Source organism: Populus trichocarpa, chromosome 5 (genome assembly GCF_000002775.5).
Source record: "Populus trichocarpa isolate Nisqually-1 chromosome 5, P.trichocarpa_v4.1, whole genome shotgun sequence".
Lineage (NCBI taxonomy): Eukaryota > Viridiplantae > Streptophyta > Magnoliopsida > Malpighiales > Salicaceae > Populus > Populus trichocarpa.
The window spans coordinates 23,546,623-23,672,732 of NC_037289.2; the positions used below are offsets into that span (position 1 = coordinate 23,546,623).

Below are 126,110 nucleotides of genomic sequence, written 5' to 3' on the forward strand. Positions count from 1 at the left end.
ATGAAGGTTGATGAATCATCATAATAAGTGGATGTATCACTCTCTCTTTTTAATTACCTGTGACCCATATGCTAAATGTTGAATGTGTTTTTCTTTAACATCCCTTCTTAATGGTATGTCTCAGATTGTTTTCACTCCTGGACAACAAGACAAATGCTTCATATGTGGTCAGGCAGGTCATTTAGCAGCTGCTTGTGAAGGAAAAGCGAAGAGGAAGGCAGGAGAATTTGATGAGAAAGGCAATGATGTTGCTGTGCCCAAAAAACCATACCAGGTAGGTTATTATAAAGATATTTGAAAGTTTTGGGTGTAAACATCTTCCATGATGATGCATTATCTAGCCCTTTTTGCTTCATAACTCTTTTCTTGATGCAGTTTCTCAACATTTGGACTCTTAGAGAGTATTTGGAGTATGAATTCAGAATTCCCAATCCTCCGTTTGAGATTGATTTGGAACGTACTGTGGATGATTTTATATTCATATGTTTCTTTGTTGGCAATGATTTCCTGCCACACATGCCCACATTGGAGATCCGCGAGGTTTGTAAATAGTTGTCTAAAGTACAGCTTGTGGTTTCCTTGAGTTGCTGCTTAGGATTTTTCCCTACACTGAAATAAATTAACTACATCATAACCAAGCAAAAAGACAACATTTGTTTTTGATTTTTGTTCCTTTTTTCAGGGTGCAATCAACTTGCTGATGGCTGTTTATAAGAAGGAATTTAGGGTGCTTGGTGGGTATTTGACTGATGGCAGCAAGGTACTCAAACTTTTGAGCTAAATGTTCAACTAAAATTTTTGGCTGCTTCCCAGTGGGTTCTATCACCACATTTATCAACTTCTAGTAAGATTGCTCAGAAATTTTTCTTTATAACTTTCTGTTTTCTCAGCCAAATTTAAGTAGAGTGGAGCATTTTATTCAAGCTGTGGGTGCATATGAAGATAAAATATTCCAGAAAAGAGCACGATTGCACCAGGTTAAATTTATTCTCCAAAATTTTTGGATATGTGCGTCTTTTTTACTGGAATGATGTGAATGACAGTCATAATCTTATGATGCACCTTCGCAAGAAATTCTGAATTTCATGGTTTTTTTCTGGGTTACTAATTGTGTGTGTGTGGGCGTGTATGTGTATTTTTGCTGTGTAATGCTTGTAAATGAGAATGGTAATGTGATTATTATCTCCAGCAGGGTATTGAAAAAGACTAGATATGGGACCAAAAGATATCTATTAGATATAGAAGCAAAAGTATTTTCATTTTATAAGCAACAGTATGTGAAACCGTAAACCATAAAGTTCTGGATAGACAAGAAGAGGCACTGACAGAAAGAAGCAACTCTTTTCAACTTCGTTAATTAATTTATTCTGTCCATACCTTGCAGCGCCAGGCAGAAAGAATTAAGCGTGAAAAGACACAGGCAAGAAGAGGTGATGATGTGCAGCCTCAACATCAACCTGAATCTTTGGTTGCAGTCACACAATTTCGTGGTTCTCGTCTTGCTTCAGCTCCTACACCTTCACCATATCAGGATGATGGGACACATTCTCAGACATCTGATGGTAAAGGATCTTCTGTTCAGAGCCGTAAAGTTGCACGTTTGTCTTCAACAGCCAATATTGGTGCTGCCATTGTTGAGGCAGAGAATTGTCTGGAAATAGAAGTATGTTTTCCTGCTTCAGGAGAGGCACTTTAATGTAATTCTGACTCCTTCAGCCATTCTTTAGGACTCATATTCTATGGGCTAGCCTTTCATTTGGTATGAGCCCTTGCTGGCTAGGGGTTAAGAGTGCATTTGTTTACTCAATTTATTATTTTGTAGAATTGAAATCTGCGGTTTGTTACATTTTTATCTGGAGCACTTAATTTTTTTAGGCACATGAAAACAAAGAAGAATTGAAAACTAAGCTTAAGGAGTCGCTTCGCGAGAAATCTGATGTTTTTAACTCAAAGAATCACGAAGAAGACAAGGTTTGAGTCTCCTATAGAAGTATTGGTTATTATCCTTACTTTTTTGGCCCATTAGTTTTTAATGATGTTTGTATCTCCAATGTTCTTTTACCAGGTCAAATTGGGAGAACCAGGGTGGAAAGAAAGATATTATGAAGAGAAGTTTTCGGCAAAATCTCTTGACGAAATGGAAGCTGTACGAAGAGATGTTGTGAGTACATGTACTACTGATTTTGAATGTACTCTTTCATATTTTTGTGAGATAAGCAGGCTGATCTATCTATTTGACATTCAACTGGGTAGGTTTTGAGATATACGGAAGGGCTGTGTTGGGTCATGCATTATTATTATGAAGGCGTTTGTTCTTGGCAGTGGTGAGTTTTTGAATTTTCATTTCCTAGCAGTTTAGAGTTCTTGTTTCTACTGTAACCTCTGCCCTTTCCCTTAAACTTCATCCACCAAAGTAAATGGAAAGTTTGACACTGCAGTTTAGGTGACCATTATAATTTTAGGAAATATTTTTACACAGCTCATTCTTGCAAGATGACTTTATGAATCATATTGCGTCTTATCAGGATAAACTTGTAGTTTACATGTTGTCTTTGTACTTGATATGTCAATGCCTTTAGATCTTCAACTCTGAACTGAATAAATCCTTTGTTTCAGGTTTTATCCCTATCACTATGCGCCCTTTGCTTCAGATCTCACAGATCTTGGTCAACTGAACATCAGTTTTGAACTTGGTTCTCCATTCAAACCATTCAACCAGCTTTTGGGAGTTTTCCCTGCAGCAAGGTATCCAATCTATTTACTTCTTATTCCCTCAAGGAAGCCATTTCTATAAGCAAAACCGCTCGATAACGAGCTAATGATATTTTTTTTTTCAGTTCCCATGCTCTCCCTGTGCATTATAGGAAATTGATGACGGATCCAAATTCACCTATTTTTGATTTTTACCCTACTGGTACGCATGTTTACTAGAAAAGAAAGCTTGACATGTGACTATCTTTGTTTACATGCATGATAAGATGTCTTCTAACCTCTGTTACATCTATCAGATTTTGAAGTGGACATGAATGGGAAACGATTTGCATGGCAGGTTAGTTTATCTTTGCGATCTTAATTCATCTGGCCTTTCAGACATGATTATGTGGTGGAAGTAGTTTTTCTGTCGAACTGGATCTTATTGATTTTGTTGTGTTTTCTCATTAGGGTATTGCAAAGCTTCCCTTCATTGATGAAGCTCGTCTTCTTGCGGAGGTCCAAAAGATTGAGCACACATTAACAGTATGCTTCTTGAATCAAGTTGCTTTACTGCACTATTGTTTCTTCCATTGCTTGAATTTTCTTACAAGAAGATCCTACGGTTTCACATTATCTGACCTGAAGGTTGCAATGTTCTGTAGGAGGAAGAAGCAAGGAGAAACAGTATGATGTTTGACATGCTTTTTGTGTCATCATCTCACCCTCTCTCTGAGAGCATATATTTGCTCGATAATCATTGCAAACAATTAACAGACAAGGAACGAGTTGAGGTCAAGGAGCGTATCAATCCTGAGTTGAGGTCTGTATTTAAGTATTTATAAAGAATAAAGTATTTACTTTGAGCTTTGAAAGTGGATTACTTTTATGAGATTCTGAATTTGACTGGTTTCCATTTTTCTTGTGAATTGTTTTTTATCTCAATCAACTCATTATCCCTAGTATTGTTATCTGAAGTGTTGGATTCTTCTAATGTTCAACCAAGTTCCTGCCATCCTAGATATTCGATTTAATTTTGTAGTGCAGAGTTGAATGTAGGTTGAACTCAGTTGAAATGTTCTAGCTTTGAAAGTGTCAAGCTATCTTATAATCTCTAGGCTATAACTGATAACACTAGTTTTCCCTGAGACTGAAAGCTATTTTATGTACCAAAATCATGTTATGATTGTGCTTGCTTTTCTAGCATTCATAGGCGGGAGTTGTTTTGCCAATATGTTATATGATTTTTGTGGATCTGGCATGCCAGAATATATTGGATGTGGCACTTTTGAAGCATCAAATCTCATCTCTGCCACGTTAACTTTTGCTCACTACATGCTCTCCTTTTTGGACTTGGATTTTGGACTTGAATGAACTGTATTTCCCTCAGTAATCACAAATTTAAAATCTGTTTGGACTCTTCTCTAATTTTATTTAGGCCTACATGCAGTGATGGGATGAATGGCTATTTATCTCCCTGTGCTGGAGATACTCATCCTCCTATATTCAGGTCTCCAGTTGTAGGCATGGAAGACATTTTGGCCAATGAAGTCATGTAAGCTTCTAAATGTTGAGTGTCGTTTTGACTATTAGATACTTCAAGTCATCTTTTGTCTAAGGTTTTTCCCTGCTCATTTATTGTTTATTCTTTTCTGTTCAGATGTGTTATATACAGACTTCCTGATCCACACAAACACATCACTTATCCACCTGTTGGTGTTATATTCCCCAAAAAGGTACTTATTTGGTTTTGAGGCCTATTCTTCCTTGTCAGAGTCTGCTTTTCATCATCTAGTTATATATTTGTTTCCTGATCTAGGAGGAAATGACTCGCAACCGAAGTTGTTACTTGAGTACTTCAAATCTCTGCTAGCATGATATATTTTTTACTTGTTCATTTCTATGTACTGGCGTCTCATATGCACAGTTTTTCGACTCTCTGCTAAGAATATCTTTTCTTTTTGGTGTTCTTGCATTTAGTCATATGACATCATGTAGATCAATGCTTTTAGACTTGCATTTCTATTATTTACTACGAACACATTTAACATGGAGCATGTTTTTGTAGATTGTGGATCAGGGCGATCTGAAACCTGACCCAGTTTTATGGCACGAGGAATCTGGGAGGAGGCCTTGGGAAAATGACAGGTGTGCTTCACTTTTTTTTTTTGATGAATAGTGTGTGCTTCACTTGATCTTCACAGCGAGTGAAATAATTATTTGTTTGGCTGATTGCATGATAAGATGTTCCACTCTTTCCTTAGCTGATTGCATGTGCATTTGTGCTTCAATCACCGTATATACATCACCACCCTTTTCAACTGCAATTGTTTGGCTCCTCCCTTTCAGGCGAAATCCCCATGGAAATCCCCATGGAACCATCGCTGGCCGTCATCTTGGGGAGGCATCGCATCGACTTGTTGCCAACAGTCTACACCTGAAAGGGGATCGCAATGGGTATAGCAATCATATGCATGGCCCACCACAACCTTACATTGCAGCTCCCCGTGGCCCACCACTCTCTTCCTATTCAAATGGGTTGCACAATCAGGGACCCCATGGAACTTTGCGTCCTAGAGGGGATTATTCTCATGCAGGTTATCCCCGATCTACAAGTCCTCGTATACCACCTCACCATGACCGTGGATACGTTGAACCCTATGCTTCGGCAGGACCCAACCCCTCGTATAGTGGTAGGCTACCTCAGTATGAAAGTGAGAACCGATCAGGTGGGCAACATCCAAGGCATGAATTTCATCATAATGGTGGACCAAGGTACCCGAATGGGCCTGGGGCACACATATCAACCGGGCCCACTACATATGCTTATCAAGGTGGTTATGATGCCAGTCCCCAGCCACCTGGAGCTGGTAGTCACCAGCAATGGGGTGGTAGGTTCCCCCCACCAGCCAACCATAACAATCCCAGAGGTTTTGGTCACCATCAACAAAGTGGCAACAGATTTTCATCGTTGGATTCTAGAGGAAATAAAATGCCACCACAACATGGCGGAGCAAATAGGAGACAACCACCACCTAGTGGAACATACAGGGGGGCACAGCAATCACCTCCTGGCGGAGCCAGTCGGAGGCCCCATCCACCAGCTGGATATGGTCACCAATAAAGCTGTGTATCTTATAACAGAAAGGTCCTTTGATTGCTGTACAATAGTTGTTTTCCCCCAGCGCTTCTCACAGTTTTCCCATTCCATTACAATCAGTTAATTTGTTAGGCTTTACCATTTCTAGAATGTTGTGTTGTATTTTATTTTGGATGGCCGCGTAAAATTTTAGTAATAATCAGTGAAGAGTGTACATCACATCCTCAACACCGCACGTTATTATACAAGGAGCCATTTGATTTGAACAAAATTGAGATGAGGTTCTCCCCCTCCCCCTCCCCCTCTCCCCTGCCCTTGAAATTGTTGTCAGGGGTTTTGATCAACTGGGGATCTGCTTGCAGAATATTCTTGATTAATGCAAGCAGCAACGTCGGTATAAGATGATATTAATTACAGTACGATGTTCTGGCATGCTCCATGACTAATTACTCGGGGCTTGGTGTGTCCAAGCTCCTCCAATCAATAGATCAACAAGTAACTTATTGTATATGGTAGATAAGTGACTTGAAAAAAGAGCTCGATGATTCATGTCATACGATGCTCATCCTTTTCACCCTATTTTAATAGATGAATAATGCGGGAGTCTGCAAAATAAATTTACACAGAAAATATTGTTGCCGAGGGGCTAAGAGCAATATAACAATAGGGCTATTATAATACAATCACTTATATTTGGTCCTTTATCAACCGCACGTGTGCAGCATAGTCATAGCTTGCTTGGCGGGGCTGTTTTACATGAATTAATTTGGTTATTAAAAAGTAGTTTCTGAAAAATTATTTTTTAAATTTTTATGTATTTATTTGTCATTAAAAAAGTTAATCAACATAAAATACTTTTCAGTTAAAGAAAAATTTGACTTGGTTTCTAGGAAAGTGTTTTCCTTTTATTTTTGGCGGAAAACACTTTTTGAAAATTGTGAAAAATTTAAAAATATTATATTATTTGCTGATTATATCAAATTTGGTCCTCAAACATTTGACCAAATTTGATTGCTATATATATATATATATATATATATATATATATATATATATATATATATATATTATTTTTCAATTTCATCCCTTAGAATTTAATTTTTATATTAATTTTGGTCCTCATTTTTATAATTGTTATTTGCTTTTCCCTTATCATTTTTTAATTGAAATTTTTTATCTATCAAATTTGATCCTAATTATTTTAATTGTTACTTATTTTATTTGAAATAATTTATGAAATGTTAATTATTATTATTTTAATTTCTTTATCTTTCAGTTTTTTTTTTAATTTTTTAGATTTGATCTCTATTATTTTGATTATTATTTATTTTATTTAATATCATTTATGAAATTATATTTTTTTTCAATTTCATTCTCATTCAACTTTTTAATTTGTTCCTTATTATTTTAATAAACTTTAAAAAATAAAACATTAATAAGTTATTTTCCAGCTCATTTTCCATAACATAATCAAACACTGGAAAGTGTTTTCCAACTTATTTTTCATTACACTACCAAATATCAAAAAATAATTTATTTTTCCGAAATTCACTTTTAAAAAAAAATTACTTTCCAGCAAACAAATAAGCCTAATTAATATAATTATTTGAAATTGCTTTATATGTCTTTGCGTTATATTTGATGATTGTTTCGGATATAATAAAAACAATAAAAATATGTTTGATTAAAATAACTTATACAGAGATATTTTTTTAATATAATTTTAAAATGAATTTATTTTATTTTAGAACAGTAAAATAATAAGAATATAAAATGCACTTTTTTATATATATACTAGTGAAACGTCATCTTAATATTTTATTAAGAGATGATACTGAATAATGAAGGGACAGATTGGCAGATTGCTGACTTGAGGTGCCTCAGTTTTTGGAATGTTTAGATTCAATTTGGTTCTCTTCACACGGTCTGCAGTCAGGAGTTTGATTTTACGAGCTACACGTGTGGGAGAGTAGGTAGCTAGTCCAATGTCGAGGTTTATTTTTGCGGTTGTACTGTTATTTTGAATTTTTTTAATTCTCAATTATTTTTTAATATTTTTATATTGTTTTGATTTACTATTAAAAATAAAATTTTAAAAATAAAAAATTAATTTTAAACAAAAAAAATATATTTAAAAAACAACATTTAACTCAGAAGAGTTGTTTATTTAGCAAAATCCTACTAACCGATGCCCAGATAACGACATAACGTGTATCAGCAAGGGGGAGTAGTGGCGCGCCTCCACTGCTACAGTATCTTGATTTTGTTAACCTTTTCTCTTCTGGGTTTCAAGAAACACAGCGCACGAACTAGCTAGCTAGCTAGCACGCATGTCATGCCGGTTGCTGAGGGACTTCACAGATGTCGTTGACAAGAAAACTGCAACTTCCCCTCAAAACCTTACTAATATTTTTGTATTAATATTCTCAAAGTAGTAATCTAATTAAGACTCATACTGTCTCCTGATCTTTTATATAGATTTATACATCAATCTTGTAAATCAACAGACAAATGCTGGAGCGCATCCCTGCTACAAAGTAAATAGAAGAGAGGATCAAATTAACCTGGAATAAAAAACCACATAGCTACTACTGCATATAGAGTGATGGCTAGAGTTTACAGTTGTATTTGCGTAAATGGGATTACTGTATATCAATCAAGATTTGACAGCAAAAACTATTGAGTCTATTACTCGAGCTGGGATGTAATTCCTGTAAACTTGAGAGGCGTTCATTTGTGAATGGTTGGAAGGATAAAAATAAAAATAAAAATAAAATATATATATTTATCAATCTTTATCATATTTTTAAATACACGGGGAGGGTCTTCAACTAACTAATGAACGCAATAACTTGAGAGGCGAATTTAGAAATCGATGCATTATGTGAAGTAATCAATGACACATGCATAAGTTTTAGTTAATGGGAAGTGTTTAGTGTAAATTTCACTCAGGCAATGCCTATAACAACACCATGCTGTATCGAGACAGTGATTGTTCGTCTACAATTAGAAGAGGTTCTTCTTTTCGTGGAGAGAAAGCATGGTGAATGTGATGGACATATTGGGACAAAAGTTGCACCCATCACATTTGTGTTTGAATATTTATATTCTTAGATGTGTCTTCTTGTTTCAGGCCCTTGTAATCATGACCAATTTAGAGCCAACCAACTTCATCTCTCGCTTTTCATGTGTCACATGAAGACATTGATTGAAAGGATTGATGGGATATTTAGAATTGTATTAGTAATTATTATTTTTTTGAAATTGTATTAAAATATTTTTTTTATTTTTAAAAATTATTTTTAACAACAATACATCAAAATAATTTTAAAATATTCAAAAATTAATTTTAAATAATTTTAAAAAATTATTAATTCAAGTCTTACAAATCTTAAGGTCACTGAAAGCTTATATGATCGTTTATTTTAGAGTTTATGAAATTCATTGAGTTACGCTCAAGCTGACTTAGATATCCACATTAATAAAAAAAAAAAGTATAATCTGTGTTTATTATGATTTTAAAATATAATATTAAATTGAAACCGTGATAATTATCAAAATATTAGCGAAAACAAATAATTAATTTTATGAGATACCGTGATTCCAAGCCGTGACATCCATGAAATATTGCGATCGAGACACACATGTTGAAAATGCACTATTCATTATGTTTTTTACATCATCGATTGTCAATTATGCCTGTCCTTTCAAAAGCAGCCTCCATGACATGGCACGATTGGGTTTTTCTTTCTTATTTTTTCCCCAGGTGTTTGTTTTCTCGGGGCATTATATGTTTTTTTAAAAAAATTATATATTTTTTATTTTAAAATAATTATTTTTAGTATTTTTAAATTGTTTGAATACATAAACATCAAAAATAAATTTTAAAAAATATATTAATTTTATATATTAAATTTTTTTAAAAAAAAACAATCACTGCTAAACACTAATTAAATTACAGAGGTAGAGATTCCACACAGGATAAATAAAATCAACTTAATCAGGTGGCCAAAGAGGCAATATTCTCTTATCATCTTCTTGTAACGAAAAATATTCCAAACCAATAAAACTCCAATCCATCGATATAAGTCCACATATATAAAAATCCCATTTTACATTTCATCTCCCAGAAACCGTGACTTCAGTGCCACGTGGTCACCCGTATTAATTTTTCAGCGGTGTTACTGGTAGCCTTTGCATGTCAGCTTGCAATTACTTGGGTGCCACCCATCACAAATTGGTTTAACTTTATATATATATATATATATATATATATATATATATATATATATATATATATATATATATATTACAAAAAATTAAAATAATATTATTTTAAATTAACCTAATTACGCTATTCAACTTAGACTTGAATATATATCAAAACAGGTTTAATAACTTAATTTTTCAGTCATATATATATATAATTCATCGTCAACATTTGTATTTATTTTATTTTGGGAAATCTGACTTGCCAACCAATAAATCCATATGTGAGACATAATATTTAGGCTCAAAAGGTCATACAAACTCCAAAAAAGCTTTGTCACCGATATCCCTTAATCTCAACAGCAACGCCTTTCAATATCCATTTTAATGGATAATTAATAATACCTTCTTTACGGGGGGTGTTAGGTTTCTTCTTCTTCTTCTTCTTCTACCTTCCATAAGATCAAGCCCCTTTGGAGGATCAATATATGCTGATTTCCAAGCCACAGCAAGGACGTCAAGGTTACAATATGGTTGGTAAAAAAAACTCATGATCGATCAAAAGCCTCTTTAAGTACTGGGATTCTTTTTGGCACTTGCTCTCTCTCTCTCTCTCTCTCTCTCTCTAAAGGGAAATAGGCTTACAATATGATGGAGTGACCTGTAATGTGTAGACACAGCCAAGCAAGAGTGATCGTATCAAAAAAGAAAAGAAAAAAAAAAGAGTGATCATATCAATTTGATCAGGGTTGTGTGCACGACTTTAGGCCACAGAAGGCAGGTCGGCTCCAGAAACAGATGCAAGGAAAGAAATATTTAAAATTAAAAGGGAGTGATTGTATGAAGAAAAAAAAAAAATTTATTCAACACTTCGCATCTGTTTGCTATTGTAGTAGGTTTTAAGTATTTTTTTAAATTGATTTTTTTCAAAGAACATTATATTAATGTTTTTTAAATTGTTTTTTTTCATAGTTTTGACATGGGGATATAAAAAAATTTAAAATTTAAATATATAAAAATATTAATTTTATATATTTTTAATTAAAAACATTATCCCCAGCAAACCACCCCAAAAAAAAAACCATCTCCTCCTGGAATGATAGAATATACTACTACTAGCAAGCAAACATGCTGCGAAACACGAGGCAACAACCAACCATCTTCGATAAATTTTGTGGGGAAAGCTCTTGATTGGATAAGAAAAGTGGAATTAATTGAAGAGCTGGAGACGAAGAAGAAGAAGGAAAGATTTATATATTATTTATTCAATTGCTATTTAAAAGAAAATAGTGTGATGCATGATGCATACTTACTATTTCTTTTTCTTTTTTGTCTAATGGTATTTTATTTTAGATGAATTAATTATAATAGTCAGTCAAATTAAACTTCTAGAAAGAGAAAAATAGAGAGAGGGAGAAAAGAAAAAAGATCGTGGTTAATTTCTGTAAATTTTGTACATGGATGGTGGAGAGGAAGCTACGTACCCAATAATTAAGCACCACGACACCACTCTTTCCTATCAATTTGGATTAAATTAGATATTAACTCCACTAATCATGGGACACATAGCTTTATGCTATCTTTCTTTAATTGTTGATCATCACGTACGTAGCAATATCATGTTCTTGAGAAGACTACATTTTCTATTCATACTTTACTTTATCGTACATTGTTTATCTCATTTCGGCTGGTTACATGACAAGGATTCGGTTCAAATCTATATATAGAATGGCCATAAAGGCACATCATGTGAGTGAGAGCAAATTGATTGACTGATTAAATGCTCCAAACTTTGAATTAATCTAGCTAGTTATTTAATTAAAAATCTGATTTGCCTGTCCATACCGACCAAGCTTTTGCTTTGCTCGGTTATAACATAGGTATGGTTTTTAGAAGCTGTTCGGAACACGGCACAAGTAGTTTTTCACAAAAATTTGATTATTTTTTGTTTAAAATCATATTTTATTTATATTTTTAGATCGATGTGTTAATATCAAAAATATTTTTTTAAAAATAAAAATATATATTATTTTGATTTATTTTCAAACAAAAATAAATTTGAAAAGCAATATCTATCATACTTCAAAACGTTACACTAGTATGTATTTGTCCTTACATTAGTTATTGTGATTGTGGTTTAAAAAAAATAAGTTTGAGAAAAATATTTTTAATTATAGTTTTAAAATATAGGTTTTAGAAAATATGTGTTCGGCATGTAAAATAAATAAAAAAATACATCCCGTGAATAAAAAATATGTTATTCTAACTTTTACAAAACTAATATTTAAAATATAATTATACACTAGGCTGAATGCAAAATGCAAAAGTAAAAACTATTTAACTAAACAATTTTTTTTTGTGCCGTGATTAGACCAAAAAAAAAAAAAAAACAATATCTTTGAAAACACGGACACAAGTCCAGTGCAACTCGTGATCAGAAACAGATCTCATTTACTTTCTGTCCTTCCCTTTCTCATTTCTCTGGTCAAATGGTCCGTAAGTTTCAAGTCCAAAAATACATTTCCAATCACCACCTGTTTCTTGCAAGTTGGGTTAAAGTGACGCGTTGAAGAAAAATAATGGCTACGTAGTAAAGGAGTAATCTTTAACTCTAGGAATTGTCTTTGATAATGTTATCTGGAAGTAATCTCTATTAATGGCCCGCAACCATACGCAAGACATATTCCATGATTCAAGCTACATTTGGCCTGAACTTTTTACCCACCAAGGGCTAAGGTTAGATTGTCGGCTTTTCCTCTCTTGATCGTTTTCATGTTGTTCCAACCGACTTTGACTTCAACTATTTTGATTTAATTACTAGACCCGTCTCAAACTAGTTAAGAGAAATTTTACACGAGTAGAGAGAGAGAAAATCAATCAAATAAACTAATTTATCATTCTTTTTTGTTTGGTAAAAGAAGAGAACACTGCTGAGTGCTGACACCTTAAGAAGCAGTCTCCAACAGCATCAACATCGAATTGCCTGATTCCATGGTTTTGATGTTATTATGTAAAAGTAATTTTTTTATAAAAAAAAACAGGGTTTCTACTTTATTGCAAACAAAAGGCTTAAAATCTTGGTGGTGTGGTAGGATTCGGAATTGCCTGATTTAGGGCCCCTCCTCATGGACCGACGAAAATCAATGTCAAGATTGACTCAATCATCGCCTTTTTTGTTATTCCCTTCAAACGGGCAGAATTAGTAGCAAACAATCCACTGTGATCGTATTAATCTATCCACAAGCATCTTCGTCAGGAATCTCCAGGCAGGATCCTCGAAGACTACTGTCAAGTAGTTGACATGGCCAGTGATTGGATGGAAGTGTCAAACTTCAGTGCATTTGAGCTATAATGGTGGAATTTACTATTATTATATAGCCTCAACTTGGTTCACTCTATTTATTAATCTTCAAACTGCATCCACATTCTTGGCCATGGTTGCAACTCATACCCATGTATTTTAACATTCATTGGAAAATCAATAATTTCTAAGAATAAAAACATCGAGTTTTGAGAATTCCCGAACTGTTAATCTGGCAAGAAATTTTAAAGAAAACCCCGATTTTTTTTTCTTGGGAGCGAAATTAAAGAACAAGGAGTTGTGACTTGAGAGACTTTGAAAAGGCAGTTGAAAAATGAAATTAAGGGAAGGGAAGGCCCATTCTGTGTCTATTCAACCCTTGGACAATGGCAGCTATGCAACCACCGCTACAGCTGTGATGGGTAATAGAGTTTAAATCGGTAGGTCCAGGTCGTACGGACCATTACATTCCGATTCCTCTTCCTTTCAAGCTTGAGAATTGAGATGGCTATTGGCTAGCTAAGCTTCGAGTTCAACAAGAGTTCATGTGATGTGCATATACCTGGTCATTACTTGAAGTGGGACAGACTCAGCTTCACATTTTCACGTGCACTCCATGAGCTTTCCCACAGAAATGGTGACTACTTGTCTGCTTGGCAGTTGTCTACACATATAATAAAGAATAAATAGAGATTTTGCAACCGAAATTTTTTTTTTCCATAGCAAATTGATATTAGCAGCCACACAACAACAACACCAGAAGCCTATGAAGAACAGCTTCAGCAGACAACAACAATAACACCACAACGATTACAACCTCTGCAGCCTTGAAAATAGGAATAAAATCTCCTTATAGTATTGATACATTAGAGACAAATCAGCCTCCATAAATAAAGAATCCTGCAACTATGGAAATATAATTAAACGAGAAATCCTATAGCTATGGAAAGTCAATAGTTGCTTCTTTTAAAATATAGAATATCATATGCAATGTAATATATATAGTGTGCTCACGTTTGGAACAAAAAGTGTGTGTGTGACGGAAATAAAAAAAATACAATAAGTCTTTCTTCATCCATTTTCCATTCTATTTTTTTTTTCTCTTAGCATGAGCTCGAGTGAGCACACACAAAACAACACCATGATGAAGCCTCCATGACTGTCCTCTTCAGAGCTAATATCTCAACTTTAAAATTTTGATCAGCATCGTAACTGGTTCTCATCTCATATAGGCATGACAAACACACAATTCACTTAACAACTTGCATTTTATAGGCAGCAACAACAACGCAATAAGCATATATTGCACACAACAACCCTCCTTAACACTTCACAATAGCTCACATCAATTTTCATTCAATGGGAGAGAGTTTCAAGCCCAACAACCCAGAGATCAAAACATGAGATATTTCATACCTAATACTTAACAACGACACCCCTATCACTAGGAGAACATCGTATAACCCAAACAGAAAGAGATCTTTACCTTGAATACAAATGCCAATATTATGGCACAATGGGTTATATTGCTAAAATCTGTTGGTGGGTACCCAAATAAAAAAATACCCAGGATAGTGAAATCCCATAAACACTGGCAACTCTTACACTAGAAAATACCATTGTAGACACATAATGGACATCAGACACTGGTGCCTCAAATCACATGACATGTAAGCCAAGTATATTAATTGACATTCGAGAATATTTTGGTACTGATTCTATCATTATTGGTAATGGATCTTCTCTACCAATTGTTGGCATTGGAGATTCAGTCATTAAACAAGAAAATACAAAATGATGTTTTACTTGTCCCTGATTTGACCAAAAATCTACTTTCAATAAGCTAGCTTACAAAACAATTTCATATGAACTATAAGTTTTCTTATATTAATTTTTTTGTTAAGGAACGAGAAACAGAGCAACCATTGATCACAGGACAATATAAGGGTGATTTTTTTATGTCTTGCACAACTTGCTAGAATTACATTTCTCTTATTGTTTTAAAACTAGCTCAATAAAAGTTTGGCATCAACGTTTAGAGCATCTTTAATTTCCAATCATGCAGTTATTAAAAAAATAAAAGATTGATTGACGTCACAAAAGCTATGATGACTAAGCATCTTTATGATAATTATCAATTAGAAAAACTTATCAAATTACTATTTTCTCATTTGAACATTTAAGTACTAGGGTTTTTGAGAAAATACATTGTGATTTATAGGGTCCTGTCCTTGTTTTATCAATTGAATTTCTGCTCTTGTTTTATCAATTGAAAAATTCAGATACTGTACATGCCTAGTAGATGATTTTTTAAAATACACATGGATAATACATATCCCAAACAAATCATATTTTATGAATGCTTTTATATCATTTGAAAAGTATGTCAGTAGACAATTCAATAAACAAATCAAGATCTTTCACTTAGATGGAGAAGGAGAGTTCAGTAACTCAAAACTATCTAGTCATTTTCTCTTCACATGAATTGTTCATAAAGTATCTTACCCTTACACTCTTGAAAAAACAAGTATGGTTAAAAGTTAACACAGAATTATAAAAGAACTAGGTATGACAATATTTTTTCATAGTGGTACTCCTTTATTTCTATAGGTAGAGGCATTCACAACTATTGTTTATCTCATTAATAAATTGTCCTCGTCTGCTCTTAATTATGACACCCCATATTTCATATTGCATGGTAAATATCATGTTTATTCATTTCTTTGCATTTTTGACTCAAGATGTTTTCCTTATACTTAGGACACAAGACGACATAAATTTGATCCAAAGATTGTTCCATGCATTTTTGTAGGCTATAGTGATTAACATAAAGCATATAAGTGTTATCATCCAACAAGCAAGAAATTCTTTGTCTCACAACATGTTGTTTTCAGCAAATCTATCTTTTCATGTAAACAAACTCATAACAACAAAAACTTTGATCCTCCTAATCATTTCATTAGCATTTTTTACTCTTGGCTAACAAAAACTTTACTCGCAAAAGAATGATGAAAAAAAGAGAAAGTTGTCGGTTAGCCACATTCCAGCTACCAAAAAAGAGGATTTTTGTGTCAATGGTTTTCTTTTCTTGATGGGAGTTCAATGGAGGTGGTTTTTCTCTCTAAACATGGTAGAAAAGGTAGATCGGGTTATGTTTGTTTATTCTGATTTAGTTGATTTTTATTTTTTAAACTGTTTTTTGAGGTTTATATGGTGTTTTAGAGGTGTTTTCAAGTAAAAATTAGCTGGAATTGAGTTTTTAGGGTCCAAAAACACGAATCCTGATTTTCCAATCATTTGAGGTGATATCTAGTTGTCTTACAAAAAAGATACAAGAGGGTACTTGAAGGGGAAAAAAAAGGCACACTCAGGCATTTTCATTAAGGCCACACATGCAAGCCTAACACATCAGCACCTAGCTTTTTTGTTTTTGTTTTTTACCCATTCTCATTAATTATTTATATTTAGATATTGATTTATGTCCTCTCTCATATTTCTTAAATAAATTGAATTATTTTTTTAAATAGTGATTGATTTGTTTTATATATTTTTAGTTGCATGATATTTCAAAGAGATTAGTTTGATTTATATTGATTTTTTCCCTCTTATTTTTTATAAAAACATAAAATATTTGTTATTAGCAACAACTTTTAGATGCTAAGATAAAATGAATTAAAATGGTTAAAATAAAAGGAACTACCAGTATAAAACATATGTAGTTGCATTTATCTTTTATTTCTACTATGAAGATTAACTATTTGCTTTAATATTTAATTATTGTTAACAACTATTTTTTGATAAGTTCATATATTTCTTAGTTTATTTTATAAAAAACAAACAACATCTTTTGGTTTTTCATTTTTTTTTTAAATATGATACATGAAAATATATTCATAATATACTCATTTTTCTTCATGTTAGAAACTGACTTGAAATCCTACTCGCAGCATAAACAATATGTTTATATTTCTGATTTAAAAAATAATAATATTATAAAACATATCCCCAACATTAACCTATTTTTTTATTATGTTCAAAAATTCACTTGGAATTTTATCGACAACGCGGATGATAAGACTAGTGATGACTATTTAAATATAGATTTAAGCATGTATAAATATTTTTATATTTTTTTTAAAAAAAAAACTAGACATGAAAATTGTCCTCTTTGTGATGTGTTTGTGCCCATTAATTTGTTAATGGATTAGTTAATGATGATTCAAGTTCCAAGGAGTAGAAATAATTGGCTTAAATTAGAATACAAGTGGCATGTCTTGATGGGAAGAACGTATGAAGGTATGATAGATTCCAATTTCCACCACACCAAATCACACCCATAATTTATAGGTTAGATAGCTTTAATTAGGGGTTGATTGCATGATTTTAAGATATATATATATTCCTGGCTACACCTTGACCTACCATTATCCATGTCCTGGTGGAGATCCGTTTGCCAAAAGAAGCACAGCTTTTTCCTATATTTTTTGGGTCCCTTTTCGGCCTCAATTTATTTTTCTAGCTAGTTCGTGAGGTCTTGCAGCGATTATATTAAGAACATGGCAGTGCTAGTTTTGCCAATCAGAAGGAACGATAAAAGCTTGTGGCTGTGAGTTTTTTCGTGGAGAGAAAATTCAGAGATTTTATTTATATTTTTCTCTCTTGGAATATCAGTGTAATTAACTAGGGTTTTGAGTTTATAGGTCTTTAGTGATTTATGATGGGGAGGTTATTTTCTTGGAAGGATTTTTTGAAATTGTATGATTATGTAATAATAATAATAATAATAATTGAAGTTTATGGAGGTTAATGTCTTATCAATCAAGTGTAATACCTTTGATTTTCCTCAATATTGTATTTCAAGTCTTACAATTCAATAATTAAGTCCAAGAATTCTTCTAAATTAGTAATAAAAACCACATGTTATAACTAAGCACCACTACTTGGCTTGATAGGCAAATTATGACACATGAGATCACGAGGCCCTAGTGTTTTTTCCTTTAATATTCACTCGAGATTCACGTGTTTGTAAATAATAACATCAAGGTAAACCATTATTATTATTATTATTATTATATGAAACCTCCATCTTAAAAATTCAAATTGAATTTCGTTACGAAATGGATTGCTATATAATATATCACGATATGATGAGAAATTGAGTGGGTGACGTTTGAAGCGTGTAAGTGTGGGGCCGTCGATTTTTTGATATAAAAGGAGAGCAATGGCACCGTTTTTCTTTCCCTTGCTTCTGGCCTTTGTTTTCAATACATAGCAGCAGACTACCCTTTTGTCCAGCACTACAAAACGCGTTCTCTTTAGTCCCTCGTCTTTCTTTCAATCTCTTTGTCCCAACGATACATATTATCGCCGATTAGTGTTTTTCACCTATGGAAAATCAACAACAACGTCAGCCTTCGATGAAATCAAGATTCAGACGTGTCTGTGTCTTCTGTGGCAGCAGCCCCGGCAAGAATCCTAATTACCAGCATGCTGCTATTCAGCTTGGCAAACAACTGGTATGCTACAGTATACTACTACCTAGCACTTGCTACTTAGTACTTACCCTCTGCAGAAATAAAGCCTCGGCTCATGTTTCTCTCAGGGCTTCGACCTGGGCCTGCCCTTCTCAAGAGCCTAGTCCTGTGTCAAGAACTTGAAATTAATTTGATATTTTGTTATTTTCCTATTGAGCAAGCTGCTTGAAGTTTGATAAAAGAAGCTGAGAAGCACAGTGAAGCAGAATAAGATGATCAGGGCTCCTCCTTTCAGGAGGAAGAGGAGCCCTCTGCTTGTTCTGCTTTGCTAGAGTGGAAGGAAACTTAACAATTTTATCTAAATAATAATGGAGTATGGTTGTAATTATATTGTCTTGTAATGGACAGGTAGATTTTAGACTAATTAATAAACATTTTCAGGTTGAAAGGAACATTGACTTGGTTTATGGAGGAGGAAGCATCGGTCTCATGGGTTTGGTCTCTCAAGCTGTCTATGATGGTGGCCGCCATGTGTTGGGGTAATTCTTTAGCATCTGGTCTCCTTCTCCCTCTTTCATTCCTCTTTATTTTGAGTCTCACTTTCCCTTTTTTTGCTGCAGAGTTATTCCCAAGACTCTTATGCCAAGAGAGGTACGTAATTGCTTTAAAATTATTCAGCTTGAAATCACTTGAAGAACAGGGAGGGTTAAGTCTAAGTCTATATATTCAGACCATTTAAGCACAGAATCTTACTTAAATAGTGTTATAATCTCAGATTACAGGAGATACTGTAGGAGAAGTAAAAGCTGTATCAGGTATGCACCAACGCAAAGCTGAAATGGCTCGTCAAGCTGATGCATTTATAGCCTTACCAGGTGACTTAATCATACTAAAAGACATTAATCAACATTAATTTCAAGCTATAATTATGTTGATGTTAAATTATCTCGTACTGGTTCACGTGCACCACAATTTCTTGTTTCTGTTATCTTCTTTACATGATGAAAGCCAATCATTGAGCTCATAGATTTTACAATTCCCAAGATATAACTGTGAAGACATGTTGGATATCAGACATCATAGTAAATTTAACTCAAAATTCTCTGACAGGTGGGTATGGAACCTTGGAGGAACTCTTGGAGGTCATCACTTGGGCTCAGTTGGGAATCCATGACAAACCGGTATTGAAAAATTTCTCTTACATGATATATTTATGAATTATAACAATATTATTTCAAGATTTTTTTTTAAAAAAAAGTTAAAATTGAAACTCAATTTTGATCAATCTGGCCGAATTATCCTGTCAAGCGAAAAGAATTTAACAAATTAACATTACCCACGAACAATTACTCTGGAGTTGTGGTAAAAAGCACCAAGAATATCAAGCATGGACAGGAATAAACAAAACAAAAAAACCTTTCAAATTCACTATGGAAAGAGGGCTAAAAATAGTAAAAGAGACATTACTTTTTTTGAATTCAGGTGGGGTTGTTGAACGTTGATGGATACTACAACTCACTGCTATCATTCATAGACAAGGCTGTCGACGAAGGATTCATCACACCAGCTGCCCGTCACATTATTGTTTCTGCCAACACTGCCCAGGAACTCATGTGCCTGCTCGAGGTACAAATTTTCTTAGCGTGACTCTTGCAACACCATTGTTTGTATTCATCAGAGCAGTCAAACGATCTAAACCGTCCATTCCTATGATAACAGGATTATGAAGCTGAGCATTCTGGGGTGGCATCAAAGCTAAGTTGGGAGATGGGGCAGCAGTTGGGTTACACAGTAAAGTCTGATATCTCTCGTTGACTTGATCAGATAGATATATACTCCTAGACATGATGGAGAATTATTGACCATAGATTTTAGCAAATCTTTCTAAGATACACACAACCATGCAGATGCGATTGTGAGCTCGAAGTGCCACCACAGTTTCTTTTAGTTAGCTGTGTGGATCAGATCATGATGCTAGCTATTTTTATTTATTTATTTATTTTAAAAAATCTTTCCTGTTCTTGTCATTGTTTGTTTCATTTGTCAAGTAGAGTCTGGCCTGGATAAACCAGGCCAGTGATTTTAATATTGCTGGTTTCCTATGTCGGTGTTACCAATTGTGCAATTCTATATATTTGTTGTTCAGCTCAATAAAAAAGAAAAAGAAGAGGAGAGAGTAGATTGTTGTTATATCTTGAATTGATTGGTTGTTATTAATCACTTTCATCATTTCATGGATGGAGATTGAAAGGGATGTTCAAGACATAATCAAGACAAGGATCAATAAGGGTATTAGCCCACAAAAACTTCTTCAACTTGTGTAGTAATGGATAATGTTTTTTAAGAGTATTTTTTGCTTAAAAATACATCTAAATAATTATTTTTTCAATTTATTTTTTTTATTTTTAATATTAACATATTAAAATTATAAAAAATACCAAAAAGTATTAATATGATGTTTGTTTAAGACAAGCATGCTCTTAAAAGATATCCAAAAATAAAACCTATTGTACTCGTAGATACGTGGGAATTAATCTTGTTTCAGTTGAATTTTAAGATTTTTTTTGAAAACTTCTTAGTTTTTTCAAAAATAAAGAAAAACTAACATAATAAAAAAGATTTAGGAAATAAGAAGGCTAGAAAAATCGCAATTGAGAAATGTGGTATTTAAAAAAAGATAGCACATCCTTGTTTGAATAGAGTATTTCTCAATTCTGGTTTTCCGGTGGTTGTGCTATTTTTCAATATCTTTTTTTACCTGTGTTAGTTTGGAAAAACAACCGGATTTTAAGCAAAATTTCCGCAATCTTCACAATTTATAAAGGGATATGAGTACGCAAATCCAAATTAATACACTGATAGGCTTTTCTCCATGAGATGCTGAGACTAAGATAGCCTTTAAACGCCATGTAATTGCAATTGCTATTTTTCTTAGGCAGCAAAGGGTTTAAATTGGATTTTCCTTTTTTGCGCAGAACCACTTTTCGAGGACATCTTGAATGTTAAGTCCCAACAAACGTTAGGATTATGATAAAAGTAAAACAGATGTGTGGTTCACAGATGAGACTTTTTTGTCATCAAGATGGAGGCTTCACACAGGAATCGAGCTAGGTGGGGTGTTTGGTAGTCAAAGGATTCAGAAGAACAAGTTGTTTAAGTGAGTAATTGAAGGCACAAGGACATCTGTCCTGGACCGTACCAAGAAGGGCCATGGACAAGTGACTCGTGGAGGGGAGGAAGGAGGAAAGGAATGGTACCGAGTATTGTTACTATGCCCTTCAAGCTCGGTGATGGTTCTGTTTGTGTTGTTGATAAGATTAAGGCCTAGGGACAATGTGCTTGTTAGTGCACGTGGAAATGACATTTGCTTAGAAGTTGCTGTGGAGAGAACCTTTTTGAACTCCATAGTTATCAACAGTTTTAATGGCGGGTCATGATTCTTGGTGGCGATGGTAGCTGGTAGCCATTAATAATAAAATACTTGCCAATGGATCTCCAGCTGCATTTGTGTAGACGTTTCTTTTCAATCAGCTCACTTGAGTATCCATTTCAACTTCTTTTTCCTATTTTGCTTTCTGGTTTCGGACAAGCATGTACTTGATAGTCATGTCGGAGTTTTGTATTCATAGTTGTTGATGGTATATGACAATGCTGAATCGTAGGGAGTCTACATCAATACCTGTGTATGAGTCATGGGCTTGGTACCAAAAATATCACCGAATCTTTCAAGAAGATGCAACTTTTCTCCTAGCTAAGATTTTTGCTTCACAACTTGATTTTGAATAAACTGCATGGTTTTTTTTAATAGTGTAGTAAAGGTTTGAAAATATATTAAAATAATATTTTTTTTATTTTTTAAAATTTATTTTTAATATTAGTACATAAAAATAATCTGAAAATATATAAAAAATAAAACAAAAAAAATTCAATTTAAAAAAAAACACTTTCAAGATGTAAAAATAAACAGAAAAAACAAACTTGGATTTCAAGCTTGCTTTCGTCGAGGAGGGTGGAGGGAGAGGGATTTTAACTTGTAACAAATATTTGTCCTACGTAATTCTCAAAAGGGAAACTAGAATGGGTTTCTCCTGCTGATGCATGGCGTGTTCCTTTTACATGAACCAAACGTCACCTTAATCTAAAGACTATGGGATTCCCCCACATATTTTCAGAACTTAATTTTAGTTTCTAATTTGTGAGTAAGTCTCCTTTTGTTTTGTTTTTTTTATTCATCTCGTTTTATCAAAAATAAAATAAAATAATAATAATGCAAATGCTGTGCTGCCCTGCTCTTAAAAATCTTGTCTTGTGTTTTCAATTTCGACAGCAGAAGTTTTAGCTAGAAAGGAGCAACAAATTGACACAAAATATACAGCATAAAAGCAGAACACCATATGATTCCAACAAAATTGGCAGAAAACAACTGCAAGAATAACATTTATATTCAAGGCACTCCCTCAACAAGGAAAACGAGCTCCAAGCCCTAGAACCTGATCTCAAACCTCATTCTATGATAATGGAACAAATTAATGGACACTTATTTTGTGTTGAACAGCTCACAATCACAGCTAATATGACACAAACAGTGTGTACCTAATTATATACTAGGATTGATTCAGGTGAAAGATTGAACCACAGATGAAGTGGTGACAAGACCTGACAGCAGGCCAACAATTAGAGCACTGTTATATGTGCTTGGTTCCGCCTGCATTGAGTTGTTGCGATCATTACTGACAAATGTTTCATTTAAGAAGGGACCACCAACAAGTGCTCCAGTTGCTTCGTTGGGATTCGGTTCCTTACTTTCAAGCCATGTCCAGCCATCCTTGCAACCAGTTTTTGCACCAGTTGGAATTGAAGCTCCCCTATGATGCACATATTGTGGATATTTCTCACCATAACCGACAAGATAGCTCATTTTCATAGGATTATTTCCCAAGACATAATCAGCCTGGAAGAGAAAAATGCTGCATTATTATGTTTGCAAGGTATCATGGTTCTAGGACATGGTAGTTCATCACATCTTAAAAGTCTATAATATGTGTAAAAACAGATATAACATGGGCATCGTACCTGAGATTTAGCAAATTTCCGAAGTTCTGAAGGTTTATATGAATCTCCATTGCAGGATAGCTTTGCAGTTCCTGAACTAAGCATGTAATCGCTGTAAAGAGCAGCTAAAAATGCGGAAGCAACGGGATGCTGCAAAGCATTCCATTGACTGACCCATATAAGACCACCTGTACCAATAACTGGAAATGAGGCCACAATAATTGGGTATAAAATTTTATTAAAAATTTGAACATGTGCCACCCATTTTGTATCTGAAGAAAAGTTGATGGCTCTGAAAAAGAACATTACCATCTGTTCTGCTCTTTGTGGCTGTTGGAGAATCTGGGATGAGACCACACATAACTGCCTCAGCCGTTTTCCTATACATTTGAAGGCCTGAGTTTGAGGTGTCTTTGTTGCCAAGGAAAGTTAGTCTGGACAACAAAACCTGCATCCAAAATAAATGAATCATTCTCTTAAGAAAGACATGGATTTCAAATGTTGTTGAAGAATTCTACTTCACAGTTCAAGGCCAAGTGTAACAGGTCTTGTTTCCCAAGAAATTAGACTGTGATATGTATCTGAAAGCATTCCAAGCAAAAGAAAATCTTGACTTGAGAAATTTTAGAGATGGTATCTTCAGGAAAGAAAACTCATTGAACACAAATTAAACCAATAATTTTGTAAATTTTGGCAAGTTTTATAAGGAAAAGAAAATAACTCTGTCTTCGAATGAAATTAGTATGATACAAACATACGTATGCCAAATGTAGACAAGTCTTAAGATTTAAAAATAAAAGTAAAAAATTTACTTTCAATTACTTGGAAAAAATGAAACGTACCTGCGCTCCTGCAAGTTTGTTATCCCAACTGAACCATGTCGGACTTCCCCATTGAGCAAAGAGTTTACCATTTTGCCCGGTCACGTACTGAAGATATGATTTATCTCCCGTTGCATGATAGAGCCAACTAGCTGCCCACAAGAGCTCATCTCCATATCCTGTTGAGTTGTAATATGTGGCAACTTCAGGGATACTTTCACTATATAAACCTCTATATTTGTCGGCAAACGTAAACAACTCTTTAGCATGCCTAAGCAGCGTGCTCGAATATGTGGAGTCGGATTTAAACACCAAAGATGCTGAAGCCAAAGCTGCTGCAGTTTCAGCTGCAACATCTGTCCCTGGAAAAGATGTATTAACCTGAGTAAGTGGCCTCTTCTCGGTCATGTCTTCAGGTCTGTCCCAACAACCATGATCAGTATCAGGGTCACCAACCTGTTACAAAATGATAACCAATCATATATATTAAATAGTTCACAGGTCGGATTCTGCATATAAAAAATAAAGTATACTAACATAGCTCTGGGAAAGTTTGCAGGTCACGTCATGATTCATCACTACTACCTTAATCAAATAACATAACTAGATTGGTTTAATCTTTTTTCAGCAAGGATCCAATTTCAGGGAAGACCTTGACAATGGCATGAAAGAATGCCAAAACTTTGGAACTCAAATAACTCCAGACAATCAGCATAAAGTTTATTCCACTTTAAGGGTTCTGGGTATAGCTTATTAAGGCTTGCAAATGGCATCATAACTTAAAATAGAAACATTTAGAGGCCATGGTATATGAACAAACTTGAATGTAGAGCACATTCGCTTCAGGATGCGCATTGATAAGGTAGTCAGTGATCCACTTGAGCGAATCCTTCGCCGGTTCAAACTGATTTACTACATCCATTTGATCTCCATACTCAAGGATGGCCCATGACAATACTGTAGCAGTAAAAGCCATTGGCAAACCAAACTTCATATGATCCCCAGCATCATACATGCCTTTTGAAAGATCTAATTTTGCTTGACTTCCATCTCTAAGAGCTGAATCCCCTCTCCAACTAATCTTTTTGTCTACCAACTTCCCAGCTGGATTAATCAAATATCATCTTAGTGCCAACATTCATAACAAAAAAGATAATTACAAGGTACGAAATTTGCAATGCAATAAAATAGACATGACAGGAGTTATCGAGACTAAAAAATTAAAAGAATAAGCTCAAGAAAAGATCTTAACTTGTGTTATCAATTCGAAACAACAACAATCAAAACTGAACCCAACACCTTAATTTTAAAGAATCAAAATTGAACTCGTGTTCAAGAAAAAAATTACTTTTATACTATATTGACTGAAATAAAAAAAAAATGGGGGGGGGGGGGGGGGTGTTCGGCGAGAGAACTTACATTTTTGAATGTCAAAAAATTGCGTAGCAATTTTGAGAGCATCAGCATATTTCTTATCAGTAGCGCCAGGAGGCCCTGGAATAGGAGCAGGCCCTTCAGACTTCTCACTTTTCTTCTTAACTGTATAAACAATGGCACCAATAATCAATGCCAATATTACTGCCACGATAAACCACCCAAAGCACCCTCTAGAACTTGGCTTCACTCCCATTTTAACACAAATCAATCAATCAAGATCAAATCTTTAACGTCCAGATCTGAAGAAAAAGAAATTCGAAGATAAAGGGCACTCCCAATGTGCTTGCATTGAGCAATGCCACGAATAAATCTGGGGTTTTGAGAGAAAGAGAAAGCAGAAATGACTCTGCAACTTGTTTCCTTTTTTTTTTTTTTTTTCTTTTCCTTCTGCTGGCTTTTGGGTGTTCAAGGGTGTTTGTTATTACATGTAAGCGAAACTTTAGTGCTAGAAATGCTTGCTTTAGGCGCCAGCAATCCTAATTAAGGTACGGTTAAGGTAGATCTAGGTCCGATTAGGGTATATTAGCCATTTGGCCCAATCAAGCGTTTTGTTTGTAATCTTTGGCTCAAAACGAGACACCGACAACAAGATTATTGTTTCCGATTGTGCAACCATGTACATTTCGGTCCCCATAGTTTAGTATTTCTCAATACCAATCCAAATCTAGCTATTATTTACTATTGAGTAGTTTACGAGATTAACCAAAACGTTATTACTATGAAACACGGCCTTCTTTTTCATCCGATTCTCTCTTATTGTCTTCCTTGCTTTTATACATGTGACAAGATTATTGTTGTTTTTCTATTAAAACTATGAGTCAACCATGTTTCATTTCGACCCCGTAGTTTAATATTTTTCAATGCCGGTCCTAATTTAGCTATTAATAAACTGAAGATTTACAAACTTAATAAAAAATTTGATTTGTTAAACACTTCCTTCTTTTTCATTATTTTCTCTCATGTTCTCCTATATACTCTTATGCATGTGATAAGACACAACATAAATTTTATATCATAACTTGGATGGAGTTAATTTGTGAATGTTATTTAATTAATTATTGATGAAAATTTATATCATAATTTTTATTTTATTAGCTTTTGAATACTATAAAATTAATATTGAGAAATTATAAATTGTACAGACTGAAATGAGACTTTACTGAATGTACAAGGACCAGAGAATATGTTTGTTCTTTTTTTAAAATAAAGTTTTTGAAAGTTACTGCATTGCGAATCACGAATATGGATACTGATCGTAAGGGCCGGATTTGCGCAAGAGATGGATGCTGACTTGATCAATGGAGTACGGTCTCATATCTGCCGTTGAACCATTGGGACGGTTTGATATGGACCGTTCAAATGGGTCACCGACAACTGGTTTTTGAAAAAGACCGTCGATCTGTTTATTCTTCGAAGCTGATTGGTGGATGATCTGTCTTCTCGAAGCAACCACATAGGTGGCTATAGGCTTCAATGCAAGAAGCTAGGGTCAGATGTTGTGGTGTCCATTTCAGTGAAAGAGACACAAGATTGGAGCCTACTTTTTTTTATTATTATTATTAGAGATGGTAACGTGTGTGACCCAGTGTTTGGTGGTGAATGATAAGGTCCAGGAAGATTAGCATGGTACTATTGAAGTAATGTAGAGATTTTTTTGGCCCAAATATAAAATACCATGGGCCTTGAGGCTGAAACTTTTCTTATATTGGGCTTCTTTATGTATATACTCTGTAAAGCCCGTTGTTTTGTCAGATTTGAGCCTCCACAACATACATAGCTACCTGGCCCAGGATCTAGCACAAAAAAAGCCCGTCTATGCTGTTGCTAGTTTGATAATTTTTAAAGAATCGCCGTCTAATATAGCTGCAGTGTTGCTATGCTGTCCTTTCCATCAGTGACTATCCTCTTCCTTTTCATCTAGAGTTTCTTCCGTGTTGTTGTAGCTATTATGATTATAATCTGAAAAAAATTATTTTATAAAATTATTTTTAATTAGAATTTAGTATAAAAAAATATATGTATAGTTAAAATTATGATTAAAATTGAGGTTGAATAAAAAATAATATAATATATTTGGTTAAGAATGCTTTTCAAATTGAGGTTATAAAATAACTAAAAAAAACATATATTAATATTGATAGTTTTTAATTGAAATATTGTATATTTAATTACTGCTATGAAAATTAATTATTAATACCTTTTTATTTTAAAAATTATTTATTTATTCTCTATGTGTTTTCTTGGAAATGAATTAAAAATTAAAAAATGTTTTTTTATAAATAATACACAAAATAAATTAATTTTTTAAATAAATTTTATATGAGAAATATATCTGTTTTTCAAGGTTATCATAATATTTTCTAAAATAGTAATAAGACGTTGTCATTATCATACTTATTTAATATAAAAATATCATATAAAAACAATAACATCAACTAATTTGAACGGAAGCATAACCATCATAGAAATCTCTGCATTCAAAAGCATCTCTCTCTTCATTCTCATTCTCTACTTTCCACGCTTTCTGAACAGCAGCCACGGCAAAAGCATACATGTGAAGAACAGCGTGATATGCCATTCTAGGCAGCTGGACGTTTGGCTAGTTATTTTCGTTCTTTTTGTTGCTTTTAACTTCCCGGAAGCCATGCATGGGGCCTATTGGCATTGCTTTAGCCAGGTTGTTTTCATTCATTGTTTCGAAGCAGCTTTTGCTCTTTAGTGAAACAAAATCAGTACTGCTTGTGCTAGATATGGAGTTGTGAAAATGTGATTCTGTTTGCGTGACTCTTCTCTATCTCCCCTTGTTCTTCTTTTCTGTTTAATTCCTTTCAATTATCATAACACCCCTGCTTCTCATTGATTCCCCAGTAGAATCAATACCACCTGACTCCCAGCAAATTGAGCTTGTGTACATTAGACAAAAGAAGGTGAAAGAAACGATGGAATCTGAAGGTGTCGATACAAACAATGTTGATCATCAAGTCTTTCTCATTGCAAGCTGATTGGATCAACTTCAAAACTACTGCTCGTTCAGAGCTTCAATCATCATCCTTGAATTCTCTGTTCAAAATAAAATACACAGTTATGTTAGTAACACAATACAGACTTTCATCATTCCCTAACTTACTGACTTGGATAGTATAAAGTTTAGACAGAGTGTTCTTGTCACTTCCAACAAAGAATTTTATAGAACAATGTCTGATTTTTCCTTGCCGATGTTTGCAAGGATGGGATTAATTAGAGTAATTTAAATATACAAAGCAGCCATTAGTGTTTTTTTCTGTGTATAAGGGACGTGATTACTAGACTCGTACCTGCGATCTAGATACCGGGGTTGAATGCCGGAGCCTTGACATGTTGTGCATGTCAAAGAACCTACACCTTCACAATTGATGCATGGAGAGACTTCTTTGTCATCCCCACCTAGCTCCAGTGTCACTGAGCCAGTTCCCAGGCAAAATCTGCATTTCTCTGCAAAAGTTAATCCAATTACAAAGAACAACCATCAGAATCTGAACATGACAACATCATGTGCATATAATCATCCAAATTCAGCTATGCCTCCACTCTCATGTGAATTTAAATCTAAATCTAAATTTGAATTTCACCATCCCATCATTTCTTCTAATTAAAATTAATTAACAGCGCAGCTCACATAAATAAATAAATAATAAATCTCAAATTTGGATTATTGTTACTCACGGGCACCACTACCACTGCAAGGGAAACATGGCTGAGTATTTTCTCGCTTTGCCTGCAACAAAATAAAACCATAAGTACGACTTAGTGTCTGAAATATGACATCATGCTGGATTGGCAACTACAAGAAGACTAACTTACAGCATTATCAATCTGGCTTTCATAGAAAACTGGAATGCCTATCCCAACAGCAATGCTCACGGCCCCGACAGAAATTGCAACTATCTGGTTTTCTTTTTCGTTTTTTCCAGAATCAACACTCCTCACAGCATTGCTGCAACATGTTAAAAAATTTAGGAGGGAGTAAGGATAGAGAAAGAACCGTGTTCTGATCAAGATCAACAGCTCTGATGCATGGATGAGATACTGGTGACCGTTGATGATTGTTTCTTGGAGACTTGAAGGATGACAATGAAGAAGAAGAAATTTCTTGAAGATGGCAACATAGAAATGGTGAGTGAAGACGAGGAATTGAAGGTGCTACTGGCATTTCTGTTTCTTGTTTTCTCCAATTTTCAATGGACTGGCTGGCTCTGTGGATAGTATGCTAGAGCTTCGTCAATTGCAGCCTGGCGGGTGCCTCAGGGGAATTTTGGATATGTGGGGACTGCTTTAAGCATCAACCACCAGACAGTTGTGAGTGGAATGAGTTGTCCATCAGATTCACGGTCCACGTGGCATTCATTCTATGGAGGATATTCCTTTTCTTTTTCTTTTTTGACTTTTGGACTATTTCTCAGAGCCCATGAACTTGTGACTGCGGTTCTCAACGGCCCAAAGCCTCTGAGATTCTAACATGTGGATTTCAAATCAGAGTTTCGCAACCCAACTCGATGAGTGGGATTTTATTTGTTTATTTATCAGGAGACCCTCAAAGTTATTAGGTCTATCATAGGGCAAGTTAAGCAGAGTTAATTCAAAATTAAGCCGTTTCAAGTTTTTTTTTTAAAAAAAAAAAATAGAACATCATTTTGAAAACTTTATTTTTTAAAAATCCAATTGTATTTTAATTCTATTAATTCTCAACTAATTTAATTTAAATTTTAGATCGGGTTAGATTTTAAATTCATAAATTATCTAATTGACCATTAAATCAGGCAATTTTTTTCATTTCTAAATTCCACCTCAATCTTTGTAGTGGTTAAATATAAGAATTTTTATTAGAGGACCTAAATATTAATCATTAAAACTGTCTCATTGGGAATCATTGGGTTACCCGAAAATTATTATATGAACTAGATTGTCGTGGAGTAAAATAGTTTGATTGGAGTAGCAAAATCTAGCCTTATTGCTAGCTGCTCAAGCAGATTCCTGTAGTTAATTGGGTGGTTCGGTTTCTTTGTAATAATCCCTCACATTCTTTAAGGCCACGAATAGTTGACCTTGAATAGTTGTTGAACACATCACGGGGAGATTGTTGGCAATCCCACGACCAACGGCCATAAAAATAAACGCAATGGGTCGTCTTATTTTGACCTTGGCACGTAGTTGAAGAATAATTGTACGAATATATATGATATTTGAAGGAGCCATATTAATTATTTTTTAAAATATTTTTTATTTAAATATATATATATATATAATTTTTTTATTTTTTATATCAGGATATCAAAATAACCCAAAAACAATAATAAAATATTAGTCTAAATCTAACAATTAATTTTGTAGCTGTAATTCAACACTCCTGGATATGATAGGTAAGCACAAAGCATTCATTTTATTTTACCGTTATCATTGTGTGCGTGCCGGGGGAGAGAGAGCTGGGAAAGGGTGAGAAATGAGAGTGACAGAGACAGACCACCAAGCAGATATAATTAGATGCACATGAGAGAATGACCATGATGTTGAATTGGGTCTCATGGCATTGGACCCTTGTCCCTTAAAAATGGACGTGGTGATGGACCAGCATATTTACTTTGAGAAACGTAGAATCCAAGGCCTTGGAAGTTTCCCTCCCCACATGCTTCCTTTTATCCTCGGTTTCCCTTTCCTCTATCGTCCCTGAGGTCTCTTCTGGCTTTTCATCTGGTTCTTCACTACTCAACAATGGCTACTTTTACGAGTTGTTCTTTTGGTTTGCTTGTAGTTGACACGCCATCGATCTCCCATGCCTTGAGGGACAGCGGCGTCGTGCAAAGATGAGGACTAGTGTCAAAAGTTTTGCCTATTTCCCATACAGTATAAGCACCACTGTTCTAGCTAGGTATATATATAGTCTTCGATGCCATTTCTTGGCATTTCAAGAATTAAATTGGTGTAGACTGTGTTCATCAAAGAACATTTTCCTTGGTTAGCTAATCCTCGGTGCTCAAACACATGCACCATGTCGGTTTGCTTCCTACCCTATTTTAGGTGGAATATGGACTGAACTTTGCCCATGACATTCCATTAAAGGCGCACAGTGGCTCTTGTCCAATGGACCATATGGCCCTGGTAGGTGCTTAAGGTGAGTAGAGGCACTGGCTAGTCAATCCAACCACCCTCACAGCACTATAGATAATTAAGTAAATGACTATCTATCTGCCCATGTGTGATGATAGATAAACAGATATCACCTTGCAGTACAGTTAGGGCTTGAAAATGAAAAGATAGGAACCAATTAAAGCTGTAGGGAATAGGGATCATATCCAAGTAAAAGAGACAAAGCAAAAGTCATCTGATAGGTCACATTGTGGTGAATAAAAGTGATTCTTATTATAATAATTTACAATGGTAACAATAATCTATCTATATTGCTTGGTTGATTATTGGATTAATTTATGGATTGTCAGACAACTTGAATTGATTATTTTTAGTTAAAACATTGTTATTTCATTGTTTTTTTTTCAAATTTAGATTAAACTAAACAAATAGTGAACAAAATAACGAATTAAAATTATTTATTAATCAAATTAAATTTTAAATCACGAGTTGTACGGATTAACCCACCAGATTTAATAACTATATCAGAAGAGAAGATGTTGCTTATGGTGCTTATATATTAACCTGCTTAGCTAGTGAATGCCATCTCCGAACTCTCATCATCAAGCAGGCATCAAGAACCTCCAGACGTTCTTGGTAGATGAGAAATTAATGGGCACTCAACAAAAATGAATGCGGGCACTAAAATCCCATGAGCAAGATTTAAAGCGCTTCCCACACAGGCCTGCCAAAAAAAAAAAAAACCTAAACTTGGTGCCATAGTATCATTGCAAGTGCTTTATATGTCATGCTTCAAATTATTGCACAATACTATATATGAAATAGTGGGCTTGATAATCCGTATCGACAAGAAAGCAATTAAGAAATAAATTAACAAGTGATTAGTTTGATGTCAGTTGGTGTAGAATTGAATGGTGTAAATGAAAGTGGGAGAATTACTATTTACTCCATAGGGAAGAAATTCTACCCAAACCACCCTAAGAGACTATAATTCAATGCCATTTCTGAACAGGCAATCCCATTAAAGTATGGAGAAAAATAAAACTATGCTATGTATATTTAGAGCTCATTTGGGAATGCGATGCAATTCACGTTTCTAGATTAATAATATTTCATGAATGCAGATCGCACTACAGTAGCGCTCGTGTTTTCGAATATGTAATGAGCCCTAAAGTTAATGTGATAGATCTAATTAAAACATGCAAGATTCTTAGCAGGAGGCAATGCACTTTAGCATTTTTCATGCGGGAGTAAAGGGAAAGCAAGGAGCCAAAAAGAGTGAAATGAATAGGATTGGATTGAACCTTCACCTCAAGAAAGGAGGGCCAAATAGCAATTTTTAAATAATAGGGGAGGCTAACGTTATTCTAGAGACCCCACTTTGTAGTCTTCTAGAGTTTTTTTTCTTATCCATAAACGATTAAATACTTTACTCATTAATAGGCAATTTATTCTCTCACACTTTTGCTTATAGTAATGATAATATCACTGGCTGGTGATTGTCTTAGGTCACGTGGCTCACGATTAGATTATAAATGGTTCAGATCCGGAAGCAAATGCATTCTGACTAAAGTCAACACACCTCTTTAGCAATGGATAAACTATTTTTTAGTCCCTGTACTTCCATGCATGTTACATATTGGTTCCTATAAATTGAAATTCCTTAATATCAATCTTACAATCTTCCACAAGTCTGCATCCACGTCCATGCTCTCCAGTAAAGCCCTTTAGCTATCATAGATAGCATAAATATATTTTACATGGAGCATTAATATTTTTTTAAATACCTCCTTAATTTTAGTTGTGTGAATAGTGCTCACTAAATATATAACAAACATTATAATACTGATCAAAATTAAATTCTAATAACATTACACATGTTACTCTGACTAACAATGTCGATATTTTTTATATTCTTGTAAGAAAATGAGTAGCAAATAATCACTTTAATATAAAGGTAATTTATAATTGAAGAAGACTAGTATAGTAAACCACTAATACATATATAAAAAATAACAAAATAATACTCGTTATTTTCTATTATAATCACTAAAAATAGATTTTTAGTTATTTTAATTAAAATTTAGTTAAGAATTAAAGAATATAAATGTAGATGCTCCTAAAACAATATTTTATATTAAATAAGCGATGAAAACTAAAAAAAAATACTTATTTTTGTAGACGTGACAACATCTACAGAATCCCCCTTCCACACTTAATCCATGTTCATGATAATACTTTGCAAAAAAAAATCTTAAAAATCAAAACCACTAAAAATATATAAAATCAAATAATGGTGTCGCAATTTGTTTCCATTAACTATAAAAGAACAAGGTGAAACCTTCTCGAAACTACAAGGAATAAAGGATTATATTACGAAGTTTAATTAAAGAGGTCAAAGTGAAATTATGAGAAATCTACAGGGGCTAAAATAAAATCTACCTTAAACTTAATTTTGCTATATACCCGTAGATGACAGTCCTGTCGTCCTTACACGTCATAAAATAGTAAAAATATTTCAAACTTAAAAGAGAAGCGATAGCATACAACAACGTTACTTTACACTTGTTAAACCCTCTCAGATTCCAGAACACGTAATCAATCCGTTCATATTTAACGGTGATCGAGCCCTAACAGCTACACCATCCTCGTGTATCTCGATCACACAAAAAATCTCTCTCTCTCTCTCTCTCTGCGGCTAAAATTAAAAGCAAGAGAATTTTTTAAAAACGACTCTGCTGCTCTCTCACTCTCTCGCTTCCCCCTTCTATATTTTTTTTCTCTCGCTCTCTATCTCCATCGCAAAGCCGACATCCTAACGGTTCGCTGTCGTAAAACGGCGGCGCCGGTATTTCCCTACGGAGGAGTCTCAACATCCTTTTCCATTTCTCGATCTCTCGAACTCGTTCTGTGCTCTTTACTAACTCACATTTGTTGATATCACTCTTTTTTCTGTGTGTGCGCCTCAAATTAAATTCGCGATAATAAAAATCGTCTTAAAAAGGTATTAATTATTCATATTTTATTATTTTTTGTAATATTATCTGAATGGCATTGTATTTTTATTCTAGATAGATCGTTGCGGTTAAGTTTTGTTTTGGAGAGGATATTGGCATTGCGGTTGGATTTTAGCCTAATTTTTGTAGCTATTTTTAGTATGATTCTGTTTTTGTTTTCGATTTTGATAGAGATCAAGTGTAGTTTTAGATAATTGAATTCCAGGGTTTTAATCGTCATAAAAAGGTATTAATTTTTTGGTAAAATTGAATTTTTGGTATATCTATTTTCTGCATTGTATTTTAAGCAATTTACTCTTTTTTGTGCGTGATAGGTATACAAGATGATTGGATCATTTCTAACAAGAGGGCTTGTGTATGTTTCCGGCGACCTAATTAATTATTTTTCGCATTTGAACTTTAGATATGAGAATTAAAATGGTTATAATGTATTGGCAGGATGGTTTTTGGCTATGCTTATCCAGCTTATGAGTGCTATAAAACGGTTGAATTGAATAAACCGGAGATTGAGCAACTTCGCTTCTGGTGCCAGTATTGGTATTACACTGTAATTTGATGTTTGTGAATGTTTGAGTGTATTTTTCAGTGCTAGAAGTGGGTTTCATTTTCTCTATGGTTGCAGGATTTTGGTGGCTGTTTTGACAGTTTGTGAGAAATTTGGAGATGCTTTTATTTCATGGTATTGATTCTTAGCTTGAATCTAGTTGCAATTTTTGTGTTCAACTTGTCAATTGGCATTTTCATTTTGTTTTTCTGTCTTGGTGGTGTCTTGAAGGGTTCCAATGTACAGTGAAGCTAAGTTGGCGTTTTACATATACTTGTGGTACCCTAAAACTAAGGTATGTATTTATAAAGTGCTGATAAGAATGTTTTGCTCATGTATTTAAATCCTATCCTAATCTTCATTTTAATCGCCCCTCCTGTTTTCTATGTTTCAGGGAACTAGCTACGTGTATGATTCCTTCTTCAGACCATATGTTGCGAAGCATGAGAATGAAATAGATCGCAGCTTGTTGGAACTGAGAACAAGGGCTGGAGATATGGCAGTTGTATATTGGCAAAGAGCTGCAAGTTATGGTCAGACGAGAGTTTTTGATGTTTTGCAGTATGTTGCTGCACAGTCAACACCAAGGCCTCGCGCTGCTCAGGTAATGTAATTAGGAGTGTATGATGTTATACTCTTGCCATTATCTCTTATATACAGCTTCATTGTGCTAGTAAACCAGCCAACCGAAGTAAGGTGCAATCCAATAGATGTATTCAAATATGGACTGCATATAGGGGCATGTAAATGATAGTTTAAAGGTGTTCTCTCTCTGGTTTATAAGATGCAATCGTGTAGCTGTCTTTCGTGGCATGACCAACTCTACTTGTCTTTGAGGCTTGTCTTTGAGGTTTGACAAGGATCTATCAGCATCAATTGATGAATCGCTGTGCGGCTAGTAAATAACGTGGAATTAAATTTGAACTTTTGTCCATTTTGAACCTTGCATGTAGGAGATGGGAAGCTGCAATTGTGGAGTGGTGATTGAAATGATCCATGTTGTCTTGTTGAGTTATACATGCTGTTACACTATCAGTTTTGTACTTATTTTGACTGTTTAAATCACAGCCACAACAGCAAGGTGCTAGGGCTCGCCAGCCTCCTGCTCCCAGTCGTCAACCTTCTACAAACCGCCAGGCAACTCCTGCACAAGCAGAGACCGAGGAACCTCCATCTCCCACTTCTAGCACGTCTTCAAGTCAAAACCAAATGGAAGTGGCAGAGGTGGCAGCAGGTCCTTCAAAAGTACTTGAAACAGCAGTTCCTGCAACAGCTTCTTCAAATGCCCAAAAAGAAAATGCTGCTGCGTCTGAGGTTTCCAGCCAACCTAAACCAACCGAGGAAGAAGCAGTGGAGACTGAAGAAGCGCCGCCATCATCTTCAGCAAATGAAAATGAAAACCCTGCACCAAAGGAGACTGTGATGGAGCAAACAATGCGGGTTACACGTGGCAGATTGAGGAAAACCCGTTCTGGAACAAACCGTTGAAGAGCGGTGTCAGCTCCCCCCTCCCCCCCAATTTTAGCCCTCAGAACTAGCATTTAATCAGTTGGTTGATGGTGATGGGTATTGGATCCTTTGTGACATTGCTGTAAATTTGTCACCTTCTGTTTACTAATTCCATTTGTTGCTTTATTTTTTGAACTCAAGTTGGCAAATTTAAGGGTCTTGGGTTAATTAAGAGCTGATTGATGCAACCCTAAAAAGTGATGAAATAATTACGAAAATTTAAGCCGTTGAAAATGGTATGTAAAGCAAGTTCAAATAATTGCATGACACCTGTGATGAACTCATGTGGTTGCCTATGATCCCCCCATTCAAGCAGACTTGGCATTTTGGCTCTTTGGCTCTGTTTGAAGTGGAGTGGTGATGATTTAAAATGTTATTTTTTTAGAAATATATTAAAATAAAATTATTTTTAATATTAATATATTAAAATGATCTGAAAATATATATAAAAAATTTATTTTAAATAAAAAAAATTAAAATTTTTAGAAACATGATTTTCACCGTATTTCAATCACTCTCTAAATAGAGTGCCGTATACCAGGTTACCAAAGAGAATTGCTATGAATTTTTTCATGTTAAAGAATATTCTAAGTTGGTCGGTTCGAATGAAAATGTTGCTTTAGGTATGGTGGCGGGTAAGAGATCCGGTTGTTGATGTGGCTAACAAATTTCACTGTTGATGGTTTGATTAGGGTTTAAAATTACTAAAAAAATATTAATATGAAGGTCTTTTAAAAAAATTCAAAATTTTAAAAAATATAATATAACCACACTCCCAAAAGTTAATATCGACCAGCATAATCTGCGTTTTGGTGGAGGCTACATGCCATATGTACCTAATCTATGACATGAATTAGAGCTGTGGATTGGTATCGACCTCTGTAAATTGACACAGCATGGTGAGATTTTGATATCTCATGATGGAGCATGCTCGACGGAAATTTGGTGGATGGCACAACCACAACGCCTAAACATAAAGCAAAGGCATCAAGAATCTGGAAAGATTGCAGTTCCAATGTCTATTTTAGGCTCAACTAAAGTGAAATGCCTGATCATGCTATTTGATGATGCTGTCTGCTTAAGCAATTTAATATCAAAAGTAGAAAAATAACAAGCTAGGTGAAGGCCGGTTCCTTGAAAGGTAAGGAGGACAAACACAGGATCTTTTAAAAAAATTTAGGGTAAAAGGAAGGGCTTTTATAAATTTAACTTTCCCTGATTCACAACTTTCTAACATCCCATTGACTTTTCCTCCAAAGCATATCGAAAATAATTATAACGGTAACAATACCTAAAGGAAGGACTTTCATGAATTTGAAAAACTTTTGACATGCACAAGGTACGATTTGTAAATGGTTTGGCTTGTGATTACTGGATAATTTAGTATCAGCACGGGCTTGATTACGTGCTTTAATAATTTTTATTCAATAAACTTCGAGCGTGCCTCGCTAGGTACTGCCTACAGTTCATTGGTCTGCTAGTAGAGTCAGTATCTGGGATGGAACTGCACTGCCATGTAAAAAGGGCTCAGTATTTACGGTAAAGTTTCCTCTTCGGGGAGGTATTGTTAAGCGAACTAGGAAGCTAAAAGCCTTCATTTAGGGCAATGATATTTTGCAGTGTGACTGCTGTTTATCCAGAGATGTTGAGCACACTCACTCTCGGTGATGAGGACAGCTTCTGCAAGCTGCTTTGCTGCGCTGTTGCGATGTGAACTTTAATCTTGATAAGAAAAGTCTGCTCTCAATTGTTACCCCAGAAGAGGAGTAATCAGGATATGGAAATTCTTCAGAATATGGCATGAAAACTAAATGATTTTTTGCGGAATTCAGTGATAATTAGAAGGTTAGGCAGCTGACGGTTGCAAGAGCCCAGGAGCCACACCCTCAGCTATTAAATTATGACCCATCAACACCAGAGCCGTCGAGAAAATGGCCCATTTTTTCAACAAGGCTTGTTTGGGTAGCTGATCAACACGAGCAGCTAGTTGGTTAAATGCCCACTGGCTCTTGAATCTCCAAGCCCAACATAGAGACCCAAGGCCGAGATACGGTCCTTCACATGGCGTTGCATGATGATTAGATTCTGCTGGGCAGCGCCAACATAGTCACTAATCTTTTAAAAAATTAATATCATTGCCATTAAAGGGAGAAAAAAATCCAGCTGTAAAATTTAGACTTGCAAAAGTGGAGGGGATATAAAATTACCCTTCCGGGCATCTTGAACGGCCTACTGCCTGATTTTCATTTACACTATGAACTTCTCTTGACGTTCATTGCAGAAGCGACGAGGAGGCCATCCAAGAGGAAAAAAATCCTCGATGTCAGTGGTATAGCATGTGATAAACAATATGAAGGTCAGCAGTGATAAGTTAAGCCTCCGGATTCCTCATGGCAGATCCAGATATTTCAAAAACCAGAACTTAATGAATCAAACAAAGTGTTAAGAGAAACTATCAAACCACAATTCTGAAACGCTGACTGAATCATCTGTTGGGAACCAATAATAATCAATAATCTGCAACAGGATGGATCACATGCAAACAGGTTAGTCAAGTTTCCCTCCCATATAACCAAACGCCGAAACAAGTGTATAGAAGTGCATGTGCAGGAGCAAAACTAAAAATTAGTAAACTATTATGAAGCCAATTTGAAGCTTCCAATACTTAATTTGCATGGTCTAGGAATTAACTTATAAATCCCAGATGCTTCTAAAGTTAGTGAGCTGAATGTCTCACAACTGTTTTTGCTACCCTGACACTCTGAAGACAACACTGCATCTTGCTCTCTGCATTGAATACTGTTCCAAGCAGTTTTATCCATTGGTTCAACATGCTCAACAGTTACATCCTTGCCTTGTTTGGATTTGCTACAAGCATCATCTAGTGGGCGTTATGAAACTGCACATCTGTTGTGAATGTTACCTCAAGAGATACACATACAATGGGTCCATTGGTGCTTCTAACAGTCATTTTGTATCGAGGGGAACCAATATCCTGCTCATGTGAAAAAGCATTACGTCAGATATCAATACATTTCAACAACTTTTAAAGCTCCACGCCTCCACACTTGATACCTCATCATTATTGAAGTAACCACCTAGAAAGTGTCACCGAATTTGGGAAAGGATACCACAGAGATTTCAAAGAAATTCCCAGATTTGTGTACCTGGAAGCATGAAAGGCTGGTAATATCTTCTTCCATCAGAACGAGATAACTAACAAAAACAAGTAGGCAAATAAATCAAGAACCAATTCATATTGACACCATAAAATCTGAGGGAGAAATAGCATACTTTCACGAAACTAAGAACCAATTCATATTGACACTATAAAATCGGAGGGAGAAATAGCATACTTTCACGAAACACATCCGCCTTCAGGCCTCTCAGAAGTTCTCGTCTATCCCTGAAAAGAGAACATGATAACAGCTAAACTCACCACAGAGGTCAATTCCACCATATGGAAAATGGGGAAAAAAAACTTAAACTGAAATTGACTTAACTAACCTTGTAGATTCATCGAGTCTGAACTCCAGTATATAAACTTTCAACTTCAGCCTGTAATCAAATCAAAAGATAAACAAGTATGAAGACCAATGATTTTTTACATGTTATAGTGTTACCTCTTAAACATTAGACAGCTGAAAAGTCAACTGATGGATGGTCCTTTTACTACAGAGTATCAGTTATCATCAATTTCCAACAATCTAAACTTTTATCTTGTATATACAAATCATTACATGCTCACTGCATCTTCCACACACTGACAATTCATCAGAAATCCACAACATTCAAAAATTCCTAATGAGTGAAATTTCAGGTCATTTAATTTCAGCTCATTATTCCCTGAAATATGTAACCACTTAAATCATAGAGCACAATGACAGCATCCAGCCCATAAAAGCCAACAACCGGTTTTCACTTCCTAGAAATATGACCACTTAAATCATAACATTCTCCAGCAACTTTTCAGTTGCAAAAACTTGGTTTTACATTCAAATTGACAACCTAAAACCTTAGAAAACTGTAGCAACACCCATATCTAGGGCACATAAAACAAGTTGAATTTGAATCTTGAATTTTGTGAAATTCAAACAAATGCTATGCATGCTTGTTTGCAACAATGCTATCGATCCATTTTGTATATGCACATGTCATCAGTGCAGAAAGAATGAAACCAACATAAAGCATCCAACTTATGAAAAACATAAAATGGCTGCATAAATACCTTTATTCCAGCATGATCATCCATTATCTTTTGCTCAAAATCATCATATCCCCTGTTTATAAGGTCCATCAGTCGACTGCAAGCTATCAAAAGCAAACAACAAAGAAAATGCACGAAAAAAGATCAGTGTTATTACTTCCAGCGTATATGATTTTTTGAAGTTTTCTCTATCAATCCTATCCCTTCCAGAACATTTGTAATATCATACATCCTCCTCTTTTGGACCTGTAAAACCAATATTGTGCCAGGAAAGTTCAATTAATAGCAAAGATATTCATGCTACCCACAGAATAACCATCACATGTGATTTCACATTATAACTAGTTGTGATAAGATAAAAGGAGACACACTACTACAATAGGAAAAAAAAAAAACTTATGTGAACCCTCCAGTGTGAGCAATTCAATTTTCTTATTTAGCAGCATACGTGCTTAGCACATAACATTTTCCTTTTCCATGCCTCCAACACTCCTACAGTTATTTTTTTTTTCCAGATCAAGTGTCCCATCCTGAGCCTCCTGGATCAACTTGACAAATTTCTTGTTTAACAAGCCTGGCCAAAACAGATTTAAAGCCACCCAAATTAACAGCAAGTAGAGATGTGTGCAAATAGAATAAACCTAGGAACATTCTAAACTAACAAAGATGGTAAAAGCTAATCAATCCGAACTTACCATGTTAAAGAATAGCATAAATTATATCTTAAGGCCTCACCTAACAGCTTAAAATGATTCTTTGAAATGGTATAGAGTCTTATTGACCAAGTGGTCACGAGTTGGAATCTTACTATCTCATTTTATTTGATATAATTAAGCATGAGGTAGTGTGGACCTGTACTCATTTGAAGGGGTGTGTTAGAGAATAATATAAATCATATCTTGGAGCCTCAAGTAATAACCAAAGCTTTTAGATTAAAATGCTTCTTTGACATACCTAAAGAACTGTCATATCAACAACCAGTAGCTGAATTCAGAGAATCTGAAAGTAAATATCAATTTAACCAGAAACTCAGCATCCCCAACGAGACGGCTCGATAATATAACAAGCATTAATTTACCAATTGAAAATGTGACACATTACAGGCATTCAATCTTTCAGTCCCTGATTTGCCATGTTTCGGAACCTTTGACTTACTTCTACGCTTACCCCCAGAAGATGACTGAAGAGCAAGTAACAAGTGTTTGATCAGTAACTGTATCACTTTGAGCACGGATGGTTCATGGCTGCATCTCTTGCAGTCTGAAACTGAGGATTATCACCTTCACTTTTCGTCCCCAACTGTAATAATTATCATACAAATTCAAATAATAATTACAACCTAATTAAAAAGAAAATTTAAAAGATTGCATGATCAGTGACCAACAAATTCTAATACAGCTTCATTAAAACATAGCAGTTGTCTCAAATTCATCAAAGAACATAGCGCAATACGTAATTACTTCAAGATTAAATATCAAAATAAATTAAATCAAGATTAATCAACAAATTATATATAAAAATTAAGAGAAAAAAAGAGTAAAAAGAACTAACCGCGACTTCACGGAATGCAGAGTGCGTGTTGGAACTGGAATTGAAAGCCGAGAGAAGTGTTATTGTTAACAGGAGGAGGAGGAGGGAGAGGCGGGTGGTGAGGTTTACGGAAAGAGGAAGGGAAGAGTTGAAGGCGTTGAATTATTTGAGGAGGTGAGAATGAGAGTGAAGTAACTGAAAGTGAAATTGCGAAGGGTTAATTGTCCGGGTCGGATCTTCGCCAGTATTCGCCATGAAAGGAGATTGGTTTATCTAGGGAAGGAAGGATTAGAGAAGGGGAAGATTAGAATACGGTAGTGGACCGGAGAGAAGTTAGAATCGTAGAGAAGAAGCAGCGCTGAGCAAGGGAGTTCCGACTTCCGAATGCGTATACTACCGCCTTTTTGTTTCATGTTTTATGATTTTGTAGAAATTAAAATAATATATTTTTTATTTATAAAGTTTTATTTATATTTATTTTATTTATAAAAAAATATTTTTTTATAATTTTAACCAAATATATTTTTTTTAAGACAGCAATTAAAATTATTTTTTTAAAATCTAATATTTTTAAACAACAACCACAAAAACTATAATAAAATCAAACACACTAATCCTAGTATTGTTTTTTTGTACCAGATTTTACTGTAATATTTATAGAAAAGAAAAACAGAGAATAACTATTTCAAAGATTAATTTATTATATATACTTTCTATATCCCGCCAACAAAATACATTTTAATCTCTTCTATAAATGCTCCTTGTGTATTGGTGGGGACACTAATCAACCACCAACAAAAATCATTTTATTTTGTGTGAAGAAACTAAATTAGCATTTGAGAAGCCCAAGATCATGGGCCGTATCTTTTCTCTTGTAGATTTTTTTCAGCCCATTTTAAAACAGAAGCAAATTTACCTTTTTCCGTGCTGTCAATTTCTCTATCTTGTTCCATGAACTTTGGATCGTGACACACTGACACTAACTACTTGTCATGTTGGCACGAAAGGAAGGCAGAAGAGGGATCGTGACACTAACTAGTTACTACTTCGAGAAATTATATTTAGCGCCAAAATACACAAGTGGGCTAAAAGTAAGATTTGTTCCCTCTTTATCTTACAAAGCATAACTTGCATGGAATATCAAGTTGCCACGTCTTGGAAGTCCAAGATCGGGCAGAAAAAAACGAGTCACAGCAACCACATTGCTACCCCTCCCTGTAAAAACTCAGAATGCAGGGTTGCAGAATTTCATTTCAGGAAACTTCACAAAATTGCACCCAGAAATGGGAAGAAGTTGCGAATAATGAATACAATGCAAGTGTACATTCGGGTAGGCAGGCAATTATTTGCTTGCTAACATGCACGGAGGAGCTTGGTGTGATCCTTTTATTCTTTTGGAGTAGGGATTAGCTGCTACATATCTTGGTCCCGCTAAGAATGTAACCCCCAAAGGAACTCATCTGCATTGACGGACGAGTTCTTGATGGAAGAACCTGCATTTGCATCAGAATACACACGGGAATATCAAACCAATGCATCTTAATCCCCTTCAAGAATTAGACTGCCTGCTTTCACCCCTCAAGAATAGATATCAATGGAAAGAAGCATATATAAATATACTGTTTGAAAACTTCCACTTCTATTTCTCCCAGAAATTCCGAACTTGAAACTAAAACATTAACAGATACGCACAACACTAAGCCAACAGAAGACCGGAATGTTTTCGAAAATTATCACAAGTGTAGCCAACAAACCTGATATTCACGTAGCCAAGGTTCTGAAATTTGCATACCAATTGCCATTTTACTTTGCTGTAAATTGTGCATGCATGTTGCAAGAGGCTGTATTCAAACAGGAAAAGCAGTTAAGTTAGTACTCCACTATGAATGAAAGCCTATTAATGTAATACTATAAAAAAATATCCAGTAACAAAAACTGCATTTTAACTAACAAACAGTTGGCTGAAAAGTTATTATTAATAAAATGCCATCTAAAATAGAAATGAATGCATATAAGCAAGTATTAAAGTTGGAGAAAATTCAAGAATTTGAATCAAATGACCTGAAGATACTGGTGGTAGATAGCAAACGGTGCCGAATACGATATAAGTGGCAGGAGAACCTTAACTAAGTTCCAAGCATCTGCATCTGGAGCAGCAATTATTAGACTGCACACAGATTGAACAAGAATTATCAGCTATCCAAAAAAAAAAAACAGTTAAGCTTTAATTATATATTTTTTTTTATCTAATTACAGATTCTATTGACTAATAAACCAATCATTCACATCCAGCTACCTAGAGAACCCATTTTCCTTCCACGACTTAAGTGCCTCTTCTGAAGCCTTTTCTCCAGCTTTAGGGGCTTTGCCCATTTTGCTTTGTGGAGAGACAATAGTCTGTGAATCTGCAGCCTCATGCTTGGATGGAAGTGGCATTTCTTCTATGCTGATAGTTGAAATTTGGACCTACAAGTATTGATTCTCCAAAACAGTTACTGGAGTGCAAGATAAAAATATACTGTAGCGATAAGCAAAATATCACTCACATTTAATTCTGCATTACAGGAATCAATTTTCTTTGTTCCAGTTTGGTCTGAACAAAGGTCATGCAGAGGAGCCCGCACAATTCTGGACAGAACATTTTAATTCCCTTAAACGAAATTAATGTGTTTAAATAGAAAAAATAATAATAATGAGATATGGATAGGGAGTGGCCGGGTGGGGGATTAAATTTAAAAACATGACCAATCAACAGAATATACCAAAAACAAAAGATGAGAAGGAACTTTGAATCCGCGAGTTCTTGTATTTGTAAAAGGCTTAGCAAGAGTATGCTGAACCTATGCATACTAAATCACCTGTCACTGATCAGGAAGGGCTATGAAATCAAACAATTCTACACAGGAGTCACAACCCCTGAAGGAATCAGTATGACAAATTACTAATTTTTCAGATGCAAATAATATGCTTTCTCAACTATTTCTGAAAAATGAGGTACTCAAATAGATCAATTTTTTTTTCATAAGTGAGTAAAGTTTTTCCACTTTCAGAATCTATAATGAAACTCAGAACATGAAGCACCTTTTGCAAATTTCATTATTGAAGTTGAATGTTCTAACTATTTCCACAGGAGATGGTGTGCTTCCAAGATAAGTATTGCAAACACAACCTGTACCTGTTAAACAAATAACATCATTCACAGTAAAAAATCACAGCTAACAAACTACAGAGGTTTAAGCCAAGAAAACACTTATAAGAAGATACATTCATTTGATAAAATTATTCATGATTAGTGGGTTTTTTAGATTAAAAAGGTATAATATACTGAAACCTAAAGAAAGGGTAACCAAAACATAATTAAAGCAAACATGATCTTCCTTTTTGTGGTGGCATTTTTCTTTTACAACATAAAGCTAACAGCATATAAAGCTACAGAATTCTAAGGGCTTTTGAGACTAAAACAGAGATCATACCTCCTAAACGCTCCGCCACAGCACCAGTAAGAAGGCCACCAACCATATCCACTAACAGGATATCAGAGTTCGCAGAAACATTAGCAAGTGAAAGCAACAAGGATAACGCATCTACTCGCAGGAATCTGAATCGAAGGCAGAGAATTCAGATACCAACTAAAGAGTAAAGACCACATCTATTTAAATGAGAACAACCAAAAACCATCACTTAATCCTACTGATATTCATAATGTTATTTCCTATTTACATAATTAGACACTTGTTCACCCCTTCAATCCTCTATTTTTATAGAAAACATTATTAAGGTAATTGATCTAAGATACCCAAATGGTCATGCTGGTATTTGTTGCCATGATCTTTCACTCTTCCATCACCTATGATGTAATTTTATTTTTGCTTGAACCATGTCATATAACTACTTAAAAACCCTAAGCTAGATAATCTCTCTTGCAATGTTCAACTTCAAGAGAATAAATATAGCATGATAAAATAAAATGCTTCAAAATGATATCAAACTAACTAACAAAATCCTGAATAAAGAATATTTTTATAAACCAAAATCAAATAAAATAAATCATGTAGTTAAATAGAGTATAAACGTACCCGATTCTATTTGGGTATTTCTTGAAGTAAGCCTCGCATATGCTGAAATAAACAAGAATGATAATATGTCAGTGTATAAAATCAGGTGACCGAACATTTTCACACAATATTCATCAAATTTTAAGGTCACTTCTTTCATGATGAAGCTTATCATAGAAGTACAAAACAGCACTCAAGTTAAGAGCAATTCAGCCAATTCCAACAAGGTGATGAAAAAAATAAACTCATAAGCGATGAAGCAAGAGATTACCTTCTAGCAGAAGGTCGCCTCAAAAGCACTCTAGGGGCATATTTTTTTTGCTTCTTAATCCTATATTTCTCCTGCAACCACACGGGACACAGCGTATCAATTAATGACTTTTTGGCCGACCGAAATTTCATTTATTAAACAGCAAGCTTACTTGAGAAAATGCTGTTTTCTTCTCAAATGTTGCACTGTTGGCAATGAGAGCTTCAATAATCTCGTCACCTTTCGCACCCTGCCTGCACCAAACAAAGTTTATGATTTCTATCTTAAAGAAACAAGATCACACATCATGCTGTATAAAAACTGTAGGCTACAGCATCAATGTTTTAACCCGTATTAAAAAATAAAATCATAAAATTTTTTACGTAAATCACCTCCGCATTTCGTCTATGTCTTCACTAGTAAGGGTTTGGGCTTCATTATTATCAACAATAGCTCGATTATCCTTACATTCGTCCACTATTTGACATCCTTCTCTTTCTTGATCATTATTACCCACCAACAAATGTTCATCAAAGACATCAGTAAACCAAACAAAGCTCTTATTAACCAATGATAAAGCAATTAAACACAGGGTCAAGCACAATACCTTCCGTGGAGGGAATAAACCTAGATAAATAGGGCCCTTCAGTTCCATTCTCGATTTGAAAAGAAGAGCCAAATGGGCATCCAATCAAGGGCCGTAAAGAGTACTTCTTATTTCCAATTTTCAAGGTCCTACAAATTGAGAGAGAAAAAAAAAGCTTAAGCATTCATTAATTTTAACAATGGAGCAAAGAAAAAAAAAAGTACAGGAAACTTACGAGCCAGCTGTTAATCGGGCAAACACCAAACGGTCGCCATCGTTAATGTCGAGCAAGACACTGCAACCTTCCCACGTTACTCTAGGGTTTTGAACTGAATCTGATTGAATGTTATTCTGGGACATGTTTGGCCCTTATTGTTACTCTCTATGGCTAGAATTTTCTGCAATGGAGCATTGAAGTAGTAGTAACTGATTTGTTCGAACTTTCCAAAAACGGCATAAAACCCAGAGAATTAGGATTTCAGGGTTTTCGTTTTTAACCGTTGGAAGGTTCAAAGCTAGTTAGGAAAGTCCAGAGTTCGGGGGGAATATAAGAATTTTTATTATTTAAAAATTACTTTTAATATTATCATATTTAAATATTTAAAAATAAAAAATAAAAAATTTTCAATTTTTTTATAAAAACAAAATAATAACAAGCCGGCCCTTCATCTTAAAAAAAAAAAAAAAAACAAAACAGGCCTTTTTTAACTTTTATTTATCGGCCCAGGCTAATTTCGTGTTTCATGGTATGGGCTTGTACAGTTATGGTCACATTTAAGTCATCGGCCCTCTCTAAACAAATTTGGACCAAGATTTCTGTCCTAAATCCCACGGTTTTTATATCATATCAATAGTCTACAAGATAATTTATAAATTCTAGATGTTATTCTTCTTTTTAAAATATGTATTTTTATGATAAAACTCATCGTGAGGTTATAAATCCAAATATAAAACAATATTTTTTTCAGAAATAAGATATAACGGATTTAAGTTAAATAATAATACCAATATTTCATATCAGCTAAAAATCGATGACTTAAAAGCTACAAATATCATATATATTTTTAAAGTATTTTTTCAGAATAAAACCTGCTGTAAACAAGAAATAATATCTCTTAAATAACTAATCATATTTTGGGCCAACATGGAGTATTATGCCTCTTGTCCCACTACTCAAGAGTACAGATGAAGATAATTGGCCCGAAGGCTATTCCTTTTCATGTCTTGTCGCCGTCGTCGTCGTCGTTGTTATTATTATCGTTATTGATGTGAGAAGCCGATGCGAACTAGTCACATAACCATTATTAGTTTTCGAAGAAACGGCATGGTGGCCTTTGAGTTGCAATTCCTGCCATGTTTTGCACCCTGCGGGCCTGTGACCCCAAGAGTGAAACCTGAAGGGAGCAGACCCCTAAACCCCCACCGATATCTGCTAGTTAGACGAACCCCTTGAGGTTACTAATAATAACAAGTTGTCTTCAAGCTTAGCCGTTCACATGGAGGGCTGCAACCTAGCATTCAAGACAAGTTACTTTCAATAACTGGCACGATTGGTCGTGATCTCTCAACAAGGGCCAACACTCAACATTTATTACTGCTCTTAAGCACTAGTACTTATATAGACTTCATTGCCTCTGTCTCTTAGCAAAGAACGTGATGTTTCAACTAACAGTACTGGGAGAATACAATTACGATGCACATGGGTTCTTACACCAGGGCTATAGGCAGAGAAAAATTCCAAACAAAGCCTTGAATATATAACGCTAGTGAAATAGTGATGCGTATCTGTTGAATTCAAGGCGAAGGATGGAGCTGAGAGATTTAATTATCATAAAAGACACTAATCATCAAACAAGAATATTTTATTTTCATCTGCAGACACATGACCAGCTCCATAAATTATAAAGTGAGTGATAATTAATTAATTAAGAGTACAGAGCTATGGCTTCGATATTTTAATGATTAGGTTTTGATGAATGAATAAGATAAAACGTTTGCTGTACTTGCAAGATTATCATCTGGGTTGGTTCTTTAGGTGGAATTTTTTTTTTTGTCTGTTTAATAAATAATTATTCCATAATGGTTCAGATACAGAGTGATCTGGTTCCCTGAGCTGGGGACGACGAGGGAACACTGCTTTCTCTATTATTATTTTTATCCTTCTTAAGAGAATGGTTGGCCAAATCTATATCTGACTTCTAACAACTCTAAAGATGCCTTATTTTGCTTTGCTGTTTCTATTTTCTGTTCGGTTCGCCTTACGTACAAACATACGCTTGCAGACATAAGATTTTGGTTCAACGGATCAAGTGCCAAAGCTGTTCATCTACCAGTTGGCTTAGACTCTCTAAGCTGGGGAGGACATCATGTTTCACAATGTGGCAATGCTTGAGTATAGATTCGAGTCAAATTCCATCACCTTGGAGTTGGTTCTAGTGGCGAAGGCTCTTTGTTTATCATGATTTGATTGGAAAGTATAATGGAATTTAATCAAATCCCATTGTGTGGTCGCTGTAGTGTGTGCGTGTGGGTATACTTGATTGATGCTAGTTAACTTGTAGCTCATCCGACAAATAAGCTTTTCTTCTTAAAAGATTTCGGGTTCGAAGTTGAAAAAAACATTGAATTGATCGAGCATTGAACTATAGATCACCAGCAAGTCATTTAGGCTGGGATTCTGGCATCATAAGTGGATGTTTCTATTCGGTGAGCCATGATGTTTCTTTTCGGTGAGCCATGATGCCGAGTGGTGGGAGGCAATGCTGCCCAAAGTTAAAGTGACTGCTAGCTGGGTTGCTTTGGGCATTGGAGGAGGAAACAGGGGCACATTGCTCATTTTGTCCAGGGAAGTGGATAGCCGGAGACATAAAAAGAAGCGTTTTTGCCTTGAGGATTTCTATGCTTTTTACCTTTAGCTTCCTTCGGAATCTGGACCCCACCAGGGTATGATTTGATGCATAAAACAACCAATATCCACACCTTTAGAGAATATCGGCTTAATACATGATAGGAACTGCCCACTCGATCGAATTTATTGTTTACTTATTGGCAATGCAAGCATAAAGTCATCAAGTCCATTAACCTGAAGAAGTAATCGAGAGCCAAGACTACATTGCCGAAGTGTGTGGGTTGGAACTTAGGGAGTGTTTCATTGGCTTGTACAACATTCATTTATTTTGTAAAGCAAATTAATATGTTGTTTTCCGGTTCATTTTCACACATGAACTTTACTTTGTTATTAATTAACAAATATACTAAAATAATTAGGATTTTTCTTCGACTTCTTCGGCTCCTCCAATGATCATATGAATAATGAAGGAGCTCTTCTTCTTTTTTCCTCTTATTTCCATCCTTTTTCTTTTTCTATTTGTGTTCTCAAACTTTTTTTATTTCAATTAAATCCTTTCATGATTCAATTAGATGAGATTGAGTTTGAAATTATGATAGAAATATCAAATTAAAAGTTAGAGGACTGAAATGTAAAATACATAGAAAATATATAGCTAGTCCTAAATTTAAAAAAACTTTATTTTGGTCCAAAAGTTTCTTTTATTTATTTGCAAGTCATTGAATTTAAGAGAGAAAAGAGTAAGTCACTGAAAATGATCGAGAAGAAAAAAAATATTATCGATTGTCATGATTCTAATAATCAAAATGGTAAAGTTTGGCGTTAAAAAATTCAATTCAATTCTTTAACGAATTCAATTCATCTTATAGTAAAAAGTATACTATAAGATTGATTAAAGAATTCAATTCAACTATATTAGTTTGAAGGTGGCGGTTTATGACCTTCATCTTATAGTAAAAAGTATAATAGGGTTTGGAAAGTTTGTGGTTTCAAGTTGTTTTTATGATTTTGAACTGATATTTTACTATTTTAAAATCATAAATAGATTTATTAAGATTTTTATAATGTTTTAATGTAAAATAATTAAGTTCAAAAGGGTTATTTAGTTTTAAAGTTGGAATCTCAACTTTCTAGCAAGTTTTCAACTAACTAGTAAAATTAAAGAATATATTTGTCAATCATGATTTATGAAATGAAGATTGTCTCCTCTTAGCAAAAGGTCCAAGATACAAAATAAAAATGGCTAAAAACCACACTTGTCAAATATATATAAAAAATAATAAAAATATATTTCTTAAATATTTTAAAATATCTTATTTATAATCTTATCATATAACACCTTACACCGGCTCTAGCTAGAGAGTCTTGTAACCCTGACAATAGGAATTGCTTGGATTTATAGACATGTATTGTGACTGTTGGGTGCAAGTGCCAAGAGGTAGACGAGATTGATTGTACTGGTGGTGGTTCGAATTCACGTGGAACAAGAGGTAAACTTGGGGTTGAAAGCTCAACTTTCATAAAATAAGCAAACGTGGGAATATTATCTAAATCATTATTTATGGGCAAATATGATGAATTCATGAAAAAAACCTCTGACTTGCAACACAAGTTTCTATATCAAAATAGAAGATCTTTCAATACTTAAATTGATAAATATAAGAGGGGTGAAATATATATGTAGAGAGAGAAAGAGCATGTGTGGAGTAGATAAACCCGAACCCAAACAGTGGGTCACAGGCTTATACAAAGCGGTCACAAAACGGTCACAAAACGGTCCTAAACGACACGACGAACCTCCTACATAAACCTGGCCCATGCACAAAACGGTCAACCATCAAGTTGGGATTATTTTTGCAAAAGGCACCCTCACTCGTGTGAAAAAAACAGTAGTTAATGCAAAAGGTGGAGTGAAAAATAACTAGAGATCACTCATCACTAGTTAACAAAATAAAGGCAGACCCACCCGTACAACACTCTCTTTGCCTCCTTATTACCTATCCCGGATCCTCTCCATTACACAAAACTCTCTTATTGTTTCAAGCACTTCTCCCTCCCTCCCTCCCTCCCTCTCTCTCTCTCTCTCTCATGTCATAATTAGTGCCAGAGATAACACTATCTGCTACTCTTCTCTTCTGTCTTCTAATTTGCTATTGATGGCTGCACTTACCTTCTCACAAGAACAGAAAGAGACTCAAGAAAAACAGCCGTCCAGGCGCAGGCGAAAGCTGCAAAAGCAAAAGGAAAAGCAACCATCTTCATGGGACCAAATCAAGAACCTACTGACCTGCAAACAGATCGAAGGGTCAAGAGTACACGACCCATCAAAGAACCCCATTGGATACCCAAAATTCGGCTCTTCCTGCAGCTCAATATGTAGTTTCAAAGCCGTTGTTCATGGCAACACGAGGGTTGTCCATAGAGCTGACAACTCACCTGAAAGCAGCACAGTGGGTCAAGAAACTGGGCTACTGAGTCGGAAAGATGTATGCACCGGGTCATCATCAACTCGGTCATTGGCGGGGCCAGGGAGATCCAACGGCGGTGTAACGCACTCGTCATCCTCTAGAGGCATGCAATTCAGGAAGCTTTCAGGTTGCTATGAATGTCACATGATCGTTGACCCTAGCAGGTATATATTTCGCTTTCATATTCATTTTTTCCTCTTAATTTCTCATTTTCTCTTGAATATAACAAAAAAAGAAAAAAAATAGAATATTATTTATTAATTTTGGGCTAAAAAAATCCAGATACCCATCTGCAAGAACCACAATTAGTGCCTGTGCTCAGTGTGGAGAGGTCTTTCCAAAGATTGAAAGCTTGGAGCTTCATCAGAAGAGAGCTATGCCAAAACCAAAGGTGCCTACCGCTAGTGCAACTCTTTCTATGAATAGAAATCTTCCTCTACGGCGGAAGGTGAACGTCAGGGATGACTCAGCTGGCTTTAACTATCTTGTGGGAATATGTTAGGAAGGAAGAAAATCTCTCCTCGAAGAGTTTGGGCACTGCCCCACGATTTCTTTGCCGTATCCCCGTCATCTTCGCTCACATTGATAAGAGCATTATCTAACGTAAGGAGATCTGTATTCACAGGTTCAGATTGCTGAGATCGTGAGCCAGTCAGCGTCTTGCTGCTTTCTCTCGAGAGCGTTATTTGCTTTACTTTAGAGAAAGAGTTGTTTCTTTCTCGCAAGCTCAGTGACCGGCAGACAGCATGGAATGAAAGAGCTTACTTACCGAAGTTTTCTAGATGAATCATTCCCGAGGTTCTTCTTTCTTCACTAGGAAAGATCTATATCTTGCTTGAATAGAAGATATAAGTGACCCACACTTGGGCGACTAGGGAATAAGAATCTCTTTTTCCAACAAACCCGTGCTGTGAGGAAAGCCGCTTGAAAGCAGATTGCTACTGAATTTACTGACTTGCTTGCATGGGTCAGACTTCAGGGAAGAATCTTCTGAAGCGCCAAAAAGCCGTGGCACCCTTCTACAAGACGTCGAATCAGGAGATTCTTTGCAAGCCTTTTCCCCTATAGAAGATCTCCCTTTTCGAAATGCTGAAAGTTCACTTCACCCAACTCTATACCGAGCTCTTTCTTCCCTGTTTCAGGATCGCTCAGAACAACTGGCTTCTTCACTCGTTGATTCCCAGATCTAAAATGCAAACCGGCTGCTTCGCGCATCTATTCTCTCCTGGCCGGTTTGGAGACTTGAAACCTTCACTTCAGCGGTTGTGTGCCCGAAGGTGCCTTTCGCTTTCATATTCATTTTTTCCTCTTAATTTCTCATTTTCTCTTGAATATAACAAAAAAAGAAAAAAAATAGAATATTATTTATTAATTTTGGGCTAAAAAAATCCAGATACCCATCTGCAAGAACCACAATTAGTGCCTGTGCTCAGTGTGGAGAGGTCTTTCCAAAGATTGAAAGCTTGGAGCTTCACCAAAAAGTTCGCCATGCTGGTAAATTTTATTTTCATCTTAATTACAAGGAAATTTATCATTGATTACATATTTTTGCAGAATTTTCTTATCTATTAGTATTTATTCACAATAAGTGGTTGAATACTTTGTCCACTGAATTAAAGTTCCAACTTATTCAACTAATTTTTTTAGATTAATCAATAAAACCATTTTGCCATGCAATATTTTTTTTTGTTGAGGAGTATGAGCTTAATTGTAATTATCTTTTTCCAATTCACCTGTTTTTTATCTTTTTTTTTTCTGTCTCAGATTTTTTTGCTAGCCATTCACTCAAGAGCAACGTTAATTATTTCAAATAATATCAATTATTTGATTTCTTGGCTTAATTAGTGTATTATAATAATAATAATAAAAATATATATATATATATATATCTGAAAAAATATAAAATAAATTTGCATATAAGATATAATTTTAAAATAAATTTATATCATTATATATAAAAAAAACATGTTATTATTTTTGTATCTAGCTCAAAAGTTTAAAATAGTAATCAAATAAGGCTGCATTTGAAAATGCAGGTTAATCTATTTTTTCAAAAAATTCAAATTTGTTTTTGTTAGAAGTTATTTTTTTTTATGTTTTGGATTATTTTGATACGCTGATTTTAAAATTAATTTTTTAAAAATAAAAAAACATTATTTTAATGCATTTTAGCATAAAAAAATACTTTAAAAAACCACCGCAATCACACTCTCTTATATCCTAAATATATAAAATACACTTCATCTTCATCGAGCTATTTATTTTTATTTTTTTAAGAAAAACTAATTCTTGATATATAGCATTACTGTTTCGGCAAAGAATAATTGTCACTTTGATGGAACTGTACACTATCACATAGCTTTTGCATTCAATCCTAGAGTTTGAAAATTTAACACAACACCTTTCTTTTCATGATTGCTGTCTCCATGCTTTATTTTCCATAAATGTACTTTTAGTACAGCACAGCAACTTTGCCTTCTTCCAGTAAACAATTTTTTTTTTCTGCCAATCATATAAGATGACCTATTTATAAGGTACTGAGAGATTGCTTGAGATTGTTATTTTATAAAGTATTTTTTATTTAAAAAATTATTAAAATAATATATTTTTTATCTTTAAAAAATTATTTTTGATATTAATATATTAAAATAATCTAAAAATATAAAAAAATATATCTTTTTAAAATTTTCATAAATTATTATTAAAAACACAATTCCAAGCAACGCTTTCAAACTGGACTCACAGCTGTCCTTTGATGACAAAAATTTAATGGCCTGATTTTTGTCATGGAAGTAGCTGTTACGTCCCGTAACGTTAAATTTGCACGGACACTGAGCCCAATTTATTGCCATATGTCCAGTATCGGAGCTGGGGCCAGAGGATTCGGGCCGAAATATCGTGGAGATCATCTTCAAATCAAGCTGGGTCAGAAAAGACAACCCATGCTGCAAGATCGAAAGGATATTAAAAGTCAACAACACACAACGAACGATCCAACGGTTTGAGGACTGCAGGGACGCAGTGAAGGCACGTGCACTCAGCAGCACTAGAAAAAACCCCAGGTGCGCAGCTGACGGCAACGAGCTTTTAAGATTTCACTGTACAACGCTAACTTGCTCTCTCGGCTCACGGGGTTCGTCCACCTTGTGCGGCTCAATCCCTGGCTGTGGAATATGCACCATAATAAGGCACGGGTTTCAAGGCAAAGAGTGCAAAGGTGTACGCACCACGGCTAGTAGCGGTAGGGCCCATGACTCACTGCTGGGCTGTACGGACGAGCGTAGGGCCATGTTGGTGTGTCGTGTGATTGCTGGGAGAGTGAAGCGCGTGGCGGAGGATGCGCCGCCGCCTGAGGAGGATGGTGCGTCGTCAGCTGCTGCTGGCTCATATGATTCTGTAGCCGGGTATGCTGGGATTTACTCGAATCTCGAGGAGTTGTCTGTGTTCAATCCGAGGGCTATATTGCCTTGTTTTGTTGTCATTTACAAGGCTCTCGAGTCTTAGATTATTTCTTTGAGCTTGTTCTTGTTGTTTTCCCCAAGTAGTTTCCCTTCTGATCATGCTCAAAACCTATTATACCTCAAGCAACGGTTAGCGTAACCCCGCTAACCTCTGCAGGTGTTTGTGTATATAAACCAGACCTGAAGACTTCAGATTGGAGAGATTATTCACTACATTTCTTTTTCCGGTTAACGATATCTTCCATACAGTTTTCGTCGAGTTAAGCCCCGTTACTCCGCAAAAGCTCCTTCGATATCCTAACCTCTTAAAAAAAATGTTGCAATAGCACGGAAGTAGAATAGATGCTTCATGCTAAAAGTTCAAACCAAATGATAGTTACCTGGAAGGATGCTGAATTCAGACTTCATGTCGTGAGCATCTGCCTCGAGGAAAATAGAATATATCTGCGTGCGTGTTTATCATTCCTGTATCTTAGTTAATTGGGCTGGCATCTTCAAACTGTTGGCGAGCTTCAATAAATTTATTTAATAAGGATGCTGAAATCATATATTGCAATTTGATCATGAGGTGTTCAATCAGGAGAAGCAACAGCAATTTTTTTTCCGTTTGGCATCGTGGTTTTCATGTACTTTTATATTTATTCTAACTCCACAAATTATTTTTTTTCATTTATAAAAACTGTTTTTTCAGATTACAACCACAGATAAAATAAAATATCGGCACAAACAAACACACAGACAGGGAGTTGGGAACAGATTCATTCAAGTGTCACCTTCAAATGGACACCTTTCATTGTCTAAATAGCTCGCCCAGGTCTCTTTATTTGCAGGTGGGTCTCTTCTCCTATGATTTTATTCGTGACATTTACAGTAACTTGTCGTGAGAAACAAAATTGAAGTCTTAAAGGGTGATTAATTAGGTATGAATTATTTCAGAATGGATGGATTAGTGCAATCTTTTCATTCTTTCAATTAAGTGACATGCTCCCATATGGGTTCTTGAGGAGAGTAGTGGACCAAAATTATGAAGGGCCACGTGAAATTATCTTGAAATAATTGTTAGATGAGATGCAAAGTGGTGGGGAGGGAGGGTATTCTTTGACCTTGACCAATCAACAATTAATAGCCAAGAGAAGACTTATGCGTGCTGGCTTTATATAACACACACAGTGACTCGATTATAATTGCCTACACATGCTTGAGCATATGCACATTCATTGTTTCTCGTTGTTTGCCGTGCTTGGATTTTGCAGGAGGTGATTAGAATATAGGAATAATTAAGGTCATGGCATGGTGTGTTTAAATCGAATGGGAGTTTCCTAGAATCATGATCAATGTAATCCCCAATGAGATCACTGAAAACTTAGCACACAAATCAATATAATAATTTAAGTGACGAGGGTCCGTATATATTCTTGTCTTGTGTGAAAGACAGACCAGCTAATCTTGCCTGCATCGGCTCGTAGCTAAGATTCGAAGGTTGTGAGCAGTAGCACGCGTTGACAGGTTGATGATTAGCCATTGATCTTAGATCGAGGCTTGGCCTTGCGGGACAGAACCTTTGGCTAGTAAACCAAGTAAAAAAAATACTCTCCTTGCCCAAATTGCGGGTCGTAATCATGTTTATATATTTAATTCTTGATAGCTTAATATATGAAGGGTGTCAATTGATAGCTTAATATATGAAGGGTGTCAATTCTGTTTAGTAGATGTTTTGTATTTTTAATTAAAATAAAATGTTTTATTTTTAAAGTGTTTTGACGTACCGTTTCGGTGTTGTACTGTTCACACACACACACATATATATATATATATAACATAATTCAAATTCAAGATAAATTAATTATAAATTATGCAATATAAACATAATACCAAACAAATATAATTTTAAAATTTAAAATATTTCTAAATAGCCAAGATTAAATAGATCTTTAACTTAAAGTAATTCAACTTAAACAAAATATCAAAATATTATGAAAGTAAAATATTTTAACACAAATATTTTAAATATAAAGTTAGGTCAATATTATCAAGGCTAATGAGATCTAAAGCATCCTTTATTTTGCTCAAATTCCTACAAAGTATAAACATGAAAAAAACAACAAGAATATAAACCATATATATTAATGATAAATCTAATTTTAAAAAATTAATATCATTGTTAATGAAAATAGTAATAATAATTTTTAATATTATTATTAATATTATTGTTATTTAAAATAGTGATGAAAAAAAAGCTTTTTATACTTGGGTGGTTTAATTAATTAAATTGAACCAGGTTCAATTTGATTCAAAAGCTTTTCAAAACCGGAACGGAACATGTAGAATGAAACCGGAACATTTCGGCCGAAATTTAGCCGAAAAATCCGGAACGGATCGAGATTTAAAATAAGATGAAAATTGTTCCGTTTTATTTTGTTTTTTGAATTGGTATGAAATGTTTCGGCCATTCCGAGCGAAACGGCACGGAATTGACAACTTTGAATGTAAATGTTTTTTTAGTTTGACATTTGAGTGGTCTCAGATATAAAATTAAATCAATTATGAGTTATGAATTTTATTAGCATGATCTGTTATGGTTTCTTTTCTAATTAGCTGTGACCTTAAATGATTTTGTTTATCAATTTAAAACAGCAGAGCTGAGCTTGTGAAAGAACAATTTTTTTCTAAAATGTAGCATCTTAAAGGCACGCTTATCTACATGGCCAACAATATTTTAAATTGCGGTTTGCCATGGAAAAAAACATAAAAATGCAATTGCAGTTTGAAAAATAGGGTTGACCGCGTAGACAAATATACACTAAACTGGATTATTTGTTTAATATCTTGTCAAAAAAAGATAAATTTGGAAATAATAAGATAAAAAGAGGTGATATTATTGGTACTATCTTAACTTGGTTTGATATGTAAAATTTTATTTCAGAATATTATTATTATTATTATTATTAGAGGAAAACATTTAGATGCAAGATATATATTATAGTGCTGATTTTTGCTGGTTTGGTTGAGCAGACATAAATGCGCAGTGCCATAGCGGGTGATCCAAATACCACAAGCTCGAGTTTGATGGGGACTGTCTCGTGCTTGATACCATGGATCAAGAGAGGGGGAAAGGGTCCAAAAACATGCAAACAAAACTAAACAAGAAAGAAAAGGTGAGCAGAATGCTCATAATATCAAGAAATTACTTGATCACTGAGAGATCCCACCAGCCCAGAACCGTTATCCTAGCTACCCCTTAAAAACCAGTGCCGTAATTTTTTATCATGGCTAAAAAGGATCAAATTTAATCTGTTTCCAGATAGGGAAGAACTTCTAACCCAATTAACACGGCAACAGGTTCAGCAGATTTCTCTCTTGAAAAGGCTGCTGAAGTATTTTTAGAAAGGACGTTAAAGGGAAGAGAATTGAAAGTGAAATCATGGGACATATACTTGCCTTTACAAGGAGGAAATGTGCTAGATATGTGTCTTTACATTCCCCTACAGCCTCGTTAAAGACATGTATATCAGAATCTATCTTTTTTTTGCATGTCTTAAGCTTTATTTGCAGAGGTTTCTGCTCTAAATCTCTGTTAATTTGTTGGTGGTATGTTATGAGTTTTGTCTTTTAAAATATCTAGTTAATCAACAAATATCGTAGTCTTATATGAGTTTTACTAAAAACGCTTTCTTAAAATCTTTATCAAGAAAAAATTATAATTTATATATATTTTTTTAAAATATTATTTTTGAAGCTGGAACATCAAGAGTTATTACAGTGACAAACTCACGCTCATGCAACTGCTGTGTTCTAGGATTCCTGTTTGGAAATTCCTTTTGTATTGCCTCGCCATAAGATGTTTGGGGATCCTCCATCTCTATAGATTTGTTTTCTGGGCTTTCAGCCTCATAAACCTTAGGCCTTCTAACAGGCCCAACTTTGTAAGGTTCGGCTATTACCCTACCAGATTGGCCCATAAAAAGCCCGTTTACTAAGCCTAGTTTATAGACTTTTTGGCAAATTTCACTATTGTATTGAGGAGGAACCTTCGAGTGTTTTGTATGATTAAGAAAAAGTTGTTGATTATGCTGTTAAACCTATCATGGCTACTTAATTAAAAATTAATGTGAAAGGTGGTTAACTACAGACCTCATTATTGTCCCACCACTTAGATTATAGAAGAAAGTACAAGACACAATCATGGTTGTCTTGCAAAATCATCATCTCAAGCCCTCCACTCTTAATGATATCATTGAACAGACTCTTTTAATCTCATCATACATGTTCTGCTCCTTTTAATTTTAAAATTAGTTTATTTTTATGTTTAATATTTTTAAAATAAAATTTTATTTTAAATTATGTTTTGCTTTAAATTAAACTTTTTTTTAGTATTATCATATTATTTTAATGTACTGATATCAAAAATAAATTCTAAAAATAAAAAATATATTATTTTAATATATTTTATAATAAAAAATTTTTAAAAACAACCACCATTTTTGTTTAAAAAAATAAAAAGGCTATTAATCTTTTCAATTGAGCTTTTTTATCTACTTTTTTTGCCTTTCATTTCCTCTGGCCACTTTTGTCATTGGTCTCTTGATAGATGCATGCACAATCAAGCCAAGCTTTGGATTTTATGTTGTATGGACCACAGGACCAGTGAGCTTCAAATATGAAATACGAAACTGTTTTTTAGAATACCTTTTAAATTATTTTTTGCTTTTTAATTAATATATTGATATCAAAAAATGAAAAAATAAAAAATATATATTTTTAAATAAAAAATACTTTTAAAAAACAGTAAACACCATTTTATCAAATACACTATTCGTTGCTTGGATTAGAATTGAATAATCACAGGTTCAGCTTTTGCTTATTCCCAATCAGCAGTGAATGATCAAGAGGTAGGTAGTTAATTACCAAGCCCCTCATTGAATGAACAGTAAAAAACTTGTCATTTCTCAAGCCAAGGGGTCATTTAGTTTCACATCATGACATTAATCACTAATCACTAATTCATTATCAAATGCAATTCCATGATTCAATCTATCATCAAATTTAACACCATAAAAAGAAAATAATCACAAGTGGTGTTGAAAAATAATGTTACTAATTAATCTCTCTAAAACAAAATAATTCCAAAATCATTTTATCTACTTGCAAATTGAATAACGACTGTATCAATTTTTTTCATGTTTATATTCTATCAATTAATAAATTTAGATATTTATACTTATTTATGAGATTTTAAATATTTATATAAGTATTCATTATTCGATAATTATTTACTATCCAAAATATATATATATATATATATATATATATATATATATATATATATATATATATATATAATCTCATATTAAATCTGAGTTGAGTACTTTTAGAATGGATTTAATAATATTTATAACTTATTTATTATTCGAGTAAAATAATTATCTAAAAAATCTATTTTTTTTTATCGGTATCTATCATGTTAATACCATGTTAGTTCTATAAATTCAGTACATTTTTTTTAAAAAAACAAATCAATAAAATTAAAATTAGCATAGCTCTTGGGGGGAAAAATGGCACTCCACTTGTTGATAAATGTTTTCAGATTGACCCCACGTGAGCTAAACAGTTGATTAATTATGAAACAAAGAAGGCCACGCCCATCATTCACCACGGCTTTTAGTACTCTTCGTTTCAAGAAACCCCATCATACAAAATTACAGATTGGTTTCTTTTGAATGGATCACAAGGAGACAAGACACATTTGATCCTTGTGCTGTGAACTCGAGCCATTAATTTACCTCGTTCGAATCAGTAATCATTTACTACTCCCCCCCACCCACTATCCTCATGAGTTGAAGCCGAAACCACGAATCAAATTATTCTTTTTTTATGGAAATAGTTAAAACCATGAACCATCCGAGCTTTTTAGGTAATGGGAAGAGCAATCATGTTCATGAGATATCTCTCTAAAAGATCGTTTGACTGTTACATCATTGGTGTTGGTGTTTGAATGCTCGAGTTCTTAAATTTATTCTAACACTTGGGTTTTAACTTATGAATGCCAGTAACTTTCTTCCATTAATGAAAACTTACCTTCTTCATCTAATTAAACTCATGGGTCCACCATCTGGTTTGAGAACATCATGAAAAGGTAGGCAAGTGCCTTTGAAGTTTTCTTAAACTGCTTTAATCAGTTGAAGATAATCAAGAACAAACCCTAATAAACAATAACAACTTTGTCAGGACAAGTGAAGCCCATACAAATGATTTGGGCACATGCTACCTCTTTTCCCTCTCCTGCAATATGCTCTCTTTGAGCCTTCCCAAATAGAATAAACCCAGTGTTTGAAACCCTTCCCTCTTTTTATATCGTTCACCCAAACGACATACATGATTTGATTACACTTCCCGGAGGGTATCTGTCAAGCCAAGAGAAAAGAGAATTAATACCATGCACAAGCCTCAAAGAGACAGCTTTGTTATACAAGTAAGAGGCAGTAGTATTTATTCTGAAGCCCTTAGTGACCAGGCCCCTCAGGCTAGTAAGTTTAATTTCTCTGCCATGAAGCTTTTCAATCGCTTCAGGAAAATTCTCATGCGACTCGTGTTTTCGAGTCCAACTACGTCAAGCATGGCTTCAAAGCAAAGAAGTTGTGAGAGATTTGATCCACCAAAGACTTCATGTAGCTCTTACTACTCGTCGAACTCACATTATAGTGAGGCTATTGCTGATTGCATTGAGTTCTTCAACAAGTCATCTCAGGAAGGGATTTTAGATGGTCGAAAATCTGATGTTTGGGTTTGATTATGTTTCATGATGATTGCTTTAATCACTTTCTTGCTTGGATTTCATTTGTTCTTGCTTTGATATATAATATACACGGTGGATACAAGAGTTAGGCATGCTGTTCTTGTTGGTTCTGTCAAGCACTTCTCTTCCCTGTTCTTTGTGGGCAACGTTTTGATGGTTGTGCTATGTTGTAAATCAATAATTTTGAGCTTGATATGAAGAATTTCCTTTTCTTTTTCTTTCTTGTCTCTCTTTCCCTACATGGGCTGCCGTTTATGGCCCAGATCTTTGTCTGAACACTGGATATCTAGCAAAGCCGTCTCTAATGGGATTCCTGGCTCAGTAACGCATAGTCCAAAGTGTCCGTAAGAGGCTTAGAAGTAAAGACCCTGAGATGCCTTAGCTCAACAACTATCAGCAAACGGGCCAAATTTGGCCCGTGACTCGTCTAAGATTTGTCTGCAGTGTCACTGGGTCGTAGACAATACAATAAAAGGTAGCTCTTCCTCTACCATCATCATTGCATAATCTCTCCCGTAGCTTGTGTGAACCAGCTAGCAAGCACCCACTTCTGATTCTTTTTTTTTTTTTCCCCCTACTGATACAATACTGTAGATATGTTTTGAAATTTTTTTTTTTTTTTAATGTAAATTTAAGATCCATTTAAGTTAATAGTTCAAGAAGTAACAAAAACATAATGATTTGAACGTATTTTTATTACATAGACCTCGCAACCTTTTCAAACATCCATCTGCAAGTCAACTTCAGCTACAATGGAAAGGGACTGAAAAGGATTGTATGAAAACTTTGGGGACTAGATTATCATTATTTTTGGAGCTGAAAGTATGTTAATTAAGGATGTGCTTATGCTGCAACGCATGGAGATGAGCTTCATTTTCCGAATTTCTTAGAGAAAATCCCTCCTATTAGAGGGATCAAAGGCTTCTTCTTCTTTTTCCTTAGAGAAGGGTGCCTCTCTAGTGCTTCAACTCCTTGTGGCATTAGAACTTGTGTCAAGGAAGGCGGATTAGCAAATGTCACATATCTCTTGTTTTGAAACTGTGTCCCTTCTTCATTCGATGTCTGCATCACATATCTCTTGTTTTGAAACTGTGTCCCTTCTTCATTCGATGTCTGCATTTTGACTTCAAATTTTGTTGTGTCTTCAACAACCTTGACAACTTCAATTTCAGATTCTATCAGTTGCCTTTCGACCTCACGTTCCTTCAATTGTTGAAGCTCTCTCCTTGTTCTCTCAAGTTCTTCTTGAAGCGAAGAAAGGCAATTTGCCATTAGCGTCCTTTGTTCTTTGGCGTTTTCGAGACTTTGTTTCGTCTCCTTTAGCTCTGCTGTGACTGTTCCAAGCCTGGAAGTGCCCTGCCCATATTCAATTCCTCCAACGTGCATCTACTTAAACAAAAAAAAAATTGAACATTAACAATGAATCATTAATCAATTAGAGCAACTCTAATAGAATCCATCCATCACCAATGTCAAAGAAGTCGTCACCAATGGAGCCTTGGCTCGATCGAGATCTTCTTAGGTTCAAGAACCATAGGATGCTTTGCTTACCGCCCTCTCCTATTAGACCTAAAGTGGTCATAGCCTTATTCTATGACAAGGTCGCATGCAGGATGAGTTGGCTTCTCCTCGTCAAAAGCAATAGAGATTGATTCTTAAAGCTCTAAATAAATTCTACTAAATAATAAAATAATATCGCTATTGTTTATCAATTGGAGAAAACATTCAGTATATTTTTAACTTTATCCTATCACATGACAAGGAATAAAAGTCTTAAATTCCGTCACAAGCAAGCATAATAACACTGTGATCAAGTGAATGATAATTAACGAAATGTTAATAATCTCATCATTAATTACAGTGAAAACATTCTAGTGATCTTCTCCATCTGCTTTGGCCCCATGACAATGTCAGTGTGTGTTCACTTTTACAGTTGTTGAGGGAGAAAATTGAAAGGAAAACAGGAAAAGTCTCCAACAAGTAACAACTAGTTCCATATAGGAACATAGGAGCAACACAATAATGTAATAGAATCATGAAACAAAAGCTAACCTGTTTGAGCTTATTGGCATAGAGCTCCTCAGCTAAAACTTTCTCCCCGAACAATGTGACGGCCTCTTTAACTGACCTGAAGGGTGCTCGAGTATCAATCTCAGCCCTTTTGAGTACGATCACTCCTTCTTCACCTTCCATGTTCTATATGTGCCTTATTGTAAGGGAGAAATTAAGAGATTGAGAGCTAGAGATCAGGTATTTCTGGGTTGAAGGAAAGATGGGAACGAGGATGCAGTTTTAATCTAGAGAAAAGGATAGAGACAGGGACAGGTAGGTTACAAGTAGCTAGAAGTGAATCTTGATTAGGGGAGACAATAATGTATGATAAGTTTATGTCTTGCAGGGGAGCTTCTTTTCTTCGCGTCCACTTCACTAGAATTCTTCTACTTCTGTTAATACTATTTTCGAGCGTGGAGGTGGTGGTTGGATGGACTTTTGCACAGTGGCGTCTGAGTAGCCCATGTTGATTCGGCAGAGGAGAGGGACTCTTCACCAAGAGCCAACGTTTCAAATGGGGCAATGCGTGTGTGTTAGGTGTTCCACGATCCACATTCTAATCCATAATTGTATCAAGTTATCAACTAAAGCCCAATATAGCCATAATAACTCTAACCCGTGATTATGGGTCCTAATTTGGGCTCTCAAGCTTGTACATATCTTGTGCCTCTTGTTTTTTGTATTGTTATTTTTTAAAATTATTTTTTTTATTATTGACTTCAGTATATTAAGATTATTATAAAAAATTTAAAATATATTATTTTTATGTTTTTTAAAAAAATAATAATTTAAAATGCAGAAAAAACTATAATTTCAAGTAGACACAAAATCGCTTTTTATAAAATATGAAGGAAAATTAACCATGTAACATTGTTTAATAAGGAGTAAAATCATTTTCAATTTCCTCAAACTTGTACATGTTTTAGAGAAGTGATTTGGCAATCCCAATATTGTAAGAAACCTCGTATTAAATCGTTCCCCGTATTATTTATTTTATAACTTGGTGATTCTATTAGTTTTTTTTTTATGATAATCTAATTGTTTTTCTTAAATCACCCTTCAATTCTAATCAAGATTTAAGTCTTATATACTTAAAATAAAAATAAAAAGTTCATTTGACAGGTTAATTTGGATATTTAAAAAAATTAAATTAGCACTAGTTAAGGGACTAACATAAAAAAATCATAAAAAGAAAATGAACTAAGTTATAATTTACCTAATTCTAATTGGTCTCTTAGGCCAGAGTTCACCCATCAAGAAAATCCTTATTATCGGTGTGGATTAATTTTCAAAGGCCCACTGATAAATCCTCTGGGGCAGGGTCGATATTTGACATGATTCATCACCAACTCTAACTTCTAATGCAAAATTTCAGCAAGGAATTTCCCAGTGCCAGGCCCGTCGGAAAATTACCGGGAGTCCATAATATGCTGCCTGATGAAGGCTTGTCTGAACATCTAATTCATATCCATCTTGATCAGTCTGAAATCTACATGAGATTTACCTGATGTCTTTAGAATTTCGAGTAATTATGTCCATTTTATTGTCTTCGTAAAATCAAATTCTAAATTTGCTGACTTATTGAAGATTTGTTTCCGAATTGACTCTCTCATTAGGTAGGTGTTTCTAGAAATGCTTCCGGTTAAGAGTGAGTTTGGGTCATTGAATCATATTCAATTTTAAAATAGTATTGTTTAAATAATTTTTCTAAATAAAACGAAATTATCTTGGATAAAAATAAAAACCGTTTTACTCGCAAGAAATTCTTGGCATAATTCCTTGTCACCGCAACCTATGATTTGGAGGCAATGAGCTGCATAATGTACTATACAACATGCCAAAGAGAGCTAAAACATCTGAAGAGGACTCTCCAAACGAGAACAAGGCACAGATGTTGTGTCAACATCGTCTTGTCCGCCCATTCCCCAACTTTGTCCACCCCACCGAAGTCTTTATCCTCTAGCTAACATCGTTACATAAAAAATAACTAAACTAAAAAAAAATTAAAAAAGAAGAAGGAAAAACCACCGAAATAAACTAGAATGTAACGACCGTGGTTGTTAAACTAGAAGAGAAACCGTTAACGGATTGTTTTTTTTTTGTTTTTTTTAAATTAAGTATTTTATTATTAATAATAATCTTGAAACCTAACTGTGGAAACCTTCCCGTCAAGAAATAAAAGAGAGAAAACAACACTCACTGTTCGCTATGCTTTCTGTGTCCCTGTCCCTGTCTCGGCCTCACATTTTTCTTTTTCCTTGTTTCTCTTTCTTCACGTTCTTTGATCTTACCGTCCACCTAAAATGTCGGTTGCCGCAACCACTTCACCGGCCTTTGGAACACTTTACGTTTCCCCTTCTCCTAGGAGCAGGGGCACGCCTCGAGTAACGATGGCTCTCCGATCTGTTGTTTCAGTAGGCTCGATCTTGACTAAGTTACAGCAAGACTGTGCAACTCCTTTACCGGTCATTCGCCACGTGGCGGATTCCATGACTGCTGACATGCGAGCTGGGCTTGCTGTTGATGGTGGCAGCAATCTCAAGATGATACTCAGCTATGTTGATAGCTTGCCTAGCGGGTATTTCCAAAGTTAAAGCTTAATGTTTTTTGCTTTATTTAGTTGACTTTTAGCTGAATTTTCTTCGTATGGAATGTATTTATATCTTATTCATGGAGCAAGCTAGGAAAATATTAAATTTCCAGTCACTCGATACAGAAAGAATAGTTATTATTGTAGTTAGCTGTTAGGTAGCTTGAAATTCATACCCAGAAACAGAGATGCCTACTAGAATTAAAATTTATATAATTCATTGTTTCTTTGTTTGAAAGAAATGAGAAGGGATTGTTTTATGCATTGGATCTTGGAGGCACAAATTTTCGGGCGCTGAGGGTGCAGTTAGGTGGGAAAGAAGAGAGAGTTGTTGCCACGGAATTTGAGCAATTATCGATTCCTCAAGGGCTTATGTTTGGTACATCTGAGGTCTGTTTTTGCACAATTTAAGTCTGCCAACACATTTGTTTATGCATTCCTTTTAATTGTTTTGTGTCTTGATACAGGAGCTTTTCGATTTTATTGCATCCACACTGGCTGGATTTGCAGAAAAGGAGAGCAAGAAATTTCACCTGCCGCATGGAAGGCAAAGGGAAATTGGGTTCACATTTTCTTTCCCTGTGAAGCAGACATCCATTGACTCTGGCATATTAATGAAGTGGACCAAGGGTTTTGCAGTCTCCGGAACGGTTTGTAACTCTGTATCCTTTAATTGTATATACAAGAAATATTCTTCATAAGATTTTAGTGTCTCGACAATTCTTATCTTATTTCAAATGGGTTTAGTTTGAACTTATATGATAGAATCCAAAGTAGAAGGATGTTTGTGTCGATAACTCATTTGTCGTTTAGATGAAAAAAGTTTCACTTGTCCAATAAGCCTTCTATCAACTGGATTGTTGCAAACTGTCCCAGTTTAACTTACGTGCTTGTCTTCAAGTTCATTAGTTAGCTATAAACATAAACTTTCACTCTCATGTCCGGACACTTGCACTCTGAAGTAGTATCTTGCGTTAGAGTAGTTCTTTGTTTTACTGCATGAAGTGAACTCACTAATTCAAATTATGGAGTAACCTGGCATGCCACGGTCTTTACAGGCAGGGCGAGATGTCGTTGCTTGTCTGAATGAAGCTATGGAAAGACAAGGATTGGATATGCGTGTGTCTGCCCTGGTATGTTGTGCTCATTCCAGCATCCTCCACGATAAACTTTCTGGCTTGATGAAATAATCTTTTTATTATAAATTCATGCCTGTTAGGTTAATGATACTGTGGGAACTTTAGCGGGAGCAAGATACTGGGATGATGATGTCATGGTTGCTGTTATTTTGGGTACTGGAACTAATGCATGCTATGTAGAACGGACGGATTGCATTCCAAAACTACAGGGGCCTAAGTCTTCTTCTGGAAGAACAGTGCGGAAATTTTCCCTCTACCTCTTCTTCCTTCCCCTCCATCTCTTTCTATTTTTCTCATTTGAGGTTCTAAAAACATGGTCTTGATTTGAATCCTTAATTAGATGACATTCCCTTGCCTCAGATTATTAACACAGAATGGGGAGCGTTTTCAGATGGTATTCCTTTGACTGTGTTTGATAGAGATATGGATGCAGCTAGTATCAATCCTGGTGAGCAGGTAACTTTAGTTTTCTGTGTCATGGTCAATTATGTATACTATGCCGTCATAACTGGTTAAAATTCAAAATAACTTATGCCTGGACAGATATTTGAGAAGACAATCTCTGGAATGTATCTAGGAGAAATTGCACGGCGAGCTCTAGTCACAATGGCTGGAGAAGGTTCTTTGTTTGGCAGGGCCGTCCCGAATAAACTATCCACACCTTTCGCACTCCGGTAACTACATCTTGAAATTTCCTCCATTGTAATTTTAGAGTTTAAAGGTTCAAAAACTCACCATGAGTCACATTAACACACTGTTACTGTCTGGTCCAGTTATATACTTGCATGCGATTAGCCCAATGTATTTCCTGCATGCTGAAGCATGTTCTCAAATGTATTATAGGACACCAGATATATGCGCAATGCAGCAGGACAATTCAGATGATCTTCAAGCCGTTGGTTCAATTCTACATAATGTAGCTGGGGTAACATATACTATTCTGCCACTCCTCTGATATTCACCCTTCTGACGAAATTGAGCGTAAACACAGAATTTGCTTCCAGTGTGTGTGGATGCTCACGCTATCAATCAAGTGGGTTGATATTCAAAAAACAATTAATTAGTAACCTCTAGAGGTGCATTGTGCGTACACCATGCTATTTAGTAGTCCTGCTTTTTATACAGTATATTGTAAAATATACTAAAACTGCTCAGTGTTTCATTGTGCAAGTTCACGATGAAACGCTGAGCAGCTGCTTTTCTTTTCTTTTTTTTTTTAAGTTGTTTTGTTTTTTTTTTAAGCTGGTTCCGGGTTTGACGGGTTAACCCAAATTTTTTTTCTAGTTTACTTTTTAATTAATTATTTTTTCGAGTGCAGTCTAAAGTGACACGCTGAGCTGTTTTTTATTTTGTTTTGTTTTTTTTAAGCTGTTTTTTTCTTTGTTTTTTTAATGATTTTTTTTTTGTTAACTGTTAAATTTTTTTCTATTTAGTTATCAAACTTTCATGACACGGGTTCCGGGTTTGATGGGTTAACCCGGAATTTTTTTTTGGTTTTTCTTTTTAATTAATTTTTTCGTTTAATTTAGTTTGTTAATGTTAAATTTTTTCTATTTAGTTATCAAACTTTCATGACACGGATTCCGGGTTTGACGGGTTAACCCAGCTAATTCTGGGTTAACCCGGATTTTTTTTTGTTTTTCTTTTTAATTAATTTTTTCGTTTAATTTAGTTTGTTAATGTTAAATTTTTTCTATTTAGTTATCAAACTTTCATGACACGGATTCCGGCTTTGACGGGTTAACCCAGCTAATTCTGGGTTAACCCGTAATTTTTTTTTTCCTATTCAGTTATCAAATTTTCATAAATAGCTAAAAGGAATCAGTGTCAGTGCAGTCCACACAGTAAAACACTGATTCCTTAGGCGTTTTTTTTTTTTGTTTTTTTTTTAAGTTGTCTAAGTTATTTTAGCTGTTTTTTTTATGCTTTTTGGGATTTTTTTTTGCTTCTTTCTTTGTTTTTTTAATTAATTTTTTTCGTTTAGTTTAGTTTGTTAATGTTAAATTTCTTTCTATTTAGTTATTAGACTTTCATGACACATATCCCGAGTTTCACGGGTTAACCTGGTTTCACGGGTGAACCCAGTTAATTCCGGGTTGACCCGTCAATTTTTTTTATTATTATTTTCATAAATATTTTTGTTTAATTTAGTTTGTTAATGTTAATTTTTTTTTATTTAGTTATCAGACTTTCATGACACAAATACTGGGTTTAACAGGTTAATATGGTTTGACGAGTTAACCCAAATTTTTTTTTCTTTTTAATTAATTTTTTTATTTTAGTTCAGTTTGTTAATGTTCACTTTTTTTTATTTAGTTACCAGACATTCATGACACGGATCCCGGGTTTAACGGGTTAACTTGGTTTGACGAGTTAACCTGAATTTTATTTTATTTTTTGCTTTTTTTTTCTTTTTAATTATTTTTTTCGTTTAGTTTAGTTTGTTAATGTTAAATTTCTTTCTATTTAGTTTTTTTCTTCTTAGAGGTTTTCTTTCTTTTATTTTTTCTTTTTAATTAATTTTATTTAATTAATTTAGTTTATTAATGTTAAATTTTTTTCTAAGTAGTTCTCGGCTGATGCCTTTAGTTTTTTTTTTTATGCCTTTGACTGTGGACTGCACAGTGCAGTCCACAGTGAAAAGGCTGATGCCTTTTGTTTTTTTTTTAATTAATTTTTTTCGTTTAATTGAAATTGTTAATGTTAAATTTTTTTCTATTTAGTTATCAAATTTTCATTACACGGATTCCGGGTTTGACAGGTTAACCTGGTTTGACGAGTTAGCCCAGTTAATTCTGGGTTAACCCATTAATTTGTTTTTTTCTTTTTAATTATCAAACTTTCATGATGCGAATTCAAGGTATGACGGGTTAACCTGGTTTGAAGGGTTAACCCAATTAATTCATATTTTTTTTTTCTTTTTTTCATTAGTTTTTTTCTTCCTGTTGGTTTTTTTTCTGTTTAACTAATCTATTTAATTATTACACTTTTATGACACGACCTTGCAACCAGACCCACGTCCAATGCTATTGGGTCTGATATTGCAGTCCAGACACTTTTATGCTAAGGGTTAACTCAAATTTAATGTTATTATTAATATTATAAACATTACTCTTGGGTCAGGCGTTGCAATCAAACCTGAAACTCTTGGGTATAACTTTGCAAAAAAACCTAACACTTTTAGATCTTGACTATTTTTAAAATGCAAAAAATAATTGACCCGCGGCATCGCGCGGGGCATGTAACTAGTTTGAACTAATGCCAATTGTTAACATCTGAAGTGTGCATATCTGAACTTAACTGTTCTTCTTACTCAATCACTATTTTATTTAATCCCTTTTCAAGTTCAGGTTGAATCCAGCTTAAGTGCAAGGAAGATTGTATTAGAGGTTTGCGATGCCCTTGTAAAGAGAGGTGGACGCTTGGCAGGTGCAGGAATTGTTGGGATTCTTCAAAAAATGGAAGAGGATTCAAAAGGTACCATCTTCAATAAAAGAACAGTGGTTGCCATGGACGGTGGATTATATGAGCACTACCCTCAGTACAGAAGTTACCTTCAAGATGCTGTCACCGAGCTTCTGGGATCAGAAATTTCAAAAAACATAGTCATAGAACATTCAAAGGATGGGTCTGGTATTGGAGCTGCTCTCCTAGCAGCCACAAACTCCAAGTATGATCATGATTTTTAGGTCAGCCAGCAACCGGCTAGCCATGAAGGTAATTTACTCCTATGTAATTAGTCTTTGATTAGAGTGAAGTAGTTGGGATTTGTAATGTGTACTTGAATTCGGAAACTAGGTTGAGAATAAGAAGACTTGTCCACGATCTCATTGTAATTCAAGAGAAATAACTGTGAGGTCACATTTCCTGGCTTATATGCACCCTAGCATATGGTGCAATTTTGTGTCATGTGTAATGTAAGTCAAGACCATATGTAATAAGAGTGTGATTTATGTATCTTCAAAATCAGATGCCTCATGCTTGCTCAATCAAGTGCTAAGGTTTTTTCGGATAGTTCTTGGTTAATGTAAGAGAAGAGATGAAGTGGTAGTTTGAACTTGTTTTTTAAATGAATTTTTATTCAAAATAATATTAAATTGATTTTTTTAAAAATATTTATTGATAATTTTGATGTATTAATATCAAAAATAAAAACTAGAAAATATTTTAATATATTTTAATTAAAAAATATTTTTAAAAACCATTATACACTGCATTATTGAACACAAAAAATAATCACATATCTCTATTTAATTGACAAAAATCTACTTTAAAATTATTTTAAAAAAATTATTTTATTCATTCGACTTTTTAATTAAATATATTTTATTTTATTTTATTTTATTTAATGAAGCAATTATAAAGTGACTGGAATTTATTATTGGTGTAATTATTTTGATAATATATAATGAACACCCCCTATATGTTTTAAAAAAAGAATAACAAATAAAACATACGGATATTTCTCAATGTAAACGTTGAGATTTATTGAATTCTCAAAAACATTTTCCTAGTATAAAATCATATGACTTTTCACGAGGTGTACAGACTCCAGTAAATATTAAATTCTGAAAATTATAATATTGGAATTTACTTTCTTAGAAAACAAAAAGGCAAGCTGTCTGCGTTTCGTTTGACAAACACAGCGAAACGGCTAACATCAGGCTCGGCTCATTCATGTACGTGTGAAACACTTATACCAACTTTATGTGTGAACATCACGATAGCCGCAAATTAATCATATGAACACAAAGGGACAAAATTAGGAAATACATCATCGAGAAAGAAAATTAGACGTCAAGTATCAGACGACTTATCTGTATGATGTAGTTACACGCTAGATCTCTCACTCTCGCCTCCTTTCCTGAGGCATCTATTCAACCTCGGAGACTCCCTGCGAAGACGAAAGAAATTCACGAGAAAAATCAAACATTTCTGCTCTCATCCCTCTCTAGATTCGCTCTCTGCAAATAATAATTCGTGGAATTTCTTCGTTAATTCCTCTTTCGATCCTTCTAACAATGGTACTGTTTTCAATTATCTTGTTAATGCATTTATGCTTGATATCATGTTTATGACTGGTTTTTGACTTGGCAGATCCGGTTTATACTGCTGCAAAATAGACAAGGCAAGACTCGTCTCGCCAAATACTATGTTCCTCTCGAGGATTCCGAGAAGCACAAGGTCGAATACGAGGTTATGATCTTATTCATACTCTTTTCCTTTTGTTTTATTTGTTTTAGGTTTTTTTTATGATTTTTTTTAAAAATAATTTACAGGTTCATCGATTGGTTGTTAATAGAGATCCCAAATTCACGAATTTTGTTGAGGTAAGTGATTTCTGATTCCTTTTCAATATTTGAGCAAAATATTTGATAAAGAGAAGAAGCTAATTGTGAAACGGAAGCCTGTGCTTAAACAAGCTTTAATCCAATTGATTTGACTAGATGTGCTGAGGTTTTTCATTAATGAAAGCCATTAAGAATTGAACGTTTGATTGCTTTTCCCACAGTTAGTAATGGAATGGTTGTTTTAGTTTTACCTAAGGAATGTTTTGGTTGCAGTTTCGGACACACAAGGTCATATACAGGCGGTATGCTGGATTGTTTTTCGCACTGTGTGTCGACATAACGGATAATGAACTGGCTTATTTGGAGTGCATTCATTTATTTGTGGAGATATTGGATCATTTCTTTAGCAATGTGTGCGAGCTAGATTTGGTGTTTAACTTTCACAAGGTTTGTCACTGCTGCAATTTTTCTTTTTTGTTGTTTTGATACTTTGACTTCAACCATGGTCGTCTTGCCTCTTGAAATTCTGTGTGCGTTGCATGCATAATTGATGTTTCCTTTTCCTGCTTGTGATCATTGCCTTCTGGTCAAGTTACCAGATCAATTACTTATATCACGAGTCCCTCAAAAGGATTTCACAGGCCTCATATTGGTTCTGATGATTCCCCTCACATGCACACGCTTGCATGCGTGTGCGTGTTGCTATTGAGTAATGTGTTCTTTGCTGCTGTTTTTCTGATATACTGCTTTGTTTGATTTTCTGTTTCCTCCAAGGTTTATCTGATACTTGATGAATTCATTCTTGCCGGGGAGCTTCAAGAAACAAGCAAGAGGGTGAGTGTTTTCTGGAGTTTTATTTCTTCCTGGCATATCCAGCTCATAGGGAAACAAGTTTTTGCCCATTTCACACTGACATGTATAGAGTGCATGGTCTTCAAACATGCAACTAACACTTCATTTGTAATGTGCAGGCAATCATAGAGAGAATGGGAGAGCTGGAGAAGCTGGAGTAAGCATCTGTTCTGCAGTGAAGAGTGTTTATGAGTGTCAATTTGGTCTTCCATTTTTTCCCTCCTGTGTTTGTTTGCCTTGTTCTTTATTGTTCAGCTGTTATTTCTTTACCCATTTTGCACAAGCCAGTTCTCACCTTGTAACATTACAGATTTTAGACAGAAATTGCTTCTTTTATCCTTCGTTTTCCATTGCCTCTGTGTCTCACTCTGCCTTTATGGAGTGAGTTTGTGTGAGGTTACTGGGGTGTTCATCTCATGTTCTTTCTTATAACATTCTGGATGTCTATAAACAATTTGCAATCGTCATCTCCTGTAACTCGTTAAACTCGTTCAAATTGTACTTTTATTTCAAGTAGATGCCAGAGATTTAGGAGCCTAAAGCTGTGGCAATTGCCCAACAGTGCTCAGGAAAACGAGGAAGTAATGGATAGCTGAGAAGTTTGATAATGAATTTACCAAAGCAATAGCACAGCTTTCTTGGCCTGCCAATAATCTAGCAAACACAACATTATGAAAAAGTTAAATCCTGAATTCTAAATAGGAATAAATGCTCTCTGACAGCATGCCCAGTCCCTATAAGCTCGAGATATTTTTAGAAAATTAGAACTAGGTTTTTTTTAATGGTAAAATAATATAGTTTGAAAAAAATTGATAAAATAGTATATCGTGGTTAAAAAATATAACATTTCAAAAAACAATTATGAAATTTAGCACAAATATTAAAATAAAAAGAAAAAAATAAAAATCCTGGAAGTAAATTAAAGCTTTGATTATAACATTATTTGTATCATATATGAACGATATGAATTGAAGAACAGCATTAAAAAAAAATCACCAAAAGTAAGTAATTTGAATGTTGAGTTTTCTAATTACATGTACTAATTATTTTTCAAACTATATTATTTTATCAATCTAAAAAAAAAACCGCGGTAATAAGCAAAAACCATAAGCTAGCTTACAGGATTGAGGGTACTCAAAAGAGACAACGACATTCTACAATTTCCCTTCTATTTAAATTTTCTTTGAAAATGATCGAGATGTACTACATGTACTTGTGAAAAGGCGACAGTACTAAACGTCGTCACCACTTTATCAGCTAACCTCCCCTGCCTGCTGTCCTCCCCATTTCAATTTAACACCCAAGGATAACTTTGATGTTCATTCCCCATTTGATGGTGCCGAGGAATCACAGGTATTAACACACAGAATAAAATTATCTCACTGCTCATCTGATAGACAACAGCCTTCAGCCATCCCATTCCCATTTCATAGGCTCTCGTTACAGAGTAATTGCAATGGCAGTGCACCACCAGTTCGAAACCCACCTCCAGTTTCTTCATAAACAGAAGAGAGATGGTGGTCTTGTCTTCTGACCCTAGCATGAGGCAATGTAGTAATGGTCATAAGCTGCTGCTGCTGAGAGATTTGAGCGTGCTTGGGACCAATTGCTTCTTGAGATGACGAAGTAGGGATGATGGTTTGGGCGAATGATATCTGTGCAGGCGAGTCTTGCCTTCCATTTTGCCAGTTTGGAAATTGAGTCATAGCAGTGGAATTTCCAAGAGTCCTATATTGAGCTGCTGCTAACTGAGCTGCCCAAAGCCGGTTTTGTTGGTGCTGCAGCTGCTGCTGTTGTTGGCTCTGTTTCTGTTGCTGCTTTGTGAAGCCCGTAGGACTTGCACGAGTACCACAGTACAAGTGGCCAAGGTAGGAGGGTTGTTGAATCTGGGCCTAGATCAAGAATTGCGCCATAAGTTGGCATATGACTCGAAAGGCAACTCAGTAACTCAATCAGGATTTGACTAAATCATGTATAGATGTAGTAGAATTTAGTGTGAATTTGGAGACCACAGATAACTCAGAAAAGGGTAAGGAAAAAATAAGATCATGTTGAAAATAAGATCACCGATTGGCTGGCTCCCTACGTTCACTGAAACTACACTTCCACGGCATCCCCATTTAATGGATGTAATATTGACTAGAATTGTGGGAGAGTTTCAAAACCATCTGTTCAATTTGTTGTTGAGTCATCAATGTAAATGCATACATGCAATCTAAGAGGCAAGGATAAAAACCTGCTGTGCTGCTGCAGGCTGATCAGGGTGAGATGAGGATGAGTAATATGTTTGGGACATAGGGAAAGGCACGAGTGTGGAATGTTGCTGTTGCAAATGTGAGTGCAGGTAAGGAAATTGCAGCTGAGCCGATTGTTCAGACCTCTTTCCAACCCCACTGGAACTGTTATTAGCTTCTAAGCCGCTCCCGTCAGCTGACAAGGACAAGAAATTGAAAGTCTGCAAGAGAGTACAAATTGATGAAAACCAGTTAGAAAATATTAAACCATAGCTAAATCGACATAGCTAAATTTACCTGCTTCTGAGAATTGTGCACCCCAGATGCTGATGAAGTCTGTGGCTGATCTTGGAGTGTTCTCTGTAGAAGAGTACCCATTTCAACTTGATTTGAATTCTTGTCGACCATGTTAATTATGGCTCTAGCAGATGTAGCTCCATTCAAACCATTCCTGTTGCCATTGAAGTCGTTCATTGTCATGAATGCACCTTGCCTTAATATATCCTGTGGCCTCGGTTGATTCAGATGTAGTGGCAAGCTGTCTTTGCTCTCTGGAATTTGTAAAACCCGAATGAGATGACTTATGTAAACATGAGTTGTGGACCTCTTCAATGATCTTTTATCGGTGCTGACTTTAGAAACCTGTACAAGTCATAGTCCGTAAGATAAACCGGTCATTAAGTTTTGAGCAACCAATTCATGTGGGCAAGAGAAATAATCATTAGACTCAAGTCTTCCATCACCTTTCCAATAGACGAACAATTCTGGAATGAATTGGGCCTGGTAGCACCAAGAGCAGTATCCATCCAAGAAGGAAATTTGGTGGCAGAGGATCTGAGATAGGGAAAACTGAATGACAAATTGCAAAGGCATGGATGCTGTAAATGCACAAGATCAAAGGCATGGAAGAAAATTACTGTGATGAAGAACCATGATTGCATGCACCACTTGATACAGTTGAAGACAAACCTGGCCACAATGCTGGACCTTCAAATGAAAAAAAAATCAATTATTTAATGTAGTCATAAACATGACAAAAATAATCTAATATCAAAGCTATTTCAAGTACATATGAGATGATAATTTCCCAGGAGCAGAAGTTTTACCATTGTTCTTGGATTGACAGATTGTATGCCGTTGATCTAGTTGACTTACAGTTGTTGTCAGCCCCAATGCAATGTCTGGCTTTCTCTCAAGTGAGGTCTCCAACCGTGTGGAGTGCTTCACTTTGCTGCAAGCCCAAAAAATGTAACGAATAAATAAACAAATGCCTTGAAGCTATAAATAAAGCAATGTATTTAACATAACCACCAAATGAAAAAGGAAAAAGAAAAGCATACGGAGTATTTCGGTATTGCTCAGGGGCAATGAAAAGATTGATAGAATTGCACAATGACTTTAGCTCCTCCTGTTTAGCCAAAATAGGGGGCAGATTCATTTGAGTAGCACGACTGCCTAATTCACCTTGGATTTTATCAGTGGGCAGATAAGGTCGTTCTTGAGCACCAGGCTTGTTCAAATAATCAACTCTAGGAGTTTCGTCAAGCAATGTTTTCTCAGCAGCCTCGTCAATTCTCCGGAGGGAAATTAGATTCAAGTCCTCTTTTACAGCTACAGAATTCCATAAACAACATACTTACAACACAAAAAGTACAACAACAAAAAATGGAGAAAAATAACAAAAAGAATCTTCAAAATCAGGGGAATTAGTCTCACTGGGCTCTTGCAATGTTGAAGGACTTGCATCCAAAGAAGTATTATCCAATTTACAGTCATTTTTAGGTTCTTCGTTGTCAGTGAACATTCCTGCCAAAGAATATAAGGTCTCCACAACTTCTTCCTCGTCTTTGGTTATTGGCCCACGGACACTCTGTTCTCTGGACCAGTCTGGGCTTGGTTGTTTCTACAAAAGCATTTTTTGCTTTATATAAATTAAAGTGCTTAATGCAAAAGGAACTGGAACTTAAGAACTGAAACTGGGATCTAGATATAACCACATTCAGTCTCGATTTCTTTAAACCATCCCTTTTGGAAGATTCCACTCCACTGTTAGGGTGGTTCAGCTTCTTTGAATCAGGAACATGTGGAGAGATAGATTCGCGATTGCGCTTCTTCATGGCTGAGAATGAAAATGGTCATATATCCACAGAATTAATGCCACCAAAATCGTGAAGAACTGATATTTAATTTATTGCTTATTCAGGAAAAGAGAAATGAAAGAAACTTTTCTGATTCATAAAAAAGCTGAAAGTATCTCCCTCGGAAAAGCAAGCTTGAGAATATTAAAGAACAAAAAGAAAATCCCAAACACAATAATATAAAAAACTAATTGAAAAGATTCGATACAACATGAAAGTGGAAGCATCAACATAATAAATAGAATTAAAAAGGGCAACACAGAGAATCTTGCTTCCATAAAAAGAAAAGAAAAGGCACAAAGCTCCAGTTTTGCTTCAGCTCTAATCCAAAATTCACTATGCCAAAAACAAAACAAAACCATCCGGAAAAAAAAAATGAAAAAAGAAAAAAAAGAAGAAACTTCCAAGAAATACCCACCACCAAAAAACACTTGATATCAAAAACCAGACATCCAACCAAATAGCCAAAAACCCCACCAAGAAAAATGAAAAAGCATTCAATTTCTGAATTGACAAACGAAACAGCACACACCTGACCGTAGCTTCCTTGGAACAGTTGCATGATCAACACCATCGCAATCATCCAAAAACTGCTTTGGAATTCAACCAAAACATTAGAAAAGAAAACGAAATTATGAAGTGAAATTCGTACAGCAAAAAAAAAAGTAAAATTCAAACAGGAATCTAATTAGTGAAAAGAAAAAAAAAAGAAATTAACAAGTAAAATCCGTACACAAAAAAAAAAGTAAACTTCAAACAGGAAACTAATTAATGAAAAGCAACTAACTCATAATTAATGGACTTACCTTTCTGGGAAGCTTGAATCTTTTGTTGCTTGTACTAACAACACCAATAAAAGTAGACGGTGCTTGAACTTCTTTGTCAGACTCCTCACAACCACCACCACCACCCATCTCACACTTCTTTTCTTTCTCCACCTCGTAACTACAACTCCCTTTATTAATATTATTATTAACAGCACTCAATCTTTTAATTCTCTTCGATTTCTCCAAAGAAACAACAAAGTCACCACCATTCGAACCTTGAAAAAATCATAAAAAATAAGAGACCAGATACTTCTACTAGGAATAGCTAACAAAGCAGAGAGCATGGAATCATAGACACGCATTATCAGTGGAACTCTTATCACAAAATCAGAATATGAATAAAACAGATAACGACAAATCTTCATTTGGGGTTTTGTTTATTTGTTTTTAAGTAAAAGACATGAATTTTTTTTCCTTGGGGACCAGAAATAATTAAATTTGAAATTTAGAAAAAGAAATCACCAGAGAGAAGCTTGTGTCCAGATTGCTTAATCTGTTGTCTTGAGAACCGACTGGCTCTTGGCCTCACGTCTTTACTCTTGTCCATTTCTATCATCTTTTAATCATTTTAACACACTAACACCACCACCACCACCACCAGCAGCTCTACTTCTGCTTCCTCAAAAACCAAAAAAATCCAGCCAGAATAAGCCAAACCCAGATCTTTTCTTATCGTTGCTACTGTCTTTCTCTTCACAATTTAAGCTTCTTCAATGGAACAAATACAAGTTAGATAACATTGACTATTGAGAGGAATACTGAAGGGGAGAGAGAGGGAGAGAGAGAGAGAGAGTTTTTGGTGTATTAGTTAGTAAGCGAAATGCAAGGCTGAAAGAACCGAAAAAATGGCATTTGGGTTTTTTGTTTTTGTTCCAAAGAAAGAGAAAGTTAATCAATTTAGTAGCCAGATATCTCTCCGCTTCTCTCTGTCTCTCTTTATCTTGAAGAGCAGAGGATCTCTGTTTCTCTCGGAGAAGATGGAGATGAAGATAAGAGATAGAGAGAAATATAGCCGAGACAAAAAGCAAGAAAAGCCAAATAAAAATAATAAAAATAAAAAGAAGAAGAAGAAGAAACAGAAAAGTAATTCGTTTCCTCGTGTTTAGAGAATCAGGTTCTTCTTCGTGAAATAAAGCACACACAAGACACGAACAAAGAACAAAGAAAGAGAAAAAATGGGACACCAAAAGAAAGTCTCAAAGCAGAAAGAAGGAGCAGAGCAAGCAAAAGGCAAAGCTCTTGAAAATTTTAAAGAGTGGGTGGATCTCACTCCTAAAACTTCTCCTTCATTACAATTAACATTAGCCCATCAATGCCACCAATCTCTCCTACACTACTCTACACACAATATCGTACCTAGCCTCCATTTCAAAAATCATCACTCCTTTCACTCAAGCCATAAAAGAAATGGGAAATGGGAAATGCGAGTAACAAGTAACAACCTTTAAATTCGAAGGAAAATCGAAGCTTTGGGCACACTAAAATCCTCTTCGTTAAAGCTTCACTTGAGAAAACGTCTTCTCTTACTTCCAGCATTCCTTTATACACACTCCCAATTCTCTTGTAATTCCCAATCTCAACGGTTTCTATTCTCTACTCATCCGAAACCGTCCGATCAGTAGACTTGGGCTACTTACACGTGTCTGCCACATCGGATTTAATATGCCCCCATCGTTTTCTTGTCGCTCCCTGACACTCTGGAACTTTATTCTCTAAGGCTACGGAAAACCTTAATTTAGTCCCCAAAGTTTTTAAATTATTAATGATTAGGTTAATTTTGATATCTTTGATGAAAATATTTCATTTGAATGACTCTTGAAGAGGTAATCTTGTCTAGAATTTTTAATTTGATTGGTTTTGGGACAATATTGACAATATCAAAAGATTTAGGGATCGGTAGATAATGAGGGTAGCAGTTTGGGGCTAAATTGAGGGTTCCTCGATCAAATAATCAACGCACCTGATTCACTGAAAAATGAGACTTTTGATTCATCGATCAACGGTTACTATTGAAAAGGTCAAATACAATAGACACGTGGCACTGCAGTATGTCCGTACGAGCGATCAGTCTGTTTCTACTGTAAGAAAAAGAAATATACTGTATAAATTATCGGCCTTTCTACGAATTTTAGATACTAAAAAGGCCTGAATTCAGTCGCTGGTTTCTGATCTGACCCACACGCAACAGAATTTGAAGGGAGTGAAGCGTGAGGTGAATTCACGCGCTGTGGAGAGAATTCGTGTTCGCTACTGAGAGAAAGAAGACGGGGGGTTCTAGAAAAAGGGAGCGCTCACGAGGGAGTGGAGGTGTTTTAGAATCGGCGATTAATCGACGTTGATGTGGAAAATGGTAATGCGTGCAGTGATGATGATTCGATGCTGTGCGTCTCAGCGTGGCATCGGGTCATGAATTATGCGTGACTTCCATTTCTTTTAATTTGGTAAGTTTAACTTGAAATGACAGAAATAACCCCAGATGATAATTCTGTTTTCGCATAAGAACGACTACATAACACACAAAAGGATTCAACCACTTACGTAGTGCGAATTATATGTTTTTATTTTTTATAAAAAAATTATATATATAGATTTTTTTTAATATGTTTTTATAATTTAAAAGATTTAAGTTTCAATAAAAAAATTATGTATATATATAATTAAATAAATTAAGAATTATGTGTGTGAATAAATAAGTAAAAAATCATTAACGATATCTAAAAATAAAACTTAAAAATTTCAAAAGATATATGTAGATCAAGACATTTGATCTCAAAAGACAGGATATTTATCTGGTTATATTTGCTGAATTTATTAATTAAAATAATTTTATCATTCAAGTAAACGATAATAGAAATAGAAACACAAATCAAATTGATCGAATAAAATAAAAAGAGAAAAATCACCATGCAAGGCTGCATATATTAAAAATATTATCTAAAAATATTTTTTTATTTTCAAAATATAAAATTCATCTATACAAAAGATAAAAAATATATAGAAAAATTTAAAAAAAATCTATAAATGTAAATACATAACTAAAGAAATAATCATTATTTAAAATAAGCTCTCCAAACAAAATAAAAAAGAGAATAGGTACTAATTTAAATATATTAAAAATATTTAGAGAGAAAAACATCAAAAACAATTAATTTTTTTATGAAAAAAAAAATTTGAAAAAAAAAAACAAAGGTCAGGTGTGGTGGGCCTGGCAAGTCAGCCCGCCTAACCTATTTTATCAGGGCCCACGCACAAGCCTTCCCCGGCAAGCAAGCGCGATTCGGCCTTTAATTTTTTTGCTTGCAACTAGGTGATTTGACCCAAATTTTTTTGAAAAAAAATCACACGACGCATCATCTATTGAAGCAGATGACACGTTGTCTAATTTGCTCAAATTTCAGTCATCACAATGACCGGAAAATCGAGGCTTAAATTATTTTTTATTCAAAAACTCATTTTCAACTCATGTATGACACAAAACACTTATAAAATATCGTAATAATAGTGATAAATCTATATATGACCTCAAAAAACCACTTTAAAAACTGAAATAACCCCAAAATAAAAAATTAACCCAAGCTCATATATGTTTTTTCATGAACTTTAAAGCTAGACAAAAGATCTAATATGAACTCTAATCGTTAAATTAAATCATTTGACACAAATATCATCTATTTTTGTGATCTAAATCATTGTCAATAATACTTTTCTTTCTCTACAGCTGAAATCTGGTGATCTCTCTCTCCTTTCTCAATTAGGGATGAAAAAAAAAATAAAAAAGTTTATCAAAATTAGATTGGAAAAATATTGAGGTACCGAAGTTGTATAATTTATGTGATTGTTGAAGTTCAAGTACCGATGTGCATATTTTGTGAAACTCGTGACACACCTTGCAAGTTTGACGTTTTTTCATTTCGATCTCTCTTCTTGTAATCTCAATCCTTAGAACAAATCAAAATTAATTGGTCTTCAGTTAGAACTAAATCGCTAGAAAAAAAATTGAGAATCAAATTAAAAAAATAAAAAGAAATTACACAACTCATCCACAACAATTTGTAAAATGATGAACAATTGAACCTTGCATAGTAAAATACTGGGGCCTTTTAAAGTTATACTTAATTGCATAGTTTTTTATTTAATTTTAGTGATAATTCGTAATTGAATCTGCTCTTGAATAATTCAGATGACCATCTCAACTCGGTCAAACATGATTAACTCAATTGTTTTTTTTTTTTTTTTGTAGAAATCCGGCGAGTGGGATCCCAGTATTCATCATTTACGGCTATAACTACCAATGATTCTAATCTCATTCGCTCTCATAACTTTTGTTTTTCAGTGTCAGTGTGAGTCGAGCAAAATATATAATCGGTGGTGTTCTTCTCAATCTCTACGCATTTCACCGCTCCACTGTAAATTCCCTTGGCTCCTGCCATCCTATAGCTTGGTGGTTTCCATCGTCTATCCGGCCAGTATTGAGCCCTGAAATCTGATGGCGAATTTAAAAGGCCACCTACAAACATGGTGTATTGATTTTATTTTATTTTATTATATTAGCGTTACCTTGGAGACAATTAAAAAAAGAAAAGAAAAAAAAAAGAGCAGCGGTAGTTGATAAAGGCACATAGGCATGGCATAGTAGTTAGTAGTTGCATTATCTGATAGGCTGGACATGGGTGCGGTTAAATGATACAGTGACGAGATTGCAGATGTCCAGTGTTATAGGGCAACGTAGCAAATAAATGGCAAGTGGGCCTTGCTTGTATGGGGCTTAGAAGGTTTATGATACTTAGTTATGTGATCGCGTCACAGAATTGATAAATTTTTTTTATATAAAATAAAAAATAAATATATAAATTTTTAATTTTTTTTATTATAAATCAAAAGGCATATGAGTTATTTGTATCAATAAATATAAAAAACAAAGTGTTGACGTGTTTATTCGACTCGTCTAGCTGCAGGTTCAATGATTTTTTTTCCAATGCAAAAGAATTAATGTGTAGCTGTTATTAATATATTTTTTTACATCGAGTAAAAATATAATAGTGAATCATAAAATCGATATTTACATATAATAAAATGTAATAAAAATTATATGTATTAATAAAGATATGTAAGATTTCAAATTAATTTTTAACGTAGTCGAAAAAAAACAATATTGCAATCGCTACAGTGAAACATCATTTTCCTAGTATGTCAATAAATTCCTAAAAATGAAAATGTAAAGAAAAAAACATTAAAAAGCAAATCATAAAAGAAAAAAAATAAACAAAAAAAATGGTATAAATAGGCTAAGTGAAAAAAGAAAAGGAATAATATTTTTTCTAGAAATAAAGTGTAAATAAAAAATAAAAAAACATTAAATTCTTGAACATGACATGCAAGTTGTATTTTTTCTTGAAAAATATACCTGGTATGCAGGGTGCTCCAATGTACTTTTTTACATGAAAAATTAAAAGTGTTATTTGAAAAGCCTATGCAATCATCTAACTAAATAAATCATTAACTATTTTATGTAAGTAAAAAAAGTTGTTAACAGTAACCATAAAAAACATTATGAAATGCCAAACACATCAAAAAAAATACAAGGAATGGACACCTGCTAACATGATGGACACATATAAAAAAAACAAAAAAAAAACCTCGATTAAACCCAACAGGTAACTCGGGTGACCAAATCAAACACATGACCTAGAAAATGAAATTGGGATAGCCCCTTAAATAGCAAAGAAAAAAAATACTGGCAATTTTTTTTATAAAAAAAATGCTTTAAAAAATATCAAAGTTAACCTGAACTAATCTTTTAGATCTATGACCTGGGTCATGAGATTACGGTGACCCAATTACAAACAAATCTGAAAAAACAAAGAAACAAAATTCTTGACCAAGCAAACATCGAGGCATGAAATTCAGGAAGAGTCAATAAAAAAAACAATACAAAACAAAATAAATAGCAATTAAAAGAATGAGGACTAAATTTATATAAAAACCAATTAAAATTAAATGTGAAGGGAAAATTTAAATGAAATTAAATATTTAGGGATGAAATTGAAAAAAAATCAATTAAAAAAATAATAATTAAAAAAATTGGCACTGAATTTGACATAAAAATTCAATGAAAATAAATAATCAAGGATAGAATCAATGAAAAATAAATAAATCAAGAAAATGATTGAAAATCAAAATAATAATAATTAAAATAATGGAGACTAAATTTAATAAAAAAAAACTAACAACATCAAACAATTAGAGATAAAATTTAAAATAAAATTAAGTTAGAAACAATCAATATAAATAAAATAATTACAATTAAAAATAAATTACCAAATCAAAAGAAAAAAATTATATAACCAATTCAACCCATACGGTATAGAATTTTAATTAATATTGTTTGTCTTAGTTTCATGGGGCTCAGGCTTCCGAAGAATACAGTAACAGTTGATGCAAATAACGCTTTGATTACCCGAGCTAGGGGTTACTGGCTAGCGAATAGAAAGTTAACGTGCAATATACACACATTGTAAAGTCAAAGAGTGGTTAACTACATGGCTCATGGTAAAAGCTTGGGTGGTGGCTCATGCTAAAAGCTTGGGATCAAGAAGTTTGTTCTTTCTGTGGTCTCAGGTTCGAGCCCTGTGGTTGGTCATATGATGACCACTGGAGGCTTACATGGTCGTTAATTTCAGGGCCTGTGAAATTAGTCAAGGTACGCGCAAGCTGGTCCGGACACCCACGTTAAAAAAAAATAAAATTGGTTAACTAGTTTTGAATTAACTAAAAACCCTGTTGATCGATGCTCAGTGACCTACCATTGGATTTATATCTGACTTTGTACTTGATCTGATTGGATCTACGCATGCTCGCTCGACTGATTTAATTTTTCTGGGCCTTTGAGAAAAAAAGGGTTTGTACAGTGACAATGGTCCTTCATCACAGAGTTGTTGGGAGTTGGGACGTAGATCAGTAGCTGTGCGGTTGTTAATGGAGGCTGTGTCAAACAATTCAGATCCAAACCTGTCACCTAGCTTGGTCCAAGCATTAGAATATCAAATTCCAAATCATTGTTGAGAGCCTCCAATTTGAAGGGTTTTTTTTTTTCCTGGTACAATGACTTTCATGAATGCAAATAATCTGTGAATTTCCATTCTCAGCATATTGCGAGGGAAAAGCAGTGTCAAGAAAGTGGAAGGAGAAGCCCTTGGCATTCTGTTGAAGATCACGAGCCTGTGACCACTGATCGTATTCTCACTGTCATTTTCATGCTGTCAATTTTTAATTTTTTCCTGCAACTTTTCTTTTCTCTGGGCAGACCCTTTTTCCGTCCTGTTTTCGTGTTTGATGATGCAATCATTAAAAAAATCATTTAGGAATGTAGTTAAAATCATAACCCTTTAAATTTTATTTTTTTATTAAATTTTTTTATATTTTCAAATGATTTTGAAGAGCTAATTTTAAAAATAATTTTTAAAAAATAAAAAAAATATTATTTTGATGCATTTCTAAATAAAAAACACTTTAAACTGCAACTATTAGAACAATCCCAAACAAACCCTAAATCAACACAGCTAGTAATAAATACGCAGAATCAATCTATCATAAATGTGAGAAAAAATCTCTTGATATTTAATTATATATAAAAATCATTTAAAAAATATAAATTTAATGTTTTTTTAAAATAAATATACTTTTAAAACACATATAAACATAATTTTCTCAAAAAAAAAAAACTTCTCTTAAAAGAAAATGATATGCCCATATTTTCTTTTCTCCACTTTTGTCTTACAACTTGCAGGCCCAATGGACCAATATAGGAAAAGAATAAAATTGGTCTTCCACGCTTGTACAATGCCGATTCCCATTCATAAATTAACATGGTCCCCCATCATTGCTGGGAAAATTTCTGACTAGATATAACCAGGCCCAAGAAAAATACAAACTATGTAATTGGATTTTCTTGAATTATGCTCTCCCCTTCAAAACATGCAGTGGAAATGATTTCTATGCATAAAAAGTATCTCCACCCTTTTCTTTTCTTTTCCTCTTCTTTTTACAGAAAGCTACACCATATACCAAAAATAAATAAATAAAGTTAAATCCACAAATATATTCAATGCTTATCTTCCCGTCCTCGTTCTAGTAATTCTTTATTATGTTTTTTTGTATGAACGTGGTTGTTTTGTGCATCCTTATTCAGGTAATTGCAATCTCCATGGTATTAAAGCGGCAGCAGGATGGCCAAAAGCTGTTCAAGGGCACTTGTGCTGGCCATGGTGAGTTGTCATGTTGCCATAGCAGGGACACACGTCATAGTTGCCAGAAGTGCCCGGAGGAACGCAGTTGCAACGAGCACAGCAGGTACCACACGCTCGGTGGCATAGGTTTGGCCTTGACGACAATTGGCACCTCACAGCACAAGCCGAAGCACAGTCTACAAGAAGAATTTGAGAAATTCATAATAAAATCTGTCGAATCAAATCAATCTCTGATTTTTTTTATAAAAAAAATCAACCCAGTGAATTTAATATATATACCTATCTGCGGGGCTGGGTCACTCTCCACCAAGCTCTTGATCACCTGGAACATAAGACAATATTTGGAGTGAATGGAGATCAAGAAATCAAACTGTAGGCAACATACAGCATGCTTCATGTGCTCAGACATGGCATTCAAAATGCTTAATTACCATATCAGATACAGCAAGGCTGAAGACGATTCCTACAAGGAGGACAGCAGCTAGAGTCTTGAAGATGGCCATTGCTTTAAGACACGACTTTAAGGTTACCTTCTTCTTCTAATGAGGTGTATTTATATGAAAGAATTCGCAAGGAGGACGGTAATAAATGGGGTGGTTGGTTTCTTGTCAAAGTAAAATTGTTGGTTCGATTAGGACTACTTAGTTTGATTGAAGTTAGGAGAATCATATGTTCGACAGAGACGACTTTGTATTTGATTATTTTTAACAATCGATTGAAGGTTTGATTACAGGGATTGTTTATTTTCATGGGATACTCTGTTTTTTAAATTGTTTTTTTATCTAAAAAATATTAAATTAATAATTTTTATAAATTTTGCAATGATTTTAAATTATTGATGTAGAAAATTTTTAAAAAATCTAAAAAAAACTGAACAGTACTTTGATAAAAACATCTCGTACGTACGTAGAGAACTGCTCCTGTGATAAATGTCAATCGCTCTATAAGTGTACAGGATTCGTTTTGGTCACTTTTACGGCTGCTTAAAGCATACGGGCGGAGCAAAAACGCAAGAAACATCTGCAGAACAGTAAAAGAGAACATCAAAAGTTTCCTTTGCCTTGGAGAAACCTCCACGCATGGTAGGAGGTTTCTCCAAGGCAAAGGAAATCTTCAGTCTTTACATATGCATCGGTACATTTTCACTGATGAAACCCTTCAAGTTTCAACGCTGAAATCACAAAGAAATATAAACAAGGAGAGTGCTGAAGATTCAAGTCTTCACCCCACTTTGCATTAGGATCAAGCTTGCTCGAGGTAATCAGCTCCTTGAACCCTATTATCTAATCTAACTCGATATTTAGCCCAAACTCTTGGTGCTGGACCTAGATGATAATTGGCCGGTAAATAACATGTCCACAACATGCCCACAAGAACATGGGCTTAGGCTATCAGCAATCGTTATAAGGCCATCAAAATCCAAAATTGGGCTGCCCTAGAGGCAGAAAATCCCGTAAGTCAGAACAAGACGGGTAAATTACATAGTACTCTAAAGTGTTTTTTATGCTATTTTTTATATAAAAAATGTTAAATTAACTATTTTAATATGATTAAGTTAAAAATATAAAATAAATATATTTTAAATAAAAAACATAACACCTAACATAACATCCCTTTGGGCTCGGGGTGCACCTCGACCCAACATTCATGCAGTGAGTTTGGATTTATTTTTTATTTTTAATAAGCTCGAGCCAAACACTCGTCGAAGATTTTTTAAGACCCACGTGCATTTCTCAATATTTTATATTGATTTAATATGTATTATTTTGAGTAGAATATAACTCAAGATATCACAATGATAAAATTATACTTTAGTCTCTTCTCTTAAAAAAACAAGATTTATAAGTTATAAATACGCAATGAATCTTACAAGTCAAAGGTTTATAATCTTTTCATTATTAATATTTTCAGCATATATATTTTCAGAGTCCATTTCTCTAAAATATCATTGCACTTTTTTTTTTATAAAGTTACTGACTTTACTATTAGAGAGTCTCCACATTCATTACAGAAGACACAGTGATGAATAGGTTATCAACTCATTACCAGTTATCAATTTTCTGGATTTTTCATATTAAATTACTAGATAGATAAAAATAAATTTAATTACTTAAATTAAAAAATCAGCAAATTATTCAATACATCAATCAATTTTTAAGCATTTTAAATTTTGAATTTTAAGACTCGTCAAAATGCAATATGATGGACAAACAATAGAGAAACATAAAGTGTGAACAACATGAAGGGTGTAATAATTAGAGCATAAGATTTACCATGTTTTGATCAGCTTCAACGAGATGGAGAACAAGAAGAGAAATCATGAAGATTGAAGCAACCAATGATTTTGAGATGGCAATGACTACAGGGATTTAGATTAACTAGAGCCCTTTGTTGATTAACTTCAAATTTTAGAGGAAGACAGCTTATTTATATCAAGGGAGTGAGGCACGGTGATGAATAGGTTGTGGCCGCTAGCTAGCTAGCTGCAGCCGCAAGAGGCAAGAGCTGCACATTCTCGGGGGTTGTACGTGTTAGATAGGAAACGAAAGGTGGCGTGCTAGTTGTTGTCGTGATTTGTCAAGAATGACAAAATCTAAATGGAGAGAGCGCAAGCATCAACGATACATGTCTTCTGAGTTATATAGAAGAACATATATAGATGTAAGATATAATTCGGAATTTGACCTAGTTTAGAATTATGATAGTTTGATTGATAAGTTAATATGCAATTTATTGAATAAATCTAAGTTAACTATTTTATTTTAAATAATATATTTTTAAAATTTTATTTTATTTTAAATTGACTTGGCCAAGTTTGCTAAATCAAATCTAATTTAACATCTAAAAATATGTATATTTCTAGAAAGATATTTTTGCTCAACATTTACACAATAAAAATGGATGTTGATATATTATTATGTGTATTATTTATTTGATGTTTAAGAAGAGACAAAATGAGTATTATATACATAATTTTGGGTTGTTCAACTATAATCAAATTAAATGTTTAGTACTGTTATATTTTTTAATTGAAAATATATTTTTATATTTCTTTTTGTTTTTAATATCAACATTTTAAAATAATTTAAAAATATCAAAAAACATGAATTTAATATTTTGTAAATAAAAAATAATTTAAAAATCAATATTAACCACGGAAAAAAAACGCTCCCCTTAAGAGATTACATATCGAAACCAAGTACAATTTTTAGATAATAGAAAACAGAGTAAAATTACAGAAACTTTATAATTAATAATAGCAGCCTGATTTTCCGGTTTACATATAAGAGCAGCATATTTTCTTGTATATTATTAAATCATGAGATGCTCGAGATTTGCTTCAAGGACACTTGCGTCTGCCGCCATGGGTAGTCAAGCTGGCGTAGCAGGGGCAAGCGTCATAGTTACCGGCCGTTCCTGGAGGCACACAGCTGCATCTTGAACAGCAAGTCCCACATGCTCTCTTGCACAGGCGTGGCCTAGATGATAACTGGCACCTCGCCTCGCAAGCGCTACCACAATCTGAGAAACGAAACCAGACGAGCATCATTAAGTATTAATGTTCTTTTTTGTTTTCAATTTTATCTCTCACTAATCAAAATATTCATAATTGCATGTTTAAACAAAAAATAATTGCAATTAAACCGAGTTTTTTTAAAAAACAAATTGTGGGGAGGTACAACTGATAGATCATATTTTAAACATTGAACCTGGCCAGTTAATTATATTATGAAGATTGAGATTACCAATTTTCGTAGGAGGGGAACTCGCAGCCAGATTTGAGTTCACCTGCATCAATACCAAGCAACATATTACTTAGATAAATGATATATAGCTAGCAAGACTTCACGTAGGTGAGCAATCAATATAAAAATTAAAGGGAAAAACAAGAAAGAAAAGAAAAGATAATTTGAAGTGAAACACTACTGTATCATGATCAGCCTCGGCAAGATGGAGAACAAGAAGAGAGAAGAAAAGTAAAGCAATCAGAAACTTGGTGATCATAGCCATTGCTAGAGAACACAAGTACTGCAACGGAGCTCACTGTCTCAAATTGAAACCTTAAACCTTGGCGTGCAAACCAAAGAGAAAGGGCCTTGGTATTTATAGCCATATGATGGTAGTAATGAATAAAGAGGCCGAGGTAGGTTTATGGAAGGATCAAATATTCTCGAAGTATTATTCCTATTTTACGCAGGGGAAAAAAGGTAGTATATAAGTATACGGTCAGTATTGAGTTTTTAGGAACGTACGAGTGGAGCAGAGCCCTCGGAATCATCTGGGATGAACGAGGAAAGGGTCGAAAGAACTCTTGTGATTCCTTAGTGGATGCTCTTACTATCAATGGCCCTGCTGGTGTATGCTACTTTTGCCTTCTCCAATTATTGTACTCGGAGATGTGGCACATCTTTCAGCATCAAAAAAGGTGAAAAGGAAATCAAAGCTGGGATGAAGATTGAGAATGCGTGAAAGACTAAAATATGGGTAATGGAACAAGGAAAATAATCGAGAGGCTCGCGTTTAATGTGATTTTAGATATATTTGTGATATAATTATTTCTATTCTGAAAATTCCACAAGATAGCAGACTAACAACTGTAGGATTGAAGAGACAAAGCTTGGAAGCAGCCACATAAACGATTTATTTGGAGTAAATTAGAGATATATATGGCTTAACATCCGACACAATCACAAATTAAGAAATTCAGATTTTTTAATTTTTAAAATTGTAATATTATGATTTGATAAATTTTGAATGTTAATAATTTTTAACTGTCATGAAAAATAATATATAAACTTGTTCAAATAATCGTTAATTAAAATAGATCTAATTAATAGAATCTAAACTAAAGAAAAATTTAAAGAAAAAATATGAAAAAAAAATTATTAAACGATATTTTTTTAGACCTAATTTGAAATCACATAACAAGCCGTGCGTCAATCTATGTCATCATTATGGTCTCGTGCCAAACTCCCGGTTCTTTTGTTGAAGTCCAATCTTTTGGGTGCCCTAGCAAAAATCTGTACTCCTGAAAGAGAAGCTGTCCCGTGCTGAATGGAGCCAAACTATCGACGTCCATGGGAGGTCATAGCTAGGTTTTAATTTAACCAGCACAAAACTTAAGTTTCTGACCAGCTGAGAGCCCAATCTTGGTTAGCCTCACTCGTTTTACCGATTCTATTTATGAAAGAAATATAAAGAAATGACAGGCAGCTATCACCTATGCACTTGAAAGCTTCTTTTAAGAACCTCCCCAGAGTGACTCCCTCCAGCTGTTCGAGATCATGGAACACAGGTGTACTGTGTTCATGCACCTGATGCCAGCACGCACGAATTACATTAATTTGGTAGGAGCCTCGAATATCATGCACAAATGTGTTTTTATTTATTTATTAATTATAGATATCCGGATCAACTTACATATACCTCGATTAATCTCTCATTATCCTAAAATTAATAATCATGTAAATTTCTAGTATTTCTGAAATTTAAAAGACTCAACCTGATAATTTTTTAAGAAAATCTAACTAATTCAGCTATATCTTTCATGTTACCGGTTTGTTTTTCTTCGAGATAGTAATGGACCACCATGGGAATTAGTTAGATAGTGAAGGTGCTTTAATAATTGTTCCTAGGCGAGTGATTTAGGATGGGATTAAGGTACATTTTGGACAATAGTTTTTAATAATAAAAGAAAAGCACGGCTCCTAAGAATGGCTTATTTATTGAGAGGTGAAATAAAATACGCAAAAATCTCACTTTCTCGTTTTTTATAGTTCATCAAATCAGCTTCACAGTCACCTTTCAACCAGACAATCGCGTATGTCTTTTTACAAAAAAATATTTAATCCTCACTGGCAAGGTATATGAGGCCAGTTAGTTTCATATCACCAAAAACAATTAGAAAAGAAAAGAAAACGAAACCACCGGGGCAAATTGTTTATTTTTTAGTTATGATTGGTTATTATCTTTATATATATATAAAACATATTTTGTCGTGGAAACGTAAACAAAAGTATAAAAATAGATATGTTTTTAGGACAGATTTTTAATGAAACTGTCATTTTAAAATGAAAAAAAGATAAGGAGACATGTTCTTCCAATCCAACCTATTTTTGTCTAATATCAATGCTATATTTACATGGCATTTTAATTCCATCTTCATGCTGTTTGAGATTTTAGTGTAAAGTATTTTTTAATATAGTTTTTTTTTTAAATAAATAATTTAATAATTTTTCAAACCAAAAATATTTTAAAAAAATATTTAAAAACAGAAATAAAAATTAATTATATCAAACACCTCCTCTCAGAAGCGATGGGAGATTTTTGACATGTAAATATATAAGTAATTGACTATGATATTATTTTAAGAAAAAAACCATTCAGGTCAAAGTTTATTTCATCAAACTATGCTATGTCGGTTACTGCTCGAAACATTTACGATTTGCAACTAATACTAATTTCTCGATTGTGATTTGTCTACTATATATATATATATATATATATATATATATATGAGCTAGACTCTGTCGTCTTTAACTCGTTTATAGAGCGATGTGACTTGAACAGTATTCTTTGTATCAGACATAAATCTTGGATAAGATTTCGAAACCGAAGCCTGATTTAGAGGCGTTTTGGAATTGTGGTAATTGTTATATTTAAAAGTATTTTTTATTTTTTAAAAAAATTATTTTTGATATTATTACATCAAAATAATCTAAAATATTAAACAATTATTAATTTAAAATATAAAAATAAAAACAATTTAATTTTTTTCAAAAACATTTTCAAAATATAAAAACAAAAATAACATGGATTTAGGAGGAAGTAAATGCACACAGCCTCACAGGAAAAACGAACAAGTTTAGAGCACTATTGTTTGGTTTTGATAGATCATATGTATTTTTCTCGGACTTTGACTACAAATTAATGAATAGCTATTCAAAGGATGTACTTGTCGGCACGTAAAAATAATTAACTACAAAACTAAAAAAAAAAAACAGGGCTTAATACGATTGCTTCACTGGTTATATAAATAGTATAATACTTCCCAACTTTTTTTTTTCGATCATTTTTTTTTAATTTTTATCCTTCAACTTTAATTTTTTTTTATAACATAATTGGATGAAATTAAATTTAAAATCATGGCTAAATTCAAAAAAGGACTTAAATGTAAAGTAGGGATAAAATACATGACTAATTCTAAATTTGCAGAAATTTTCACCTTCATCTTTAATGTTCTTTTAATTAAATTCTTTTATGACATAATTAAATAAGATTAGGTCTGAAATAATGGTAGAAAGATTATTTTTTTTAAAAAAAAGACTTATATGTAAAGCATATATAAAATACATGGCTTATTTCAAATTTATAAAATTTTTATTTTAGTTCAAAAGTTCATTCTATTTATTTTTTAAATTTTAAATTTGAGATTGAAAATAAAAATTTATGAAAAAACAACAAAATAATAATAATTCTCTCTATTATCACAAAATTGACAATTTAAATGGCAAAACTAAGTGTAAAAAGTTTTAATTCAACGAGAAAATGTTGATAATGATAATTTTTATTTTTTATTTTACTTGAAAAATAACTAGTATTATTTTTATCTGAAAAACTTAGTTTCGGTTCGTTTAGATTTTTTAAATTTAAATGATTTTTTTTTATGATTTTAAAATGTTTTTTAGTTGATATGTAATTTATAAAGGTTTTTTCTAGTGATTATGAGTTTTTTTCAGTAAAAACGACTGCAAATGTTGCGCTGTCTAGTATTGCATCGTATACCACACGAGTCCTGGAACTTGACGTGCAAAACAAAGAGAAAGGGTGTTGGTATTTCTGGCTACATTTTGATAGCAATGATTAAAGGGGCCGAGGTAGGTTCATGAAAGCACCAAGCATTGTCATAGTACTATAGTAGTGTGTGTGTGTATATATAATAATAATAATAATAATAATAATAATACGCATAAGAAGGCAAAACAAAGTGTTGCGTCAGGATTGAGTTGTCAGGGATATCTGGTGGAGAAGAGTCCTTGGAATCGTCCAGGGGGAGCCAGGGAAGGGTCCAAATGAAGAAATTTTGTAAAAGGGTGATCAAGTAGTGGTTATTTTTTTAAATAATTTTTTATTTTGAAATATATTAAAATAATATTTTTTTTAAAAAAAATTTGACATCAATATATTAAAAAATATTTAATTCTTTTTTAAAGAAATTTAAAAATACAAAAACAATCATGAATTTTAGTAGATGTTCCATCTACTGGTGCATGGTACTTTTGCGTTCTGCTTTTTCTTTTTTTCAATCACTTGCGCACTTTCACAAAATAAAGAAATTAAAAACCTTCTCAATCATTAGGAAAGAGTTAAAGGAAAAAAAAATCAGACATGCACGGAGCATAAAAATTTAAACAAAATAAATTAAGACAAAATCAAGAACAAATATCAAATAGACAACCAGATTATTGTGACAACCTAATCTCTGCTGGCGCCTCACAAAAACTATAGTATTGCTAGTAATGCCGTCCCGCTGTAAAGGTAATGTTTGGTATTATTATGTTACTTATTTTTTATTTAAAAATATATTAAAATAATTTATTTTTAATATCAAAACAATTAAAAAACATTAGCCGCCACCCACGTTGGAAAAACAGTGCCAAAATGGTGATGTCCTAAGGAGGTCTTATCTAGGCTTTAAATTTAACTCAGCACAATGTTTTTCTTGTGTCTGAGTGTGATCGATCAGTGGAGTGTGGACAATTATCAAGTTGATGGGTGGTAATTAAGTTCCTGACAAGTCTGGTCAGATCACTCGTGCAGCTTGTTAATTTTATGATATTAATATCATTATTATCATTAGACCTGCACTAATCCAACATATTGATCTAGTAAACTCATTTTAAATTGACCTAAAATACATTGACATGATAAAACATACTTAACTTAATTAACCATGTTTTTAATGATCCAGTTGTTTTTGTTGGATATAATCGGATCAATTCTAATCATTATAAAAACACAATATTAATTTAATAAAAATATTGATTTAAAAATTCATGAGTTGATATAATAATTAACTCAGGTTATTTTTTATTTTGATTATAGAATTACGTCTAACAATTATAACCAATAGCACTACCTATTTTATTTATGAGAAAAAAAATGCATGCAACTATCACCCATGCACTTTAGCATTGCGGTAGTTTAGTATTGTGATAGTTTTTATTATTATAATTTGAAAAAAAAATCTAGTAAAAATATAAATTATAAAATTTTTATAATTAATACTTTTTTAAAAAAAATTCAATGAGACTCGTGCAAAATTGTAGTGACTAATAATTAATCAACACTTTTAACATTATAATTAAAGCAAAAAATAATTTCAACTACAATTCATCTCACTACGATATATATCACACCATAATAAAAGCTACAAATTATAATTTTTTTGAAACTAATATTTAAAGAAATAATTTTTAATAGAATCTATATAAAATTATTATGTATATTAATAAATAAAATATTTTAAAAATTATAGTTAAAATAAAATACAATTTTAACCATAGTTATTAAACCCGGTTTGAGAGTTGACCCGGCTAAGAGGCTGGGTCCTTGGTTACATGGGTTGAAGTGGGTCAACCCATAAAAAAATAAAAAAAATGTTTGAGATTTTAATATTCCATGTGAAAAGTTAAGAAATATTTCATGTGGATTTATGTTATCCCACATTTAAAAGTTAAGAAACTCTTTATATGAATGCAGGGTATATATAGTTATCCCACATAGAAAAATTTAAAAATATTTAATGTGAATGAAGGCTATATATAAATGGTTATCTCATATGTAAAAAATTTAAAAACTTTTCATATGAATGAAGGCTATATATAGCTATAAAACATGAAAAAATTAATAAATATTCCATATGGATATGCACTATAAATATAATCATTTCACATGAAAAAGTTAAAAAATATTTAAGGAGAAGTAGGCTAAAAAAAAATAAGGTCAGATATTTATAAATTAATTTTATTTTTTTTGAATTTTTTTTAAAAAAATTAGGTCTCACCTAAGTTACACCAGATTATTCAGCTTGCAAATTAACCCAATAAGTCATTCAAATTTAACCGGGCTAATAGCAAGCCTGAGTTTTAGCCATTGAAAAGTGAAAACCCAACTAAAACCCCGAATCACTCTGATCAATCTGTGTTGCGAGGCCGGGTTTTATATCTTTTACTTTAGGCCCCGTTTGTTTGCTGGAAAGTAGTTTCCTTTTAGAAAGTGAATTCCGGGAAAGTGAATTCCGGGAAAGTGAATTCCGGGAAAGTATTTTCCGATGTTTGGTAGTGTAATGGAAAATAAGTTGGAAAACACTTTCCAGTGTTTGGTTATGTCATGGAAAATGAGCTGGAAAATAACTTATTAATGTTTTATTTTTCTCAAGTTTATTAAAATAACGAGGAACAAATCTTACAAATTAAAAAGTTGAATGAGAATGAAATTGAAAAAAAATATAATTTCATAAATTATCTCAAATAAAATAAATAATAATCAAAATAATAGAGATCAAATCTAAAAAATTAAAAAAAATAAAAGGTGAAGAAATTAAAATAATAATAATTAACATTTCATAAATTATTTCAAATAAAATAAGTAACAATCAAAAGAATGAGGATCAAATTTGATAGATAAAAAATTTCAATAAAAAAATGATAAGAAAAAAGCAAATATCAATTATAAAAATAAGAACCAAAATTAATATAAAAATTAAATTTTAAGAGATGAAATTGAAAAATAAATATTCAAAACAAATTATATATAGCAATCAAAAGTTTGAGGATCAAATTTGATATAATCAGCAAATAATGACATTTCTAAATTTTTCACAACTTCCGGAAAGTGTTTTCCTCCCAAATTTTCCAGGAAAACACTTTCCTGAAAACCAAGCCAAATTTTTCTTTGACTGGAAAGTGTTTTCCGTTGATGAACTTTTCTAATGGCAAAAAAACACAAGAAAGTTTGGAAAGTGGTTTCCCGGAAACCACTTTCCGGAAAACAAACACAGCCAAATCAAGTGATGAGCCTGGCTCGACTTAATAATATTTTTTTTAAAGTATTTTTTTATTTAATTACATAACAATAAAAATATACACTATTAAAAAAACAACCATATAAAACTAAAAAAAGAAAAATGGATTAAACAAAAACTTGCTAATATTATAAAAAAAACAGTTATATTCTTATTTGAAAACAAAATAAAGTAAAAAATGAAAAGTATTTAATAAAATATACTAAAATATATTCTTAATTATTTCAAAAATTTTGATAAATTATTAATATTTTGAATTAATAACCTAAAAACAAAGGTAAATTTAAATTAATTATATTAAAAAAACAGGCGTGCATGCTTTACCTGAATTAAGAAGCACAAGCTTGCACCCGGACTTTTTTATTATTATTTATTGTTCACCTCGTCCACTCGTTTTTTTTTTTAATTAAGCACACGACAGGATGCCTTCGGTGGCAAGCAACCTCTGGCGTGCTGTTCCCATAATTCATTTATTATTATTAGAGCATTGAAAATGCTATATTGAAAAGTCAAATAAAAAAAATAGCTTTTTGAATAATATAAATATAGCTTTTTGAATTATATGCATTCCAATAGTAAAAAGTTATTTAGAAAAACCATTTATATTTTAATATATTTCATGTTAAATTAATTTTAATATAATTATATAACTAATTTAGATATTTTATATATAATATAATTATGATGTTATTAATTATATAATTAATATGAGTAATTTATAAAAGTAATATAAAATTAATGAAGTAATATGAAAGTTAAAAAATATAATTTAATAATAAATTTAAAATTTATTTATATGAATATTTTTAATTTTAAGTTTTATATGTTATTGTTAAAAATTTAATTTTTTAAAAGTAAATTCAAATTCAAACTTTGAAAAAATGACCGCCAACATAACCGCCAACATTTGAAATTTTAAAATTTAAAATTTTGAAAAAATAATAGCCAACATTAAATTTTCAAATTTCAAATTTTGAAAAAATAACCGCCAACATTTTAAATTTTAAAATTTCAAATTTTGAAAAAATTACCGCCAACATTCTAAGATTTTACAATTTGAAAAAATAGTCCATCTATAAATATTCTCATATATCTTAACATTTTTTCTCATCATTTTCTTCTCTCCAATCTTTGTTATATTTCATTAAAATTCATCATGAATCATTCTAATTTTAATTTTTATGATGCTTTTGATTTTGATGATGACACTCCTGTGTTGGCTTTTCAAGTTGCTATTGCTGTGGTTGCTGAAGAAGAATCGAATAATCAAGGGCGGAGAACAGGGTATCGTGGCTCTATTCCTGGTCACAATATTGTCAATCGTAATAGAAAGGAAGGTAAGTTAATGTTATATAATGATTATTTTGCAGAAAATCCTAAATTCACTGAAAGTCAATTTCAAAGAAGATTTAGGATGAGTCGTCGTCTTTTTCTTCGGATCGCAAATGCAGTGGAAGCTTATAATCCATATTTCAAACAACGGACATATGCTCTTGGTGTTCTTGGTTTATCTTGCCTTCAAAAGATAACTGCAGCTCACAGAATACTTGCATATGGTATTCCTGCAGATCTTACTGATGAATATCTTCGAATTGGAGAAACCACTGCGATAGAAAGTCTTAGAGCTTCCGTCAAAGCAATCGTAGAAGTTTTTGGTGATTGGTATCTAAGGGCACCAAACGAGGCCGATATTTGTCGATTATTATCAATTGGAGAGCAGCGTGGGTTTCCAGGGATGTTAGGGAGCATTGATTGTATGCATTGGAAATGGGAGAAATGCCCAATTGCATGGCATGGGATGTATACGTCATTGTCGTGAACCAACTATAATTCTAGAGGCGGTGGCTTCACAAGATCTTTGGATATGGCATGCCTTTTTTGGAATGCCTGGATCATTAAATGATATTAATGTTCTTGATCGGTCACCTATCTTTGCTGCACTTGCTGAAGGTCGTACTGCTCCTGTCAATTATACAATTAATGGGCATGAATATACAATAGGATACTATTTAGCAGATGAGATTTATCTTAATTGGTCAACCTTTGTTAAGACAATCCCAAGACCATTAGGAGCAAAGAGAAAATATTTTGCAAGCAAGCAAGAGTCTGCAAGAAAAGATGTGGAGCGAGCATTTGGGGTGCTCCAATCTCGTTTTGCAATTGTACGTGGATCTGTTCGATACTGGGATGAAGAAACGCTTGCATATATTATGAAAGCTTGCATAATATGATTATTGAGGATGAAGGAGCAATGAACCTTGGATTTGACCATGAACATGAAGTCAATTCATTTATATCAGTGTCACATGGTGAAATACCAGAACTACATGATTTTCTTCAAACTCATAATCGAATTAGGGATAGAGCAACTAGTTCTCAACTACAAGAAGATTTGATTGAATATTTGTGGGAACAATATGGCAACGAGTAGAATCTTTAGATTTGAACTTCTTATGTTATCATAATTTTCAAGTTTTTTATGTTTTTTTTTCATTATGTTTGTTATCTTTTAAGTTAATTAATCATACTTGTTATAGTTAAGTGTTAGAGGAACTTTAAAAAAGTATTATGAATTGATATCAATTTCATAACAATGTATTTAAAATAACCAAGAATTTTCTACATATTTAATTAAAAATACATTACATTATAATAAATCAATCAAAGTTAATTAAAAATCAAAACCCCTCTTTTGCATAATTTCTAACTTTTTATTTTGAAAATACGCTGCAAAAATTGGATCCAAATTAGAAATATCCATTTTCATAATTTGTTCTTCTTTCTCAATCCTGTCCAATTCTTGTTTCTCTTGACTTTGTTGAATCATCATGGCTTGTTGCTCTAACATAATTTTCCTGTCTTGTTTCTTCTAATCCTCAATTTCAACTAGAGTATCCCTGAATTGTTGTAAGAGATTCGTTACAGTTACATCCCCAACTTTATCTCTTCCTTGTCTACGTTTAAATCGTTCATTTGCAGCCTTCTGACCGATTGGTCTATCTTGATAAATCAATGGTTCACTATCTTCTCCTAAACTAACAGAATCAGGGGTAGATGGAGTTGATGAAGCCGGACTTGCATTGACATGACCTTTTTGTTTCTTGTTTGACCTTTGATGTTGACTTGCACGCTCAAATTGCCATTTGGGTTCTTTTCTTAAGATAACCCAACAATGTTCTAGTTGAAATCGTTTGCCAACGCAAGAAGCATACATTTGCCGAGCATCATTAATCTGGTAAAAAAATAAATAAAATAAATAATGTTAAAATATATGTTAAACAATTTAACATAGAAATGAATATTAACATTACCCTTGATTCTTCGGTCATTCCACTTTGCTGACGATTTTCAATTTGAGTAACAAATCCAACAAATTTACCGACTTCTCTATTTATTTCTTGCCATCTACTTGAGATGCTTATTTATGAATGATTATTCAAGTTTCCTCCATTCTCTACAAAGTAAGCATGTACGCGAGCCCAGAACTGTTTTGTTTGTTGTTCAACTCTTGTAATTGGATCCTTGCTTGTATTTAGTCATGCAGAGACAAGTAAACAATCCTCCTCTGGTGAGAAATTTTTACTTCTTTGTGATTTTTTTTGCCGAATGGACATTTAAATTCGAGCATGTTAAGTCATCAATTAATTGATTAGAATCACTTAGTTGAGAGAGAATATCTTCTGACTCACTCATAAGAAAGTTGGTAAAAGAGCTTGGAAAGTTTGAATCCATCTACATTAAAAAAAAAAAAAAACTCAAGTTAAAACCTTATAAGAGAGTGTAAAAGAAGCTCACATTCAATGTCTAGCAATTTTGTAGTTTTCATACATGCGAATTAATAATAAGCATTGCCTCCTACTTGTTCTAACATAACAATTTGACCATTTTTTGGAACTAAAAGAGAATCGATATACTAGTTTAATTGCATTTTCAAAAAGACAAAATATAATTGACCTCAAATTAAAACAGACAATAAAAAATAAATTTTAAATATGTAACTCTATCTTTTTATCAATATCAACTACCATTATTAATTCCTCTCAATTTTATCAAAGATAACAATATAAATAAAAATTGTCTTCCTTAACCCATATTAAAAACATAAAATAATAAAGAAATAAAACTCATCACAAATATTAAATTAACAACAAAAGGTCTAAAAAATCAAGAGATATAAAAAAAAAAATAGAAAAAGCTTTTAAACAAGCATACCTTTTAATTTCAGCTAATTAACACAACCGATGTTAATAATTAACCGGAGAATAATTGATTCTTGTTTTTTTAAATTTGAGAGAAGGGTGAGACACAATACAAAAATTTAAAACTACAAGTTTTTTCTTCATGTATTTATAGAAAATTTCTTCTATATTTTTTTTTTTAAAAAAAAAGCTGTTGGCCAACGGCTATAAAAATAGTCGTTGGCCAACAACTATTATTTTGGCCATTTCTACAGTTAAATGTAGAAATGATTGTGAAGAAAACAAATAGCCATTTTGGCTATTTGTTTAGCTCCTCCGTTGGAATGCAAACAGTGAAGAAATAAAAAGCGAATGACGTTTGGCTTCTCATTTAGCTGCTCGGTTGGAGCTGCTCTTAGCTTGATCGAATTATTCAGAATTCAATAAATTTTTAAATACATATTTTTTTAAAAAAAAAACAGTTATAAACTGATATATCAACACATTCTCATAGAATTACTCCATGATAAAATTTCCACCGTCGCCATTATTGACAACCTCGCCCAGGGGCTAAAGATAGCAGACATGATGTTTTTTTGAGATGATTTGAAAGAAGGTGAGAGAATGCAAATGGTTGTTGTTATTAATGGGTTCTTGGTCTGTGTATATTGGGGTCCTTGGAGTTTCTGTGGAGTTAGTTTCCAATGTTTTTGGGTTTTCAAGCTTTAATCACATTTTGGATACTAATCTCATCCTCTTTCGATGAGAGGATTCAAACTGTAATGAGATGTTTTAAGCACAAGACGATAAATTTAGAAATTCAAAAGAATTATGAAAGATCATACACTCATCACGACTTGGTAGTACACATGTCACCTTCTGGATACTAATTTACATCACCACACACCACTCAAATCACACACACACAAATATATCATTCTAGTAAAACCAAGAATCTCTCACTTTCCGGGGGCGAAGTTTGTGGCATATGCCCAGGCGTTGTTGTTAACTGGGTCAGAAAGGTGGTCAGCAAGGTTCTCCAGTGGTCCCTTTCCGGTCACAATGGCCTGGACAAAGAATCCGAACATTGAGAACATAGCCAACCTCCCATTCTTGAGTTCCTTCACCTTCAACTCAGCGAATGCCTCTGGATCATCAGCCAAGCCCAGTGGGTCGAAGCTTCCACCTGGGTAGATTGGGTCAGTTACCTCACCGAGTGGCCCGCCAGCAATTCTGTAACCCTCAACGGCACCCATCAAGACCACCTGTGTAGCCCAGATGGCCAAGATGCTTTGTGCGTGGATCAAGCTTGGGTTGCCCAAGTAGTCAAGTCCACCCTCGCTGAAGATCTGGGCTCCAGCCTTGAACCATACAGCCTCGCCGAACTTGACACCGTTGCGGGACAAGAGCTCGGGGAAGACGCATCCAAGAGCTCCAAGCATGGCCCACCTGGAATGGATGACTTCAAGCTCACGGTTCTTGGCAAAGGTCTCTGGGTCAGCAGAGAGGCCAGCAGTGTCCCAGCCGTAGTCACCAGGGAACTCACCAGTCAAGTAGGATGGGGGCTCACCAGAGAACGGGCCCAAGTATTTAACACGGTCTGGTCCGTACCATGGGCTCCCGGAGGGAACAGGCTTGGTGGTTTTCCTCATGGAGACACGGCCATTGCCCATGATCTCAGAGGAGGAGGGATTGAGCTTCACCGCCTTTCCGGCTAGCGAAGGGGACGAGAGGGCCATTGTTGCTGCTGCCATTTTCGAGCTGATGAGTAAACGTGTATGTATTTGTGATTTACGATTGAAGAGATGATGTTTGGTGGCCGTGGGTTGGAGTTGACGGTCTTCTTTTTATTTGATCTTGTGGAGATGGTCCTTATCTTAGGATTTCTATGACTGCACTCTTATTGGTTGGTCACGTTTTCGAAGATCGATTTTGAATGTCGACCTGGCACTCTCTACACCACCTATCATCTCCACGTCATTTTGGCTGCCAAAAAACGTATCCGAAATCTGGAGCAATGTTTCAAGATGTGTTTGTTCCAATAGAAATTTGCCACATATGCTTTTGGTCATCTCACAATCTATCTCTATTAGCTTGGAGGCAGCCATGAAATCTAACGTCATGTTGTCTAATGTGCTCTACATTATGTTTATAGCAGTTTTACCTCAAATTAGTGAGAACAGTTAGATTTATTGTTTCCTTCTGGTGGACAAGAGTTAAAAAGCACAAGACATGGTTGGTGTAAATCTTGCATCAATTTATCATATTGATTACAATCTGACAGCAATGCCAATTACCAGTTTTAGCAATCTCCACCAGATAAAATATAGGCCTCCAAGAAATTCTGGAAGAAGCATGGCTTTAATGCTTCTTGACATGAGAAAAGGATTGTGTTTTGAATGGAAAACTTGGCTGCCATTATAGCTAGAAAACACTGATTGAATCCACCCCAGATGGGGAGTATCATTAATTTGGTTCAAGAAAAACAATTAATGAAGACGTTTTCTTAAGAAGAAGAAAAACTTGAAGTCATTTGATCGAGATATTCTTGGCTAGACAAGCCACAACCTCTCATTATTTTCATTTCATCAGATATTTTGTGAAGCCATTCTACCAGCCACTCAATTCTGATAAAATGTATACGTGGAATACTTACAACTTCAGAAATGAATCTAATAACATGGTGATTTAGAGGGTGCCAAGTAAGATAATAAGTATAGAGCCCAAAATCTAGGGCCTCCAATGAGATGAGAGATTCAGATACCCGAAGATAAGAGCTTCTGCTCTATAGGTGTAGCCCCGTGTAATCCAAGAATTTAGATACCACAGAGATAAAGGAACTCAAACGCATAGCTTCCTACAAATACCCCAGCTAGCCAATACTCTCCACCACTAAACCCAAAGCTCAAAAAAAATCTTAACTGCACCCGCTCATCCAGCAATGGCAGCAGCAACAATGGCCCTCTCGTCCCCTTCGCTAGCCGGAAAGGCGGTGAAGCTCAACCCCTCCTCCTCTGAGATCATGGGCAATGGCCGTGTCTCCATGAGGAAAACCACCAAGCCTGTTCCCTCCGGGAGCCCATGGTACGGACCAGACCGTGTTAAATACTTGGGCCCGTTCTCTGGTGAGCCCCCATCCTACTTGACTGGTGAGTTCCCTGGTGACTACGGCTGGGACACTGCTGGCCTCTCTGCTGACCCAGAGACCTTTGCCAAGAACCGTGAGCTTGAAGTCATCCATTCCAGGTGGGCCATGCTTGGAGCTCTTGGATGCGTCTTCCCCGAGCTCTTGTCCCGCAACGGTGTCAAGTTCGGCGAGGCTGTATGGTTCAAGGCTGGAGCCCAGATCTTCAGCGAGGGTGGACTTGACTACTTGGGCAACCCAAGCTTGATCCACGCACAAAGCATCTTGGCCATCTGGGCTACACAGGTGGTCTTGATGGGTGCCGTTGAGGGTTACAGAATTGCTGGCGGGCCACTCGGTGAGGTAACTGACCCAATCTACCCAGGTGGAAGCTTCGACCCACTGGGCTTGGCTGACGATCCCGAAGCATTCGCTGAGTTGAAGGTGAAGGAACTCAAGAATGGTAGGTTGGCTATGTTCTCAATGTTCGGATTCTTTGTCCAGGCCATTGTGACCGGAAAGGGACCACTGGAGAACCTGGCTGACCACCTTTCTGACCCAGTAAACAACAACGCCTGGGCATATGCCACAAACTTCGTTCCCGGAAAGTGAGCAACAAAAGAGTTTTTTCTGTGCTGGGACTATTGGCTTGTAATGTTAACTTGTGATGTAACGAGCTCATGAATTGAAACTTGCGCTAAAAGTAAATATTCTGTTTGGTCCCTTGAAAAAAGAGAGTCGTTTTTCCTCTTATTTTTCTGCTTCTTTGTTTTGGAAACCACCTCTCCCCCCCACACACACACACACTATAATAGGCTTCATTTAGGCATCAATCAAGAAGAAAATCTGCCGTCATCGTTCCCATATTTCCAAAATACATGCTCCATTTTGAAAAGGCTAATAGGAATGCACATGTTACTCTCAGTCATACCTTTGTGTCCTGTTGAATATGTGATGCTGTGTTCCTGGATGAGTAACCAAAGCTAGCACAGTACATGGAATCACCTGTTTGAGAGGAGAAAAGGCTCACAGTACATTAAGAAAAAAGCAACATACAGCAAACGGAGAGGGGAAAAAAAAACTCATGATCAAACAACATTATAAACAGAATTAGTAATGCTATCTTTGTGCATTTAATCTCGCAAATTGATGGCAACACCAAAGTGAATCCAAGAATTCACATAACACGCTAACCAACCATTTCAGTGGGCACAGATCAGGATGGTTGCGTTTAAACTCATTTAAGTATTGCAAGCACAAGTAACCGATAAAACCTAGCAGGGTTACAATCAGGGATGTTTGACTTACAGGATGAGCTAGCCGATCAAAGACTGTTAGATCTCATCCCATGATGGTTTTTGGTTAAACTCATTGAAGGACTTGTAAGCCAATTGATAATCTTGCCGAGGGCATAATAAAATCAGGAATTTTTAACCTACAGGATTAGCTAACTGATGAAATACACATGGAAACATTGCAATTTAATGCTTTAACTTACATGCTAAAATATGATCACTCCATGATCTTTAAAATCCCATGGGATTTTCGGAAAGAAAAAAAAAGGGTGCTATCAATGGATTATTTCAGCTCAAAGAACGCACAAGACTCAACAAATAGTGACTTGCAGAGTTTTTCTTTGTCTTCCACTTAACTGGAACTCAAGTTGAATCGGATCACATAAATTATGCAGAGGTTTGTCAGCAACGTAGCTGAATCAAGTAGATTGTGTATGTCATACTCCATGACAAAACTGCAATAGAGCCTAACAGCTAAAATATAGCTGCTAGCTCCTGTGATTTTAGTGGAAGTCCTGCCAAAAAAAACTAAAATTAGAGAGATCGGAACAGAGAGACTAATTATGGCCGGAGTTTCAAGCATGAGATTTACCACAAAACAAAATCTAGAGTTGTGCTGGTGCGTAATACAGAGATGAATGATATCTATCAAGCAATTATATATGCATGACACAACGAAAATTGATCTTGCTTTCTTCAATAAAAGCTACTTATCCTCGATTAGCACATTAGACCCTCACACCTCAAGCCTCAACACAAATTCTTCACTCATCACAGTCTTCCCATATGAGAAGATGAATCACCATTTACAGAAAACAAGAAGAAATCCTTTCCAAGTCATAATGCAAGATTGACATAAACCTATACAAGGAAAAAAAAAAAGAAGCTGAGAGAGATGTTTCGTATGTATTACCAGCACATGTATTCTCCTTCATGAGCTTATAAATAGGAACATAGAGTCCAATAGCATGAACAGTCTCAGCAGCAACAAAGAGGTTGCCATGATCATTAACAACCATTCTAAGAAAAACCAAAGCTGCCAACCCTGATACCATCGCTAAAAACGCCTTGATCTTTGGCGTTTGCCTTGACCTCTTCGTTGCCAGGCAAGGCCGGATTTAATAGCATTGCTTTGATACGATGTTCAATTGATGTATTATTTAGTAATATATAATTATTTTTTTATATCCCACGATTACTATATTGACGTTCAATTGATGGACTATCTCTTTGATTAATTGGTTTCATACTTCCATATGATGCTCGGGTCCTCAGTTCATTGTTGCAGTTTTAGCACAAAAAAGAAAGTTTCATATGGCAATTGGATCTATGAAAAGCTACAATCGATAACCAATATCATTAATCAGTAAAAGTTCCATTGTCTATCTGACATTCTAACAAAAAATAACCAAATCTTGAAACATAGAAAATGATAGTAGGAAATGTCAACAAGTCCACGAAGCAGATCTTTTCACCAAGTGCGTAATTTGTTTGTCTTCCTCGAGTGAAATCATGCCAAGATGAGATGGATCTTCAAGCATCATTTTGGCAACCAAGTAGCCGGCAATGGACCACGTTTGGAATTTGCGAGCCTGCTTTCCAACGTATAAACCAAGCTTGCCATCATAGTATTCAGGCCAGTGATCCTTTGATAACCGGCTTTCAGCAAGTTCAATGGCACGCCTAGCAATTTGAGGACGGCCAGTCTTGATACAAGCTGCTGTTAGAAGCCATAAAAGGACTGCATTGAAACAATTACACAGGTAAATATCTCAAATACCCTTGGAGATCATAGCCAAGAACTACAATCCATTCCAATCTTGGAAGCAATGTATCATGACTTAAGCTAGATTTCGAAAGCATAAAAAGCTAACCTGGCCAGGACCCTCCATTGTGGTAACTCCACCTAGTATTCTTCGGATCACAGCCGGTCACAGTACGCCATTCATGACTTTCTAGGGCTGGATAACAGATTTTCAGTGGCATTTCTCCAACCAGTTCTTCCCATCGAGATTCAATTAGATCCATTATTGCTGAAGCTTGCTCAGGAGTTGCCAGAGATGACAAAATTGCAACACAATTACCTAAACAGAACCAACGAAAGTCCATTCTCGCAGGACTAACATTTCCAATGAAGTAGCCACCACGAGTCGGCATGAAATCGAAAACCCAATCTGGAAGAGAATCAGGCATAACATTGAACTTGTTAACAGCAGTATGAGAATACTCCTCTGTCTTATACCGATATATGTCGTTGAGTTGCTTCATGTCTAGCCAAAAATAATTGCGCATGTGATAGCTTAAAGCATGGAGCCGCGTAGCTACCCGATCCACAAATTCCTTCCCTTCATCATCTTGCTTGAGTAGAATCAAAGCACACCTTAGTGCCATAAAGAAGAGTGCTTGAATCTCAATAGGATATCCATACACACCCTGAACAACAACATGAAAAACAGTACAATTAGTTTGTCTACTCCAGGATAAACAACAAGAGCAACTTGTGTTGTAAACCAACCATTCGACGGTCGATCATACAGCATCCATCGGCACAGAGCAGAGTTGGGAATGTGTCAAAGCCTTCTGACAGACACAGATTCAGGATAAGGCGCATACCCCTTTGACATTCAGGCATTTCAGCCAAGGAAGAATCTCCTGTGGACTTGGTATATGCACGAAGCAATATAATCCACCAAAATCCAGAATCAACAGGAGCCACTCTTCCTATCGCACTCTCGCCAAAGTCAGCCATTAAAGTCTCAATATTTCTATCAGGATGATGGAGCACTTTAAAACTTGCTGGCATCACTCCTGCTCCTAGCTTGAACTGGTCTACCATTTTCTCACGTGACTGGAGATGAAGGGTTTTCAAAAGAAAATTCCTGACTACCTCGTGCTCCCCATTCATCAGAAAAGCTAAAGCACTCGGTACAAAATCTCTAACAAATACCTGTCAAGTACAGGAAGACCAGCACAGCTACTATGGATTAAGAATAGTCGAACAAGGCTCAAAGGAAACAGAAACTGAAGGGGATCGAATTTACCTGATCATAGTTGAGTTCTTCGACAGAATGGTCCAATGCAGCGATAGTCCCGACAGGTTGGCTCCGGAAGTAAACCAATGTTCTTCTCAACGATTCCCACGCATCGACTACCATGGGGTGTGATTCAAAACCACATGACCTTGGTGTATTAAAACCAGACCTTCTTCCTGCGGGAGACAAATTCTCAAGATGGTCTATTATGCGAAAGGAATTTTCACTAAATGATCTTTCATCGAAGGATCTCTTTCTCTCCACATTGACAGGTCTAGGCTTGTCAGACAATCTTAAGAATTCGGAATCAATTTCAAAAATAGAGCCTGCTGCCTCAAAGTTTTTGACACTTGCATTTTGACACACATCCATGGCAGCAATCGGAGACATCCTTGAAATTCTCAAACCAGTCACTGAAATAACAATCTAGACTTGATAGTATAATAACACCTGCGATTGATCAAAAGAAATGGGCATCAACGATTTAGTATAGTTATCAATATAGCAACATAGATTCAGAAAATTAAAGAAAATAGGCATTCATACCAGTTGAGAGGGAAACAATGAACGTTAACTTTGATGATTAGCAAATGGAAAGCGACCCTAAATAGAGTAACATTAAGATAACACAAACATATATAAAGGATAGAAGTAGGCTTAGGAAGTGCCGAGGATGTGCACGAGGAAACCTACACTGCCTTCGTACGCATCATCAACTAATGAAAAGAACATGCTTTATTCATGTCTGGCACTTGAATTTGGTACAAGAGGTGAAAATGTTGGCTTGCGTGGAAATCTTGTAAGATCCGGTAATGACTTGGGAAGTTTCATCCATTAACTTGTCTTTTCAAACTCTATCCTTTTGCTTACCTTAACAAAGGCTAATAACTGGCATAATCACAACTGTGTTGAAGACTTAAAATACAAATTATAACAATTCTCATGGTAATGAACTTGCTAATCCTTTTCTTTGCACTCTAACGTTCTCTTTGATTGTGGATTATAAGAAAAGTTATTTAACTCAATTAAATTTATTATCTAGGTCACGAGTTGAATGAGTTAATTTAGGTTGATTTAAAAAGTGTTGTTTCAAAATTACAAAAAAAAAAAAAGCTAAAATGATATAGTTTTGAATATTTTTTTTAAATGTAAAATATATTTTGATTAGATTAACTGAGTTAAAATAAATCAAATCTAAATTAATTTTTTTTTAAAAAAATTGATTTTAAATAACAATTAGGTCAATGAATCACCTTGTTGATCTATAAAGTCGAGTCAAATTTAATAACATTTATTATAAGAGGGTCCCTTAAAATATGGTATCGATTGTTTTTTAAAGTGTTTTTCGTTCAAAAATATATTAAAATAATATTTTTTTTATTTTTTTAAAATTATTTTTGAAATCAAAATAATCTGAAAATATATAAAAAAATAAATTTAAGAAAATAAAAAAAATTTAATGTTTTTTTAAAAATACCTTTGAAATGTAAAAATATACATCCTTAAGTAAGCTTGAATGATAAATGGCAAATTGATTATGGATAATTTTACGAGCCCAATGATAAAGCCCATTTGCTTTGGAACGATGTTATTCATTCCAAATTGGATAATGAAAATTTGTGGAGGATTATTTCTGAAAATGGATGATCTGAAGTCTGAACATCCAGGGAGTATTCATCAATGGCTTTTATTTTTATTATTTTTAGAAAATATTATAGTTAAGGCCCAATATGGCCCGAATCACTCCAGTAAAGAAGCCAATCTCCCTATCACTACACTGAAAACCCCCCCTGTTTTGCGTTTTTTTAATTTACAACGGTCGAATCCGCTCTCAAACAGTGAAAGCCCTAAAATCACAATTATTCCTTTTTAATTCAAAAAACCTTCCTTTTCTTCTCCTCATCCTCCTTCATCTTCTATAACGATTCGATTCAATAATGGGTACTTCAAATTGCACTCAATTAGTAACTTCAGATCGTGAAAAATGGGATAAAGTATTCGGTGGCCTAGTAAAATTACTAAAGAGCCAACAAGAACAGCTCGAAACCCTCTTAAAAGAGAGGCACTTTCTTGAAGATCGCATTAAAACACAACACGAAAGATGGGTTTCTGATATTCGTCTCTATGAAGATCATATTTCACAGGCAAGTTTACTTTCTTGTCAAAAAGTTTAGTTCTTTTTGGATTTTAAAATTAGGGTTTTGAAAACTTGGGTTTTTTGTGATTTCTTGTGTAGATTAATGGGGATTTGGTGGAGAAAGATATGGCCTGTGTGCTTGAGGCTGCGAAAAGTGATTTGATGTTGGGATTGAAGCAGAGAGAGGCATCTCTTCACAAATCGAGATTAGGTCAGTGGCTTTTTCAAGGGTTTTATGCACTCTTTTTGTGATTTGTTTTGATTAATGTGAAAAGAAACGGAATTTGGAGAATTAGTATCAGGTTGCAAGTTCTAATTTTGAGATAACACTAATTAGGACTGAATGATAAAGGATTGCTCCTTTCTTTTTCTCCCTTATGTGCAATGCATTATGTCATTTTAATGGTGGAGTCTGTGGTAGGAACAAAGGGGGAAATTAGGTGATAGTTTTTTTTTTTTCAAGTGTTTTTATGCCTTCTTTGTGTGATATGTAGAATATAAATGGGAAAAAAAAAAGCAATTTTGGAATTTAGAGTTTGTTGGATGATTTTTTTAATTTAAGATGAAGCAAGGGTTAGATTATTTAATTTTTCCCCTTGTTATATTAAGAAAATGAATGCTTTCTATGATTTTGGCGATGGCACAAACAAAATGGGTAATAGAATATGGTAAGACACTCTAGTACTTTGGATATCTTATTGGTGTAGGAGTGATTCTCCATTGAAAACTGTGGTTGAATTCAAGTTTTATGTCTAACTGCATATTAAAACACTTCACAGGTTTCATCCTTGCTGCTAACTTTCTTGTTTGATTCTCTTGACTCAGAATTATTAGTTTGTTATTTGGTGTTAACGCATGGTGAATTTCACCTAGATTATGTTGTTGGGAATGCACTTGTTCATGGATGGCTTTGTAACAACTCCTTTACGTATTTAATTATGCTACATTTGATTGGTGTTTGTAATTGCAGAGGAAACCGAAGATGAATTGGCAGATTTTCAAGCATGGTTTAGCTACCTCTCTCAAAACTTAAAAGTATGTTTTGTTTCATTTTTTGGTTCTTGGGGACTTTACTTTAAATACCATCGTGGGATTTTAATTCTCTGTTTGATATTTATCAGGCAAATTCTGAAGAAACTGCCAATGGAAAGGGAGGTGGGAGTAGTGATATGAAGTCTGGTGGTGCTAAAAAGTTGGAAGCCAAAGTAGAAAGGCTAAAGCTTGAAAATGAGAAGCTTGTTTCTGAAAAGAATTCTGAAGTATCTGCACTCCTGAAAGAGAAAACTTTTGTGTGGAATCAATATAATATTCTAGAAAGCAATCTGACCAGTAAATTAAGGAGTAAGGAAGCTGAAGTTGAAAAGGCGAATGAGAAGATAGCAGAAGTTCTTGCCACCGCAGAATTGCTCCAATCCTCTAATGATGAGAAGGATGAAATTATTCGCAGACTGAATATGAAGGTGGCCAAGATGGAAGCTGATGCAGAAAAATGGAAGGGAGAAATTTCCAAACTTTCCCAGGAGTTGGAATTTATTAGAAAGTCAAGAAGTGCTCAAGTTACATCGATAATGAAACCTTGCAGTGCACCAACTAGATCTTCAAATTTGGGAGTCAAAAGCTGTGGCAGAAATTTTAGCAATCTCGTTGACAGGAAAGTATCGGCACCTATACTGGCCACTGTTCCTTCAAAAGGTTCTGACAAGGTACTTAAGAATCAATAGTGCACATACAAAGTGAGAAAGGGTGGCATGTCGGGTTTTTTTTTTCCCGGTATAAGATGATGGCTAATTTGGCTTATGCATCATTGGATATCTAGGGACTATATAATCTTTTCATTTATGAAAGAACAAAAATAGACAGCAGCTTTTAGAAGAACTATTGTGTTGGAAGACCATTAAATGCATCATTAGAGCTAAAAAATTATATGATTATCACATCAATAGCAACTTAAAAAGTGTCTGGGGAAAACTTGCTTCTTTTTTGTTTGTTCATGTTATCTTGTAGTCATATATAGATTGATAGTCAAAGTCGAATGTTGAATCTGCAATCTGCATGATTCTTTGTGATTTGTTGCAAATACAGGACATTTTTTGTTTGTGATCTGTTAAAATGAACGTTAAACATGCGTGTTATCACATCTACTTTGATCATGCAAAGCTTAATTGTGATTAACGCCTTTTTTGTTGTCAGGGTAGCAGAAGCTTGAAGAAAAAAAGGATTGACATTTTGGAAACTCCGAAACTGTTCTCTTCTACCTTTGAAGTTCCTAAAGTGAAGGTCCCATCTACTCCTGCCTAATGACCTTACCACACCATTCTTTAACCTCTCAGCTTAACAAAGTAGCAGCTTCTCTGTGTAGTTTCTTATTGAACTCCGATGTTTGGCTCTGTAAAATTTTCTTTCTATATTATTGTCGATCTGATGTAAGTTAAGTTGTGTCATATCTTGAGGAAAGCCATGCTTTCCTTCGATCTTATTGTGCAGTTTAAGTTAGCTGTAGTCCTGCTTAGTCTGTAGTGCTGAATTTGGTTAGAATTTGTAATGCCCCTTCATTGCAACAGATACTCTTGTATATAATTGTCGGGATGCCCCAAAACATTAGGAGCATAAAAAATCCAAATGGAAAAAAAGATAGCAAAAGCCTTCTTGTTCATCTTCTCGATACAAGATGTTATAAAATACATGGATGATGCAAAGAGCTAGCCACTAAACGGGCCTCCATACAATTGGAGACCACATGGACTGAAAAGAAGACCTGTAATTTACCATCACAGCAAGCACCACCACCAATCCCCAAGGCAAGCTCCAGGTTCTATCATCCAAGCCATACGATGCTTGTGTTAGGAAGTGTGAAGGTCGCATCTTTGATAATGTGGTTATAGTTCCTTTTGATTCATTATGAAAATAGAAGCAGATACACTAATCAATTCGAGCTAATTTACTCATCCCACCTCGAACTCTCATCTCGAACTCTCATTTAGCACATCAACTTTAGCACTACTTATATTCGACTTTAGCACTACTTATATTATTCTAATCCAATTACAGAAAAGAAATCTACACCAGCGTATCCAGTATCAAAGGACTATCTTCAAGTGTTTCATCAAACATCAAAGTGTTTTTTATTTATAAATATATTAAAATAATATATTTTTTTATTTTTAAAAAATTATTTTGACATCAGCACATTAAAATAATAAAAAAAACATAAAAAATATTAATTTGAAGCAAATAAAAAAAATTTAAAATTTTCAAAATCGTTTTTAAAATACAAAAACAAACATGGCTTTAAATATTCAAACAATATATAATATAGAAATAATTAATTCCTAATTTTTATTTCGTTCCACTCTAATATCACTTCATAGAAATTAATCCATAACATTATCATGCCAAACTCAGTGAGATTTTATAGTCACCATTAAAAACGATTTCTAGATTTTAAGACTTGATAATACATATTATTAAATTACTTCTTTTATTGAATATCTTGATTTTGTAAATAAATTAGTTCTGAAATTTGATTATGACCTTTTAATCAAAAGATTAATCTGTTCACCTCCTTAAAAAAATTATTTTTTGAAAAACAAAATCTAATTAGTTCATGCTGATGAAGAAATTTATCATTCAACAACTAATTTCAAAAATATAAAATCCCTGTAAAACAATTCAAAAATCAATAAGGTAAATAAGATAAAAATTAGTCAAGTAAAAGTTAAAGATAGAAAGATAATAAATAAGGAATTGCAATTAAGAAAGAGAAATCAAAAGATTTATTAACTATAATTAATGTTACACGTGTGTAAGTGGATCTCTTTCCTTTCTTTATATATAATCGTGAAAACAAATAGTTAAATTAATTTTAAAATATTAAAAATCAATTAATAAAATGAAATAAAATATTATTATTCAATCAATAAATTAAGTTTTCATAAATATAGAGTAAAAAGATTTAAGGGTTATCAGTAAAATATTTTCCATGTAGAAATTTGAATATTTAAAGGTGCAAGGGAAACGGTGTCGTTGCGTCTAGATCGCTACTGCTAATGCTACTAGCTCCATACGACATCGCCTAGATATTACCCCTGAAACGAAGTGCTTTTTTCCTCACCAATCATCACAACGTCTATAGAAGCTCCATCAATCGTTCTCTGGGTTTTCTCTAAAAGATGCCTTCAGAGGATGCGAAACTCGCGAAGAAAGAAGAGGTAGTAAAAAAAGCACCAGCAGGAGAAGAAGAAGATGAGAAAAAGAGCTTGAGTGCCATGCTCCAAGCCCGGAAAAAGAACCCAACAAATGCTGGTACTTTAACCACAAAATCTGGGTCCAAAGCTACCAAAGTCAAGAAAGAAGAGCCTCAAGATGATGATTTTGATGAACCCATTAAAGGTAAGGGCAAGGGCTCTTCGGGTTCTAGCTCTAAACCAGCAGCTAAAGTCAAGAAAGAAGAACCTAATAGTGATGATGATGATGATAAACCCATCTTCAAAAAGATCCCTGCTTCCAAAACTGATAAGGTATTTTGGTTTTGGCCTTCTTTCTTTTATCAAGTGTGTTATTTTTCTAAAGGTTACAGTTTTGGTCTTGCACTTTATAAAGGTTTAGTTTTTATTAGTCCCTGTGGCTTGTTGACAGAGAGAGAGAGAGTGCGAGGGAGTTAAATTTCTGGTTTGAAATAGTGGGATTATTTTACTTTCCTGCTTTTAATTAGATGCAAGAATGGATTTTTTAATTGATGGGCGTGGTTTTGTTTTATTTTGCGGATTGGTTTGAGATAAAGGAGCTGAACAAGAAGAAAGTTAAAAAAGAGGAAGTTAATAAGAAGACAAAGGTGTATGTGGCAGCTGTGCAGATTGTGAAGAAGAGGGAGAGAAAGGTTTATGATTTTCCTGGACAGAAGAGAGATCCTCCCGAGGAGGTAATGTAGTTTGTTTCATTTGCTTTAAGTTGTTTTCCTTTTATTTTCCTGATTTTTAAGGGGCTTGTTGGATTCTATGGTTGCAGAGAGACCCATTGAGGATATTTTATGAGACACTGTATGAGCAGATTCCCGAAAGTGAAATGGCACAATTCTGGTGAGTCGTTTTGTCTTTAGGGTTCAGTCTCTTTGTTATCATACCATTATCTTGGTAATTGGAAAAGAAGTTTGCTGATAGTTACTAAAGGACTTGCTTGATCTTCTATGATGCGCTCCTTAACCATTCTTTGTACATTCACAATGATCTTGCAAACTCTTAATCTAGGATTATTTGAATGTATCATGCTGGCTTAACAAGCCATGGAATTGTTGAGCTTTGATAATAAAGAGAGTGATAAAACCAGCACCAAAACCAAATTTAATCAGGAGTTTTAGAACATATGGGATAAGGATGGCCCTGGATAGATTATATTCTTGATGGTAAACATAAAGGCATGCCCCCTGGTGAGCCGGTACTTGATCTTCTATGATGCGCTCCTTAACCATTCTTTGTACATTCACCATGATCTTGCAAACTCTTAATCTAGGATTATTTGAATGTATCATGCTGGCTTAACAAGCCATGGAATTGTTGAGCTTTGATAATAAAGAGAGTGATAAAACCAGCACCAAAACCAAATTTAATCAGGAGTTTTAGAACATATGGGATAAGGATGGCCCTGGATAGATTATATTCTTGATGGTAAACATAAAGGCATGCCCCCTGGTGAGCCAGTACTGCAATGTTCGCAAATGTTGACGTTTTATGCAGGAATTAGAAAGTGCAAAGGCTGTTGATGAGAATCTGCAAAAAAACACTTGCCATGGTGTAGAAGTATTTAAAACATCGGTGCATAAAATCAGCTATTTTGATGCAAAATGGAAATCATAAATGTCCACTTAGAAACATAAACATACTTTGCAAGTGTGTACATATGTAGTTACCTTACGTTTGGCCTATTTTTTCCCTCTTTCTAATGTGGTCAACAAGGATTAGTGCATCTAATTCCCTATTGAGCCCCTGATTTGATGTTCAGTTCTTATGATGTGTAGGCCATATAAGAAATTGTGGACTAGTTAAAGTGCCCTCAATGTAACCATATGATGAATGGTGTAGACTCTGTTGCTGTTGTACACTAACACAATCAATTCTTTGATACTTGAGTTAAAATAACATCAGTGTTTATTTGCATAAATTCACTGGTAATTTCTAGGACATGGCATTTTTATGATCCATGTATATTTTATAAAGGTTATGCTGCAATTTTCATGATAGACATTTATGGTTGGATAGCCATTTTTTATTGAACTCCCTCAAATTTGACACGCAAAATATGGAATTTGTCAATGAGCAATCACAACTCCTTTTTTCTCAAAAATAGTCGTAGGTTCAGCAAGAGGAAACCCAGCTGTTCATGGTAATCTCATAATGGTCATGGGAGAAATGCATTTATCATGTATGGAATATAGAACTGAAGAACTCAACATCAATATCAGTTTTCTGAAAAGAATTTGAATTTGCTCTTGGTTCACCAGGTTGTAGTTCACCTTGGTTTTATCTCTGCTTCATCTTTTGTCACACCACTGAAAGTTTGGGTGTGATTGTTTGTGTAGTTTAGAGGATGATCAATTGAATTCTCTGGTTAATCATGACCCTTTTCCTTCTGTAATCTATTGCAGCAATGACTCCATCTTGAAAACATGCATTAGTTTCAACTTTCAATCAAGTGGAAAGGGATAATATTGGTTTTTGAGTGATCCTACGAGTCTGTGTGTCGTGCATATCAACTGACCCTTTTAGGATTTGAAAGTTGACTGTCTCTAAAGACTGCACTTCTTGTTTAGAATTGAGGCCAAACAAGAACAAGTATACATATCATGTCATATAGCATGACTTGATCTTTTTGAATTTAGTTAATTTCAGCAAACTAATCTGTGTGGCTATTGGGACTTTGGGAGTGCAATGATCATGTTCATTTCTTCGGAACTGTTGTCTGCTTTGTGATAAATTGTTGAATTGTCAGCCTTGTGATCATGATTGTACTTATCTTTTTGAGTATCATCATGCATTTTTTAAACAAAGCTGCATCTGAATGTATATGCAGGTTGATGGAATCTGGTTTGCTACCTTTGGAGATGGCCAAGAAAGTTCATGAGAAGAAACAGAAAAAGAACAAGTTCACTTCGCCAGTGAAAACAATTACTGTCACAAAGAAGACTCAGTCTACAACTGTTACAAAAAAGACACCATCTTCTACAGTATCTTCAACGAAAACAAAGACAACAGGCTCCAAAGTTGTATCTTCAACAAAAACGAAGGCGACAGACTCCAAAGTTGCATCAAAACAGCCTAAGAAGCGCAAGGCTGGAGATGAAAGCTCCGAAGATGATTCTGATGAGGACTTCTTAATTACTAGGAAAAACGCAAAGAAACAGAAAACATCTTAGACTAACCAGCATTTTCTCATTTTAACTCTCTCGGGGACCGTTTATTGTTTTGACTAGTTTGTGGTTGCCAGTGCTGGATTTTCAGTGATTATTTATGTCCCCATGATTTTATTAAACATTGGATAGCAATCCAGGATTTTAAGAGAAGGTACCATGGGGTCATTTTCAGTTCAAGTTGGAGGATTTTTTTTTTCCTTCTTTCTATATGGGGATTTTGCATAGAGAACCGTGGCTTTAAATAATATATTGTCATTACTCTCACGGTCGTTATCACATATATTAAACCTAGCATGGCGGGTTGACTTTGGATCTCCATGACCTTGGTTCGGTGTTAAAAAATTTGACTGGCTGAAACCTTATCAAAATCATTTTATTGACTCTTTTTATATAAAATAATGTTTTGTTTTTTACTAAAAAAAAAACCAACGTTATTTTAACTTGATAAATTAGTCCGAGTTAATATATTTAACCCCTTAACTCGATTCTGAACCTAGATTGTGGGTTATTTTAGATTTAGTTTTTATGGATATATTTAAAATCTTCAAGTTATAATGCAATGAATATCACAAATCTGATTTTTAAACGAAGAGAATAGTTCGCTGAAATTAGACATCCAATCCGTTCCAGATTCATGCTGAAATTCTGATTATCTTATTAAAAAAACTAGCATGTAATTTTAGTATTGTGGTCTGATTTGTATTGCTGGAATTAGAATTTGGAATGGATTGGAAGTGAAACACAGCCACCCAGTCCATTCCAAATTCTAATTCCAATTATACAAATCAGACCATACCACTGATAACTTTCTAATGCGGGTATTAATTCGGTATCGATTGTTCATAAAAAGAAAAGAAAAGAAAACCGTGCCAATCAGGCAAAAAATTGTTTGAGCCCTAAAAACTAGTTGCTTCTAGTCACTTTGCTTATTTTCTCTGTGCCAAAATCACTCCGCAAAGGGTTGATTGGCAACAATGAAGCACAGCAACAATGTCATATGGCCTGGTTTATTCAACGATGACGAAAAAGAAGTTGCCAATACCTTACTGCAACTCCAAAAACTTATGCCCAATTTAGAGTTACGTAGCGGTAGTAAACGTAGGAGAAGTTACAGGCATGTTCCTGTGCATAATACTGGTGAAAGGCCCATAAAAGTAGAGATCGATGGACAAGAAAGTTCTAGCATGGTGGATGAAGATCGTCTCCAAGAGCGACCTCCAAGTTTGGAGCAGAAAGATAGACTGGTGAAAATCGAAGCTGACCCTTCAAGTCCCGAGGCAGCAACTGTTTGTGTTGAAATTTAAGTTGCTAGGATGAAGATTGGAGATATGATTTGTATCTTACTCTGACACAAAGTTTTTTAAGCTTGGGGTTGTGTTAAATCATACTATCTTATATTATTAATTATTTTTAACTATAAAAGAAAATATAAATTTTAAATTTATAACTATTTAATAATTAAAACTGTTAAATAATTATCTTAATCTAGAATCTTTGAAGATATGCTTATAAATTGTGAGAGAGACTATCAAAAAGTATAATTAATTTATTAATTGAGTTATTTGTCTTAATTATATTCTTGAAAGTATTTAGTTATAATATATATATATATATATATATATATATCACAGTTTTACATAGATTTTATTGAAAAAATCTCTTAAAATTTTAGTTTTTAAAAAGTTATAATTTATTTTTTTAATTTACTTTTTCAATTTACAACTCCATAATTTATCAAAACATCTTATTCAGTATTATGATAGTTTTTACTTTTCAAAATATTTTTTACTTGAAAATATATTAAAAAAATTTTTTATTTTTTAAATTTATTTTTAATATCAATATATTAAAATAATATAAAATATAATTATTTTAAATATTTTTTTATAAAAAAACACTTTACAACTAAAAAAAAAAACATGCAGCGATATTCTACGAAGTATAACGCCTTATTTGGGAGGAGGGGACGTGGAGGAAAAGAAAGGGGCTGGAGAGAGAATGGAAAGAGGAAGTTCATTTCCTTCCTTGTAGCGCTATGGAAAACTGGGTGCAATAAACTAGAGAGTGGAGACAAAATCTCCCCAAATGGGCCCACCAAAACCATTCTCCTGAAAGGGTAGGAAAGGGCAGGGAATTTTACAAGGAAAAAGACATTATTATCCTTATTTTTTCAAAGCATTTTAAATGAGGCGTGCTTCTAGTTTCCCACTTTCCAGAGGCAATAATTCTTTTTCACCCTTTTAAGCAAATAAACATTATTTTCTCCGAATCTCCCCCATATTATCTCTCATCCAAACAAACCATAGTTATCGAACCGGTTTAAGACATTACTCAGCTCTAGGTTAGTCGACTAAACCTTAAAATAATATTATTTTAATATTTTTAAAACAAAACACCATAATTTTTTTATAAAAATTATAAGAAAACCCCTTAAATTTGATTTGATAAAATTTAACGTGGATTTAACTGAGTCAATTGAATCCGCTCGGATTAACAACAAGCCAAGAAAAACCGAGCTTAAATCAAGTTGGGACTAATTGTATAAGAGGAAGAAGAGGAGGAGGAGGAGGAGAAAATCACAATTTTCACCTCAAACATTTTATATCTTCACTATTTTTCTTCTCTCACATTCTATCCTCACAAATACAGTGCAGTAGATAAATCCGAAAGTAATGATTGATGTATTTCCCGGTCCAGATTTCACTCAAATGGCCAGAAAGAAAGAACAAAAACAAAAACAAGGAGTAATTTTGGGAAAAGGGACACGCTCCTACAAAAAGCTGAAAGAAGTTTTGGAAGAAGATTGAGTGCTGTGATTCCACCGAGAAGGAAGCAGGAGTTCAGGTAACTATAGATGGTTATTGATACTGTCTCACACCGAGCCCTCTTTTCTTCTTCTCCTATATGTTGTTTTTTTTTTTAAATCACCATATTAATATTATTGAAAATTATGTAAAAAACTTATTATTTTAATTTATAAAATATTTTAAAAATAAAAATTACCGCGATGTTAAACCGGGACGTTATATCAATACTGTTATTATCCTTTTATCTAATTGACGTGAAAAGTGAAAACAAAAACCACCGAGTGTTTTCTATGATAAATTTATGCGATGTTGCTTTACTTTTCGACCTCCCTTCGCCTGAAAACGACCGTTCAAACTTTCTCAGATTGGATAGTTTCGTAGCAACTGGCAATCGAAAAGGCGACAGAGATTTTGCGTGGAAATGGCGATTTGTGGCACGTATCAGTGCATTTGCCTCTTGGTTTTCGATACAGGATTTTCTTTTTTAAAAAAACTTTAGAGTAAAAAGTAATGCCCACATCAATCAATCACAGGGTCTGAAAAATTGCCATTGCTAAGCTGGAGCATAGCTTAGTGGTCGTTAAAAGGCTATCTCAGTTCAAATCCCCTCTTCCCACATCAAATTGTTCGAAACACAACCTATCCCCTGATTCTTAGCTGAATTCCTAGACAGAGATTAATTCTTGTCCATAGAGTTCCTCGGACGTTACTTAACTTCCCCTTCATTTAATACTTTTATTTCTCTATTTTATGCAGTGTAACGTCGCTGCTTTAACGAGAATTTGACGCTTCCCCTTCAAATATTATGAGTAAATTTGATTATTCTCAGGTGAAGTAAACCATCAGGTGTTTCTCGTTAAAACAACAACCACGTAATTATTAAGATAATAATGGATAGTGTGATAATGATTATTTTTTAAATGTATTAAAATTATATTTTTTTTATTTTTTAAAAATTATTTTTAATATCAACACACTAAAACAATCCAAAATCATAAAAATAATAATTAAAAACAAAAATAATAAAAACTCTAAAAAATATTTTTAAAACGCAAAAGTACTTTCTAGTTTTTTATGGTGCTTTTAGAAAATGATAAGGGAATGGTGACTTTCAAATTAGATTTTAAATTGTTATATAAATTGATTTGAAAAATATGTAATTTAAAATTGAATCTATGTCAAATTTAGAATAAATCAAAAAAATATTAGACTGACTAAATTTTTAGTAACTTGATAAAAATGGAATTAAGATTTTTTTTAAAAAAAAATTTTATTTTAATAAATGACCAGCTCCAATTGACTTGATAATTCAATAACCAAGATTTTCTAAATCAATCATTAAACAAGCCTCAATTATGCCTATAAGTTTTAAATGAAAAAGGACACACGCATTGTTAGCTCAAGGAATGAATGTCAAATTCATGCTAAGCACATGCTCTTAATGTATACGTCGAGGTGTATCAATGTTTGCACTTAGCTTTCACTACCCAGCCTAAAATTCCATATATATTGTATACCTTAACTCTGTACTTGTAATCTCAATTTAATATTAGGTTTATTAAAAATTAAATTTTATAATTTATTTTAATTTATTTTGTTTATGAGGTTATTCTAATCTTAAAATTAGATTTATGGCTTTTACATGTTAACTGAATTGACTAGGAGTTTTTTAGATTTTTTTTTATAATTGAATTTTTTTATTTTTATCTTTTAATATTGAATTAAACAAAACAGAAATAAAACTCTATAATATATTTTAATTTGTATTGTATGAAGTTATCTAACTATTAACTAAAACCCACAATTGCCAATTAACTTACCATTTTATATTTGAATTATTTCATTAAATTTTAACTGCTTATAGAAACTGTTAAAAAAAATATTATTATTATTATTATTATTATTATTTTGGTGAATAATAAGATTTTTTTATTAATATAGATGCGTAAACTAGTTTACGCGCATTTCAATTAATCATGCGAGTAATATAAACTTTTAATAATTTTAAAATTTATAAAACTCAAGTTAATAACTTTTTAAAAAAATAAAAAAGTAAATTGAGGACTAGAAAAGATGATGTATACAAATACACTATTATACACAAAGTCAAACAGTCAAATGTCAAGTCGAAGTCCTCTTATTTTCGGAAGTACATAGGAAAAATAATTTACTTGCACGAAGTTTTTTACCTTCCGAATTACTTGATG

General features: G+C 34.1%; 20 protein-coding genes, 1 long non-coding RNA gene and 1 pseudogene across 35 annotated transcripts in view; 11 read left to right on the top strand and 11 right to left on the bottom strand.

Annotated features, from left to right (window-relative positions):
- LOC7493956 (5'-3' exoribonuclease 3) overlaps positions 1–6,062 on the top strand; it is an 8,602-nt gene extending 2,540 nt beyond the window's left edge. The window contains exons 7-23 of one of the 2 annotated variants that reach the window (XM_024601465.2): positions 125–274; positions 376–540; positions 683–760; positions 891–977; positions 1,385–1,663; positions 1,876–1,971; positions 2,066–2,161; positions 2,254–2,324; positions 2,617–2,745; positions 2,838–2,914; positions 3,009–3,049; positions 3,163–3,237; positions 3,357–3,514; positions 4,130–4,246; positions 4,352–4,427; positions 4,760–4,839; positions 5,041–6,062. In XM_024601465.2, the coding sequence (XP_024457233.1) occupies positions 125–274; positions 376–540; positions 683–760; positions 891–977; positions 1,385–1,663; positions 1,876–1,971; positions 2,066–2,161; positions 2,254–2,324; positions 2,617–2,745; positions 2,838–2,914; positions 3,009–3,049; positions 3,163–3,237; positions 3,357–3,514; positions 4,130–4,246; positions 4,352–4,427; positions 4,760–4,839; positions 5,041–5,815 (2,550 nt within the window). In that variant the 3' untranslated portion in view covers positions 5,816–6,062. The remainder of the gene's footprint in view (positions 1–124; positions 275–375; positions 541–682; positions 761–890; positions 978–1,384; positions 1,664–1,875; positions 1,972–2,065; positions 2,162–2,253; positions 2,325–2,616; positions 2,746–2,837; positions 2,915–3,008; positions 3,050–3,162; positions 3,238–3,356; positions 3,515–4,129; positions 4,247–4,351; positions 4,428–4,759; positions 4,840–5,040) is intronic. The other variant, XM_024601466.2, reaches the window with a different exon arrangement.
- A 12,483-nt stretch (positions 6,063–18,545) lies between these two features.
- Positions 18,546–20,965, top strand: LOC7477665 (cytokinin riboside 5'-monophosphate phosphoribohydrolase LOG1). Its single transcript, XM_002306884.4, has 7 exons — positions 18,546–18,817; positions 19,217–19,314; positions 19,396–19,426; positions 19,551–19,650; positions 19,886–19,956; positions 20,258–20,401; positions 20,495–20,965. The coding sequence occupies exons 1-7, from the start codon at positions 18,689–18,691 to the stop codon at positions 20,588–20,590; spliced, it is 669 nt and encodes a 222-aa protein (XP_002306920.1). The 5' UTR covers positions 18,546–18,688; the 3' UTR covers positions 20,591–20,965.
- A 2,180-nt stretch (positions 20,966–23,145) lies between these two features.
- LOC7477666 (endoglucanase 2) lies at positions 23,146–26,562 on the bottom strand. Its single transcript, XM_002307675.4, has 6 exons — positions 26,068–26,562; positions 25,469–25,752; positions 24,670–25,104; positions 24,137–24,275; positions 23,849–24,015; positions 23,146–23,726 (listed from the first exon to the last, which is right to left on the bottom strand). The coding sequence occupies exons 1-6, from the start codon at positions 26,276–26,278 to the stop codon at positions 23,391–23,393; spliced, it is 1,572 nt and encodes a 523-aa protein (XP_002307711.1). The 5' UTR covers positions 26,279–26,562; the 3' UTR covers positions 23,146–23,390.
- Positions 26,563–28,544: 1,982 nt separating this feature from the next.
- On the bottom strand, positions 28,545–30,372 carry LOC7493957 (protein SPA, chloroplastic). The gene is made up of 5 exons (XM_002307676.4): positions 30,107–30,372; positions 29,926–30,009; positions 29,788–29,839; positions 29,400–29,556; positions 28,545–29,145 (listed from the first exon to the last, which is right to left on the bottom strand). The coding sequence occupies exons 1-5, from the start codon at positions 30,272–30,274 to the stop codon at positions 29,124–29,126; spliced, it is 483 nt and encodes a 160-aa protein (XP_002307712.2). The 5' UTR covers positions 30,275–30,372; the 3' UTR covers positions 28,545–29,123.
- Positions 30,373–34,844: 4,472 nt separating this feature from the next.
- Positions 34,845–37,447, top strand: LOC7493958 (putative HVA22-like protein g). 2 transcript variants are annotated; one of them, XM_052453392.1, is made up of 8 exons: positions 34,845–35,209; positions 35,394–35,448; positions 35,537–35,577; positions 35,661–35,759; positions 35,845–35,901; positions 35,998–36,061; positions 36,161–36,370; positions 36,835–37,447. In XM_052453392.1, the coding sequence occupies exons 3-8, from the start codon at positions 35,546–35,548 to the stop codon at positions 37,252–37,254; spliced, it is 882 nt and encodes a 293-aa protein (XP_052309352.1). In that variant the 5' UTR covers positions 34,845–35,209; positions 35,394–35,448; positions 35,537–35,545; the 3' UTR covers positions 37,255–37,447. The 2 variants fall into 2 exon arrangements, with proteins under 2 accessions (XP_052309352.1, XP_002306921.2); XM_002306885.4 differs by lacking the exon at positions 35,394–35,448.
- Positions 37,448–40,170: 2,723 nt separating this feature from the next.
- On the bottom strand, positions 40,171–43,426 carry LOC7477667 (uncharacterized). 11 transcript variants are annotated; one of them, XR_002981715.2, is made up of 9 exons: positions 43,034–43,426; positions 42,650–42,781; positions 42,437–42,481; positions 41,640–42,056; positions 41,504–41,555; positions 40,783–40,833; positions 40,632–40,681; positions 40,443–40,491; positions 40,171–40,270 (listed from the first exon to the last, which is right to left on the bottom strand). It is a non-coding gene; the product is annotated as an uncharacterized LOC7477667 (long non-coding RNA). The 11 variants fall into 11 exon arrangements; XR_002981710.2 differs by having other exon boundaries at positions 41,640–42,334; XR_002981714.2 differs by having other exon boundaries at positions 42,638–42,781.
- A 625-nt stretch (positions 43,427–44,051) lies between these two features.
- Positions 44,052–48,438, bottom strand: LOC7493960 (uncharacterized). Its single transcript, XM_002307679.4, has 13 exons — positions 48,139–48,438; positions 47,925–48,052; positions 47,710–47,815; positions 47,490–47,571; positions 47,339–47,409; positions 47,089–47,130; positions 46,486–46,610; positions 46,094–46,187; positions 45,559–45,640; positions 45,309–45,478; positions 45,074–45,179; positions 44,767–44,853; positions 44,052–44,505 (listed from the first exon to the last, which is right to left on the bottom strand). Exons 1-13 carry the CDS (start codon positions 48,261–48,263, stop codon positions 44,419–44,421), a joined length of 1,305 nt encoding a protein of 434 aa, XP_002307715.2. The 5' UTR covers positions 48,264–48,438; the 3' UTR covers positions 44,052–44,418.
- A 4,348-nt stretch (positions 48,439–52,786) lies between these two features.
- LOC7493961 (uncharacterized) lies at positions 52,787–56,912 on the top strand. The gene is made up of 3 exons (XM_024600518.2): positions 52,787–53,383; positions 54,613–54,713; positions 56,080–56,912. The coding sequence occupies exons 1-3, from the start codon at positions 52,908–52,910 to the stop codon at positions 56,721–56,723; spliced, it is 1,221 nt and encodes a 406-aa protein (XP_024456286.1). The 5' UTR covers positions 52,787–52,907; the 3' UTR covers positions 56,724–56,912.
- Positions 56,913–62,875: 5,963 nt separating this feature from the next.
- Positions 62,876–63,690, top strand: LOC7477668 (uncharacterized). The gene has a single exon (XM_024600335.2). The coding sequence runs from the start codon at positions 63,114–63,116 to the stop codon at positions 63,465–63,467; it is 354 nt and encodes a 117-aa protein (XP_024456103.1). The 5' UTR covers positions 62,876–63,113; the 3' UTR covers positions 63,468–63,690.
- A 446-nt stretch (positions 63,691–64,136) lies between these two features.
- LOC7477669 (WEB family protein At1g75720) lies at positions 64,137–66,043 on the bottom strand. Its single transcript, XM_002307680.4, has 2 exons — positions 65,526–66,043; positions 64,137–64,859 (listed from the first exon to the last, which is right to left on the bottom strand). The coding sequence occupies exons 1-2, from the start codon at positions 65,664–65,666 to the stop codon at positions 64,344–64,346; spliced, it is 657 nt and encodes a 218-aa protein (XP_002307716.2). The 5' UTR covers positions 65,667–66,043; the 3' UTR covers positions 64,137–64,343.
- A 1,675-nt stretch (positions 66,044–67,718) lies between these two features.
- Positions 67,719–73,243, top strand: LOC7493962 (hexokinase-2, chloroplastic). Its single transcript, XM_024600483.2, has 9 exons — positions 67,719–68,103; positions 68,355–68,505; positions 68,583–68,765; positions 69,174–69,248; positions 69,335–69,490; positions 69,615–69,710; positions 69,798–69,928; positions 70,098–70,179; positions 72,605–73,243. Exons 1-9 carry the CDS (start codon positions 67,829–67,831, stop codon positions 72,941–72,943), a joined length of 1,488 nt encoding a protein of 495 aa, XP_024456251.1. The 5' UTR covers positions 67,719–67,828; the 3' UTR covers positions 72,944–73,243.
- Positions 73,244–74,043: 800 nt separating this feature from the next.
- On the top strand, positions 74,044–75,874 carry LOC7477670 (AP-2 complex subunit sigma). The gene is made up of 6 exons (XM_002306889.4): positions 74,044–74,278; positions 74,352–74,450; positions 74,534–74,584; positions 74,819–74,992; positions 75,320–75,379; positions 75,517–75,874. Exons 1-6 carry the CDS (start codon positions 74,276–74,278, stop codon positions 75,556–75,558), a joined length of 429 nt encoding a protein of 142 aa, XP_002306925.1. The 5' UTR covers positions 74,044–74,275; the 3' UTR covers positions 75,559–75,874.
- A 504-nt stretch (positions 75,875–76,378) lies between these two features.
- Positions 76,379–82,109, bottom strand: LOC7493963 (uncharacterized). 2 transcript variants are annotated; one of them, XM_002307682.4, is made up of 12 exons: positions 81,059–82,109; positions 80,576–80,811; positions 80,302–80,359; positions 79,629–79,750; positions 79,348–79,534; positions 78,972–79,242; positions 78,738–78,862; positions 78,549–78,618; positions 78,375–78,465; positions 77,929–78,273; positions 77,634–77,852; positions 76,379–77,289 (listed from the first exon to the last, which is right to left on the bottom strand). In XM_002307682.4, the coding sequence occupies exons 1-12, from the start codon at positions 81,150–81,152 to the stop codon at positions 76,825–76,827; spliced, it is 2,283 nt and encodes a 760-aa protein (XP_002307718.2). In that variant the 5' UTR covers positions 81,153–82,109; the 3' UTR covers positions 76,379–76,824. The 2 variants fall into 2 exon arrangements, with proteins under 2 accessions (XP_002307718.2, XP_024456250.1); XM_024600482.2 differs by having other exon boundaries at positions 79,626–79,750.
- Positions 82,110–88,428: 6,319 nt separating this feature from the next.
- LOC7493964 (gibberellin-regulated protein 11) lies at positions 88,429–89,457 on the bottom strand. The gene is made up of 3 exons (XM_002307683.4): positions 89,274–89,457; positions 89,122–89,164; positions 88,429–89,018 (listed from the first exon to the last, which is right to left on the bottom strand). The coding sequence occupies exons 1-3, from the start codon at positions 89,343–89,345 to the stop codon at positions 88,837–88,839; spliced, it is 297 nt and encodes a 98-aa protein (XP_002307719.1). The 5' UTR covers positions 89,346–89,457; the 3' UTR covers positions 88,429–88,836.
- Positions 89,458–91,990: 2,533 nt separating this feature from the next.
- LOC7493965 (gibberellin-regulated protein 1) lies at positions 91,991–93,012 on the bottom strand. Its single transcript, XM_002307684.4, has 3 exons — positions 92,770–93,012; positions 92,589–92,631; positions 91,991–92,364 (listed from the first exon to the last, which is right to left on the bottom strand). The coding sequence occupies exons 1-3, from the start codon at positions 92,851–92,853 to the stop codon at positions 92,183–92,185; spliced, it is 309 nt and encodes a 102-aa protein (XP_002307720.1). The 5' UTR covers positions 92,854–93,012; the 3' UTR covers positions 91,991–92,182.
- A 7,927-nt stretch (positions 93,013–100,939) lies between these two features.
- Positions 100,940–101,855, top strand: LOC112327456 (uncharacterized). The gene is made up of 2 exons (XM_024600445.2): positions 100,940–101,265; positions 101,497–101,855. The coding sequence occupies exons 1-2, from the start codon at positions 101,085–101,087 to the stop codon at positions 101,745–101,747; spliced, it is 432 nt and encodes a 143-aa protein (XP_024456213.1). The 5' UTR covers positions 100,940–101,084; the 3' UTR covers positions 101,748–101,855.
- Positions 101,856–104,917: 3,062 nt separating this feature from the next.
- Positions 104,918–106,300, bottom strand: LOC7493970 (chlorophyll a-b binding protein of LHCII type 1). The gene has a single exon (XM_002307689.4). The coding sequence runs from the start codon at positions 105,858–105,860 to the stop codon at positions 105,066–105,068; it is 795 nt and encodes a 264-aa protein (XP_002307725.1). The 5' UTR covers positions 105,861–106,300; the 3' UTR covers positions 104,918–105,065.
- A 640-nt stretch (positions 106,301–106,940) lies between these two features.
- On the top strand, positions 106,941–107,983 carry LOC7493971 (chlorophyll a-b binding protein of LHCII type 1). Its single transcript, XM_002306891.4, has one exon. The coding sequence runs from the start codon at positions 107,048–107,050 to the stop codon at positions 107,840–107,842; it is 795 nt and encodes a 264-aa protein (XP_002306927.1). The 5' UTR covers positions 106,941–107,047; the 3' UTR covers positions 107,843–107,983.
- LOC127905366 (ER lumen protein-retaining receptor B-like) lies at positions 107,678–109,904 on the bottom strand (annotated as a pseudogene).
- On the bottom strand, positions 109,854–112,258 carry LOC7493972 (probable alkaline/neutral invertase B). The gene is made up of 5 exons (XM_002307690.4): positions 112,104–112,258; positions 111,567–112,007; positions 111,041–111,472; positions 110,400–110,958; positions 109,854–110,266 (listed from the first exon to the last, which is right to left on the bottom strand). Exons 2-5 carry the CDS (start codon positions 111,945–111,947, stop codon positions 109,971–109,973), a joined length of 1,668 nt encoding a protein of 555 aa, XP_002307726.3. The 5' UTR covers positions 111,948–112,007; positions 112,104–112,258; the 3' UTR covers positions 109,854–109,970.
- Positions 112,259–113,235: 977 nt separating this feature from the next.
- On the top strand, positions 113,236–116,347 carry LOC7493973 (uncharacterized). Its single transcript, XM_002306892.4, has 5 exons — positions 113,236–113,701; positions 113,794–113,905; positions 114,665–114,729; positions 114,816–115,397; positions 115,885–116,347. Exons 1-5 carry the CDS (start codon positions 113,495–113,497, stop codon positions 115,990–115,992), a joined length of 1,074 nt encoding a protein of 357 aa, XP_002306928.3. The 5' UTR covers positions 113,236–113,494; the 3' UTR covers positions 115,993–116,347.
- A 1,426-nt stretch (positions 116,348–117,773) lies between these two features.
- LOC7477674 (uncharacterized) lies at positions 117,774–121,273 on the top strand. Of its 2 annotated transcripts, none has more exons than XM_006383680.3 (4): positions 117,774–118,211; positions 118,469–118,612; positions 118,699–118,769; positions 120,757–121,273. In XM_006383680.3, exons 1-4 carry the CDS (start codon positions 117,864–117,866, stop codon positions 121,097–121,099), a joined length of 906 nt encoding a protein of 301 aa, XP_006383742.1. In that variant the 5' UTR covers positions 117,774–117,863; the 3' UTR covers positions 121,100–121,273. The 2 variants fall into 2 exon arrangements, with proteins under 2 accessions (XP_006383742.1, XP_002306929.1); XM_002306893.4 differs by having other exon boundaries at positions 117,786–118,211; positions 118,475–118,612.
- The last annotated feature ends 4,837 nt before the right edge of the window (positions 121,274–126,110 follow it).

Excerpts from the sequence above, each read along its gene's own strand:
- LOC7477674 (XM_006383680.3), top strand. The coding sequence starts at position 117,864 with ATGCCTTCAGAGGATGCGAAACTCGCGAAGAAAGAAGAGGTAGTAAAA. Across the intron at positions 118,613-118,698 it reads AGAGAGATCCTCCCGAGGAG|AGAGACCCATTGAGGATATT; the intron begins GTAATGTAGTTT and ends CTATGGTTGCAG. Across the intron at positions 118,770-120,756 it reads AGTGAAATGGCACAATTCTG|GTTGATGGAATCTGGTTTGC; the intron begins GTGAGTCGTTTT and ends ATGTATATGCAG.
- LOC7493963 (XM_024600482.2), bottom strand. The coding sequence starts at position 81,152 with ATGATAGAAATGGACAAGAGTAAAGACGTGAGGCCAAGAGCCAGTCGG. Across the intron at positions 79,535-79,625 it reads AGAAATCGAGACTGAATGTG|AAACAACCAAGCCCAGACTG; the intron begins GTTATATCTAGA and ends ATGCTTTTGTAG. Across the intron at positions 78,466-78,548 it reads AATCATGGTTCTTCATCACA|ATCCTCTGCCACCAAATTTC; the intron begins GTAATTTTCTTC and ends TCCCTATCTCAG.
- LOC7493958 (XM_052453392.1), top strand. The coding sequence starts at position 35,546 with ATGATTGGATCATTTCTAACAAGAGGGCTTGT. Across the intron at positions 36,062-36,160 it reads TGTGGTACCCTAAAACTAAG|GGAACTAGCTACGTGTATGA; the intron begins GTATGTATTTAT and ends TCTATGTTTCAG. Across the intron at positions 36,371-36,834 it reads CAAGGCCTCGCGCTGCTCAG|CCACAACAGCAAGGTGCTAG; the intron begins GTAATGTAATTA and ends TTTAAATCACAG.
- LOC7493964 (XM_002307683.4), bottom strand. The coding sequence starts at position 89,345 with ATGGCCATCTTCAAGACTCTAGCTGCTGTCCTCCTTGTAGGAATCGTC. Across the intron at positions 89,165-89,273 it reads GCCTTGCTGTATCTGATATG|GTGATCAAGAGCTTGGTGGA; the intron begins GTAATTAAGCAT and ends CTTATGTTCCAG. Across the intron at positions 89,019-89,121 it reads TGACCCAGCCCCGCAGATAG|ACTGTGCTTCGGCTTGTGCT; the intron begins GTATATATATTA and ends TTCTTCTTGTAG.
- LOC7493957 (XM_002307676.4), bottom strand. The coding sequence starts at position 30,274 with ATGCCAGTAGCACCTTCAATTCCTCGTCTTCACTCACCATTTCTATGT. Across the intron at positions 30,010-30,106 it reads TTGATCTTGATCAGAACACG|ATAGTTGCAATTTCTGTCGG; the intron begins GTTCTTTCTCTA and ends AAAGAAAACCAG. Across the intron at positions 29,840-29,925 it reads AAAGCCAGATTGATAATGCT|GCAAAGCGAGAAAATACTCA; the intron begins GTAAGTTAGTCT and ends ATTTTGTTGCAG.
- LOC7493972 (XM_002307690.4), bottom strand. The coding sequence starts at position 111,947 with ATGTCTCCGATTGCTGCCATGGATGTGTGTCAAAATGCAAGTGTCAAA. Across the intron at positions 111,473-111,566 it reads AAGAACTCAACTATGATCAG|GTATTTGTTAGAGATTTTGT; the intron begins GTAAATTCGATC and ends TGTACTTGACAG. Across the intron at positions 110,267-110,399 it reads CAATGGAGGGTCCTGGCCAG|TCCTTTTATGGCTTCTAACA; the intron begins GTTAGCTTTTTA and ends GTTTCAATGCAG.
- LOC7477668 (XM_024600335.2), top strand. The coding sequence starts at position 63,114 with ATGCACAAGCCTCAAAGAGACAGCTTTGTTATACAAGTAAGAGGCAGT.
- LOC112327456 (XM_024600445.2), top strand. The coding sequence starts at position 101,085 with ATGAATCATTCTAATTTTAATTTTTATGATGCTTTTGATTTTGATGAT. Across the intron at positions 101,266-101,496 it reads CAATCGTAATAGAAAGGAAG|ATCTTACTGATGAATATCTT; the intron begins GTAAGTTAATGT and ends GTATTCCTGCAG.
- LOC7493970 (XM_002307689.4), bottom strand. The coding sequence starts at position 105,860 with ATGGCAGCAGCAACAATGGCCCTCTCGTCCCCTTCGCTAGCCGGAAAG.
- LOC7493971 (XM_002306891.4), top strand. The coding sequence starts at position 107,048 with ATGGCAGCAGCAACAATGGCCCTCTCGTCCCCTTCGCTAGCCGGAAAG.
- LOC7493965 (XM_002307684.4), bottom strand. The coding sequence starts at position 92,853 with ATGGCTATGATCACCAAGTTTCTGATTGCTTTACTTTTCTTCTCTCTT. Across the intron at positions 92,632-92,769 it reads CCGAGGCTGATCATGATACA|GTGAACTCAAATCTGGCTGC; the intron begins GTAGTGTTTCAC and ends GTATTGATGCAG. Across the intron at positions 92,365-92,588 it reads TTCCCCTCCTACGAAAATTG|ATTGTGGTAGCGCTTGCGAG; the intron begins GTAATCTCAATC and ends TTCGTTTCTCAG.
- LOC7477670 (XM_002306889.4), top strand. Across the intron at positions 74,585-74,818 it reads AATTCACGAATTTTGTTGAG|TTTCGGACACACAAGGTCAT; the intron begins GTAAGTGATTTC and ends TTTTGGTTGCAG. Across the intron at positions 74,993-75,319 it reads TGGTGTTTAACTTTCACAAG|GTTTATCTGATACTTGATGA; the intron begins GTTTGTCACTGC and ends GTTTCCTCCAAG.
- LOC7477666 (XM_002307675.4), bottom strand. The coding sequence starts at position 26,278 with ATGGGAGTGAAGCCAAGTTCTAGAGGGTGCTTTGGGTGGTTTATCGTG. Across the intron at positions 25,753-26,067 it reads ATTTTTTGACATTCAAAAAT|CTGGGAAGTTGGTAGACAAA; the intron begins GTAAGTTCTCTC and ends TGATTAATCCAG. Across the intron at positions 23,727-23,848 it reads GGAAATTTGCTAAATCTCAG|GCTGATTATGTCTTGGGAAA; the intron begins GTACGATGCCCA and ends TTTCTCTTCCAG.
- LOC7477669 (XM_002307680.4), bottom strand. The coding sequence starts at position 65,666 with ATGGAAGGTGAAGAAGGAGTGATCGTACTCAAAAGGGCTGAGATTGAT. Across the intron at positions 64,860-65,525 it reads ATGCCAATAAGCTCAAACAG|ATGCACGTTGGAGGAATTGA; the intron begins GTTAGCTTTTGT and ends TTGTTTAAGTAG.
- LOC7477665 (XM_002306884.4), top strand. The coding sequence starts at position 18,689 with ATGGAAAATCAACAACAACGTCAGCCTTCGATGAAATCAAGATTCAGA. Across the intron at positions 19,651-19,885 it reads TGCATTTATAGCCTTACCAG|GTGGGTATGGAACCTTGGAG; the intron begins GTGACTTAATCA and ends ATTCTCTGACAG. Across the intron at positions 20,402-20,494 it reads AACTCATGTGCCTGCTCGAG|GATTATGAAGCTGAGCATTC; the intron begins GTACAAATTTTC and ends CTATGATAACAG.
- LOC7493962 (XM_024600483.2), top strand. The coding sequence starts at position 67,829 with ATGTCGGTTGCCGCAACCACTTCACCGGCCTTTGGAACACTTTACGTT. Across the intron at positions 68,104-68,354 it reads GTTGATAGCTTGCCTAGCGG|AAATGAGAAGGGATTGTTTT; the intron begins GTATTTCCAAAG and ends TTTGTTTGAAAG. Across the intron at positions 69,249-69,334 it reads ATATGCGTGTGTCTGCCCTG|GTTAATGATACTGTGGGAAC; the intron begins GTATGTTGTGCT and ends CATGCCTGTTAG.
- LOC7493961 (XM_024600518.2), top strand. The coding sequence starts at position 52,908 with ATGGCTGCACTTACCTTCTCACAAGAACAGAAAGAGACTCAAGAAAAA. Across the intron at positions 53,384-54,612 it reads ATGATCGTTGACCCTAGCAG|ATACCCATCTGCAAGAACCA; the intron begins GTATATATTTCG and ends AAAAAAATCCAG. Across the intron at positions 54,714-56,079 it reads CCAAAAAGTTCGCCATGCTG|TATCGGAGCTGGGGCCAGAG; the intron begins GTAAATTTTATT and ends CCATATGTCCAG.
- LOC7493960 (XM_002307679.4), bottom strand. The coding sequence starts at position 48,263 with ATGTCCCAGAATAACATTCAATCAGATTCAGTTCAAAACCCTAGAGTA. Across the intron at positions 47,410-47,489 it reads AGAAAACAGCATTTTCTCAA|GAGAAATATAGGATTAAGAA; the intron begins GTAAGCTTGCTG and ends GTGTGGTTGCAG. Across the intron at positions 46,611-47,088 it reads AAATACCCAAATAGAATCGG|ATTCCTGCGAGTAGATGCGT; the intron begins GTACGTTTATAC and ends CCTTCGATTCAG.
- LOC7493973 (XM_002306892.4), top strand. The coding sequence starts at position 113,495 with ATGGGTACTTCAAATTGCACTCAATTAGTAACTTCAGATCGTGAAAAA. Across the intron at positions 113,906-114,664 it reads TCTTCACAAATCGAGATTAG|AGGAAACCGAAGATGAATTG; the intron begins GTCAGTGGCTTT and ends TTGTAATTGCAG. Across the intron at positions 115,398-115,884 it reads CTTCAAAAGGTTCTGACAAG|GGTAGCAGAAGCTTGAAGAA; the intron begins GTACTTAAGAAT and ends TTTTGTTGTCAG.